Here is a 144,179-nt window from a genome sequence, read left to right as displayed (position 1 = left end):
CTGCTTTCTTCTAAGTTAGTGCCTTCAGCACTAGCGAGCTCTTCCCTTCTTTTGCATTGGCTGAACACAGAAACAAATAATTCTCCTCTAAACTCCTTCAAGGACACTCCTGATAGATGCTGTGGCCCATGTCTTTGCATGCACGGTCTGATAATTGTGGGGCGTCCTGGGAATGGGTACAGCATCACTGGTGTCACACTGGGGACACTGTGCATGCCCAGTTAGCGCTGGCCACTGCTGTGACTAAAGAGAAAAGCCCACAAGCAAATTTTAGAACTCCCATCATCTTCACCCAATTCAATAAACGTGTTTCTTAGTTGCCCTGGATTTACAATCTTGTATTTCAATTCTCTACAAGTGTGCTTTTCTTTTTTTTTTTTTTTTTTTTTTTTTTTTTTTGAGACAGAGTCTCTTGCTCTGTCGCCCAGGCTGGAGTGCAGTGGCCGGATCTCAGCTCACTGCAAGCTCCGCCTCCCGGGTTTACGCCATTGTCTTGCCTCAGCCTCACAAGTAGCTGGGACTACAGGCACCCGCCACCTCGCCTGGCTAGTTTTTTGTATTTTTTAGTAGAGACGGGGTTTCACCGGGTTAGCCAGGATGGTCTCGATCTCCTGACCTTGTGATCCGCCCGTCTCGGCCTCCCAAAGTGAAGTGTGCTCTTCTATAAGAAGCAGAATCCCAGGACTGCCATAGGATACCTCTCTCTGATGTAGGTCCAGAGGTTTCTGTAGTTCCCAAAGAGCACTATCCCAGGCCTTCTCCCTCATGTGGGTGTCCCTAATTTCTCCTAATTATGGTGATTCTGGATCTGCACCTTCTTAGTGTTCTAGGGGTCTCTAACCAGATACTGCCTTATTCTGGTACCTCTATCAACAGTTCCATTTCAGAACGTCACAATGCTAAACATACCTGTGATTTCAAAGTTAAGTTATACCAGGGGGGATCATGAAAATTCATGTCCAAGCCAGGGCACTATTTGAGAGTAAAAGGAGATGTTTAAACAGTTAAAATTCTATAACTTGTTGAAATATATTAACTAACATTGATTTTTATTGTATTGGTGTACCTAAAAGATGGGCTTCTTTAAGCTTTTAAAAATGAGATCTTTTCTAAAAACTAAAATCTATCTGTGTTAAAGCAGAATGAAAGCTTTATATTGACATTTAAACATTTAAAAATAGCAAAGAGAGTAATTATCTTCGGTATATATTCACATCTGTTAATCAATCTAACCATTACCTGTCATGAGTATTTTTCTGAATAATTCATTTATTTCAATATATTATGCAATCCAGAGTTGCATATTATGATTAATAAACTTGGAATCTAGTGGTCATAATAGTAAGGCCAGAACGCATCTGCTAAATGTATGATATTCTAAATTTTATTTTTGAAATTAAAATACATAAATACTGAGCCATTTTCAACTGTACTTTATTTTTATCTCTTTTGAGTACCTTTCTTCAACAAATATTTTTCTGAGACAAAATTGGTTAAATAAATTGTCTAATGCCTTTTAATGTTTCATTAAATGTAAACACTTCAAAACTGTACACTTTCTCAATTTCAATCCTATAAAACATAGAATACAAATATGTCCAGTTAAAAATAGGAGTTTCATCAAATGATTCTTTAAACAAGTCAACATATTCCCAAGCACACTTATAGAACTTAAAAATTAAATCTTGACAAAGAAATAAAAGACATGTACATTAGAATGGAATAAATAAAACCATCCCTATTTGTAGATGACATGGTTGTCTACATAGACAATCCAAGAAATCTAAAAAAAATAAAATAAAATAAAAATTTCCTAGGATAAGGGAGTTCACCAAGGTACAAGGTGAAAACACAGAAATCAATCACCTGTTTATTTATAAACAAGCATGTGGACATCGAGACTAAAAACACAATACTATTCATAATTGCTCCAAACTAAAAGAAATATTTAGGTATCAATCTAACAAAACATTCTGTACGTTGAAAATTGCAAAATGCTGAAGACAGAAGTCAAAGTATCCCTAAGTAAATGGAAAGGCATGCCGTGTGGGTGGATTGGAGGACTTAACATAGTAAAAATGTAAATTATCTCCAAATTGACCGATAGATTAAGGCAATTTCCATCAAATTCACAAGAAGGTTTTTCTGCCATCCACATGCTTATTTTTAAATTTATATGGAAAGTTGAAGGACCTAGAATACCTAAAACAATTTGAAAAGAACAGAGTGAGAGGAATCCTCTACATGATGTTAAGGCTGACTCTTTAGCCACAGTAGTCAAGACAGTGCAGTATCGGCAGAGAGCTAGACACAGACCAATGAAATAGAATAGGGAACCCAGAAAGAGACTCACACAAATATGATTTTTGACAAAGGTACAAAAGCAGTTCAATGGAGGAAAGACGGTCTTTTCAGCAAATGATGTTAGAACAACTGACATCCATAGGCAAAAATAAATAAATAAATAAATAAATAAGTACTTCAACCTAAACTTCACACCTTATACAAAAATTGACTCCATATATATTATGGGCTTACATGTAAAACATAAAACTAGAATACTTTTAGAAAAAAAATAAAAAATAGTTAGGACCTATGGGTAGGTGAAGAGTTACGTATCTGACACCTAAAGCAGCAGTCCTCAACCTTTTTTGGCACCAGGGACCGGTTTTGTGGAAGACAATTATTCCCCAGACACAGGGCAGGAGGGTGGCAGGCATTAGATTATCACAAGGAGCATGCAACCTACATCCCTCGCATGTGTGGTTTACAATAGGATTTTTACTCCTGTGACAATTTAAGGCCCCTGCTAATCTGACAGGAGGCAGAGCCCAGGCCCTAATGCTTACCTCCTGCTATGTGACCGGGTTCCTACCAGTACAGGACCATGGCCCTGGGACTGGGGACACCTGATCTAAGCATAATCCATAAAAAGGAAAAACTGACAAATTGGAGCTCAAAAAAATTAAAAACTTTTGCTCTTCCAAAGACCCTCTTAAAGTCATGAAAACACCAGCTACAGACTGGAAGAAATTGTTTGCAGACCACATATCCAACTAAGGTTTTGTATCTAGAATATATAAATAACTCAGCATTCAACAGTATAAGACAAAAAGCCCAATTAGGAAATGGGCTGCTTCCATGAACAGACATTTCACTGAAGAGGATATACAGATGGTAAATAAGCACATGAAAAGATAGTCAACATCATTAGCCATTACATCTCTGTATATTAAAACCACAAGGAGATATCACTATACGCCTATGAGAACGGCTAAAATAAAAAACGATGACAACACCAAATGCTGACAAGAATGAAGAGAAACTATATATTTATATATTGCTGGTGGGAATGTAAAATAGTGCAACCACTTTGGAAATTAGTTTGGCAATTTCTTTTAGATCTAAACATGTTGGTACCATACGGCTGAGCAATCCCAAACTCTTGGGAATTTATCCCAGAGGAATGAAAATGATGTTCACACAAAAATCTGTTCACTAATATTCATAGCAGTTCTATTCATATTTGCCAAACACTAGAAGTAACCCAATTGCCCTTCAAGGGGTAAAAAGTTAAACACACTGTAGTATATTCAGGGCTACTGCTCAATAATAAGAAGGAACAAACTATTGATATACACAGAGTGTGAATCAATTTCAAGGAAATTATATTGAGGGAAAAAAGCCTATTTCAAAAGGTTATACACTGTATAATGGTTACACAACATTCTAGAATATTCTTGAAATAACAAAATTATAGTGTTGCCAGAGGTTGGGAATGGAGCAGGTGTGTCTATAAAGGAGTAACACAAGGGAGCTTCATGGTCCTGCAATAGTTCTGTGTCTTGATTATGGTGGTGGCTACATGAAGCTACACGAAGCTACACACGTGGTAAAATTGCATGAGCTGTATACACACACAAACGGGCTCATGTAAAGCTGGAGAAATCCACATAAGTTCTGTGGCTTGTACTGATGTCAATTTCCTGGGTTTCATACTGTACTATTGTTAGAAAAGATGTTACCATTGAGGGAAGATTGGTGAAAGGGTGCACAACACAGTTTTTTTGCAGCTTCCTGTGAATCTATAATTATTTCAACATAAAAAGTGTAAAAAATTAAATTTTGTACACCATTTGAGTTCTCATTCCTACCAGCAATGTATGAATGATTCCATTTCTCCACATCCTTACCAGCATCTGCTGTTGTCACTGTTTTTTGTTATAGCCATTCTGATAGGTTTTGTTCTTTTCTTGCTTTTGTAGGGATACATTTTAATGTTTTCTTGTTTGCACGCTTTATTTTGAATCGTTGTTACTATTGTTGTTTTGCTAAAAGCTGAAGGACTTTGGCACTTTACTGAATACTCTGATTAAAATTTCCCACCTTATTTTTAAAATACTCAAAATTTAGAGAGCTTGACTTAAAAATTCAGTACTAGTGTAGGAAACTGAGATTGATCTATAAAGTAGTTCTTCAAAGGCTTTAAACATTTTTAAAACCAATTGACAAGGCAGCAAAGAGAAAGGTGTACTGCCATACTGAAATATTTTATTGTTTCCAACATAAGCTTCATAACAGAGTTTCATTCATTTAACTCTGGGTGAGTGACTAGAAATTGAAAATTCTCAAAGTCACATTGTCTGTGCCAGTTGGTAAAATACATCTTGTTTGAACCCGTGGGGTATGTATGACTATGGTGAGGCCTGATGGAGGAACACCAAAGCTTATTGCTAAGCCCCCAAAATCAATTATTGTCTCTGAAATCCATATCAGATACCAAAGGCCACTGGAGTGACCTCAGAATTAGTCATTAGAGAAACAAATGTAGCTTTATCAGGAAAACTTTCCCAAGAAGCCAACCTTCAGAAAATGTCAGTGCATTCAACTAAAAAACCATGTTGATTTCATGCAAGTTCTGCATTTATGTGTTTTTACGATGTAAATGGGTTCTGCCTACAATGATTAAAGAGAAGAGAAGTGACCTAGTGTCTGTCATCACCTCTATGTCTTGGTGATCAAACTGATTTGGAACAACATTATCTGCCTGGTTAACTGAATATGGCAGCGTTGGTCACTTTCCCCTGTCTCATTAGTGAGGTTGATGAGGGTTCATTATGTATTCATGAGGCTGATGCAGAGTGCATCTTTTCAACTAAAAAGATTAAACTTGCTACAGCAACTGCTTCAGCTCAGGTAGCAAACATATGTAAAAGGAATTCTCATTATCCCTCCTCCCTTGAACCTGAAGGGTTTGATGTTCAGTGTCACCTGCCTTCACACATATGACTGTAAAGCAGTTAAGGGTTATTCTGGGTAAAGATTTGCAGGAGTTTAAAGTATTTGCCAACAGAGGACAGCTTTATGAAGCTGATCTCTAGTAACTGAAGATGTCAGAAACCTTGATACTAGTAAGACGGGGTTGGAGGAACTCTGTCTATTACTATTTCAAAGATGAACATGATAGGCATCAACCAGTAATCCTGGACCCTCAGACAAAACCACATTCTAAAAACATCAAACTGCCTGAGAATGGAACCGGTTGTGAGACGGTTGAAGGATGCATTTTCTTCTACAAAGAGCGAAGTACAATCTCAAGGTGTACAGGAATGATGCTGTGTTGCTGATACCTGCTGTGAGGCTGGGGAATTCCCTGCTATGAAAATTCAAAATGAAAAAGAACAAGCCACTTAAGACACTATGAAGAACAGGTAATTTATACAAACACCCACACTTAATTCTTAAACGCTGCAAGCATGAAGAATTGGCTCATGTAATATTGAAGCCAAGGTCATGGAATACCTTTGGCTAGCGTAGTTTGTGCTGTGCCAACATGATCATAATTCAGTGCCATAATTAGTATCTCTTCAAGAATAAGTATTTGTCTGACCTTCTCATTTGAGTCCAGAGTTAGGTAGTGTTTGGTACTATCAGTTAATAGACCTGAATTCAGAGAGCTCATGGCTGTCTGAATCAGGAGCAGGCTTTAATTTCTTTTTTTTCTTTTTTTTTTTTTTTGAGATGGAGTCTTGCTCTGTCACCCAGGCTGGAGTTCAGTAGCGCAATCTTGGCTCACTGCAACCTCCACCTCTCCAGTTCAAGCGATTCTCCTGCCTCAGCCTCCTGAGTAGCTGGGATTACAGGCATCTGTAACCACACCTGGCTAATTTTTATATTTTTAGTAGAGACAGGGTTTCACCATGTTGGTCGGGCTGGTCTCAAACTCCTGACTTCATGTGATCCACCTGCCTTGCCCTCCCAAAGTGCTTACAGGCATGAGCCAATTAACCCAATGGGATTACAGGCAGGAGCCAATGAACCCAGCCTAGGCTCTAATTTCTGTTTTAACCTACCTGTTCATCACTTCCCTTCTTAGGTGAAGTTGTTTCTTATGGCTCCAATGAGTGCTGATGAAGAATCTGGTACTCTACAAGGAGTAGCAGATTAGCAAGGGTTTGATTCGATGGTACCCTTTCTGTATCTGTAAGAAATCTCCATGGATTTAAGAGCTACAAAGTTATCTTTAGTTTTCCACCAGTCTAGAGTCATCAGTGAATACACTGTTTATAAGGAAAGGAAAGCATTCCCTTCTCCAACCCTGCATGAATCAGGCACTCCTATTTACTTCCACCTGGACACTCACCTTGCTGGGCCCAGGTCCCTCGGCTGGTTCCTGTTTCTAGGTCCCAGGCCATTTCTGGGTTCAAGATTTCCCTTTAGAAAAATACTTTCTTCCATGCAAGCCAGTGCCTTCAAGGCCTTTATTTTCTGGTAAGTAACTCCTTTCCTGTAGTTATGCCCTAGAGTCTAGGATACTCTCTTGCTTTTCCCTAACATGACATCTTGTGCTTTAGGTGGATCTCTAAGTCTTAGTTACTCTAACATAATATGTCTCCTGAAAACTTTGGGTCCCAAGTAGAACCAATTTCTATCCTGGAGTATATCTTTCCAAAAGTAATAAGAGGGAGTGACTCAACCAGGTAAGTACCTTATTTGTAAAATCACACTAAGCCAGCACAAACCTCTTTTGTTTAAATCTCCACATGTCAAAGCATTGCGTAAGTGCGTTTTGGTTTCTAGTGACATCGTCCTGGCTGGAATGCCACCCTGATCCATTCTGCCCATGTTGACATTTAACCAAACATGTGTTTGTACTCCAACAATAGATTTAAGAGCATCGCCTTTTCCTAACCTGTCTGTAATCTGTTTATAAGGGTCTAAGCAGCTCAAGCGTGTGTGTGTGTGTGTGTGTGTTTAAATCTCTAATCTCTATCTTGTGTTTAAATCTCTAATCTCTATCTTGTCTCTATTCACCATTCCCTATCTCTCTCACACCTAATATCCCCCAGTAGAAAGATTCCCAGGGATTCTCATGACCCAGCCTCTGTTTTTAGCAGCCCATTTTTAAAAGTCTGAAACATGAAAGATCTCCTAGATATTTCTATTAGTTGGAAAAGGGAGGAAGACTGACGGATTAAGTAAGAGGCCTGATGTAGCCAGCCAGTTTATGTCGAGGAAATGGGGAGAAGGGACCCTTTCCAAAAGCCTGTATGGGGAAAAGGACATCGATGAACCTTTTGTGAGAATTCGTTCCTGGTCCTCTGTAACAACACATTCATCACTTCTAACCGTGTTGCAGGCTCCTGCTGGCTGTTTTCTATCCATTTAGGGAAAAAACATATTTCAACAGTGAAAGCCACTGAACAGCATAAGGTTATGATGATGACCATACTGAGAAGGGAAGATAGTGGTTGTAGGACTGGCCACAAGTAAGGTTCCAGCTTGGAGGAAAATATTAGTAAACTACCCTCTGAAATGAGTATTCTTACTCATTTTTGTGAAAGTCTCCCTCAGGGTGAATTATCATGTGGGATCTGCTTTAAGATAATCCAATAAGAAATAGAAGAAGAAGGAAGATTGGATACAGATTAATAACTGATGAAACCAGATGACTGGCACATGGCATTTCACATTATTCTTTCCACTTTTGTGTAAAATTAAGAGTTTTTATAACAAAAATGTTTTACGTCTCCCCCAGGTGACACCCACCTAGGACATGTTTTGTAAATGTGTTCCTGATAATACAGCACTGCCAAAACCCCAGGACTGTCTCTTAGTCAAAGGGATTGATTTAACATGTAGCTTTTGAAGGGCACGCTGTATTCTTGTTGACTATCGCCTGTTTGCTCCAAAGGAATGTACTCATGACAGAAATTTGGGGAAGTTGATAAAAGAATATTAAAACACTGCTGCGTATGACTTAGGTTAAGAGTATGCTTTCCTGTATATACATAGAATGTTTCTGGAAGAATTCACTATTTGCTTCTAGACAGGGAAGCCAGGTTTCTGAGGAAAGGGATTGAGAAACTACGTTGAAAAGAAATTAAAATTAAATGATTAAACAAACAAAACTATACTGTCACTGGAGGGTTAGATTTGTTACTATCTCTGATACTGTCCCAAGTGAAAGTGATCTGCCCAGTCAGTCTAAAACCAGGTTAACTAAAGATTACATGCCTAGCTCCATTGTTTAGCAGTTAAGTAACAACTGCTTGACAGACTCAACTTGATGAATCAGTACATTAGGGCATCAGTTAAACTGTTTAACCCCAGCCTTGGAACCACCAGGAGACAATAGCTTTTGCTCACATTCTTAAAATGCTTCAGGAATATGTCTATAGTACATGAGAAGGTGCAAACTTCTCAAAGCTCATCTATACCCTCATCTCTACAAGTGGACCTCTTAGAAAAAATGACTTAGGAATGACATAGAAGATATACAAGCTGTCCCAACTGAATGGGAACAAAGGCATCCCTGCAGGGAGGCAGGAAAAGACCCCCTGACTCAAATGATGGCACCCCTGAAATCTGCACTTTTTGGTGAATTTGCCATGAAACTATTCTTGCACCTGAGAATGTGAACCTGCCTGTGTTACAAAGCTCCTGATTTTTTCAAGGTAGAGAGAACAATGTTCCTCTGAAAGAACAAGCTGGCACAGTTATTGCTAGCTGCTGCCACAACATCCTTGTTTCAGAAGAAAACAGATGAACTGGAAGGCAGGAAAATCTGCTTATGATTTTTGGCCTCAAGACACACATGTTGAAGTTCATCATCCCAAATTCGGGAGCATTCAAAAGACTGGTAAATGAATGGAGTCTTTACAACTGCTTCTGATGTTGGAGCGACTGTATGCTAATCGAGCCTATGTGTTAAACGAGTCCATGATGTTCTTCTACAAACAGAAGAACGGAGGGGCACATTTACCTATTTAGGGGAGGGAGCTGGAATCTACAGCCAGTTATGAATTGACTTAGAAAACAGAACCAAAGCAAATGTAATACCAGTTTTTAGACAATGTTTATGACTTGTGCATATGTCTCTTCTGAAGCCTTACTAGGCTGTTGGATTGAGGCAGAGAAGAATTGACAATTTCTAGTTGAAATATCACCTGCAGTTCATCCCGGTCTCTGTTCCAAAGATGGAAGCCATATCCTGTATTAATTCTTTCTGTTCCATCAGTCTGCTCAGCTTGTTGTGGCCTACTCTTGAGGACATGAAGATTCTCACGTGTGTAATGAGATGTACCAAACCACAGCATTCCTGGGTGCAGAGAACCAGCAAAAATTGAAAGTTTCACATCAACACACACTTGGTGAGGAGGACAATTGTCAATGTATATCAAAATTATAAGCAACTCCATGTCGAGAATTTACCTTAAAGATGTATGCATTCCCAAATGATGTATGTAAGAGGTAATTCATCATAGCATTGTTTATAACAGCAAAAGATTTAAGCCAATGCTTCTGTAGAGGACCGGTTAAATAATGGTACCTCCACACAATGACACAGTATACCATCATGAAAGAATGAGGCATCACTTTAAGTACTTTAAAACCTTGAAGATAAATTGAAAGGAAAAGGTTAGAGCAGTAGTTAAAAGCAGACTTTCGTTGGTAAAAAGGAAGAAGGTGGATAAGAATACATTTTGTATTTGTTTACATCTTTCCTGAGATTTTATATCTATACAAAAGAAACTGACTACTAGCATCATCCGGTGTGAGAAACTGAATGTCCAGAAGACTTTTCACAGTACAGTTTCCATTTTTCAATCATGAAAAATCCATTCAAAATTTGGACTGTTTAATCATGATTTATCTATTCCAAAAGAAATATTTTAAGTCAGACTTTGAAATGACTGTAAGACAGTATCTAATACATAGTTGGCACGCTTCTTACGAATGATGATTTCTTGAATGTACAATTAAATATGAACTTGGAATTTCTGCTTTTAGCATTATGGCTAAAATAGATTTTTTTTCTCCTACTCAAAAGTTAACAAAGGAATTGTAGAACTTTCCTTTTTTTTACCAGCCTCCCCCATCCTCTACGCTGACTTTTACGACAATTCTGAAGACTGCTGAGAAGTAAACGTTGGGTGTGAGAGAAGTGCTGTGTCCTTGAACTCACCGAGATTTAGAAGTGCCAGGAGCACTAAGCAATTGCCTGGAGCTATTTTACTTACATTTATTTCTGCCCACCCAGCTCCAGGCTTTGTATTTAGTCCTCTTTCCTCTGGCTCTCCCTCTGGTTTCTATTGCATCTAAAACTACAACAAACTAGGTATTTTTGAAGCGTAAGTTATTGGGCACAATTTAATCATTTACAAAGTCTTACTGATGAATTCAGATATTTGGTGATATTTATTTAAAAGAAATAATAATTGGAAGTAAATGTATTTATAAGTGATTTTCATGACTCTCTGATTAAATGAAAACAATACATAAACAAAGCCCCTTGAATCTGGGACCAATATGGATAGTTCTTGGCTTAGCAATATGGCACATCTCCTTGAGAAATGAATATAATGTATCTTGGGGGTAAAGGGAAATGAAAAGAGCTGAACTTCCTCTGAGACAATGATGCCTACATTCTGCAATGTGCATTGGTCTTATTCTTACCTTCCCATTCTGACTGCCTCACAGGATTGGTTGAGAGGATCAGAGTGTAGTGTATGTGGATGTACTTCATAAACGCAAAAGTATGGTTCATGTACAAATACTGGCCCTCATAGTGGCGAATTTACCCAGAATTTTGCCCAGAAATTTGCTCAGAACTGTAAGATTAAATGTGTGCAGATATGCCGAGAATACTGTGAAATAGGCAATGATTAGCAACTATGATAATTCTAAGCAAAATACTGGATATTTCTTGGAGAACTCCTAGGACATTGGTTTTTAAGCCTACTCTTGGGACTTGCAGTTTTATTATTGAAAGTTCCAGATGCCTTTGCCTCAGACTGGCTGAGGCTGCTTAACGGTTTCCATACCCAGGCGCTCTGTGGGCCCCCACACTGAAGTTTGGACCTCCAGGTTCTGGTGCAGGTATCAGTTTTCATTTCCTGTGCTCAGAAAGGAAGGAATTATCACCACAGCTGGGCCTTCAGTTTTTACTGAGGTGAGAGAAATGAAGAACCTTAACACTGGTCACTAACTTGTAATGAGATTGTTTCAGGAGTCAACCTACTGGTTAAAGAAGACCAAGCCATCTAGGGGTATCTAGGCATCAATCGGCTGCTCCACCATCCAGTTTTAGCAGCCAGTAAAGCTGATCATGCGTGTGACCCACCTTCCCCTGCTTGGGAATGCAGTGCTCAGCTCTTAAGGTTGGAATGTGATTGACAACAGGACTTCCAGTACAGAGAGAACCTTTGAGGTATAAGAGAAAAAAAAAAAAAAAGCCCAAGACTGAATTAGGCTATCAGAGATATATTCTGGTGTATAATTAGCTTGGCTTCTAAGAAGCTATTTTAGTGGAAGTACACATATAATAGAATGGCCCAGTGACTTGATCAAATGTAACCCTGGGAGTGAATCAGTTTTTAGTGGAATAAAGATTTCCAAGGTCAGCCTTTTTGAACCCACTGTGAATTAGTTTTCTCTTCTGTCCAAGAGCATGCAGACACGGTCAGAGTGAATGCTGTGGTTGAAGTGAAAGACGTCTTTGTCTACACTGTCCCAAAACCCTGTGAACAGTTTCCTTATGTGATTAGCTCTGCCCTTAGTCACTTACCTAAGTTGTTAACTCTGCTCTGGTTACTTATTGTACATGGGTTGGAAGATTCAAATGAGAACACGGCCATACAAGCACTGTTAAGTTGTATAACGCTGCATACATGTAACTGTTTCACAGGGTGGTCGTTAGGAATAAATGAGATTGCCTGTAGGAGCCAGCCACTTTTGGTGTTCCATTCATAGAGCAATTAGGGCCCTGATCAGAAGACTGATTCCAGAAACAATGGGGCTCTGCTTTGCACCTGATGGTCTAGTCTCCTGTCAGTGTCAGCCCCATCTTCAGTCTCCAGCTTTGGCACACTGGGCTCCCAGTGTCTTCTCTCCAGCCAGCAATGTTGGCTTTTCTTCAGCTTCCAAGCCCACTACTGAGACTCCAAACCCAGGCATGTGAACTCTGACTGAAGATCATGAACATCTCCGGAGAGAGACTAAAGCCATCCCAGGCACAACAGGCCTGATACTACCAAGGCAACCTTCTTCTCCTTTGTCTTTCCTGTTTCAGCTTTCCAGATGGTGAAGCAGAAGCCAAAGAGGGACAGGAAAAAAATTGAGTTTGGAAGCAAAGAGCCAAATAATTGCCTCACTGGTACCTTGGTACAAAGTTCTAACTGATTAACTGGTAGAAACAGCTGCAAATATTAAGACTTGAGCAAATGTTTTGTGGGACATGACATGCCCTAGGACATTGAAAGAGCAACGGAGTGGCATGGGGATCTGGCCATTGATAGATCAAAGCTTGACATCACATCTGCTAGCTGAGATATGGACTAAGTTGTTTTTAAACTGTATATTTAAAAATAATATAGATCAATAGGAAGTTGCAAAGATACTACAGATTATCATGTACCTGTATCCGGATTTCCACTAATGGTTACATCTCACATGACTATAATGCAATATAAAAACCAGGAAACATCTTGGTATAATGTGGGTATAGCTTTATGCCATCTTACTACAAATGTAGATTTATGAGAACCTCAGTCAAGACACAGAACTATTCCATCATCACAAAGATCTCCTTCATGCCACCCCATCGTAGTCACACCCCCATCATCATTACCACATCCCTAACCCCTGGCAACCACTAATTTGTTCTCCATCTCTATAATTTTGTCATTTTGAAAATGTTTTAGAAATGGAATCATACAGTATGTGACCTTTTGAAGTTTGCTTTTTATGTATTGCTGAATTCTATTTGCTGATAATTTCCTGAGAGTTTTTGCATCTATATTCATGAGGGATTCTGGTCTTTCACTTTCTTTTCTTGTACTGTCGTTGTCCGGTTTTAGTATCAAGGTAATATTAGCTTCTTAAGTTACTGGAGAAGTGTTCCCTCCTCTTCTATTTTCTGGAAGTGATTGTGTAGAATTGGCACTAATTCTTCCTTAAACATTTGGTAGAATTCGCCAGTAAAACCATCTGGGACTGGAGAGGTTTTTTTCCAGCAGTTTTTAACTTATAAATTCAATTTCCTTTATAGTTATAAGGCTATTCAAATTGTCTATTTTATATAAGGGAGGTTGTGATAGTTTGTATTTGGGAAGGAATTGGTCCATTTCGCCTAAGTTGTCAAATTGATGTGTGTAGAGTTGTTCATAGTATTCTCATGTTACCCTTTTGATGTCTGCAGGGTCTGCAGTGATAGCTGCTGTTTCATTCTTGATATTGGTAATTTGTCTTCTCTCTTTCTTTTTTGTTAGTCTTGCTAGAAGTTTGCCAATTTTATTAATCTTTTTAAAAAGTTTATGTCTTATTGGCTTTCCCTATTGTTTTCTATTTCCAATTTATTGATTTCTGCTCTTCTCTGTTCATTTCTTTCCTTCCACTTGTTTTGTGTTTATTTGGTTCTTCTTTGTCTAAGTTCTTGAGGAAGGAGCTTAGGTTACTGATTTGAAACTTTTCCTCTTTTCTATTGTAAATGTTAAGCGCTATACGTTTCTCTCTCAGCACTGCGTTAGCATAGATTTCTTTTTCACTTGCCTTGAGGCTTCCTCTGGTTATTTAGCAGTGTGTTATTTGAACATTTCATTTTCTCTTTCTTTTTATGTGTAGTTTAATTCCATTTTTGTTAGAAAACATAATTTGCATAATTTCAGTCGTTTCAAATTTGTTGCTGTTATTTTTGTGGCCTAGGATGTGGTCTATCTTGGTATCCGTTCCATGGGCTCTTTAGAACGTGTTCTGCTCTTGTTGGATATGGTGTTATTTACATGTCTATTAGATCCTGTTGTTTTATGGTGTGGTTGAGTTCTTCTATATTCTTGCTGATACTGTTCATACAGGTTTCTCTCTGGTTGCTCTATCAATTATTGAGAGATGGGGGCTCAAATGTCCAACTATGATTGTGAATTTATGATTTCTTCTTTCGGTTCCATCTGTTTTTGCTTCACATATTTTTCAGCTCTGTTTTTGTGGTCCATACACATTTAGGACTGCATATCTTAGTGGACTGGCCATTTTATTATCATGTAATGTCCTTCCCTGTTCCTGATACTTTTCTTTGCTCTGAAGTCTACTTTTTCTGAAAGCTCCTCTTGCTTTCATTTGATTAACATTTGCAGTGTATTTTCTTAAACCCCTTTACTTTCAACCTACCTACATTATTATATATGAAGCAAGTTTCTTATAGACAGCATAGAGTTGAGGCATGTATTTTTATCCACTTGACCAATTCGTCTTTCAATTTATATATTTAGATTATTTATATTTAATGCAATTATTAATCATCTTAGGGCTTAAATCTGCCATTTTAGTTTTTCTTTTCTGTTGTTCTCTCTGTTTTTAATTTCTCTGTTTTCTTTTTTCTGCCTTCCTGTGAGTTAAAGGAACATTTTTGGATTCCATTATCATTTATCTAGAGCATTTTTGAATGTATCTTCTAGAAATTTTTTTCAGTGGTTGTTCTAGGTATTACATAATATAACATAAGTTATCACAGTCTACCGGTATCATCATTTTACCAGTTTGAGTGAAGTATAGAAAACGTATAAGCCCTTATGTTCCTTTACCCTCTCCTGTATATAATTAGTAATTATATTTTAATTATTTCCTGTACATTCACTGAGAACCACATCAAACAGTGTTATATTTTTGCTTTGACCATCAAACATAATATAGAAAAGCCAAAAGGAAAAGAAAAGTGTATTATATTTACCATATTTTGTGCCCATTGACATTTCCAGGTTGCCTGCTTGCCCTGGTCCAAGTCTGGGATATATGAGAAAAAAAGAAAACCCAGGGAAGTTACTACATTTTGTTCCTCATGTCCTGAGTTTCCTAGCTGTCCTACTTTCTTTTCTCCTCCTTTCAGAAACTTCTTGTGTTTGTTTTATATGTAATGTCCAGGGTATTTAGTTGTGCTTAGTGGGAGGAATGGGGAAAAGTGTGTCTATACCATCTTGTCTAGAAGTGATGTGACTAAGTGGATTTTAACTGCTCCTGCAATTACAGTTTGTGGCTTGAAATCTCCTTGTTCTTTCTTCTATTCTGTTGCTTATACTGTTTCTTGGAATAAAAGTTAAATGTATCTTTAAATAATCTTGACCTCTTAGATTAATAATAGATTTAACCTTTGGTGGGTCAGGCAGGGGCGGAATGGAGATGGAGCTACTAGAAAGCTATTAGTTAGAACAGCAAAAGACAGCAGGCAGACCAAATAGATATGCTAAATAGACACAGCTTCGCTCCTGAGAGTTGCTTCCCCACTGAGCTAAGTCCGTCTTTTTGCTCATTGCCTGATCATTCTCACATATCCTACACCCCACTACCTTATGAAATAAAAAAGATTGCTAGACTGGAGTCAGGAGACCTAAGTTACAGTTGACACTGTGACCTTGAGCAAGTGACTTGATCTTCCTCAGCTCTGTTTTATTCATCCTTAAAATGTGCTTGTTGGCAGATTAGTTCCTAAGGTTTCTTCCAGCTCTTATGGTTTGTAATTACTCTTCACAGACAGCTTCCCCACCACTACCACACATGCACATGCACTCATCTGCAGGCAACTGCTCACCGACTACTTTGTCCTACAGAATTCTTTAAAGAGGATTTGGCAACATACTTCTACAAGACATTTAAAACCTCACTCATCAGTTTTTGAAAATCTTGCTCATTTAAATTGTCACAGCTCAAGAGCCCTGGGATTTAAACCTTGGAAAGGGTAAGGCTTGTCAGCAGAATTTCTGTGTTAATTTGTAAAAAGCTGAGGGATATTAAAACTTTCCACTCTTGGCCGGGCGCGGTGGCTCAAGCCTGTAATCCCAGCACTTTGGGAGGCCGAGACGGGCGGATCACTAGGTCAGGAGATCGAGACCATCCTGGCTAACAGGGTGAAACCCCGTCTCTACTAAAAAATACAAAAAGCTAGCCGGGCGACGTGGCGGGCGCCTGTAGTCCCAGGTACTCGGGAGGCTGAGGCAGGAGAATGGCGTAAACCCGGGAGGCGGAGCTTGCAGTGAGCTGAGATCCGGCCACTGCACTCCAGCCCGGGGACAGAGCGAGACTCTGTCTCAAAAAAAAAAAAAAAAAAAAAAAAACTTTCCACTCTGCAGAAGGCAGTAGAGAGACTGCAAACAAGAAAACCCAGAGGGGTAGTAGAGGGAAAGTCACTGACAAATGCCTAAACTCTCAGACCCTGGTTTTTCCCCTGTCCTGCCAGTATCTCCAGCCCTACTGGAATGAAAGGGACACGAACTCGAGGGAGAGGAAGTATCATAGCCAATAGAGACAAGCTTGGAAGGAACAGGCAGGAGAACAGGATCTGAACATAAACAGGCTGGAGATAGTCATGATTTATGAAAGATCAAATAGATATCTGCCCTCAAAGTACAAATACATTACAGAAAAGCTCTTCCCACATATTTCCTCTTTGTCTTTTATCACTTAAGCTACAGAGATGATGAGTATTTTACCAACGTATATACTCTCCCCACCTTGAGAGACAATTGAAGGCTGACAAAGAGAGTTATTTACATCTGTCTCTCTCTTATCCTTTCTCATCTCCCTTTAACTTTCTTTCATTTCACAAGTGAAGGTCCATACTACCAGGCTGGTAGGGAAGACAGGAAAAGAGTATGCCTACAAGCCTCACAGGAAATGGAGAACAGCAGGAGGAGCTAGCAATAGCACCATTTATGGCTGCACAATGCACTGCTACGTAACAGATGTTTAAAAATTCCTTGAGTCCCTAAGGCCTAAGATCATAAAAGAAGAGATCACAAAGAAATAACAAAGTATATAATACCATGATTATATGGTGCCAACAAAGCCAGAGTTTGCAAAAAAAGAAGAGTGGCCAATAGATAAAATAAAGCAGAGTGAACACTGGGGACTATGAGAATTGATTGGATTTTATCATTAGAATATTATTGATGACTGTAGCAAGGATGGTTTCATGGAGTTATTAGGGACTGAAAGCTAGGTTGTACTGAGATACAATGGAGTAAAGACTTGAGTGGAAGCTAAGCGGTGAGCACCAAGTTTGAGAATAAAAATGTTGGTAACCTCAAGAAGAGGCTCAAAGGTGGTTTTTGAGAAAAATGAGCAATGTCCGTAGGCTGAGGGTGGGAACATGGAAAGGGGATGTTGAAGCTATCGAGGAAGCTGGGTTAATGGAGCATGATTGTAGAGGAAGAAGTGAGGAAGGGTACAGAGGAAGGACTGGCCTCATGTACTGAAGGAAAAAGGATGAGAGGCTGTGGAAATCCCAGTGGAGCTCGGAAGAGTAATTGCTGCAGTTCTCTCAGCATCTCTGGGAGAGCACAGCCCAGCCTGGGCTTGGAGGGCTGTGGTGTATCGGGGCAAAGTTTCCATGAAAGCGTAAAAGGTAGGAGATTTTGACAATGGAGTGAGGATTTGGGAAAGCAGGTGGGGGAAGGAAGGGTTCATTATAAGAGAAGCCAAGGCAATAAGTACCTGAGAGAAAAAGCAGATAATGAAGGGAAAAAGAAAACTGCTACATTTTTTCATGTGGAAATGGATGGTTATAAAAATAAAATCAGAAGTCGCTGACCTACAAAATTCCGCTTCAGTGTGAGTCCCTGTGGTGGCAGAACCTTCAAGGTGGTAACCGTGGTAGATTTATGGAGGAGTGGAGGAGTTGGTGTGGGCCTTTGTCTTGCTGAGTTAAAGGCAGATATCTTGGGTGTGCACAGCAACAGAGAGGGCTCTGATCTTTCTCCATGGAGAGACGTCTTGATGTATGGGGAGTAGGGAGGGCCCTGGTCTGGTCCCAGCAGGGACTGTCTTACAGTGAACAGACACGCTAAGTATTAAGTAGATCAAAGAAAGATGATGTGAAAGTCTAGGAAGCTTTTAGGGGAAAGAGTCAGGTTTAGACTACATGTTAAGAAGATAAGGTAGTTTCTGGCAGGATGCTTTGGATGTGGATGTGGTGGGAGAGGAGGGAGAGAGGAGACTGTGCTACTAGAGGGTGCCTGTGGGAGAAGGGAAGCTGAGGCCCAGGAAACCCTGTACCTTACAAATTTTGTGTCTTCCGCGCCTCCTCGTGGTCAGCCATTTCCACTCCCTGTTCAGCTCTAAACTTTTCTCCTCACCGGTTTTTTCTAAATGCTTCCGCATGGTCCCTGAGGCCCTTCCAAATGGCTCTGCCTTCCCAATAGCCTCCATCCTGTAGTAAGCATGCCAGTATCATCCAGCGAGTAAATAACTTTCTTATCGCCTCTCCTGGTTCGTATATTTGGGTGTTACGGCCACTTGGTGCACCTCTTCTTTCTCTCTCCAGCCTTCCTGGATGAGCACCTCTCTGTTCTCACTGAGTCCTGGGGATTCTGGTCAACAGCTTGATCTTGGGTATCTATAAGACATCATTGCTGGGTCCGATTTGGCTACTTAGTGGCTGCGTGGTCTAGGTAAGTTACTTAACTCACTCGTCTTGGGTTAAGGATGTAGTCACATATGTAGTATAGTGTCTGACACTCATAGTAAGTGCCTAGTCAGTGTTAGCTACTCTTACTACTAAAGCATCCTTTGTCAGAATCCAACTCCAGGCAGACTTAGGAAAGACTGACCAGGGTCCCAGCTATCATATGAAGATGCCCTGCTAGCCACCTACATGCCTAACAGATGCATCCCTTTTTTAGTATCCATTGCTTGCCCTTCAGACCTTTGCCAGAGCCCTCCAACTCCAATGTTCTTTCCAGAGTTCTGCAAAATTCAGTGGACATAATTGGGGGAGTGGAGGAGGGGCATTCTAGGCTGTACTTACATAGATTGCATGTACCTTAGAGAACGAAAATGACATTCTAAATATTCACTCTTCCAGAAGCTACATTCTAGAATTGCAATATTTTAGCTTCAGGTGAAGATGCTTTCTCAGAACTAGTTTTTCATTATGTCCTAATCCCATTAAAATTGAGATTAGACAGAAAAAAAAAACGCATTTTTGTAAATGCCTTGACATCATTTGTGTGCCATGTAAAGAGAGCCAAAAGTGGCTTTTAGAGTTATTGCTACCTCTCTCAATTCATTGGTGGTCATCTAGCTATTACATAATAAAAGAAAATGGAAGAAATGGAAGAAAATACCATTTATTAAGCCACTTAATAAAGTCACCTCTGAAAGTTGCCTTCCAGTGCTTGACATCACATAGGCTCCACTTAGATAATAATTTCCTTTGGGTATATACCCAGTTATGGGATTGCTAGGTCAAATGGTGTTTAAATGGTATATAATGGTATAAATCATTCTACTATAAAGACACACGTTCATGTATGTTTATTGCGGCACTATTCACAATAGCAAAGACTTGGAACCAACCCAAATGCCCATCAATGATAGACTGGATAAAGAAAATGTGGCACATATACACCATGGAATACTATGCAGCCATAAAAATGAATGAGTTCACGTCCTTCACAGGGACATAGATGAAGCTGGAAACCATCATTCTCAGCAAACTAACACAGGAACAGAAAACCAAACACCACATGTTCTCACTCATAAGTGGGAGTTGAACAATGAGAATACATGGACACAGGGAGGGGAACATCACACACTGGGGCCTGTCAGGGGGTCAGGGGCAAGGGGAGGGATAGCATTAGGAGAAATACCTAATATAGATGATGGGTTGATGGGTGCAGCAAACCACCATGGTAAGTGTATATCTATGTAACAAACCTGCACATTCTGCACATGTATCCCAGAACATAAAGTATAATTTAAAAAAAAAAATCCTTACTCTCCCCCTTCTCTTATCCTCCAAACTTCCCCACTCCTACTCCCTCCCAGAGTGCAAATCTTAGAGGGACCAGCATCATTATTTATGACCATATTTTTAGTGGGTGAAGATTTGATCACAAAAGGGATTGATAAGAAAAAGAACTCCAGAAATTTGGAATGAGCCAAGTGCTAAGATCCTGTGGTTACCCAGCTCTTTTACTTCGATTGAGACAGGGGGAACTTGAGCTATGGGATTAAAATGGTCTCTCCACCACTTACTATTTCTCCTTTCCAACTGCATGTCACAAGGGCCCCTTCCGAAAGCTTTGGGCAAAATTCCCACGGCAACAAATTTCCCTGACTCTCTACTCTGTGTGATCCAACCACACAAACTCTTGTGCTTAGTCACACACACACACACACACACACACACACACACACACACACACAAATGTAAAGCAGTGGTTCTCAAACTTGATTGCACATCAGATCACCCAGAGGTCTTAATAAACCACAGCTAGGTTGGGGTAGGACCTAATAATTTGCATTTCCTACGGGTTACCAGGTGATGCTGATGCTGATGCTGATGCTGCTGGCCTGGAAACCATACTGAGAACCATTGAAGTAAAGTCTTCTCCTTTTCTAGCCTCAACAACTATGCCTGTAGCTGAAGACTACACAGTTACTCATCACATCCAAGCTCGTAACACTGATTCATCTTCACTCCTAAGCCTGGGGCTGAGCTGCTTCCTGCACACTGGCTCTCAACTCCCTGGGTGTGCCTCTGTCTTAGTTTGCAGGCCATAATCCATCTTGTGGCACCCACCCTATCTTGACTGCAGAACTTGCCATCTCTATTAGTCAGCTCAGGCTGCCATAACAAAGTATCACAGGCTGGGTGGATTGAACAACATAAATCTATTTTCTCACAGTTCTGGAAGCTAGAAGTCCAAGATTAAGGTGTTGGAAGGATTGGTTTCTTCCGAGTTCTCTTTCTTTGGCTTGGAGGTAGCCATCTTCTCCTCCCTGTGTCCTCACCTGGTCATCTCTGAGTATGTTTCTGTGTTCTTATTTCCTCTCCTTAGAAAGACAGCAGGCGTGCTCACTTTGGCAGTACATATACTAAAATTGGAAGGACAGCAGGCATATTGTATTAGGGCCCTTGTTAGTGACCCCATTGTAATGTAACCACCTCTTTAAAGGTGCTATCTCCTAATACAGTCACGTTCTGAGGTCCTGGGAGTTAGGATTTTAACATATGAATTTCAGGGAGGGATACAATTTAGCCCCTAAGGGAGATGTGCCATTTTTCATGCCTCTCACCCTCCACCTCTTCCCATTCTTCTTGCTGTTTATTCTCTCTTCTGCCAGCTTCCAGAGGGGACCCAGAACCTCAAAGGCCTGAGGCTAATTGTGCTGCAGGGGCTCACGTGGGGTGGGTTTTGGTGATCTGCACACCAACACCTGCCTCTGTGAGGACTCTGTAGCCAACACCCGAGATAAGCAGCGCCCAGTCACAGGGAAAAGGGTAACAAATTGCTTGCAGAGGGACGACTGGCTCAGAGCTGGGTCATTATTCTTGTAACCTCCAGATCACAGACAGCAGGCTGCACTGGGCTCTGTTGGCACCTACCATCCCGCCTCTCCGCTCCACTTGGAAATGGTACTGGATGAAACTAGAGGAGAAAGAGGCTGAAGGGCCTGTTTGCCTGGAGCCCATACTCTTTTTCGTGGTAATGCAAACAGCTCCAAAAACCCACTAGAAATCTGTGGTCTATGGAGGAGAAAATGACCTCCCCCCATGGCTAGCAATAATTCCTGACGCTTTTTATGCTTTACATGGTTTTCTTCCATATGACGATGTTTGATCATGATGCCAGCCCCATGGGCAGCCAGACTGCTATAATTACACCCCACATTAGAGATTAAGAAACAAGTCTAAGTAAACAAAACAAAGACTTAGGTTGTGATCCACCCCCAATCAGAGGTCTGCCCTCTCAATTGTACTCTACCGACCTCATTTCTTTCTTCTAAGTGTTTTCCAAAATGTGGTCATTCACATAGCTTGTTTGCATTTTTGGCTATATTCACCCAAGCACCACTCAGTGATTAATGAAGTCCATGGAAGATGAGGTCCTGATCTGAGTTTGGTACTAAGCAATATATTGAATTCCCAGGGGTTTGGTATGCTATTTTTTTTTCTAATATGTATTAAAAAGAATTATTAACTCCTATTACTTTAGGATATGCTTTCCATCTCACACTCTCTTCCCTCTGCGGCGACTTCTCCGTGGGGCTACAGAGGCATCTTGACAGCAATGTTTTTCAAACTCTTGGCTGCAACCCACAATAAGAAATAAATCACATGGCAACACAGTACTCACATACATACGCATATATAAAACAAAAACCAGCTTCACGAGATAATACGTAACCTGGGTATGACACGCACTATTTTCTATTCTATTTTTAACGCTTGTTGCGATACACTAAATTGATTTTATGACCCAATAATAAGTAGCCACCTGCAATTGGAAAAAGAATAGTCTTTTTACAGAATGTTCTGTCCAACTTTCAAAGCCTGACTTACATTTTGTTTGCACCTCCCAGGAGAGGAGACTGCAGGAGTCAGGCTGTAGAGAAGCTTCTGGGGCTCTCCCCCTTACATTTCTCTTTTGGCCACTTAGGGTTCAGCAGGCTGCAGCCACCCAAAGAAGGAGGAGGCTTCTTGGACAGGGAGGGCACTGTAGCTCCAAGGTTGCTGGACTCAAGGTGGAAGTCTCCACTACACCCTTCCCTGAAAAAGAATCCAGAGAGACACACATTGGGAGACTTCACAGACACTCTCCCTCTGCCCTGTAGTGGGATAATTGGACAACCCATCCTAAATACTACATGTCGTCACCCCTCTGACCCCATCTGAGCTGAAATGGAGCTCTGGTGCCTACAGAGTGGACTTTTCCCTTTGCGATATTTTAAAGTTCTAGTCTAAAATATCTCTCCACAAATGCCTGAGGTCCCATCATCAGAATTGTATTCCTGTGGTTTCAGCATTACCATCCTAAAGATTCTTCTATATATACGAGTGTGCCTAAATTGAGTTTCTTTTTTTTTTTTTTTTTTTTTTTTTTTTTGGAGACAGAGTCTCGCTCTGTTGCCCAGGCTGGAGTGCAGTGGCATGATCTTGGCTCACTGCAAACTTTGCCTCCCAGGTTCACGCCATTCTCCTGCCTCAGCCTCCTGAGTAGCTGGGACCACAGGCACCCGCCACCACGCCAGGCTAATTTTTTGTATTTTTAGTAGAGATGGGGTTTCACCGTCTTAGCCAGGATGGTCTCAATCTCCTGACCTCGTGATCTGCCCACCTCAGCCTCCCAACATGCTGGGATTGCAGGCGTGAGCCACCACGCCCAGCCTGAATTGAGTTTCTAAGGCTTTTCTCCTCGAGTCTGGCCTTAGCTATAAGTTCCAGAAGTTGGTTCTTCTTTTAAAGGGAGACCTACAGTAGTTGTTACCCTTCGTTACAACATAGAACTCATGACGCTGTAATGAAGGCCATAGCACCTCTTCTCAAAATAATGTGTTTAAACATACAAAGTAAAATGTGTAGGATTACAAAGGAAACTGTATCTATAATATCAAAAATTATCTTAGAATTTAGATAAATGATGAGTATTAACCATATTTGGGGGTAACTGTAAAAATTGTAACATGGTGAGAATAACTGATTAGACATATACTCTATGATATGTGTAACAGTTTTATGTGTAATAGTTATATGTAATAGTTATATGTCTAATCAGCTATTTTCATCATGTTACAATTTTTACAGTTACCTCAAAATGTTAATATTCATCACATCTAAATTCTAAGAGAATTTTTATACTATATATACTGTATCAAAATATGTTTTAATTTGTAATACAATTATACACATATTTAAACCTAAATAAAATCTAGAGGCAGGTCTAATAAATAATCTAGAATAATGATAAGTATAAACAACATTACAAAGTATCTGCAAAAGCGTAACATGATGAAAATAGCAAATTTCCATTGGTGGAAAGCCTCAGGTTCTGGTAACACGCTGTGGTTTGTCTACCTTCATAATGAAGGAAACGCTAGATTACAGTTAGAAGTTAATGATGTTAAAGATGTATTTTTTCCTGTCCAAGTTCATAGATCCTTTATATTCTTTCCATAGACCCCCTGTTAAAGATGTATTTTTTCCTGTCCAAGTTCATAGATCCTTTATATTCTTTCCATAGACCCCCACTTAAGGAGCCCAGATCTAGCGAGTTGTCTACTATTTCCTTTCCTATCACATCCTTCCAGATTCTAAAGCTTCATCTGCTGAGCCTGGTTTTATGAATGTTGTGTGTTCTGCCTTCCAAATCTTGCTGTGTCCTTCCTCACGCATCCCTCACCCGCCCCTGTGGTCAGCCCAGTTAGAGCAGTCAAGCCAGGGCCCAATCTCTACTACATCTGGGGATGGCCTTAGTGATGATGCTCACCAAGTTCCCGGGGAGACTATATCAGAGGGCAGCTTGACTTTGACTCCAAGAAGTCACTAAATCAATTATTCTGCCCCTGAAATTTTGTCAGGAGACCTGTAATTATCTCAGCATATTAATAATGTGAAGGAGAACCTGTCCTTATTTAAAGCAGGGCCTTTTCCCTTCTCCAACCTTGCATATGAATAATACTTGTGTCTAGACTTTGGTTCCAAAAGATAGATCTTTATTCAGCAAGCGGGAGTCTACTGAGCTCAGCACAGAAGAGTTAACAGCAAAGCTGAGACATATTGCCACTTACCAAGGGGAGACCAGTTCTTGTCCCAGCGTGTGCAAAGAAGAATGTCTTTGTGGATCAATCAGGCCACTCAGTGATGTATCAGAGTGTAAAAAGACAGTATGACACAGTGAGAGTGCGGCAAATAAAAGCATGCATGTCATGTCTAAAGCAGTCAATTTCACATATTTTTAAGTATGTATTTTGGGCTGGGGGACTGCAGCTTAGAGCACCCAACACAGCCTCGAAGCCAACATGTGGAGTCTGCTCAAAGGACTGCCATCATCGTCTCCACGGCTCTCCGAGATGCAAAGGGCTGCCTAAGCAGTCACTTAGGGAAGAGAAAGGGGTTTGCCTTGGTTCTGACAAGTGGTTAGGAATTGAATTTAGCACTGTACTAAAGGTCACAACAGCTTAGACCAGCCCGACCAACATGGCAAAATCCCGTCTCTACCAAAAGTACAAAAATTAGCCGGGTGTCATGATGGACACCTGTAAGCTTAGCTGCTCAGGGGGCTGGGGCATGAGAATCGCTTGAACCTGGGAGGTGGAGGTTCAGTGAGCCAAGATCGCGCCACTGCACTGCAGCCTGGGTGACAGAGGGAGACCCTGTCTCAAAAAAAAGAAAAAGAAAAAAAGAAAAACAACACTCAATTTTCAGCAAGGTAACTATGACAAAATTCTTCTTTGAGAGGGAAAAAAAAGTGGGATTAACATAAATAGACCAGAGTAATTCTGGGAATGACTTAAGGAAAGTCTTTGGGAACTGTCTCTAGCATTTGGGGAGAAATAAGGACAATGACTCCTATATTTTTGTGCACCCCACTTTTGCTGCCCCCATCAAGACACAAAATCTTGAGTTCGGAGGTTTACCCAGAGAACCAGCTTTTCTATTCTTAGGTTCATATGTCAATTCTTTTGACATAAGCCCCTAGGTCTACTACCTCTAATCTAAACCAGGGCAGGGGCTGGCAGACCTCTGGGAGAATTGCCTGTGACATTTAACATGTGGGAGGAACCTGAGGAACATTCAGGAAAAGGAAGAACGTCTCAGGAAGTTAAGCAGGGGATGTCCCATGGTGTAGATGAGATGAGGAGGGCTAGTCAGAGAATAAGAAACCATACTGAAGCATTCTGTTTCTTTCCACCTAGCCCAAGTGACTGAGGAACATGAAGCTGTCCAGTCTTCATGTCCACCTTCCCTCTATCTCTTTCCCCACTCAAGCTGGCCTCAGGCATTTGAAACAGATGACAGGATGCAACCAGCACTCAGAAATGTGCGGCAGGCAGCCTAGGTAGAGTTACCGTAACAACAGCAAGACTTCTTGAAAGCCCTGGAGGCTGTGTGGAATTGGAGGCAGGAAGACCTTCCCACTTTAAGGGTGCCTGTCACACCAAAACTGACCTGCAGGGGCAGCAGAGGAGAAAGACCAGAAAAGCGGCCTCACCTGTCTGGACGAGGCTGGTGGGTGCTAGATGACCCTCACTATTACTTCCTATGAACAGGTGCACCTTTCTCTTGGGGACATTGTTCAATGTTTCATCCAAGTTTAACCACAAAATAACTCCCCTACCTTCCTGTGTGGCAGACACATCACACTAGCATCTGAACAAAAACAGGAGCTGGGATGTGGACTCTTGAAAGGACATGGATCTGTCCCCTACTCCTAGAACACAATGTGCCGAATCTGGCCAGAGGTCAGTCTTTAAAAATCTAGTAATCTAAGGATTGTCTGTAGGTCCTCTTTGGTCAACTCATACGGGAGGGTTTGGGGTAAGAGTCATCCTTATATTGTTCCTCCACTTCCTTCTGACTATGGCATCGACTCATAATCTTTCAAGAGGATTTATATTCTTACTCTATTAAAATGTGAAACATATGCTGTTGCTTCAATGAGGGACATGACACATGGCAAAGATGGTAATAGATGTGTATGGAAAGTGGCTCCCTGGTTGACCTGGGGGAGCCCACCAGAATATGTGCCTCAGTGGGTCACTGCCCTTGAGGGCTGGGTCCTGGGCTTCACAGGTTCAGCTCAGTGCAGTCACACTCTGATAGATGCATGGCAGTCACAGGCAGAGGCTGACCTGGAGACTATGTAATAGTGTATTAAAATAATTTCCCAAGAGGAAACCCAGACACACTCGGGTTTAAATTGGGCATCCTCATTTACTAGCTGTATGACCTTGGACAAGGTTATTTAACCACTTCTCTATGCTTCATCTGTGAAACAGTGATAATAATAACACCAGCTTTGCATGGTGGAGGTGAGGATTAAATATACTTACATATATACAAGTGCTTAGAATAGTACATGACACTGTAGAAGTCTTGTTATTGTTATTAAACTGTAGAGTAGGATAGGCTGCACACCATACAACTCCAGAAGATGCCATTCACATAGACTCCAATGTGAATGGTGTCCCCAGAGTTGTGCAGTGATAGCCCTGAAGTATTAATTCCCACTTTGCAAGGTTATTGCAAAAATTATAGTTAAATGCATGTGAAGTACTTTTTACATCGTAGGCACTATAACTCACAGCTGCTGCTATTATTTTTACTGAGAGATATATCTGGCAGTTTAACAGCAATATTTGCACAGAGTACTTCTTCGTTTTGGGCAGGTTTGCCCAGAGACTAAATTTGATTAAAAGGCTATTGAGGAATTTGAAATATGTGAAAAGAAGTTAAATCTCATCTCAAGGTTATTCTCATTCCACCAGTATGGAGAGGCATCAGTCTTTAGACCACTGGGACTCACCATTCGAAAAGAGAGTCTTCCACCCTGAACTTGGGCCATAGAAACACCGGCAATTCTTTACTCTTTAGCTCTTCTTTTCTTGGTCTCTATCAGTTGCCAGGAGCTTCTCTCACTGGATTACCTCATGGGCCTGCTACAATTAATTAGATAACTGCATCTCTTACATTAGCTAATCTTTAAATTGGTCTCCTCCTAATGAAATTTTAAGGAAGGCCCACAGGCTCCTTGATGAAATTTGAAAGGCCTCTTAGTCTTATCAGCCACAGTTTTTAGAAATTATTAACTTAAGCAACATTACAGCCAAAAGAATCCATTGAGTATGAAGCTCAAACAACACATCTCTCTGTGGTCATTCTCCAGTGCTGTTGGACACATTTTCTCCGTGTTCTAACGAATGCGTGTGCCCTCTGTTTTGTGCTGCCTTTTTCATACAGTGTTATTTCATAAACAAATCTTCAATATTAATCATGTTTTAATAGCAAGTTATTCCAACAAAATATTCATCTCAGCATGCTGAGATATGTCCCTCCAGTGGGGTGTTTGAAGCAGCTAAAAATCTCAGCTGGCAGATATGATGTCTACAAGACACAAAGGATATGAGGGTACTGGGAATGACATGAAACAAACAGAAATGAAATAAACTGTACAACATTCGAGTTGGGAGTATCTTAGGGGCCTGTCTGGTCAAATCCTTTCATTTTACAAATGTAAAAACTGAGGCCCAGTGAGGAGATGTGACTTGCCTGAGGCTACATAATTAATCAGCCCCCTCCACTGGGTGGGGACCAGCTCCAGCAAAGGAGGAGCTTCTGCTGGCCTTCCAAGAGTGAGGAAGAGTGGCTCACACAGCAGCGGCGATGGGTTGCTGCTCTGTAGACATGCCCCAGCAGCCTCACAAAGGGTCAGCACAGAGGCATCCATGCTCAGGTCCTGGGCTGCAAGCATCCCACGGAGGGGAAAGGAAGGTGTCAGAGCCAAACATGTGGCATTCGTCCACTCCCACCCAGCACTTGGAGGTGTGAAAAGACATCCCAAAAGGGAGAACCCAAAAGAGACAGGCAGCTAGAAACTCCTACACGGCTCGCTTCACTGCAAGACAGAGCCAAGCATGCCAAGCACGGGGGCGAGGAGCCCAGGGAGGAGGGGCCTTGGAAAAGTCATAAACAGCAGCTGCAACGTGAAGATCCACCCCGCCCCCAAAACCTCCCCCATGGAGTCAGGTAGACTGGCATGTACTGGAACGGTGGGACTGGGTTGAACTTTCGAAGCCAGCTGATCTTGCTGCCTCCTCTGATGGATGTAGAGACAAAGACCTAGGATCAGGAAGGGTCTCACTCAAGGTCACACATAGAATGAGGGGCTGACCAGTCTATAGAATGGTGCTGTCCTAATTCCAGTCCAGGACACTGTCCTGGGGTCCCCCTTTTTCTGGGGCCAGGGAAAGTAAATAATAGCAACTTTTGGAGGGATGGGTGTATAAGATGACACCAATTGATTAATTGGGCATTTGTGACTCCAGCAACCTATTCACACATTCTTCTAGATGTCAGCGTTTGTTGCTTGGTGGCTCTAACTGGATGTAGGGTCTTAGGAAAACTGCATAGATTTGCATGCCTCTATTTCTTCACCTGCAAAATGGGGCTAATAATTGGACCTACTTCATGGGTGGTTGTCCGAGTTAAATGTGAAGCACTTAGCACAATACCTGGGGCTGTGATGAATGGTATGTTATCATTCTATTCCACCAGAGGACTGCTTCTTCCGCCCATGCAGCCTTCCCCATGGGAAAGTTTCCATTTCTCCAATGGGTTTACATCATCTACTATCTTCTCAATGTGGTATCTGTGCATCTCTGCCTTCACGAATCAAGAGCTGACTCACCACAAGTTCCAGACCAGTGTTTCCCAAACTGGAGTATTTTCCGAGAGTTATGAATTCTTGAAGTGTCTTTTTTCATCTTGTTAATTATAAATTTAGGAAAATCTACCTCATCCCTTGAGGGAAGAGAAATGTCCCCAAAGCTCCTGGCTGCCCTCTCTCCTCTGCAGAAAGTTCCTTTCTTTTTGATTGCCCTTTGATTCTAATCATTCAAGAAGAGAGCGGCCCCAGGGACTAAATTAGAACTGGAAGCAAGGTGATGAGAAAGAGACCAGGAATGAATGACAGGCTTTGGAAAAGGGCAAACTGCAGTTCTCTCCGTGTTTTCTGGGAGCCAGCTCTTTTCTGAAAGATTTAAGGGAAGCTAAGGACCCATGGGGAGGCAAGAAGATGGGAGGCTGGGAACAGGATACTGCAGATAAGAATTTGTTTTTCCTTACGCCTCCAAGAAAAAAAAAGGGGGAGGGAAAACTGTAAACTAACCCTTTGCTTAGTTTGCCCAGAATCCTTCAGGGGTTCAGCACCACCACCCTGGAGGTCAACCTCCACTCACAAGGGTTCATGTGATACAACTGCCTGGACCCAATACCACTGTTGGGGACTCTTCCCAGTCAATACCGGCAAAGGTGTCTGGTGACCCGAGTGTGCGTCTGGTGATCTCCAAGAGCAGGAGAAGAGGAAAGATGATGTTGGTAGGCATGACACATTCCTTGCTTCCTATTCAAGATTGCAGAGCCCTTTCTCAAGAGCTTCCAGATTGACCAGAGGAACGGCAGGAATACTCCTGTTTGCAGAGAAATGGCTCACATAGCCAGCCAGTAGTAGGGAGAACTGAAAATACTTGTACTTAACCCTAGAGTGCAAGAAATAAGCATGGCAAGCCCTAGAAAGAACATCAGGAAAGCGTTTCTTCCAGATAAGGTGCAAGCATGTTCATTTTATAGATGAGACACCTGAGGCCCAGGGAGATGAAGGGCTTGTCCAGCACGCTAAGCTTTTTAACTGTGGAGGAAGACTAGAACCCAGGCCTTCTGGATCCTCCTTTCTTCCCCATCCCTGCAGCCTCCATCCCAGGGAGTCTGGAGTCTTTTCGAGTGTACTGTGTGGCCTCAGGGCCTCCTGCAGAGCCCTGCACACTGTTGCCTCCCCAAATGCCCTCCTGCTGACTAGTGATCAGCCCCAATATTTATAATTTATAATAAAGATATGAGCCCATTTGGATATGTTTGTTTGGATAGCTCACATATTTAAGTTTCTATCAAGAAATGCAAAAAAATGCAACAAATACTATTGATATAGTTTGGATGTTGTCCTCTCTAAGTCTCACGTTAAATTGCAATCCCCAGTGTTGGAGGTGGGGCCTGGTGGGAGGTGATTGTATCATGAAGGTGGATTTCTCAAGAACGGTTTAGCGCTGTCCTCTTCACTCAACCCTCGCAATAGTGAGTGAGTTACTGCGAGATCTGGCTGTTTAAGAGTGTGTGGCGTCTTCCCCTTCAGACTTTTTTTTTTATTTCCATAGGTTATTGGGGAACAGGTGGTATTTGGTTACATGTGTAAGTTCTTTGGTGGTGATTTGTGAGATTTTGGTGCACCCATCACCCAAGCAGTATACACTGCACCCAATTTGTAGTCTTTTATCCCTCATCCCCTTCCCACCTTTCCCCTGAGTCCCCAAAGTCTACTGTGTCTTTCCTATACCTTTGCATCCTCATAGGAGTGAGAACATATGATGTTTGGTTTTCCATTCCTGAGTTACTTCACTTAGAATAATAGTCTCCAATCTCATCCAGGTCGCTGTAAATGTCATTAATTCATTCCTTTTATGGCTGAGTAGTATTCTATCATATACATACACCACAGTTTCTTTATCCACTTCTTGATCTGTGGGCATTTGGGTTGGTTCCACATTTTTGCAATTGCAAATTGTGCTGCTATAAACATGCATGTGCAAGTATCTTTTTCATATAATGACTTATTTTCCTCTGGGTAGATGCCCAGTAGTGGGATTGCCAGATCAAATGGTAGTTCTACTTTTCTCCACACTGTTTTCCATAGTGGTTGTACTAGTTTACGTTCCCACCAGCAGTGTAGAAGTTCCCTCAGACTCTTGTTCCTGCTTTTGCGATGTGAGATGCCAGCTCCCTCTTCACCTTCCACCATGATTGGAAGCTTCCTGAAGGCTCCCCAGAAGCTGAGCAGATGCTGTGCCATGCCTCCTGTACAGCCTGCAGAACCATAAGCCAAATAAATCTCTTTTCTTTATGAATTACCCAGTCTCTGATATGTCTTTATAGCAATGCAAGAACAGCCTAACTTAGACTCCAACTTAAGAAATAAATATTATAAACACAGCCAAAGCCCCTGTGTGCACCTCTCTAATCATACTCCCCTCTCTCTCCCTCTCCTCTAGATCTAACTAGAGACATTGAATTGAGTATTTGTCATTCCAAAGCATTTCTTTATACTTAATACGTTATTCTTTATACAGACAGGACTCACTCTGCAGGGCTATAAAAATGACCACACAAGCGGAAACTGTGCAAAATCATCTTAAAAATCTGTGAGAAAAAATTACAATGGTCTTGTGATCTTTAACAATTCTTGTCAAAAACATTAAAACTCTCTTACTTCAGACTATAAATAGTATATGGAAATTTTTTTAAAAAAATAGTGAAATCAGCATTTAAAATATTAATATTATCCAAATTATTTAATTTAAAACTTTAGAAACATTGAGAATTAAGGTGTTTTATTTCTTCATAAAAAACTTTCAAGAATAGTATGAACAGTGCTCACCTTCTCCTCGTCATATAACTTACAATACAGAGCAAACATCTTTTCTATACTTGGCAAATCATCATACTCTTAAGTTTGTATCAACTTCTAGTATTTTATCCTTTGCATGCCCAGTGTTACACAGTGTCTCTGAGAGTTCCTTTAATGTGAAATTTTTGCCAGCATCACTTCTTCTGGAACATCCCCATCCTTTTCATCACAACCACTTTCTTCATAATGTCACTAAGTTGTCCTTCACTAAGTTCCTCTGGCTGCATATCTAGAGTCCCTCTCCTAGTGGTGGTGTCCATATTCCCACCACCAGCTTTTCCTTCTACAGTTCCATTGACATACTGTTTGAATTCCACTTGCAGCATTATCACTTTTTGTTTCTTTTCTGTGCTTTCATCTTTCAAGGTCAACTTCCTCTTTAGATTATCTATTTTTGCAAAGCGTAACGTAGGTTTATCACCCAGAGACATGGAAGCAACATAGCTGCACACTTTGCTGTATGTAAACTGGAAAACTGGATGGCAAATGCTCAGTGACCAGTCACCTGACAGACCATGAAAGAAGAAATCAGGATGCACATCTGTTCTTCATGGAGAAATGTGTGGAATGAAGAATTTGCATCAAAGTTTGTACTTTGTGCAATCACACACAGTCAATACGCTATCATAATTCAAATTTTGACCTTGTTGTTGGGGACTGGTTCGACTAAACCACAACAGAACTTTGTACATGGGAACAGGGAAGAGCAAGGACTGCGTGCACTTCATACAACACACGTATGTCCATCAAAGCAATATGTGAAATTATTTTTTATGCTTTTAAGTTTCATATAAATTCTCATCATACTTCATGAATATTTCTTCATCTTCCAATACTATTTTTTCTTCCGTATGTTTGCATATCCATGTGGATATCCCCTGGATGAGGCCAGGAGCTCTCTGAAGTCACAGCCATGACCCTCCCATCAGCTGAGGAGCTCCCTAAGGGCCAGGTCTAATCTATCTCTCCTTTACCTGAGTTCACTTGGAACCCCCAAAGGCACTGTCCATGGAGCTGCTGAGAGAAGGGTGAATATAACTAACTGCAAAAAGTTTGGATTAGGATCACACCTCAGTTGCTGGAGAAACCATACTGGGACAACCTAAAAGATCCATGTGAGCAGAGGTCCCATCCCCAAAGGCACCTTGCAGTGTTCCAGCAAGCCCTCGGGGCTGCAGCTGTGAGCTTTTCCTGTCTCTATCATGTCTCCACTGTTCATTGCCCTTTAAAGTTAAATTGACTTTAATAGCATCCAATTTTCTCAAGTGCTAGAGAAACAGACAGGTTACAAAAGGAGTATTATTACCACCTCCTTTACCTTCTGGATTCCCAGATGGATATTAAAAAGTCACTTCATCTGACACTTGGCCCCTGGCCCCGGGAGAGGTAACCAGGAAATAGTACTGGGCCCAGATTTGGCTGTTAAACCATAAGCTTCCCATTTTGCCTTTCTTGTGAGTGATAGGACAAAACCCCATTGCCCATTGCTGGGTGTCTATGGGTGTATAGTTGTGTGTGTGTGTGTGTGTGTGTGTGTGTGTGTGTGAATGCATTTGTGATGCAAGTGAGCCTACATTTAAATGTGCTTATGTGTGGGGGTTTCACCCCAAATACATATGATTAGGGGACTGTGTTGTACAGGTATATGTATTTTTTCATGTCTGTATCCTCAGTGTTTGGCACTTGGAGGTGCAAAGTAAATATTTGCTTAACAAAGTTACCAATCAATAGACAATGAGGGCTGCACACTGTGTACATGCCCCTTCCATCTCACAGCACATCCCTTCCTTATTCCTACTTTTCCATGAGGAGAAGCCAGTTGGAGCCCATACTATACCACTGCATCAGTGCGTGGTAAGCAGGGAATGTTTGGAGACTGTGTACTTATTGTCGTTGTGGGGGGTGTGTGTGTGTGTGTGTGATATGAATGGGTGTCCATGAGTAAGCCCAACCTACCTTCAGAAACAGCCTCAGGCTGGGATCCTTGTGCCCCCCTTCTTATCCCTGCACCTCAGGCGTGGGAGTGCCCCTTCCTACGCTCAAGCTGCACAGCTTTGTCCCTTTCCACCCCACCTCATGCACTTCATATCCGTAGGGAAAGGAGCAGCCATATCGCAGTCAACCAGCCCCAGGGGATAGAGAAACCTTTCTTACATCATGTGTACCATCTCCAGGCCCAGACCTAGGCCCCTCTGAACTGGCAGGCAGCTCAGTGAAGTTTCAAAGGAAAACAAATACTATCCCATCCCCAAAGTGTGTGCACACATGTGTGCATGTGTATACGAACCCATGAACATACCAGTGTCTAGGCGGTGTCCCAGGTCCAAAATCAGTATTTTAAGATTATGTTACTGGGTGATTAATCTAAGAATCCTTTGTGGTGACTGATTTTGCAACTGAGGAGTGCTCAGCCTGCCTGTATTTGGGGTCTATGTAATGAATAAAAACACAGACAAATACGAAACAGCACCTTGTCAGCCTTAGAACTCAGCTGGGTGATGCCAGTCTAGTGCAAACTAAGTGTATTGACCAAAAGGTGGATAGCAGCCAGACAATGCAGTTGTGCCAGCTGGGGGCAGCCAGGAGGGCTGCATGAGGAACATGGAGCTCCACCAGGGCTCAGAGAGTGAGGCGGGATTTGTGCAACAGAAGATGGACAGAGGCTTTTTATCGTTGTTTTTTTGTTTTTGTTTTTGTTTTTATTTTTTGAGATGGAGTCTCACTCTGTTGCCCAGACTGGAGTGCATTGGTGCAATCTCAGCTTACTGCAACCTCTGCCTCCTGGGTTCAAGCGATTCTCCCCATCTCAGCCTCCTGAGTAGCTGGAAATACATGTACCCGCCACCACACCCAGCTAATTTTTGTATTTTTAGTAGAGATGGGGTTTTGTCATGTTGGCCAGCCTGGTCTCAAACTCCTGACCTCAGGCAATTCACCTGCCTTGGCCTCCCAAAGTGCTGGGATTACAGGCCTGATCCACCATGCCCAGGCGAGGCTTTCAAATAGAGAGCCAAATGGGATACCAAGAGGAGGCCAAGATGGTGTCACCAGCATCTGGAAGCAATTTATTTTACTAAGCGCATCTGTTCTCAACCCTAATTGGTGTCTGCTTACCTGGCACAATAAAGCCAAAACATCCACGCCAAGGTTTGCAGCAGACGAAAGGAAGGCATTTATTTTCAGGGCAGCAAGTAAGGAGAATTGGGCGGCTCACACTTAAAACCCCAACTCCCAGATGGCTTTCAGGTAAGGGTTTCTAAAGGCAGGGAGGCAGAGGTTACAGGCAAAGTCATAAATCAATACACGGAGAACATATATTAGTTTGACCTAACACAGTGGGACATCTCAAAGCAGGAAGCCACAGGTCAGAAGTGGATTCAAAGATTTTGATTTATGATTGGTTTAGGAAGGATTGCCTAAAAATGTGGGATCAGCAAAAAGGGATGTTAGCTCTGGCTGGAGGATGTGACTTTCTCCAGGCCCCTCAGGGAGAAATTTAGAACAAAGAGAGGTCGGAGTCCAGGCGTCAGTTTCCCCTTACCTGGGGTCTACGTGCCAGCAGATCCATTTGGTGGGGATCCAGGTTTCTGAAAAACAACTCATTGGCATGTGTTAAGATGTTGTCTAGTTTCTACCAGGGAACCAAACATCCCATGATTCTAACTTCCTTGGCTATGGTCTTAAGCTAGTATTACCTTCTTCCTTACCACATTTACTTCTCAGGCATAGCTAGGTGCCTGAAATTTCCCTTAAAGGAACTGAAGAGGTTTTTTTTTTCTATACTTGGGGGAGCCCACAGGCTCCTAAGAGGTCCCTGTTAAGTCTCACTTCCATTCAGCAAGTGATACAAATCCACGTGCATCTGTGTCATCCTCTCAGGAAGCCGTGCATTCATGCATCCATGTGGCTTCTGTGGACCACCACCAAATGTGCACCAAGCATAGTGCTAGGCCCAGGAGGGTACAGACAAGGAGAGAGATCTTTCACAGATGGGAAAGTTGAGTCTCTGAGACTGACTCACGCAAGATCAGGGTCTAAGTGGTCAGGACTGGAGGCCAGGTCGGCCTAGCTTCAAGTGCTATACCCTCTGTATGAAACTTATGATGGCAGAGGAGGTGGGAAGGGGACCCAGTAGGGTGGGATGCCAGGCTGACTGAGGAAGTCATGTGGATGAGGCTGAACAGGCTGGGCTTATGTGGGTTGAGGGGACAAAGATAATGACCTGGGCTGCCCTGATCTGGATCAGGAACTGTGGTTTTCTTGAAAGGTGACCTAGAGCTTCCAGGAGCTGTTGAGACTGAGGAGTTGGCATTGCCGCAGCAGGGGTGAGGAGGGGGTGGGAGTGCAGGCAGTGAAGGTGTGTATGGCACTGTGGTTGGTGTTCGGGGGCGACTGTGTCTCCTGAATGCTGATGCCATCCCCAAGGCATTTGTAATCAGCCCATGAAACCTGCCCTGGGTCTGAATCCATGAATATATTTATAGGTCATCCCTGTTCTCCAGGTGCTGGTGAATGGTCCCATAAAACACAACTCATTATGGCCCGAAGGGCTTCCCAACTCTAAAACCCCTTTTTATTTTAAAAACAAATTCTTAAAATCATTCCTTGATGAGGAAAGTACCCATGCTGACATTTCCAAGGGGGGATAGTGGAGGAAGGAGTTCCTGGGTGTTCCTGCAGCTGTGCCAGGGCTCTGGCTGTCTTCTGGGACATCATGCAACTCTTCTGATCCTTTTTCTTCTCTGTATCGTAGCAAGGAAACGTGCATGCACATTCCTGTTTCTCAAGGTTGCTGTGAGGATAATTAATTTACCTTCATCTGTCACCGTGCTCCCTTTACACCCAGCATCTGAGATTGTCTCTAATTATTATGACAAATCTCATGGAGCCCGCTGAGAGATCTGAGCTATCTCTGGACTTCAAACCCACGTGTGGCTTTTGTTTTCACTTGGTTGCTATTGGCTCCAAAGTTTCTATCCCCCTCCCGCACTTCTCCCCAAGGCTGCATGTCTGGCAGCCCGCAGGCCAGCCTGACATGACGGTCCTGTGGGTATCTTAACTTTGACCATACTGTGAACACCCCTCCAAGCCTGTTATTCTTCCCTTGGTCTCCCTCCCCACTTCTGGCATCAAATTCATTCAACAAATATTTATGTATTGAGCACCCACCCCATGCAGGCTTTGTGGGGTGCTGGCATGGGGTAAGGGGAAAGGACGAGGCCTCAGCCTTTATGGAGTCTAGACTCTCCCATTACTTTCCTTCCAGATAGTTCTGGCAAGAAACCAAGAAACTATCTTAGATGTTTCTCTCCGTCTCCTCTCACTCCCAACCAGTTATCAAATCCCTTCAGTATTAGTTCCATGACTTTTTAATCTGCCCCTTCCTCTTCGCCACCCCAGCCTGGTTCAGACCTCCTTTGTCACTGGAATGGACCACTGAGAACTTGCTGGCCTTCCCGTCCCCACCCTAGCTTCCTCCATCATATTGCTGTAACTCCCTTAGGGATCACTGTCTTCATAATAAAAACCAAACTCCTTCTCCTGACATCAGAGCCACAACCATCTAGACCCAGCCTGTCCTAGGTCTCACTTCTCACCATGCACCGCACACAGGATGCTTCACACACATAGATCTACTCTCTCTGCTGAACCTGTCAGACCTCCTTGCCTCAGTGAATGCAGTTTCCTCCAGGAGAAATTCCCTTATCCCTCCCACAAGCCCCCTCTCCACCTACACACACACTACCCTCCTTTCTCCACTGAGTAACATCTACCTGTCCTTTCAGGCTCTATTCAAATGTTGTGACTCTACAAAGACTTCCCTGATTTCTGGGTAGAAATAACTCATCTCTCTTCTTTCTTCTCAAAATGCTTCATCTGCACCTTTGTGCCAGCATTTATCACCCTTTAGCCTGTAGTCGGCTGAATGCTGTTCATGTTATTTTCCCTACGCTAATAACAGTCATAACAATAATTAATGCTGATTGATTGCTTGTACTAATCATTTGACATATATTATCTCATTTAATTCTCAAGAGAACCTCACAAAATAGGTGTGTTATTTTCCCCATTTTGCAGAGGAGGAAGCAAGCTATGTAGCACGTAATCACATGCCTGAGGTCACCCAGAGATTTGGGCCCAGGTGCTCTGACCCTGGAGCCGGCACCCTTTCCTACTCCCATGAACTGCCTTCGGGAGGCTAGAGGTCAACAGGCAGGGAGTTCAACTCACATCTCTGGGCCGCTTCTGCCTCCATCACAAAGCCAGGCACATGGAGGCAGGTCACCGACGCTTGTTGATTTAAGAGTTAAAGATCCATTGGCTGAAGAGTTGAAAGGAGATAGAGGATAGAAAATAGACAAGGACATGGGGGTAGAAGAAAAGAGATTCCAGGGGTCCCTTAAACAGAATGTCCTCCTTCCTCCCAGCCTCCTTCCTCCCACTTAATTTTTCTTTTCTACTCTATTCATTTCCTGGGGTTGCCAATTAAGGTGCTGGCAGGGCTATGCTTCCTCTGCCACCTCCAGGGGAGAATATTTCTTTGTCTCCTCCAGTTCCTGGTAGCCCCAGGAATTCCTTGGCTTGTGGCTGCATCACTCTAACCTCTACCTCCATCACATGACCATCTTCCTTTTCTCTCTCTGTCTTCTCTTCTTAGAAAGATAATAGTTATATGGGGAGGAGGCCCACTCTAATAACCACAGCTTACCTTAATTATATCTTCAAAGACCCTGTTTCCAAGAAGATCACACTCACAGGTTAGAACCTCAGCATATCTTTTGGGGGGGTGTAATTCAACCCCTAACACTGCCTATTAATCAGATTGTAACACGTGAGGATATAGGGCTTTCATAGCACCAATAAAACTGTAATCATCCACTACTGAGATACAAATCCTTGGTTCTGCTTTCTGAGTTGACATCGCCATATGATAAATCCCTAGTTCTTTAAGATGTTTAACTCGTGTCATTTTGAGACACATGAATTGACAGCTGGGGATGAAGACAGAGTGAGCTAGAAGAAAGGAGTGAGTGGTGGCCCCTCTGGGCTGGATGAGTGCAGCCAGGGCAGAGTCCCGGCTTGTGACAGCTGCTTATCGGAGCTAACCAGGTGTTTCGTACAGCATTAGCCCCACCTGAGCTTCTTGCCCATCTTGGGTTCCACATTTGAGTTGGGTGATAGTCACAGCACAATCTCCCTTCCTCTCCCACCAGGGAAACTGTTTTTTCCAAAGTAAGACTTGTTCACTCTGCATTATCTGTCATTTCCCCACTCTCTGCCTCAGTTTACCCTTCCATCAAATTAGGAAACCAAGAACACCTAAATTTAAGTGATTGGCATTGTGCCTCCTCCATTATGATCCTGGGTGTTCCCATGCATATCTGTGGGGCTCTGCCTGGCTTCCAAACACCAGGTAGCTGTAGCTGCTAGAGAGCTTTAAGGGCTTTGCTTCTCCATCTGAGCATCCTGACTGCTGCGTGTGGGGCTCTGCCCAGAGTCTAGAAGCTACCGTGCCTTCTCATAAGGAATGGGGGGAAAGACTGTGGATTATACATTGACTAGGGAACAGAAACCGTGCTGGGATATTTTATTAAATAACTACAACCCTGTTAGGTTATTATTATTAGCTCCATTTCACAATGAGGAAACTGAGGTCAGGGAAGTTAAACTACCTTGCCTGCCCTCACATGGCTCATAAGTGGAGGTTCTTTGTACATTGGGGTGCTGTGCCTAGACTCACAGTGCCAGCCTCCACAGGCCAGCTCTTGCTATGGCACTGCTGTTCATGTTTACAGTTTCTCTGCTTCTGCCATTTTGGGTGGATTGGTTGAGCCACTGTTCAGCAGGACCACAGGAAATACCTGTTCCCCATTCCTCCAGTCCAACCCTGATTTCTGTCTCACACAGGGTAACTGAAGCCACAGGGCTACCACCGTGCTTCCTCCATCACTTTGTGTCTCCTTTGCTGCCCCCAACAGGGATTCTGGGGCCAAAGCACACACTGGCTTGCTTAGGCTCAGGTCTCAGGATTAGGAAAAAAGCAAGCAAGACAGTGGGAGTTACCCAGGGCACTGGCTCACATGGGCCTCCTCCCTGCCACCCCTCCTTAAGGTTTTATTTAACCAGGTAGTTGTGGGTGCAGTAAGGGAGGCTCAGATTGGATAACAATTGAACACCAACACTGGGCTAAGCTAATGCCCACTCACGACCAGGGGCTCCAGAGAATGACCAGGAGGGTGGCGACAGGGAGAGCAATCCCCTGCAAAAAGAAACTCTGCCAGGGTGGGCTGTGAGCTCCGCCTGGTCTGCTGGTCACCCTTCATTCCTCTCTTTCTGGCTCCTCCTTCTTCACTTTCTCCATCCCTGTGTCTGCTGTTCTCTCTCTTTCTTGCCCTGTTTTATAATTTCTCTCTGCCAAGAGATCTTTGTCCCTGTCTTTTCATCTCTTTCTCTATCTGTCTCTCCTTCACTTGCTTTCTCCCTCCATCCCTAAACCAAACTTAGCCCCACTGGGCTCCAGGACCAGATGGATTGTGAAATAGAGTCCCCTTCCAAGGAGGAACGCTCTAGGCTCAGGTCAAAACAGGAGCTGCTCACATGTCACACACACACACACACACGCACACACACACACACAGAGAGAGAGAGAGAGAGAGAGAGAGAGAGAGAGAGCAGTAGTCTAGGACGGCACAGGGAGACGTGACTTCCTTCTGTTCCCACATTCCCTTGGAAACATCCTCCCTTTCCACTTCCCTTCTACATGGTGAGTGGCAGTTGGACGAGATGATGTTACACTGTCTAGTGTCCGGCACCGACACTCTGTAATTCTATGGAAATGGGTGTAAGTGACAGCACAAGAGGCTCAAGGCCACAAGTCCATGAACTCCTCTTTTCTCCTTGAGGATTTCTGGCAGGTGTCTCAAGATCCCCAAGCACTGCAGCCTGTAGGATGCTTTCTAGTGTCTCATGTTTGACTTCCAGTTGGACCATTTTGTGGTGCCATAGCCCATTTCCTCTGGGAAGACCTTCACAAATAGGCAAACAAGAACACCCCAGTGCTATGGGCTCAGGGTAAGCAGGACTCTGTTTACGGCTCCTGAAGAGCCCTTATGCTATCCCCTATACTCTGCACCAGCTTCCCCTCCCTAGAACGGGAGCTAGGGTCTGAGCAGAGACCTTGCTGAGGGATATGAGGTAAGGTGGGGACAGGACTGAGGGAGGGGGCATATGGAGGGACACACATGAGATGGAAAACAGTAGAAGCTTAGATATGACCAGTTTTCCTCACAGGACCAACTCCTGCCTGGGGGAGGGCTGGGGGTGGGCAGGAGAACTCTCAGCTTTGAGATTTCTCTGGGCAAGGGCGCCCAACCCAGCTTTTAAAGAAAGAAGCCCCAGAAAGGAAGATGAAGCCCAGAGAATCCTTTGCCCAGGATGTAGTATAAATCTCAACCTGCTCCACAAGGAGGAGGAGAAACCTCATTCATAATCTTGATGAATTGGTAACTCAATAAGCCCAGGCCCGCCCAGATGAGTGCTCAATTAGTGAGAGGAGGAGAACACCGGTAATTCCCTTCTCCTTGGGCGGTGGGAACTGTGCCACTCAGCCCTCCCCGCCCCTTTGGAAACTCCTGGGAAATGGCAACAACTTTGAACATTACACTGGCAGCCCCCACCTTAGTGAAGGTCCTTGAGCAAGTCTGAGAGAGCAGAAGTGACTTCTCTTTCTCCCTCCCTTCCTTCTTTTTTCTTTTTTCCTTCTTTTTCTGTTTTCCTTTCTTCCTTTCTCCCTTCCTCCTTCCATCCCTCCTTCCTTCCTTCTTTCCTTCCTTTTTCTCTTTCTCTTTTCTCCCTTCTTCCTTCCCTCCCTCCTTTCCTCCTTCCTTTTCTCTATCTTCCTTTCTCTTTTCCTCCTCTCCTTCCTTCTTTCTTTTCTTCCTTCTTCCCTCCCTCCCTCCCATTCTTTCTGTGGGTGTATGTGAGTGTTAAGTGTCTTGGCCAGGGCACTCATCCTTCTCAGATCATCATGCAGGAGCCCTCTCCCACCCACATTCCCATTCCCACCCTTCACCACCCCCACCATAGGCAACCGCTCTCTTTTGTAGTGTACCCTGAGGTTAGATTTGTATGTTTATGCCTTTTTAATTCATACACATGGTATTGCATTACAGACTCTGTTCTTTTCACTTTTCTTTTTTTAACTTCAGCACTATTTCAAAATGTCTAGCAGAGATGCTATGTGCAGATGGAGTTCATCATTCTGGTTGCTGCCCAGAGTTTGCAGGGGATGCTGCCACATGCCACCTCTCTATTCGTCTAGCGATGGACACCTGTGTTGCCTCCAATCCCAGCTGCCACAGCATCACTACACAAAATATCCACGTGCATATCCACAGTGGACCTTCATGAGGTCACCCTGTAGCTCATGTCCAGAATGCAGTTCTGGCTGAGGATATGCACAGCCTTGATCTGCCCAAGGACTGTGGGTGGGTAGGTTCTGCATTGGTGGCCCTGGCACTAGGAAAATACTTATTTTGTTTGGTGGTTCTACCTTCATAGACACAGCTAAGCCTAAGAAAATGCTGGAATTTTCCTGGTTGTGGTCCCACATTAGTAACAAATGCCCATGCCCCTTCAGGGTCAAGTAGCCCAGTTCCAGAGGCACCATGCACACTGTGATTTTCTGTTATGCCCAGGGGGCCCTTCACATGAGTGCAAGTTCATGGTCCCCATGCCAGTCACTACATAATTAAAGTTCCTTGGGAGAGGTGATGCCCCTTGATTCGCCTCTGACTCATCTCTAGAAGTGAGTAACTATGGTCTTGTCTCCATCAGGGTTGCTCCCTGGGGCCAGGCTGGGGAGAAGGGGGAGCTTGGACATAGAGATCTCAGCAGTCGGAGGAGGCCTGAGCACTTGGCCAGGCAGGGGAACTTCTGGGGACACCCTCATGAGTGTCTCTGCCTTTCTTAGTCCCCAGCCTTCAAACCCCCTGCCTCCTCCACCTTCGCCTTTTCTCTCAAGTCACAGCTCAGCAATTTTATGCCACCACACCACCACCCTGCAACTGGCTCACCCTCCTCAGACTGAGGACCAGCATCCCAGCCTGACCACCACTGAGGTCTCAGGTGTGTCTCCACCACTAAGTCTCTGGTGGCAGCCAGATCTGAGACCCAGGTAGCTAATCTGTACTCCTGGAGAGACCAGCTGAATGAACAAACTTTTCAAAGTGCTGAAACTTTGTTTGTAATAGCCCAAAACAACCACCAACCCAAATCAACCTCAACAGTAGAATGAGTGAGCCTACTGTAGTGTGTCCATACAATGGAATACTACAAGGAAATGGAAAAAAAACAGCAAAGAACATCATGGATAAATTTCACGTGCATTGCACTGAGTAAAAGAAGCCAGACATAAAAGAGTTCATCCATGGTCAGGCACATTGGCTCACAACTGTAATCCCAGCACTTTGGGAGGCCGAGGTGGGTGGACGTCTTGAGGTCAGCCTGGCCAACATAGTGAAATCCCACATCTACCAAAAATACAAAAAAAAAAAAAAAATTAGCTGGGCGTGGTAGTGCTCACCTGTAATCACAGCTACTTGAGAGGTTGAAGCAGGAGAATCGCTTGAACCCAGGAGGTGGAGGTTGCAGTGAGCCAAGATCATGCCACTGCACTCAGTCTGGGTAACAGAGCAAGACTCTGTCCAAAAAAAAAAAAAAAAGCTCATCCAGTACCATTTCTTTAAAGTTCAAAAGCAGACAAAACTAGTCTATGGTAATAGAAATCAGAATAATAGTTACTCTTGGGGAAAGAACTTGACTGGGAAGAAGCACAGAGGAATCTTCTAGGGAGCTAGAAATGTTCCGTATCTTCATTTGGGTGATAGTTACACAAGGGTAACTTCACATACATCAAAATTCAGTGAACATTTGAGTAGATATTTATTCAAAGAAAATATACAAATGGTCACTAAAATAAGCACATGAAACAATATTCAACACCATTAGTCATTCAGAAAATGCAAAAATTGTACAATGAGATGCCACTTCACTCCCACTAGGATAACTATAATTTTAAAAGAAAATAACAAGTGTTGGCAAGGAGGTGGAGAAATTGGAACCCTCATCTATTGCTGGTGAGAATGTAAAAAGGGGCAACCGCTTTGGAAAACAGTTTGGCAGTTTCTCGAAATGTTACAGATATAATTAGCATACGACCCAGGAATTCCACTCATAGGTATATATCCAAAAGAATTGAAAATATATGTCCACCCAAAAACTTATACACGAATGTTCATAGCAGCATTATTCATATTGATAATACCTTAAATATGGAGACAACCCAAATGCCCGTCAACTAAAGAATGGATAAACAAAATATGGTATATCCATACAATGGAATATTATTGAGCAGTAAAAAGAAATGAAGTACTTATGCATGCCATGACATAGGTGAACCTTGAAAACATTATACTGAGTAAAAGAAGCCAGAAATGAAAGGTCATATATGATTCCACTTATATGAAATATCCAATATCCACAGAGGCAGATGCAAATCCATAAGACAGAAAGTAGATTAATGGGTGCAGGGGTGAGGAGCAGGGAAGAACAGGATGTGACTGTTAATGGGTACAGAATTTATTTGGGGGATGATAAAAATATTCTGCATTTGACAGCGGTAAAGATTGCACAACTGTGAATATACCAAAAACTACTGAAACTTTAAAACTGTGAATTTTGTGATTAGTGAAGTATATCTCAAAAAAGCTGTTATTAAAAATTCATTGAGCAACACACTTAATATTTTGCATGTTACTGTATAAAAGCTATTCATAAGTAAATGAATAAATAAATGTACCTGAAAGCAAATGTTAAAAAATCAGTACTAGGATTTAAAAAGTGAAATACAGAACAAGGTTCATAATACTGTATTCTTTGTGTAAAGTCAAAGTCATATACATGCAAAGCAACACCGCATTTCTATAGGGATTCATGCTAATTCAAAGATAAACACTAGATTGCCCCTCAAGAAATCTGAATTTCTGCCTCTGAACTGAGTTCTCCTCTAAGTCCCAGATGATGGTTGTTGACCCTGATTCCTACCCAGACACCACCTGAACTCATTCCCCTGGGCTGAATCAGGTCCCTGGGTCTCTCACCCATTGTGTATGAACAGGAAGTTTGCTGCCCCATCTGCCTTCTGAACTGAACCTCCTCTGGGAATATCTTTTACCAGATCCTGATATCCTGGTACCGGTGATTGTCCCGACCATCCATGATAGATCTACATGTCCTCTAAGCATGCCGGTAGGGACTACCTGGTCTTCTCCAGGGCAACCTTCTGACTGAATCAGCCTCCCAAGCCTACCCCTAGCCTGAGGACTGTCTGCACCTGCCTGGATGGCTGAGGGATGCGCGGGGTCCACTGTAATTGATACCACAGTCTGCCTGATACCCAGGTACAGAGGCCTAGAAAGCAAGAGGTCTGTGTTCATTGCCTGACCACACTGACAGGGGCTAGATCTTGCCACACAGTGCAGCAGACTCTATCTTTGGAGCATTTGAAATGACAGACACAGCCACTTATCTCATCAAGTGAAAGGACTGGTGATGAGAAACCCCCTGGATTGTCCAGATACTGATTTATCTCAAGCGTCCCTTGAGAAGCTCTTTACGTACTGAAGAGACTGGCACAATTGTTGTATGTATTAGTTGAGCTTCTCAGTTGCAGACAACAGAATACTCTCTAGGTAGTTTAAGCAGAGAGCAGTTTAGTACAGATATAGAGAGCTCACAAAATCATTGGAACTGCAGAAGAAATACCCTCTATACTGGCCCAGTAAAGAAACCTATGCCTGTGAAATGGTTGGCAAGCTGCCATCACCACCACCACCCACCCCTGCGACACACACACACACACACACACACACACACACACACACACACACGCACCAGCCACCAGCACAAAGAGTGTTCTATCCCTTGCCTGGTCTCTCACGTAACTCACTCCCCAGTCACCATCTCAGTCACACCGAACAAGAAGTCATATTGGAAGCTAGCAATAGGGTTGCTAGCCATCCCAGCTGGTCTGGGACTGGGGATTTCCCATGTTGCAGGACTTTCTGTGCTAAATCAGAAAAGTCCCAGGCAAAACAGGGCAGGTTGGTTACCCTAGCTAGGAAATGTAGTGTTTTTGGAGTAAGCACTGGGGAGGTAGGAGTCATATTGCGGGGAACTGTCAAAATGTGGAGAGGAGGTCAGATGATTCGGGCCAGCTACAATGACAGATTATCTCTAAACTGCATGAAAAAAAATAAATTAGAATCTTATAATCACCACTTATTGAGTATTTACTATATGCCCTGAGCTTGCTTGCCAAGTGCTTTAGTATTACTGTTATTTATTATTATTATTCTATCTTCACCACAAACCTATGATAGTATATTATTTATCTAATGCTGTTATAGGTCCTGTTATGGAACTTACATTGTTGTGGGAGAAACAGACATTTAAGCTGAGGCATGAGCGAAGGGGAGGGAGCCAGATACACAGTGATGTGAGGAAAGGATGTTCTAGCCAGAAGGAACAGCAAGTGCAAAAACTGGAGGTGGGAACAGAAAGGAGTTTTGCATACTCCGGGAACAGAAGGAACTCTGTGTGGCTGCAGGAGAGCACAGGAGAACAGGAAGGGGTATACAACAAGGTTTAGGTATGGTAGACTATGGTAAGGAAGATGGATTGTACTTTAAGAAAAACTAGAAGCCAGTGGAGGGTTTTAAGCAGGGGAGTGGTATGATTAGATTTTCATTTTATAGCCTGGGTCACAAAGCTGGTGAATGAGAAATGAAATTTGAAGCCAGATATGTATCACTACAGATTGCGTTATCACCTGTTTTCAGCAACCATGCAAGCTGACATCATCCAGGACTCATAAGCAAGCGCCCCTAGTTTGTTCACAAATGCTCATTCTGTGTGTTGACTTCTCTACAGCAATGATTCTTCATCTGGAGCAATTTTGTCCCCCGGGGGGACATTTGACAATGCCTGGAGGTATTTTTGGTTGGTACAACTTGTCGGTAGGAGGTGGTGCCAGCATGGAGTGGGTAGAGGCCAGGGATGCTCCTAAATGTCCTACAGTGTACAGGACAGCCCCACGACAAAGACTTGTCCAACCCCAGATGTCAATATTGCTCTCCAGTAAATCACAGTCATTTTCTCATGTGTACAATGATGGGTGAATTTAAATGAAAGCTGAGACTCCTTCCAACTCCCTGAATGTGTATTCTTTGCTTGGGAAACAGGAGTGCTTCAAAGCAGGCAGCGGGCCCTCAGCACACATCACAGGGGTTTCTGTGACACCAGGTCTTTCATTCATTCTACCACAAAGCCAGGCAGGTCCTGGTAGCATGGGAAGAAAGAAACTTAGCTAGTGAGTGTGGAGTGGAGAAAACCACTGGTTTGGTTGGGCTTTTCACCTCCTGGGAACTGCTGCTGTGTTTCCCAGTGCTCCAGCAGCTAGGCAGTGTGGCAATCAATCAAGCAATTCCTGGCAGTGGGTCAGCTGATGGTGATGGGCCCGGCTCTGCCTGAGTCTTGGTGAGCTCTCCTGGGGCTTCCAAACATTCATGGCTGGGGACTGAGGCTGCAAGGGTCAGGGGATGACCAGCTGCCCCTTAGACACTGCACAGTGACATCTGCACATGTGCAGATACTCCCTATAATCTGTACTTAAACACAGTACTCCTACTGCATACCCAGAGTACGTTTTTCAATGCCTGCATATCCACACAGTTCCGGATCTCTCCTGGTGGCCACATGACCAACCCATCAGACCAGACGGTGCATGGATTATAGAGTGGAGATTCCCTATTCACACTATGTTACCAACTTTGGAGGCTGGGTGCACGCACATACACCTTCCATTTCCAAACACCACAGGCTGACTGCACATCATTTATGCTGCAGGAATGCCACATTAGACTCACTACAATGAATTGAGTGCTTACCATGTGCCACATGCCGTAAGTACTTTTATACATCTTCTCTTTGAGTCATTCTATCTTCATTTGGGTTCCTTGGAAAGCAAACCTTGAAGCAAAAATTTAGGAGCAAGTAGTTTAGTTGGGAGTCGATCCAGGGATTACTATGAGGGAATGGGGAGAAAGGCAGTGACAGGAGAAAAGCTCATGAAGGGTATGTAAATGAAGGATTCACCGCTCTGGGAAACTGTGGTTTGAGCCTCAGGAAGACCATATGGAACACTGCTCAGGTTTGTCCCCTCATCAGAGGAGAAAAAGCTTTGGTCCCTCACTGCCTGGTTGGCTAAAGGAATGTAGACAGAACACCCACAGCCTCTGCCACATCTCCCAATACCACTAAGGAAAGTATTAGATAACTCTATTTTAGATGAGGTAACAGGGGTTAGAAGAGGTTATGCTACCTTGTCCAAGGCAACATGGTTAATGAAGTGTGGAACCAGGATTCAAACTTGGGTCTGGCTAACTGCAGAGCCCACATTCATACTCACTGTATTAGCTTCCTCGAGCTGCCAAAAAATAAAAAGAAAGTACCACAAAACACCGCACACAGCGTGGCTTACACTACAGAAATGTATTGTCTCACAGTACTAGAGGCATGAAATTCAAGACCAAAGTGTCACCAGGGTTGGTTCCTTCTGAGGGCTGTGAGAGAGAATCTGTTCCACGCCTCTCCCCTAGTTTTCTGCTGGTTTGCTGCCAATCTTTAGTATTTCTTGGCTTGCAGAAGCATCACCCCAGCTCTGCCTTCATCTTCACAGGATATTCTCTCTGTGTTCACTTCCATGTCTCAATGTCCCCTTTTTATAAAGACACCAACCATACTGAATCAGGGTCCATCTAAGGACCTCATCTTAACCAACTACACCTGCAATGACCTTATTTCCAAGTAAGGCTGCATCCAGAGGTACTGGGAGTTAGGACTTCGACACAGAACCTTTGAGGAGACACAATTCAACCTTTAACACCCTCCATGCCTGTCATCACTCCTCTGTACCCCATAGGCCTTTGTTCTGCATGTCCATTTTTATCCTTTGAGCTTGTCCACTGCACGCTGGACAAAAGAGCCCTGTAGCTTGTAGCTTATGTCCCTCACTTTTGATGGCCCTACCCTTCAGGTGATGGCATGACTAGATCATGGCCAGAGGGCAGAGGACTGAATGAGATGGATGAAGTCTGGGAGAAAGCCTTGGTGAGGAAGCTTGGGCCTGGGGTCCACCTCGCTGTCACCTTAATCACTGAGATTCAATCACCAAATATAATAAAGAAAAGTATTACAGAAATAAAACACTGCCAAAAAATCTTTCTCAAATTATAAGTCCATGCAATGAGCAGTCTGGGTTTATAAAGAACAAATTATGCCAGACAACACTTGATTGTGCCTTTAAGGGAACTAGGAAATTAAGAGATGGGAAGGATGGAAGGGATGCAATACATCTTAATTTTAATACAGCAATTGATACACCATCTTGTGGAATTGTCCCTGCAAAATTAATTCAAACTGGCTTGGTGAGGAGAACTGTCCCTGGGGTTGAAAACCAGGGGAAAGATAAACAAACAAATAATGATTAAAGGAGAAACCAAAACCCATAGCCCTAAGGTAGGGAAAGGAAGGAGGGTGACTTAAGAGAGGGGAAGGAAGATTTTGAAATGTGCAGAGGTGTGGAATACGCCTAGGTGTTTGGGGAGCTGGAGAGGGGATGGCCCAGAGAAGGAGATTGACCAGGAGCCTGCCAGACAGTGGGATTCACCAGTGGCTCTATGCCAGGTGGGTCACATCACCAACCCAAAGAGACTGGGAAACTGAAGGCTGCACCCTGAAGAAACCTACAACCTGAATGGAGGAAACCTACTAAAGGCAAGTACAGTCGACTTCAGGGGCAGAGTCAGGTGCTAGGTTTTGCTTTTTACAAATGTATATGACATTTGAAGTGAAGTAGCCCATTCTTTGGAATCCTAGAATCCTGACTTGGGCTTAGAATGTTAGAGTTGACAGGGGCCTTAGTGAAGGCCTCTCTGTGCAGACGAGCAGACTCAGAGTCACAGAAAGAGAAGTATGTCTGGGGAGTTTGTCAGAAATGCAGATTCATGGACTCAGAACTCAGAGGTTCTGATTGTTGTGGACTTTGGATAAGGCCGAGGAACCATCATTTGTAACAGATCAGTTAAAGATAACTTTGGTATGTGGATCACACTGAGAAACACTGGCCCACGATCACACCCTGGTCCTGTGCTTTGATTCTCTTTGTTTTTCTTTCTTCTTTCTTTCCTTACTTCCAAAATGTTTTTCTCATGTGTCTACTATATGGAAGGCAATGTTCTAGGTTCCAGAGATGGAGAGATAAAAAGTGACTTTCATCTTTGAGAAGTGGACAGTGAGGCTACCCAGTGAAATAATTTATAGAAGCATGAGGAGCTGAAGTCATGTTTAACTACTCTATGAAAGCACCATCAGCAAAATTCAGACAGAGAGAAACTACAGGGCAAACACCAGGCTTCCTCAGTAAATACACTACAAAGGGCAAAAATAAGAGGAAGGGAAGATCTATACATTAAAGGGGACTTAAGGGACATATCAATCAATTGTCATGTAAGACCTTACCTGGATCCTGATTTAAACAAATGCTGTTTAAAAGAACTATTATGAGGCAATCAGAAAAATGTGAACATTTGTGGATATTTGATTATTTTAACTAATTACAAGGTATGTTGAGATGGTATTGCGGTTATTTTTTTAAACTTCCTTATCTACTAGATATAGAAACTAAAATTTTTATGGATAAAACAATTTGATGTTTACAATTGGCTTTAAACTAGCTCTGTGTGTGTGTGTGTGTGTGTGTGTGTGTGTGTGTGTGTGTGTGTGTGTCTAGGGTCAGCAGAGGGGTGTCTAGATCAAGCAAGATTGTAAGATTGTCTATGAGTTATTGATTGTTGAAGCCAATTATGGGTAGTTCATTATACTATGAGGAGTTCATTACTATTCTATTTTGTATATGTTTGAAATTTTTCTAATAGAAAGAAAGAGAGAAAGAAGAAAGGATGCAGAGAGGGAGAGAGAGAGAGAGAAGGGAGGTAGGGAATCTAGGCGGCAAGTGGTGAATGGAATCGTAGATTGATGACCACACAGGATGAACCAGGGAGAGTCCCCACTCTGGCAAGAGGGTTCAGTTCAGAAAAGGAATCAGCATTAACCAGGCCAAGATGTGAGGTGGAGGTATGGGGGAGGCCCGTGTAGATGTAGAAAGAATGTGCTGGCCGTGGCTATGGAAACCGCAAAAGAACAGCAAGGACCTGACCCCCAGCACTGGGTGGACTGGGCTCAGGAGCTCGGGGGATTCTGGTAGGTGAGGGAAGTAACCAAAGGATTTCAGACAAAAGAGACATAGAAAGACACATGTTTGGTTAGCTCACCTGGGCTTCTCTGTGGAGATTGGAGCTGGATAGGGAGACCAGTGGAGGGAAAACAAGTTATGCCAAGGGGGTGTGAACAGAAGGGGACACTGGAGACATTTAGGAAGTAGACTCTACAGGATGTAGTGTTTGGGGGGTCTCCTGTGCTTTTTGTTGGATGTCTAAAGGGATGGTAATATCATCTCTCAGCCAAGGCAGGGAACACAGGTAAAGGACCTGGTGGGGTAAGAGGTGACAGATTCATGTGGACACCTCGGATTTGTGGGAAAGCCAGGGAGAGATGTTTCACATGCCTTTGGATGTATAGCATTGCAGCTCAGAGGAGAGATCTAAACCAGGGGATGTAAACATGGCCTTGAGAAGAAGGAGAAGAAGAAAGGAGGGCCTGAGTCAGTGTCTTGGAGCAACACTGATATCTCAGCTGATGGTAGTGGGAGCCTGCACCTGGTCCCAGTCTCCCAATCCATTCTCTGCCAGCTCCTCTCTTACAACTTTTGCACTTGAGTTTTGGGGTCCGCTAGTCTCTGGAGTCTCCTGGGTCAGGCCGACTGGTGGCAGCTGCTTTCTCTTGGTTCCCTCACTGACCATTCCTGCCAAGTAATTCTTGTACCTGCCTGTGAACCAACACTTGCTCAGGAAGCTGAAGGATGCCTCCATCACCAAAGCCCTTTTTCATCATGGTCAACCCAGCTGTACTTGCCTGTGTATTGTTTCTCTGTCGCTTGCTTCAGTTGGGCAGAATGGGGTGGTGGCAACACACAACACCTCTAGAGGCCACTGGACCTGGGGTTAAGTCCCAGCTCAGCCATCAGGGAGTGTGTAGACTCAGTCGTGTTATTTTACCTCTCGATGTCTGTTTCCTCATCTGCAAAAGAAAAGGAAAGAATGAGATTTGTACTAGCCTCTTAAATGCCATAATTCACAAATAGCACTTCACTGTATGCTATATAAATGTCATTTTTGTTATTCTCCTTGTTCTTACAGACCTGCCTGTCTGGACAGTTGAGCAGCCTCTGCTCACCCCTATGGCTCCTGCAGACAGCATTGGTTCCTCTTTTCCTGGGTGACAAGCACCCGCCTGGCCCTCCCCTTGGATACTAATGTTCTCCTAGCTCTTGACTCTCTCCCTGGCTTCTCACCAGCTGGGCTTCCCTGCCTAATTCTGAATGTTGGTGTCTCTGTAGCTCCTTGCCCTGAACCAACAATCTTCTGAGAACTGCAGCCCAGTGGGCATCTCCAGTTATATCATATTCTTTTCAAAAAATTAACTGTACACATCTGTTTGTGATACTAATTCTTCTAACGTTTAACTACTAAAGTGATGGAGAAACAAATAAACGGTGCCCCCACCCCAGATGAACACAGCTGTCATTCCAACTGGGGATTGAGGTGGCCCAGGGGACAGGGCTGCTTGGTAAGGCCTGTCTGTGGCAAGTGAAGCCACACCTACTGTTCTCTTTGCACAAACAAGACAAGAAAACTCATTTGTGCTCATGGGAGCCAGCCCCCTCCTCCATGATACCCCAGACATTATCCAGACGGCCAGTTTCCAGAGCATTTATTAAACAACCATTTACGGAGAGCCCACCATGAGGCAGCCACTGAGTGCTGAAATTGAATTTATTTTCTGTGTTAAGTCTCAGAAAAGATTGGAAAGCCTTGTCCGTGAGGCCTCGAGGTAGAATTGCTATGCCTTTACAGAATGAAATGTGTGCTGTTTTGTGTACTGCTATTTATTGTTCCTCTTGCTTCCTTGGAGGGAAAAATAAGATCTCAGTCCTATGGGGTGCCGCCAAGCAAGGCAGCTGCAAGGGTTTGGAGATCAGCTTGAAGGGGCAAGAGGTACCTCTTTTTTCTGAGGCCATCTTAATTCACTGCTGTGGCTCATTTAAAGTGGTATTTTAGGGGAAAGGAGAGAGGGTGTTTACTGTTGTTGTTTTTAAAGATAAACTTAAAATAAGGGATTGATTGGAAGACTTTTCCTTCTGTAGCAGAATCTACGTATCAGCCCCTCGTATGCGTGTTCCCTTCCTTTTGCCAACAGAACCCGGATTTCAGCTCTGGCCTCTCATCTAGCAGGAGTTTCCCAGGCCCCCCAGCAGCTGTCTATGGGGCCAAGTTCTTGCCCAGGGTATTTAAGGAGAAATTATGTCGTCAACTTCTGGGTCTTACCCCTCTAACGTTTCAGTGTTGACGCCTCTATATCACCCAGACACAGTGCCAGGAAACTGCAGGGACTATAGAGACAAGGGCAATGATCTAGAGAAGCAGTCTGGGACCCTGATAACCTCACGAGCTGGGCCACTGGCCCACCATGAACCAGCTGCCTCTCTCTGGATGGCCACATAAGAGAAAAGTTAACCCACTGAATTTTGAATGTTTCTTTGTTAGAGCAGCTTAGCCTCTACCCTAACTAATACATTCTTTACTACAGTACAGTTGTTAAAGTCCTAAATTATTTGAGTGTCTTTGTTACAAATTATCAGACTCCCCCTTCCTTTCACCCCCAAACTCACCACTCTTTAAGTCCCCTCTCCTCTGGGCAGCACACCCAAGAATCCTGTGACAGCTACTTGCAAAGTTTTTGCTCTTTTACATCCTGGCTGCTAGAGAAGCTTTATTTCCCTGCAACACCTTAAAATGTACACAGTAAAACAGTAAATGGCTTACTACTGAAAACACAGCTTACCCTTGAGAAGTTCCATTTTTTCGTGCCTTGATCTCTCTATGTCGAAGAGTATGTTTGGGTTAGAGAAAGTCATGTCAGAGCAGCGAAGTGGCTTCTGTTTAAATCAGAATGTTTTCAGGAGTGGCATGTCAACCTGGAGGATCTTGGGATCCACTCTTGCCCTTCCTGGCCCCACCTGCAGCTGTTCTGGTTAAACCTTCAGGGGTGTGAAAGGATTGTTACTTGATAAGAAGCAGCCCACCAAGATGAGAGGTGGGGGATTGCATAAAGACGTATCTCCTTTCATGTTAAAAGAGAGAAAATAAAAGAGCAAGGGAAATCACAGTAATATAATTTTTTAAAATCCTTGTCAGGCAGCACTTCAGGCAGGAGAAAGGTGTTGAGAAATCAAGTAAACAATGACAGCACGCCAGGACTCCCAAAAGACTAGGTGCTGCTTGTGGAAGCCGCTTGAGAAAGAGAAAGGACATACTCAGGATAAAAATTAAATAAAAACTGGATCACAGTGGTGAGAAGAAAGGAAATTCCACCTCTGATCCCCATCTCACAAATGCATAAACTGCTTTATTGTTTTGCTGAGAAGCTCACAAAATGCATAAACCACTTTACTGAAACAAAGACTAATACCTCTGATGGCTGTCACCTCTGCCAGCCCTGCTCAGAGGGGTGAGAACCTTCCGTCTGCCCTTGGCCATCCAGACCCTCAACCAGTTTGGGTCAAGATAGCCTGCACAGTCCTGGTCTCCCAACTGGCCAGCCAGTGGAGTCTAGAAGAAACTTTGCAGCTGTGACATCTAATGCATCTGGGTGAGTCTCACATACACCCATGTTCACTGAGCAGCAGCTTCCCCCATGACCCTCATCAGTCTGGCAAGTAGAAAAACAATGGATTTGGGCACGGGTTCAAATCCCAGCTCTGCTACTTCCCAGCTGAATGATCTTGGACAAATTATTTAATGGTTCTCTCTCTGTTTTCTCCCCTGTCAATTCACAGGGCTATGTTAAGGATTAAAAAATGGTAGATATTAAATACTTCCCCCTCTCTGTGAAATTTCTTTCCTTCTTTTGTGGTCTTTGAGTTCATAAGGCATCTGCCCTGCCCTGAGGCCTGGGTCCTTTACCCCCCTGACTCCATGGTCCCGATAGCTCACTTTACTCCTGTCCCAGATATCCCTTCAAAACTTGGTCCCTGTACCCACCCCAGACCTCTGTGAAGGCTGCCTTCCCTCTTCCCCCACAGACATCTCTGTTATGATCAGCCAGGGACACAGGCCATCAGCCCCATCCCATCTCCACAAAGGCTGTGATGCCACCCTTGCCTCACTGAGGCCCAGAGGGGCTTCTGCTGAGCAGGGTGAGCTGAGGAAGGTGCCCAGACCTCCCCACTACATGTCAGGGTCCCAGACCTGTAGTCAGCTTCCAATTCTGCCTTTGCTGCTCTCAGCCGTGAGGCCCTGAAGCCCGTCCTTGCTTTGGACTGCTCCTTATGTGAGATCAATGCACATGCTCAGTGTTTGAGCCAGCTTGACGGAGGGGCTGAGATCCCCACTCCTAGAAGAGCTGCATTTGAAGTTCCCGTCACTTCAGCGAGACACGAGTTTCTCTTATGCTGCACTGTGACTCTTGGTTTTCTTTCAGTGGGGCTCACTCTGGGGTTCCTTCTCGGTTTCTGGTGGCCCTTGCTCCCCTCCTCAGCCTCTGCTATTGCATGACTCATTGTGCCCACCTCCTTCTCCATGATGTCCCCCATTGAGGCCAGAACCATCGTGGCTCATCAGAGCGATGACAATGGTCTTAAAGCGGAATCAGGAGACAACGAGTGCTTCTTCCACTCTGGATGAGACTGAGGACTCATTCCCATTTGAATGAGGTGTCACTCAGATGAAACACCATCCCTCCCTTAGTGGGGAAGCCTGCAGTGGAGAGGGGGACACTCAAGGGCCTCCTGCTAATTGCTGCTGTCAGGTATTTCCAGGAGGAACAAGAGCAGGTTTCAAGGGGCAGGGTGGAGCTAACCCCTGGCCTGTCTGCACAAGTGTCCCAGCTCTCCACGTCCTGGCCACTTTGTCCCACTGAGATGCGCTTCATGCTAAAACCTTTCTCAAGTCCGTCAGTCAGTAATGAGTGAGCACCTACTATGTGCCAGGCACTGTGCCCTTTGCTCCCTTCAGAAGCCCCACAGGTGTCCACAGACCTCGGTGAAAACCTGCCAACCAGGTGATGATTATAATCTTCTTGCTGTCACTGGTTCCATGCAGAACTCAAATAATTTGCATTCCCAGGGTATTCCAAACGCAGTACAAAACGGCTGATCTTGGCCAACATTTTGAGGGCTTCTAGAGGACCAAATTGAGACCTGGGAGCTGAAGCAACAGTGCCACGATCCCAGCCCTGGGCTCTTCACTCATTCTGTCTCTGCCTGACATGCTGGCACAAGCTGAAAGGCGCTCCATGTCTCTCCAATTCTGTGTCACACAGGATGTCCCAACATCCCATCTGGTTCCTACCTGACTGTTCAGGATCTAGGAGGCAAGTCACTTTGCAGGAAGTCAAGGCTGTGAGTAAGGATGTGGAGGGAAAGGCTGAGGTGCCAGCTGGGAGCTAAGACCAGACCTTTGCCTGGTAGAGTGACTATCTGGGGCAATGCAGGCTCCAATGTCAGTCTAATTACAGGCCTGTCATTATTCATTAGTCCCGTGGAGCGGCTGGTAGGGTGGAAATGAAAGAAGCGTGAAAGGAAGCTGGGAAAGCGGGAATGAGCTCAGCCAGGAGGGCCCTGGGGAGAGCAGGGGTGCTGGCCACGCTGACCCAGGCACCCCACACCTCTCATTCCCCACCTCTTTCCATGACCTCCACTCCCCCTCAGCACCCAGAGAGTAGCCAGGCAAAATCTTGGTGCACAAGTCCTCTGTCCCTCCCCAACCTTGTGCTCCTGGGTCCTGAGGTCTGTTTCCCCACCCCCCTCTAACTAGGGCAGTTCATTCCTTCACAAATACTCCTTCAATCCCTACTACCTGCTTGCCATTCTTCTAGGCCCTGGGAGGTAATGACGAAGGGGTCTGATTTTAAGTGGGGAAAGTCTGAGGAAGTGACATTTGAGCAGGGCCCTAATGTTCAGGAGGGGGGACTAGAACAACAGAAGTGCAGGTGCAAAGGGCGTGGGGCAGGCTGCGATGCACTTAATCTGTGAAGGGAAGCCCAGGGATGGGGCAGAATGAGCTAGGAAAGAATGGGAGGGAAGCAGGTCAGATCACACACAGTTGGCAGAAGGTGAGGTACAAGGGTAAGAACAGGGAGACGGACCACAAGCCGGTGCAACAGTCCAGGTGTGTGACAGTTTTGACTTAGACTGGGGTGGTGAGGAGTGGTCTTTCTTAGAGTTTATATTTCAGATACTCTGAACTCAGCTCTCACCAGCTCCCTTAGCTATGGCTCCCCACCCCTAAAGCGATGCTGGACCCATCATTTCACATGCCCTCATTCCAAATATCTTCCTCATGTGGCTGAGGCTCACACACATGCAACCAGCCACCATCGTCAAGGCTGCCAGGCCATCCTCGGGACGGGGGTCCAACCCTGCAGTGAGGCTGTCTGCCCCTCCTTACCACTTCTTTACATATTTAACTCAAATGACGCTTACAGAAAGCAACCCGAAACTGTGTCAGCACGGGGCTACTGTTATAGAAGAAGACATCGCAGTTTACCTGGGACAATGAAGAGTAGGAGGTGAACTCTGTGGCACTGAACTAGACGGTTGTATTAAACAGATCATACCACTTTTTTCCAATTATTTAGACTTTTTAAGCAGTGAGCAGGAACTGGATGGTGGCAGAACTCCTGAGGTGCCCACGGGCAGCCTCGCTTCTGGTTGTAGAGGAACTAGGAAGCCCAACTGGAGGACTCAGATCCTTTGTGTGTGTGCCGGGCCCCCCAGCCAGACGCCAGGCTCCTGGGCTCCCACCACACCCTTCATCTCTGCGTCCTCAGCACCTGCCATAGGCAATGTTCTCACAGTGCCTGCCAAACCAGTGGAGGAATAAATGGACAGATGACATGAGCGCTGCCTTGCGCCCCCACCCCAGAACAGTGCCAGGAACACAGGATAAAGTGAATTGAGGATGGTCCCACTCTTTCAACACTCTCCTCTCTGCTTCCAAAGGTGAGAGCCAACCAACCAATCAGGGAGGGGAAGGAGGCTCAGGTGTCAGGGCCTGAGAAGATGTCACTATTACCCCTTTAAGGCAACAGACTACCATGCTTTAATAGGTCCATTGTGGGGAGGCAAGCTTTGCTGGGCCAGGCATAGTTTGGGCACTTTTCAAATCATAGGGTGATTGCCCGCCTGGCTTGAGCACAGATCTGGCCCTCCTGCAGGACCCCCAGCCCTTGGGCAAGGAGACTGGTGGGAAGCAGGCCTGTGGGGGCTTCTCTGTTCCAATAACAATGCAACAGTAACTACTAATATCCAACTGGCCCTCCTGGGCCTAAGACACTGTCATATACATTCTTTCTTTTGCCTCTCATTGCACCCTGGAGGGAGACAGACAGTGTGGATTGCCCCCAAGGTCCTACAAGAAGTAAGAGCCAAGACCAGGTTTGAGCTCTGGTTTTCTGAATCCACATTCTCAGCCCCCTTTCCCACACCACACAGCTCCCCAGTAACAGTGTGGAGTTCAGAGCAGCAGGAACCATCAGTGATCATTGACTGTGGGCTCATCATTGCACAGTGGGGGCCCAGGAGGGAATGGGGCCTCCTGCACCTGGACCCACCCTTCACACACCAGGCTACCTATGCCTATTTTCCCAGGGGTTTTTGGTCTCTTGAGATTCTGTCCTGCTATCACCATTTTACTTTCTAGACTATTTCCTCTTCACCTCTAAGACAGCTGAGGCAGTTTACAGCTGTTTACTAGCAGTCAGGTAGAGGAGGAACTTAAGTGGAATATAAACTATTGAATTAAATTATCCTCTTCAAATGCCACCCGGTACTCGCTCTACCTGAGAATTTCAATCAATGCTGGTAACTTCCTTCTCTTTAATGGAATGCACCAGACAAGTTTTTTTGCCTGCCATTTGAGCTGGGCTGCTGCTGTGGCAGATGCTGTTATAGGGGACAGAGATGTTCGTGTAGACACGCATGACAATGCATCACCTGAAAGCATAGCTTTCTTGAGCTCCCAGCAGTGCCATTAGCAGGTTGGGAAATTGTTTCACTCTTCGAGCCTGGGTGTTAGACAGAGGCATCCACAGGAGGGTCAGTGAGGCCCTCCAGGAGATGGGGGGTGGAGTTCTGTCCTTCAGGACACCTTTTAGAGACTCAGGGAAACAGTGGTATGGGAGAGGAAGGGTAGCAGGGGAGGAAGACGGATTCCCTCCTAGCACCAAAAAATATGGGTAAAGCTCATAGCCATACAAACAACACCCACTAATTACAAGTCAAAGGGATAGAATGTTGTGCCCTCTGTATTTATAAAACAGAATGTCCCTGGGCTGGGAGTTCCTGGGTTCAAGTCCTGGTTCCAACATGTATTAGCCATGCTGTTGGAAGCAGGCCTCTTCTCTGCGGCTCCATTTCCCTTTTCTGTAAAATAGCTTCCCTGCCTACATTATGGGGAATGCAAAAGCATTGACATCTTCCAAGTGCTGTACAATTGTGAGTTCCAACATATTGGGCGGTGGGAGGGGCCCTTTGAGAGATATCCCTCCGGACCCCCCACAGACCTCTTAAGTGGCCTCTGGGCCAGGTGAAGAGGGGCCAAGGCCATTTGCATCTTGGAAGGAGGGCTCGGCTGGGACGGCCATCCTGGAAGTGACCTCTGGGAGGCAGCAGAGGAGGTGCTATGGAGCCGCCACAACTGAAGTTCCCAGCTGGGGATCCTCAGGGGACAGGGAAGGGGAAGGAAGCACTGAGACTGAGTGACTGGCACTGTTTCATAGATAGGGAAGTCAATGTGGGAGTTCCATAGGGCCTGCTGGGCCCATGGTTGGGGGTCACCACCACCAAGCTGTGTCCTGATGCCATTCCTTCCCCAGGGCTTGGGCCTCTTCCTTTCTGCCCTGACCCTGGAAACATGATCCTTCCAAGTTCACTCCTCAGCAAAATTTTCCATCCTCAGAACGGGTTTTCCAGACAGGACGAAATATGCTTTTAAGACTCTCTTCTCAAGGGCAATAGAAACTTCCTTACTTACGGCACAAGGAAAAACGAGGCAAAAATAATTACTGAGCGCCTACTATGTGTCAGCATTGTGCCTGCCGGTTTATGCACACTAATCTCATTTACACCACATAGTAACTGGCTGAAGTGGGTTAGCCCATTTTACAGATGAGGAAACTGAGGCATGGGGAGTTAAATGACTTTGACAGGATCAGACAGGTGGGTAAGTGATAATGCTGGGACTCGAACCTAGAGTTCTCTGACTCCAGTGTGCATGTTCTTTCTACCATGTTAACTACATAAACATGACAGAATGGTCAAGGAGGCAGAGTAGACGCCACAAAGACAAAATGACAAAATATTTGCCATTTCTTCATGCTAGAAACATTTGAATTGCTAAGAAACAGCAACGATACAGAAGAGTTACAGGACCCAGACTTGGAGATCTTCTTACCAGTTTCCACCTCCATTTTGGATCTCTCTATAATCAGCTTCCTGTGGCCAGTCTCTTCTTCATTGAGAATCCTTTTGTTTTTGTTTTTGTGCTGTTGCCTTTGTTGAGAGTTCTTACAGAGCTCTTCCCAAGATGGTTCTCTGCTTATCTTTCACATTCTAGTCTATGCTGACTCCCTTAACTCTTGGCAAGCGCCTGCTCCTCCAGGTTTTTTTCACTAGCAAAATTATTTTCCCTTCTTCATTCAAAACATGATGCTAGAGCTCCAATCTTGAGCTGGATGCTAGACAAGGACCTTGGGACAACAGTGTTTACCACTTAGCAAGCACTTGCTACTGGACAGGATTCATATATGCTGAATGTTAGCATGCAGTATCTCATTTAATTGTCTGGACATCCTTAGGGTAGGTGTTAGTATCTCTGTTTGATGGATCGGGTAGCTAAGGCCCAAAGTCACTGAGTAAGCTGCCCAACATCACAGACAGTCAGTTCTCAACCTCAGCTCTGTGTGGCCCAGAACCTCTGGCATTAACCCCACCCACAGGGGATGGTCAGGAAGATAACCCGCTTCCCCATCCTCTCTACTATGGATCTTGATTCTTACTATAAGTTAATATAGATTCTCAATATAATTTAATATACCAAATAGATGACAGTGGGACTCTGCTGGGATAGAAGAGGAACATGTGATACGTCTGCTAGGATCTGTAGTCCATTTGAAGAGACTAACACATGAAGTGCATTCCATGACCTCCCTTGCATCCTGGGACATTCTTGTGTGTTCCTTCCCACCTCCCTAACATTCCCTTTGATCTCCTGCTCAAGCTGCCCTGTTAATGCTGGTGTTCTACAGGGCTCCATCTTCAACCTATCTCTCTTCTCACACCACATCAGGGCTTAGAGATTTGAATAACCACGAGGAGTGTGCAGAAATTCACCCAGCAGGCTGAGCATTAAACAATAGCTGCTTGCACAGCAACCAAACAAAACCTTTGCCTGGCTACGGGCCTTGAACCATACCCAGCCTGACAAAGCTTCCAAACAAAACAGAACATTTTGGCAACCCAAGCCATGCTCAGAGCTGCAGGGTTGTTGCTCTTATTTCTATTTTCCCGGGACAATTTCATCTATCTCAAGTATTTATCTATTATCTACTTCCTCCATGATGATAACATCTGCATCTGCTGTCTTCAGCCCAGGTCTCTCTCCTGGCTTCCGACTCTGTGCATGTGACGGTCTGCTGACATCTCCAGCTGCCTCTAGACCCAACTTGGCCAAACTTGAATGCACCATCCCCCATTTCTCTCCATCCTCCTACCTGTGTTTATCTCCCCCCTTTCCCTTTCCCATCCCAGTTTCTCACTTTCTTGCTCGCTCTGTCTCTCTCTCTCCAGCCCTCCAGTACCTGCCCTAGTTCAGGCTGTTGCCCTAGTCCCCTTGAATATTGCTGTAGCCTCCTACCTAGGTCCCACCGCCCCCCATCCATCCTTCTCACTGCAGCCTGAGTCACTGACCAAAAATAAAAATCTAAGGCTACCTCCAGCTTAAAATTCATAGCCTGTGGGAAAAGACACAAAACCCTTAGCTCGGTATCCAAGCCCTCCCCAGCCGGGCAGCACATACGTCTAGAGCCACCCCTGGTTCTCACTTCACTCTCTGGGCACAACCAATTGTGTGCACTTGTCCTACATACACCACAGAGCACCATGCTCCAGCATCTCTAGGCCCACTGCTGCCTCTGCCTGGAGAACCTTCCTTTCCCACCCACCCACACTCTGCCTTTGCCGAGCCACTGCTATATATTTTGAAATTCTACATCGGTGCCACCACCTCTGAGAAGCCTTCTCTGACATCCCCCAAGTCTGGACCAGGCACCCCTCCTTTTGAGGGGGGCGGTGCACAGTATCTGGTACCATGGCACAAGATTTCAACATTGCTTGTTTACTTGTCTGTGAACCACAAGGCAACCGCCCCTGGCAGGCACTGGAGTTGCCTACCCAACACCTAGGACCTTTTCCTGATTTTATTCAGGCACGAAATTGCTCAGTCTTGAGGATGATGGTTTTTTTTTTTTTAACTTTTAAAAATTTTATTTTTTATTGATACATAATAGTTGTGCATACATTGAGGATACATGTGATAATTTAACACATTTGAATAACTTGTAAAGATCAAATCATTATATTTGGGATATATATTGCCTTAAATATTTGTCTTTCCTTCACGCTAGAAACATTTGAATTGCTATCTTCTAGCTCCTTTGAAATATACAATAGATAATTAGTAGTTAACCTTTACTGGGAGCCAAGTACTGTGCTAAGCACCTTATGTACATTAAACATTTAATCCTTACATCAACCTGTGAAGTATCATTATCACCATTTTACAAATGAGAAAACTGAGAAACAAAAGGTTAAGCTCCTTGCCCAGGGTTATATAACTCAAAAGTGATGAAGCCATGATTTGAACTGTGGCCCTCAGGCTCCAGAGCCTGGGCTCTTAGTAGACATGATAGACGCACTGCTTTTCCCATGAACAGCACATCACAATTGGCCCAAGGCAGCCAGTTATGGCATCCCATTCTGGTTTGCCTGTGACTGGTCTAGAAACAGGCATGGGATCCAGATACGGTCACTGGGTTATAATGAGAAGGCAGCAAGGCACTTCTAGGAAAGGTGTTCTTCCCCTATGAAAAAAAAAAAGGAGCAAAGTGAAGGTCCCTGTTCTGTCTTTGAGCATTAGGATATTAGGATGTTGTTGGGGGCTGTGATGGCCATCTTGCCATCTGAGGACAGTTATCACTGATGCACCAAGAATGGTTCTTGATGGCACTGCTGAGCTGTGGAACCTACAGCCTCTAAGGACCACAGCCCTGGACTTCTTTCTTATTTTAGATGAGATAATGAATATCTGCATTGTTTTGTCAGAGGTGTTTAAACTGGAGCAACTCCATCTTGAATAGGGGCTGGATAAAATAAGGCTGAGACCTACTGGGTGGTGTTCCCAGACAGGCATTCTAAGTCACAGGATGAGATGGGAGGTCAGCACAGATACAAGTAACAAAGACCTTGCTGATAAAACAGGTTGTAGGAAAGAAGCCGGCTAAAACCCACCAAAAGCAAGATGGCAATGAGAGTGACCTTAGGTCATCCTCACTGCTACCACTCCTACCAGCGCCATGACAGGTTACAAATGCCAAGGCAACGTCAGGAAGTTACCCTATATGGTCTAAAAAGGGGATGCATCAATAATCCACCCCTTGGTAGCATGTAATCAAGAAATAACCATAAAAATGGGCCACCAACAGTCCTCAGGACTGTTCTGCCTGTGGAGTAGCCATTCTTTATTCCTTTACTTTCTTAATAAACTAGCTTTCACTTTACTCTGTAGATTTGCCTCAAATTCTTTATTGCACAAGATCCAAGAACCCCCTCTTGGGGTCTGGATTGGGACCCCTTTCTGGTAAGAGTTTAGGCCACTACTGGCTGAGTATTGCTACTTGCAGCCAAACCCATACACCCATCCAATGCCTAGAACAGGGCCTGGCACATTGTAGGCCCTTCATAAAGAGCTGTCTAATGAAGGAAATGGAAAACCATGTGAGCATATGTGGCAAAACAGGATAAACTCAAAGCACTACATGAATATGAAGAAAGATTCATTTTCTTGAGCCTCAGTTTCCTCATTGAGGGGGCTAGGCTCAGTGGGTTCACTTAGGCTCCCACTTTCTCTATTTTGAGTACAAGAAAAGATGAAGTTTCAGGTGTGCAGGACGGACAATAAACATTATGGGAGAAGAGACCCAGGGAATACCTCACAACTGCTCACTGCTCATCCTTGGCAAGCTGAGGGAGCCTGTCAAAGGGCATCACTTTCTGTGGGAAGGCTCAAAGAAACACACCTAAATAGAAGAGAGTATGATAAGGGACTCGCCCAGGGGCCAGCCTCTGAAACAAAGAACTGCAAAGACCTCTGCTCTCTTGGCCTTTGATTTAACTCAGTACAATCTGGAAACATCTGAATGACTTTCTTTGTTCACTGTAGAGTCCTGAGGGCTGCCCAGAGGCCTCCCTGTTTATCCACCACAGGAAGCTGGCAGTAACTCAGCAGGTGCAAAGCACACACCTTGCTCTACCTGTCAGATCAGCCACTAAGATAAGGCCACAGGGGTCACTCATGAGTCCAGGGGCATTGGCATGGGATCTAAGGCACCTGATGCAGCAGGCCAGCTGTTGGCCAAGTAACAAGGACCCTGAGTCCTACTCTGAGGCTTCCCTGGCTCCCTTTTGCTGTCCCTAGTCATCCTTTGTGGGACACTTTAGGAAATTATACATTAGTTCAATGTTCACTTCAATTTATCAACTAAAAACCTGTGTTCTGCACTCAGAAACATCTTAGTCAATTGCATGTGAGTATGAACTGAAGTCTTTCTCAGGGCTATTTGCTAACTAAATCTTATCTCCCCCTAAGATGCCTTTGATGTGTTCATCTTGCAAGCTTTGTACCAGTTTTTAACCATTGTTTTGCACCACTTATCTCTTATATTACTTAACGTTTTACCTATTTTCTAGTTCCCAACTAGACTATAAATACCTAAAAGACAGAGCCCACATCTTCTATCCATACTTAGGATTCAATTATTCATTAATTCATTCATTTATTCAACAAACATCTACTAAGAGGTGGGCTTTGTGGTAGGTCTAAGCTTTCAAAAATGAGTAAGACATAGCCCCTACTTTCAAGATCTGAAAGTCTATTTAGGGGAGACAGACTGTAGAAACAGATAGTTAGGTCCCCTCCTCATCTTCATCCTGGGGTTCATGTTCTGAGTGTCACAACCCTGCTCAACTAGCCTTTATTTGAGCTACTCTGAGTAACTATGTTTCTTGCAATCAAGAGAAACCAATTACGGCATCCTCTAGGGTAAGAAATGCCTAAACTGACTCTTAAAGGATCAGTATAAGGGAAATGAGGGCATGGGGAGGATATTCCTGGCAGAGGGCACAGCACGAGCAACAGCATGAAGGCCAAGAACAGCTTGTTATGGGCAATGCCAAACACATGTGCATTCATTTCTATTTTTGATCCTTCATTGTGGAATGAAAGGCTTTGTCCACAGTAAAGCAATCCCAAACACCAAAAGACTGATAAAGGAGGTATTTTGGGACTTGCGTAGGGAGGAAAGTCCCTTCCCTGAGCCTGCAAAAATCACACTGTGTACGCAGCTGTCTCCAAACGCCAATGCTTAAAACCAATCCTGCTGATTCACAGCAGCTTCTTTGGTGGCCAAAGATACACGAGAGAGAAGGAGCAGCCCAACTGCAATGGCCAAAGTACTGGGAATGAGAGAAATGTCTCAAAAGAGAGAATGGCGAGGTTGAAAGGGACACTAAGAGATTACTTCATCCAGCTGAGTCCTGAAGGCCTCACACCAAGATGAGAGAAATGTAGAACCAGAATCCAGCCTCCCATCCCTGGAAAATCCCATGGAAGGTATTTCCTTCTATGCAGAGAAATACCATTTCCCCTGCAATTTGGTACTTACACATAAGAGGAATACAGACTCCCAAAGCTTAGGAGAATGGGGAATATTATTACGATACAAGGCTGTGTTCAGTCTACCCTTTAGCTTCCCAGAAAAGGCTGGCTCCAGCATACACAGCCAATGACACATGCTCTAAAAAAATCCAGAGCATCTAAACAAGGCAATGTTATCCCCCTTCCTCTGCCAGGGCTCCACTGGGCTCCAACTAGTCCTTCATCTCTCAAGATCCATTTCCAGGAGCCCACATCTTGATAAATGACTGGTAAGAGTCATTTAATCCCACAGAAATTAAGTGACCTACTGTGTGTAAGGCATTGTCATTGGAGAAGTGTGAAAAGCTCAGATTTTCTTACTTGGGACCTATCCCAATCTCCCAACGCCAAGGGATCAGATGTGGTTAGCAAGGACACCCTTGACCCATAAGGACATTCACTCCAAGCTCTGGCTTCCATCCAGCTCAGGGGATTGTCTTTCCATGACCTAAAGTGGCATCCTGCTTGCCTCTCATCTATCAGGAGCCACAGACCTGCTTTGCTTTCTAAAAAACGGGTGCCCCTGTGCTTACCTTCAACTTTAAAGATGGCTACTTAAGGGCAAAACATACTCAAATGCAAGTTCAGTGAGGGCAGTGGCTTTATCTTGTTCATTATTGAACCCCCAGAATCTAGAACAGTGTCTGGCACATTGTTATGGTTCAATAAATGTCGAATGAGTGAAAGCATTTGTTGGATGCCTTCACCACTAGACTGTAGCCTTGTTGTTTACTACTATATCCTCTGTTTAGAACAGCATCCAGCATGTTGTAGGAACTCAACAAGTATTTCTTAAATGAATAAGTATTAGGTTACTGATTTTTCTGACAAGTAATTTTTCTTACAATGTATTCAGTATTTATTCAACTAATTATTGAGTTTCTTCCTCATGTCAAGCCCTGGGCCAGGCCTGGAGATCCAAAGATGCCCAAGATAGAGTCCCTGCCTCTAGATAGTCACAGTCTAGTGGAACAGATAAATATGAAAACAAATAAAGTAGAGGCCAGGCACAGTGGCTCACACCTGTAATCACAGCACTTTGGGAGGCCAAGGCAGGAGGATCACTTGAGCCCACAAGTTCGAGACCAGCCTGGGAAATATAGCAAGACCTTGTCTTTACAATAAAATAAAATAAATTAGTTAGATGTGGTGGCACATGCCTATAGCCCCAGCTACTCAGTTCGCCTGAACCCAGGATATTGAGGCCACAGTAAACCATATTCACACCACTGCGCTCCAGCCTGGTTGACAGAACAAGACTGTCTCAAAAAACAAAAAGTAACAAAGTAGAAGCCCTTGAATCTGGCAGGACTTAAACTCACAGTTTGTCAGAAAATCGAAAATATCAAAGTGGAGAATCATAAAAATTCCTACCATGCTAGACAACTTCCACTTGCCCCCGATCCACTCTTCTCCACTCTGTCTGCTTTCTACACTGGGGGTTTCAACTCTATGGACTGCATCAACAGACTCCTGTTCCTTCTTCCTTCCTGTTGCGTTTGTATAATAAAAGACACTGGTAGAAGCTTGCAGGAAGAAAGAAGGGAGAGGTCAGGCCATTTAATTCCCTGTTTCCTCCCTGCAGCACCTTGGCACACTGGCTGCCTCCCTCATCCCGAAGCTCAGCTGCTGTCAGGAGCCCTTCTGCATTCCCCCAACTTGAGGTCCTATCCTATAGTTTTCCTAATTTCTACCCACAGTTTTATAAGCAATCCTTTTATTTTATTAAACCCTCTTCAAAGTATCTAATTTGAGCATGTAATTTTTTCCCTGCTGTGATTCTACTAACATACACCCCTTAAACATTTTTTCAACTTAAAAAATACACACACACACACACACACACGTACTAATTCACCTGTTCCTTAAAAGGCCAAGATCTTTTCTTTAGTTGTGGGTCTGCTAGTTGAATTTCCATGTCCTCTTTCATTCATAAACAACATCCATAACGTGTAGACTATGAGTTGTCTATTTCTTTTTCTTTAAATTGGAGTGAGAGTTTAAGGACTCTTGCTAATGCAATTCAAGTGCAGAAAACCTTGAGATTTTTACAGGTTGTTTTCTAATCTTTTACAGTTGTTTCACCCACACCTAATTTTCCAGCAGTTTGTTTTCATGACTCACATTTAGGGAGCCTTTTCTCCCTTTTAAAATCTCAACATTGATTTATTCATTCATTTCTTGATCAACATCCATTCATCAACTCCTACTCTGTCTCAGGCCGTGGGCTGGAACATGAGGCACAAAGGCGGGGCCACTATGGTCTCTGTCTTTGAGTTCAGTCTTGAGGAGATACACACATGACCACATGATAGCATCTCATGAAAATGAGCTTTCTCAAACCCCTTCATGCATCAGCTTTTCCATGTGTCTTCCTGAAGCATTCAACTTTTAAGTTGTATAAAAACAACTCTCACTCTTTTTCCCCTGTATTTCATTGGTCTGTGCCGCACTCAGACTGTGCAACTACTATAACAGGTGGAATGAGGCTAGGCAGGTTTGGGAGCTCATGGTATGTGTCTAACTCAATGGGTGACAGCAGAAGTGATAGCTAGAAGCCGGTCAACCATAAAGGTTCACTGGGCCTCAGACATTGATTAGCATGCATCAGAGGGTGAGCAGAGAGCTTGCCTTAAGCCAGAAGTTTGGGCTTTAAGCAGATGCTATGGTATATGTGTGTGTCCCTACAAATTCATATGTTGAAATCCTAACTCCTTTAAGTGATGGTACTAGGATGTGGGGCTTTTGGAAGTGATTAGGTTATGGGGCCAGAACGCTCATGAATGGTATTCATGATCTTATAAAAGAGGCTCAAGAGAAACCCCCTCACCCCTTCTCTCTGTGAGAACACAGCAGGAAGGCACCATCTATGAGCCAGAAAGTAGGTCCTCACCAGACACTGAATCTGCTGGCACCTTGATCTTGGACTTCCCAGCCTCTAGATTGTGAGAAATAAATCTCTATTGCTTGTAAGCCACCCAATCTATGGTATTTTGTTACAGCAGCCTAAATGGAATAAGAGCAGCAGAGGTTACTTAAGAGAAATACACTACACTTAATGTACAGAGATATGAGAGAGAGGTATGCTAGGATGCATCACACACAAGTGCTAAAATGTATGGATGGCCATTGTTTTGGACTGAGCTCCTGCACATTGTTTTGGACTGACAAAATCACAATGGAGCCACTCATGCTAGGTACCACATGATCTAACATACCTTTAAAATGGGCTGGTAGTAAGAAAAAGAAGAAAGAGAGAGAGAGAAAGAGAAAGAGAGAGAGAAAAAGGAAAGGAAAGGAAACGAAACAAAATGAAATGAAAGGAAAAAAGAGGAGAGAGAAAGAAAAAGAAAGAAAGAAAAAAGAAAGAAAGAAAAAGAAAAAAGAAAGAAAGAGAAAGAAAGAAAGAAAGAAAGAAAGAAAGAAAGAAAGAAAGAAAGAAAGAAAGAAAGAAAGAAAGAAAGAAAGAAAAAGAAAAGAAAAGAAAGTAAGAGAGAGAGAGGAGAAGGAAGGAAGGAAAGATGGAAGGAAGGAAGGAAGGAAGGAAGGAAGGAAGGAAGGAAGGAAGGAAGGAAGGAAGGAAGGAAGGTTGATTTACAGCAACCAGGCAGTCTACTTGAGCAGGCATGATAAAGAAGTCCTCTCTGTGAACCCCACAACGTTGAAAAAGTCTGCTTTTTGTTCCTTGGTTTTGGTTTCTTCAGCATTTTCTGCCTGTAAAGCCAACTCCCTCTACTCAGGTCATCAGAGCTGATGTATGTTTTCTAGAAGGGATGCTGCCTGATTCATGAATTGCTAATACAAGCCAATCACACCTTTAAACTCAATGTGTTGAAATTGTGTCTTTTGACAAAAGGTAAGTTTCAAGACATAGAGAGGAAGGCTTCTCAAAAAAGATGACCTGAGAGTTGGTCTTAAAATACCAGCAGGAGTTTGGCAGAGAAGGAAGAGATTCCAAGCTTAGTAACAAGCATATATAAAGGTAGTGACAAAAGGCATGTAGATAATGTGTACACCTATGACTTAAGTGCATGTGGGCACATGAGTCCTAGGACACACATCCAAAGACAAAATGTTCATAGTGGCCCAGTTTGAACAGAAAAAAAAACAACTAGAAGCTACTGTGGGAGAATGTCTTTTTAAATGAGGTACAATTACATACTGGAATACTATACAGTAGTGAAAATGAATGAATTATAGCTACATACAATATCATGGATGAATCTTCAGAATATGAAATTAAGATAGCAGAATTTATACAGCACGACTGCACTTCTAAAAAGTTCAAAAAGTTCTAAAAAGTTCAAAAAAACTGAATGGATTTTGTTGTTGTGGGTTTAATAAAAAATGGTAAACAGCAAAAAGGCCAGTGTGGCTGGAGCAGAGAGAAAGGCAGTGAGAGTGGTAGGATATGGCATCAGAAACATGGTGAGGCAGGCACATGGTGAGGCACCCACTGGCCATCATAGGCCTTGGGGTTTCCCCTGAGCGGAGTGGGGAGCCGTTACAGGCTTTTGAGCAGGGGAGTGACCTGATTCAACTAATGTTTTCAAAGTCTGTATGTATGTCTAAATTGTGTCCACCTATGAAACAAATATATTGCCTACATGATAAAACATGTGTAACAAATTAGACATATCACACACTAATACACCAAGCCATAAACCATTCTTAGAGTGAAGTTCTTTGTTAATGACGGTGGATATACATTCACATTTCATATAGCTTTACTGATAGTTTTGAAATGTAGAAGCTGGCTCTACCACTGCTGTTGTAGTTTCCTCACACCGCTGACCAAGAGTTTGTCATGGGAGTAAGAAAATGCCAGTTCAGCTATATCTCACCATCCACTTGGGCTTGACTTACAGATATTATTTTGTTGTAGGGATATCTTTAAGCAGTTTGTTCTTTTGTGGGGGTTAGTTTAGGTGACACTTGATAAGGTAATCTGCAGATCTTCATCAGGGCACCCATATAACAGCAATGCACATGACTGGAAGCAAAGCCACAGGCGCCCTTCCTCTCCCCGATCTTCCACCCCTGTCTGCATCTCTGAGGATTCTATGGGATAGAAGGTGAAGTCTTCGGACTGGCTGGTTCCTATGGTACCTACAGGCCTGTGAACATCAGGTCTGGAAGAGAAAGGCATGTGCAGACAATGCTTGGTCAGAGGGATAGGTAGAGAATCCTCCTAAAAGGATGGTTTAGAGCTGTCATTCAATACAGAGGTCACTAGTCACATGTGCTATTATTGAACTCTGGAAGTGGCTAGTGCAAATTAAGATGAGCTTTAAATGTAAAAGACACCTGCATTTCAAAGATCTTGTTAAAAAAAAAAAAAGCAAAATATCTCATTAATTTTTTTAAAAGTGTATTTTTTAGAGTGCATGTTAAAATAATATTTTTAAAATATTGGGTTGAGTTTAATAAATTATTAACATTAATTTTACCTGCTTTGTTTTTTCCCTTTTTTCCCTACTATTTGCTTAATGTGACTACTAGACAGTTTTTTATTGCATACATGGCTCATGTTTGTCGCTCACATTATATTTCCATTGAATAGCACTGGTCTAGACAGAAAACCAGTTCCCTAAGTTATGGAAAAGTCCAGATTTATCAACATTATCAGTACCTTTTGTTCCAATTGGTCTTGCCCATCATGTTCCCAATAACGGCCCCATTAGGTGAAGAAGCCTGTGGTGAATGCCTTTAGGGCACATTGTGAAGGTGGTGCCCTGTGATTCAGGTAGGCGATGACTGATGAACCAGGGCTCTGCCATGTACTTGCCAGGTGACCTCAGAAACATCACCGGCACATGGCTTTCCTTCCTTGTCTGTAAAAATATGAAGGGAATTCATCATATAATACCCCATCTTTCTGGCTCTGGGTGCCTCCTTCCAGAAGTATTTGCACTTTTAAAAGGGAGTCTCTAGAAGGCAATGCTCAACCCAAATTAAGAAATGCCAATGGCAAAACTTCAGGCCCCAGTGGAGGAGGAGTTTTGGAGTAGAGAGACCCTCCTGGGTCCCTGCAAATCACAGCTCAGATTCTATGTGAAACTGATAAACATATAGGAACTCACAGGACAGACTGGCCCTGTGAGAAGTAGTAGGCTGGGATGGAGATTCCAGATGGGTCTTCATTTGTACCACCAAGCATATGCTGTCGATTTAAGCTGCATGGTCAGGCTATTATTTCATGAGCACATCCTCCTCTGGCACATACACACACACTTCCATAAGTGCAAACATCCACATGCACACACAATGAGACAGCAGAAGGTGCTTAAGAAAGCAGCCTCCCAGTCCAAGAGAGGAAAGCATCCCTCACTTAGAGAGACAGAAGCATAGGAAGAGGTCTCCAGGAGCCTCAGGAAGCAGGTGGCATGCTGCCAGGTCATGCATAGGAGCCTGATCCAAGGCCAGTGAGACAGAGCAGCAGAGGCTGCAGGGCATCCAGAGACAAACAAATAATGAGCTGGCAGCTCCCAGAGAAGTGGCGAAGCTAATTGCATACCTGACAATGGTAAGCGGTTAGGCAAAATGGAGAGTTCCAGCAGAGGAAAATCTAGTTATCACAGATGGCCTGGCTCTGGAAAGTGAGGGGAAAGGGCACTTAAGAAAGGAGAGATTCTTCCCCAAAAATGGCAGCTGTGAGATGGAGAAGGGAGGGGTGCCCACATTTATGCATTCACTTCATTCGATGCCATGTGAACAAACAGGTCATTTACGTGCTTTGAACACAGAGAGATAAACTAAAATGGAGTTCCTCTTAAACCACCCTTATCCATCCAAGCTTTATCCAACTCCAAATTCTACCTCCTCCAGGAAGCCTTCCTTTCCCAGAAACAGCAGTCATAAACGGTCTTGCTATGAATTTCCAAAGTAATTTAAAGCAAATAGTCAGGGCCAGATCTAGGGGGAGAAATCAACTCAACACCTCACACACAAAAAGTCAACTTAATTTAAAACTGTTTATTTTTTGTTAAGAAAACATTCACTTCATTTTTAAATTAAAAACAGTAAGCATCTAATTGTATGAAATTAGTACTAGATAGAATATATTAAAGGGTGGGAGAAAGAGAAAAAGCAATGAGATGGGAGGAAAAGGAAGCGAGTAACAAAATAAGTTAAGTGGAAAAGGCAGCAGTAGATGAGGGAGAGAGAAAGAGACGGGAAGAGAGAAATAATTATATGAATGAAGAGCTAAAGAAAGAAAGGCTGGAAGGACCTGTTGTACACTCAGAATGTCACTTTTAAAAAGAATGCGTATTCTGCTATGGACTTTGTCTAAAAATGTTCATTAGGCCAAGTTGGTTACTAGAGTTGTTAAGGTCTTCTATAACCTTATTGATTTTGTATCTAGTTGTATCAATCACTGAGAGAGGCATGTCGGAGTCTCCAACTATGATGTGTTTTCTATTTCATCCTCCAGTTCTGTCAATTTTTGCTTTACTTATTTTCAGGTTTTATGGTAGGATTCATACATGTTTAGAACTGTAATGTCTTTTGGTGAACTGACCCTTTTGCTCTTCTGTAGTGTTCTTCTTATCCCTGGTAACTTTCCACGTTATGAAGTCTATCTTTTCTGATAGTAATCTAACCACTTCAGCTATGTTTTTAAATTACGGTAAACTACACATGAAATTTACCATCTTAGTCATTTTTCAGTGTTCAATGGTGTTTAGTGGTGTTAAGGATATTCACATAGTTGCGCAACCCATCTCCAGAACGTTTTTATCTCGCAAAACTGAAACTCTGTACTCATTAAGCAACATTTCACCCATTTTCTCCTCCCCACAGCCCCGTCAACCATTCTACTTTCTTCTTCTATAAATATGACCATTCTAGACACCGTATACAAATGGAATTATACTGCATTTGTCTTTTTTGACTGGCTGATTTCACTTAGCATAATTTCCTCAAGAGTCATCCATGTTGTAGCGTGTGTCAGAATTCCCCTCCCTTTTAAGGCTGAATAATATTCCACTGTGTGGCTAGGCCATATTTCATGTATCCATCCAGCTGTCTATGCACATTTGGGTTGCTTCTACCTCTTGGCTATTGTACATAATGTTGTGAACATGAGTGTACAAATATCTCTTGGGAAAACTGGCTTTCAATTCTTTTGGATCTATACCCAGAAGTCAAATTGCTAGATTGTATAATAATTCTATTTTAAATAGAACCACCAGACTTTTTCCATATTGGCCACGCCACTTTATATCACTTCAGTTATTTCTTGATTACTCTTTGAATGGTACATATTTTCCATTATTTACTTTTAACCTAAACCTATTTGTATTTTTATATCTAAAGTCTGTCTCATAGACAACATAGAGGTGGGATGTTGTTTTCTTGTTACTTTCCACTCTGACACTCTCGGTGTGTTAAGAGCATTTATATTTCATGAGATTCTATGTAATTTAACTGACATGATTGAATTTAGATCTATTGTTTCATTAGTTTTTCCCCTGTTTCTTGCTCCTGTTTCCCCTTTCCTGCTTTCTCTTGCACTATTTGAATATTTTTAGTATTATATTTTAATATACCTTTTAACTTTTTAGCTATATCTCTTCATATTATTTTTAATGGTTTCTCTATAAAGTATAATATACATGGATATTTTTTCACATTCCATTTAGAATTAATAGTTTACCACCTCAGGCAAAATATAAAAGCCAGGAATGTCCATTTTAAAGTGGCATCCAAGTGTAAAGGCAAGGTAGAGTGTGTACTGTTTGTTTAGTATTGAAGTGGTAAATATGAATACGTACATGTTTGAACATGCATATAGTATTTCTGGAAGCCCACACAAGAAATCCTTAGTAGTGACTGGCCCTGGGGAGGGCAAGGGTAGGAGGGAGGACAGGGACGGGAGCAGAGTTGTTTCTCATGGTAAATCTCCTTGTATCTTCATTTTCTTTTACCAAGTTTATCTATTGCCTTCTCAGAAAATAATCTACAGAAAGCTTTATCCATTTCTTATTCAAAAATATCTCTATAAATGTCAATAGTGACCTAATTGTTGAAGATTTTATGAAAGCTCAAATTTTTAAAAATTTAGGAGCTCTGCTTTTAAAAGAATAATCTAAAGCAATTGAAATTATACATCAGTGGCCACAGAAGTCACTTTTAAAGAGTAAGATGAAGTTCAATTAAAGGCCCCAGAATCTCTTTGTAGAGTCACTTCCAGCCTTTCTCATTTCAGTGGATGACACAACATCTAAGCTCCAGTGATTGGTCTTAGTGAATCAGGACTAACCTATTCTTCTTGCCAGTGATTGATTTACAGCTAAGCATGGGGCCAATGAGACCTGACAGAAGTTCCACTGGAGCCCTTATGAGAAAGTTTTCTTGCCCTTAAGACAAAGACCCCATTAAAGACAGCCCTATTTCTGCCTTTGGACATGACTGTGTTAGAATGTGTGGCCTAAAACCGCTGTAAAGAGCTGGAGGCAGAATCCTACCACCTACTATCTCTTTGTTGTGTGACTAATATATTCCCTTTCTGTTTGAGGTTTAAGAGTTTTTTTATTACTTGCAACTGATAGCTTTCTAACCAATATACCATCACTTTTTTTCATGTATTCATTATTCACATCCACATAATCCCTTCTACATGTGAGAGCAGGCACACAGTATTGATAAATGCATGAGCCCTCGCTGCCTTCAAGGAGCCTATAGTCAAGTATTCCTGCATCTGTCATGTCCTTTGCTTGCACTTGTCTCTCATGATCATTTCTGACCCTTTATGGGTCACCTCTACAATATACACACCTAATTGTTTACCTTCCCTGTGAACTGCCATGACTGACAACCCTTCCTCAATGTCATACCTACCCTATACTTTTGTTATAGCGCTTTTTAGACTGCCTGGCAATCGCCTCTTCATTAGCCTGTGAGCTCCTATTGTGAACCCCCAAGGCAGTCACAGGGACTGGATACTAATAATGCTTGGTCAGGCATCTGCTAACTAGCCACCCTAAGGACTGGGGGCACTGTGAAGGCAAGTTCAAATGTTAGGGAGAAGTCACCAGCTATTGCTTAGAAGCCAGAACAGGGGATGCATGCAGGTCCTGAACTACAAGTCAAAAGAGGAGAGAACAGAGAGAGGAAGGAGTGCCATAGAGGCAAAGGACAAAAACCCCTGTCCCTGTGGGCCCTTCCTCCAAGCCCCAAACTCCTTGACTTCTCCTCCCAGAGGTCACTGCACAACCAGGAATCCACCCAAAAGAAATATGAAGCTTTCATCTGTTTAGCTGTTTGGCTGGATGGGCCCTTGTTTTTATACTCACAGGTCTAGTTAGGTAACACTCTTCCCTTCCACCAAAGTTCTGCACCCCTCCACCCCCACCCTCCTTGATCTTCAGACATGGCTCATCATGTTTCTGGCCCTGCCTGCCTCCTTTCTAACCCATCCTTCTTAGCCAGTTCACCAGTAAGTGGTTTCCTGATCGATTCTTCTCAATGGGTTTTCTCAAAAGCCCTTTTAAATTAAATTCTATTATTTGTTCCAAGGTTACTAAAGCCAACATAAGCCAGCCCAGGTTCCAGTGCAGCTCAAACAGGTGACTTCTCATATGACACAAAAGTTCTTAATTGCAGACCACAGAATTCACTCTAGTGGATTTAAACACAAGGGTTCTTATTAGAGGTAAAGATAGTGAAGAAGGCTGAAGAAACAAAACTAGACGAATACTTCTCAACCCTTGCTTTACATTAGAATTGCCAAGAGAGCTTACAAAAATAAAATGCTCATATCTTCATTCAAGCCAATTAAATCAGAATTTGTAGCATTTTTTTAAATGTTCAAATGATTCTAGTGTATAACCAAGATGCAGAGCTATTACTCCAGACCAATGGGTCTCAACCTTGGCTACGTACTGGAATCACCTGGGTAGTTTTAAAAATGTTGATCCCAGGCACCACCCTTAGAGATTATGACATAATATGGGGTGTGGCCTTGGCACCTGCAGTGTTCAAAGCTTCCCAGGTGATTCTAATTAGAGCCTTGGCAGAGTTCCAGTATAGTCTAAGCCAGTACTTCTCAACCTTGAATGGGTGTGTGAATCACCTGGAGATGATTCCCTAGGAGTAGCCTGGCGCCTGGGATTCTACTCCTGATCTGCGGACAACAGTTTGGGATGCTAGGCATTAAACTGAACTTCCAGGATTGGCTCCCAAAATTACAGCTCAGACTTGGGCCACCTAAGGAGCTGCAGCCTCTCCTGCAACCAGGAAGCTGCAGTATCTGATATCTGCCACCAACAGCTGTCAGCAACAAAACCGGCACTCCTGTGGTGATGCCCACTGGCCAAGTAAATATCCACACACTCCACCTCTCTGCTCAGTGACTTAGATCCAAATCCAAATCTCACCTGACTACAGCTGCTTGGTGAATCCTAAGGTGACACCCTGAATCTACCTGCAAAGATTCCTGGGAAACACATTTGCCAGCTCTTCAGTCTCAGCACAGTAGAGAGGGATTGAAACAAGTGTTGAATAAACCAATCAGCAGTTACCGGAACAGTGCCAGGAGAGTCACACTGTCTACCTTACTGAAGCCTGAAATTCTACCATTTGAAAATAATTTCTCAAAATGAAGCACTGTTGGCCGGGCATGGTGTCTCACGCCTGTAATCCCAGCACTTTGGGAGGCTGAGGCGGGTGGATCACGAAGTCAAGAGATCGAGACCAGCTTGGCCAACATGATGAAACCCTGTCTCTACTAAAAATACAAAAAATTAGCCGGATGTGGTGGCGCATGCCTGTAGTCCCAGCTACTCAGGAGACTGACGCAGGAGAATCACTTGAACCCGGGAGGTGGAGGTTGCAGTGAGCCGAGATCACGCCACTGCACTCCAGCCTGGGCAACAGAGCGAGACTCTGTCTCAAAAAAAAGAAAAAAAAGTAAGCACTGTTGATAAATGCACGAGGTTATCCATGCCAGCAAAGGATGACCAAAGAATTCAAAACAGCCTTAGAAGACTGGCTAAGCATGAAGCACCCTTATAGTAGAATAATACTATGCAGCTAATGAAACAAAAAATAAAAATAAAAATAAGGCAACTCTCAATGGGATGATATTGAAGGATCTACAAGGCATATTAAAAAGTAAAACGAAAAAAAGCAAGATGCTATAATTTGTGCAAAAGGGATACAAGAAATACGTGTACCTTTAAGTTAATATGGACCCTCTGGAAGGATGCATACCAAATAGGACTCAGATATTGATTTCAGAGAAGGGAACTGGGTGGTTAGAGGATGGAGATGGACCATAGGCTTGGCACAATACATCTGTTCTATGTTTTGGATTTTGCAGCTATTATATAAATGAATACAATCTCCTTTATAAATGAATTAAAATCTGCTCTATGAAAACGCCCTGCAAATTGTGACAGATGCATGCATGCATTTATTCAACACAGATGAATCTAACCCTCTCCCCATTCTGAGCCCTGTCTCAGTTCTGTGGAAGGGCCATGGCATGGTCCCCAAGACTGTAAGACCCCATGCCACAATATGGTGGGTGCAACAGCAGAGGTGGACACACAGAGCCCCAGAGCACAGAGGCGGGGGTGATTGGTTTAGTCTAAGGGGCCCCAGGTATGTGGACTATAGAAGACATCATTTGAAGGGAGACTTAAGGAAGATGGAAAATTGTGCTTGGTGAAGAAGAATATTCCAGACAGAGAGAATAGCTTGTGCAATCTGCGGCTTGACAGAAGGCACAGTATGCTCTGAGCAGTATGAGCAAATAAGATGGTCAGAGCAGACGTCAGCGTGTCGGGGGTGTATACCCACATGCATCTCCCTGAGCTCCCCACAACTCCCTGTGTGCATGAGGATGTACAGAGCAAATCATCACTGGATAGACTTTGAGGTTGGGAAGCTTTCAGTGTGAGATTCCCAGCTGTAGAGTGGTTCTCTTCTCCTGACCAAGTCCATCTGAAAAATACCAAACAACAGGAACTGCTAGGCTCAGAGGTAGACCTAGCTGCACTTGATTATTGGTGCACTCAAAAACACCTTGAACTAGGCTGGGTGCGGTGGTTCACGCCTGTAATCCCTGCACTTTGGGAGGCCAGAGTGGGCAGATCGTGAGGTCAAGAGTTTGAGACCAGCCTGGGCAATATAGTGAAACCCTATCTCTGCTAAAAATACAAAAATTAGCCAGGTGTGGTGGCGTGTGCCTGTAGTCTCAGCTACTCAGGAGGCTAAGGCAGGAGAATCGCTTGAACCCGGGAGGCGGAGGTTCCAGTGAGCCAAGATTGTGTCACTACACTCCAGCCCGGACAACAGAGTGAGACGCTGTCTCAAAAAAAATAAATTAATTAAAAAAAGAAACACCTTGAACTGAGGCAAAGAAGAAGCTAGAAAACCTCTGCTCTTAAAACACTATTGTTTTTCTGCTCTTGCAATAGTTTGCTGAGAATGATGGTTTCCAGCACCACATGTTCTCACTCATAGGTGGGAATTGAACAATAAGATCACTTGGACTCTGGAAGGGGAACATCACACACCAGGGCCTATTATGGGGAGGGTGGGGGGAGGGATTGCATTGGGAATTATACCTGATGTAAATGACGAGTTGATGGGTGCTGACGAGTTGATGGGTGCTGACGAGTTGATGGGTGCAGCACACCAACATGGCACAAGTATACATATGTAACAAACCTTCACACTGTGCACATGTACCCTAGAACTTAAAGTATAATAAAAAATTTTTTAAAATTTAAAAAAACATGATTGTGCATGTATACATATGTAACAAACCTGCACATTGTGCACATGTACTCTAGAACTTAAAGTATAGTAAAAAAGAAAACGATAATAATAATAAACACTATTGTGAAATTTTAGGACCTTTATCTGAAGAAACTGCTTCATGCTTTGAAGGAGTAAATGGGTCCTCCCACCACTGCCCACCGCCCACTCCCAGCTACTGCTGCGATGAACAAAGGCAGAATGCTGAAGCCCACAGACATGTCTTTGCCTGCATTCTCTCTCACCTTCCTCTTCTTGGGACCCCCCCTCTGCTGTGGGAGTTTAGACAGAGATACAAGCATTGAGAACACTGCAGCAGGCCAGAAAAGGGCAAAGGCATATTGGACAGGATCATGAAAGATGTCATAGAAGAGGGCCATTTAGGCTGCACCTGATGGGCAAGAAGGACTCAGGTGGGGAATAGGAGGAGGACGTCAGGGACAGGGAGAGATGACAGCACAAGAGCATGAGAAAGGGAGATGGGAAACACAGAGACAAGAGACAGACAATTCCCAGAGATGGTAAATTCACCTCCCAGGCTGCCATAGCAACGTACCACATTGGGTGGCTTAGAACAACAGAAACTAATTCTCTCATAGTTCTGGAGGCACAAAGTCTAAAATCAAGGTGCCATCAGGGCCATGCTCTCTCTGAAGACAATAAGGAAAGATCCTTTCTTGCTTCTTTCTAGATCCTGGTATTCCTGAGCTTATAAAGACATCACTGCAAACTCTACCTGTGTCATCACTTGGAAATCTCCTTGTGTGTCAAAATGTCCCTCTTCTTATAAGGATGCCAGTTATTAGATTTAGGGCCCACCCTAATCCAGTATGACCTCATTTTCGCATTATTCCATCGGCCAAGACAATTTCCAAATAAGGTCAAGCATACAGGTACCAGGGATTGGGACTTCAACATATCTTTTGGGAGACACAATTCAATACACGACAGATATTATTAAATAAGTATCCTCTGCTGAGAAAACTGTGGCAGTTTAGTTAAGAATTCTAAGGCTGTCTCCAAGCTCAGAGATAGAAAGTAATGGATCTGCAGGGCTCTCCATAGTCACTGCAGGGGAGTTCTGCCAAGTGCCAGCCCTGCTCAGTTTAGACTTGGATTGCAAGCAATGAAAAACAGGTGAATTTAATCAAAGAGCAGCTCTTGTCCCTTTTTGCGGAGTCCTTCAGACTATTATCAGGATGCTCCCAGCTCCAAAATTCCCCATCTGTACTGGAAGCTGGCCTGTCTTTCCCAGGTCATCCACTCGGTGTATCTTCTCCCTCCTACTCCCTCAACCGCCATCACCAGTCCTGTGTGCCATAAACTCAGGCTGAATTTCCTGGCTAATAAACTAGTGTTTGCCAACAGCACACATAGTTTCGTGTGCCAGTTGGCCATTTGCTTCTTAATAAATGGAAACTTCTTGGAGACAAAATTCCTTAACACAGAGGACAGATTTAGCCCAGTGGGGCTTTATCATGTTCCTTAACCCACTAAGCATCAAGGAGAAGTGGGACCTAATCCTTAGAGTAATCCAGTGCTTTGGGGATTTGCTCCCCAACTCAGTGTTAACTGTGTGGCCTAGACAGACCTTGAGGGTGACATGGTGGAGATGGAAAAGTGTATAACTACTTATGAAAAAGAAAAAATGCAGTAACCCAGGAATCATCAGGCCCGAGCTTTAGTCCCAACTCTGCTCTCAGTTGCTGTGTGATCTGCAGTGAGCTCTCATGTCTGCAAAACTCATTCTAGTAATTACCCGTGTGACCAGCAGCAGATCCCTTCTCCCTGGGCCTTAGCTCTTGCTCCTCTCAGTGGCGGAATGAACAGAGGTCTCCTCTGGTTATGACATTTATTAGTGATTTTTACAAGATGGTTTGACTCAAAACATATTTTAAAAATTCTTGTCTGTGCTTGAACACTTCAAATGTTTTATTACTAGGTCTACAGTACATAACAAAGTAATTGTGTAATTAAGAGATAATGTCAATGCTCTAGAACAATGTTGACAAGATAATAGCCTTCTGAAACCACATAAATGCCAAAGCAAGTGTACAGACTGATAGGTAGAAAAACAGAAAAACAAGTGGCAAATGGCCCAGAAGCTCTTTGTAGTCCATGTTGGTTTATGTGCCTCTTTCCCCAGCTTCTGTCATGACATTCAAGTTCTGGTCTCCATCATGCCCCAGTTCCCAGGCATGTGGGTCAAGACTGAGGAGAACAGGATTCATCTGCGACAGCTGGTCCCCATCGTCCCTTTACATGCAGACTCACAGAAAATGAGTCCCATTGGCCCCCACCTTTGGAGAGGCTAGAGGTCATGTAGTTCAGACTCCCCTAGTGCCTGCCATTGCCAGATAAAGATGAGACCAGAGTCAAGAAGGATTTGCTCTGGGGAACTTCTGAGCTGATTTATGGAAAAGGACTGGAGCCCTGGATTCCTTCCCAGTTTGCCACTTCTCCTTACTCTAGCTAGAATGCCTTACTTAGATGCAGTTTCTCAGCAGAGAGAAGGAAGCTGCAGGAAGTGGAAAAGGGATGGTTCACACGACCTGGAGGCCCAGAAGCATTTCCCTGCAAGCAGAAGGAGGGGATCAGGCATTGTCCTAACCAGGCAGCCTAGAAAGAGGAAAGTCATGGAGTGACACAACTATGAAGGCCATGAGTGTGGAGGAGGGCTTGTCAGCTACATGTTACAGTATTTGGTTTTCTGTTTGTTTGTTTGTATTGAGAAGGAGTCTCACTTTGTTGCCAGGCTGGAGTGTAGTGGCCCGATTTCAGCTCACTGCAACCTCTGCCTCCCAGGTTCAAGGGATTCTCCTGCCTCAGCCTCCTGAGTAGCTGGGACTACAGGCACGCACCACCATGCCCAGCTAATTTTTGTATTTTTAGTTGAGACAGGGTTTCACCATGTTGGCCAGCATGGTCTCAATCTCTTGACCTCATGATCTGCCTGCCTCAGCCTCCCAAAGTGCTGGGATTACAGGCATGAGCCACGGCACCTTGCCTACGTGTTACAGTATTAAGAAGGGCTGTGCACCCTTGAATTTGAGGAGAGGTAAGAACGGAGCAAAGAGGGATGTGCTCCTGGTTCATGGGCATGGAAAGAGGCTAGACCACCCTCTTTTGGAAAAAGAGACCTCATGTGCTACAAAGACTACTGGGTTTAGAGCCAGAAGAACTGAGTAGAAGCTAGTTATTTGTTCAGTGACTTTGAATGAATCATGGACTTCCCCTTTCTAGGCTATAGCTTCCTTAGCTCTGAAATTAGGGCAATGAACCCAATCAACAGTGTCCACATATGCTGAACTGAGGCTGACTTCCATTTCCAGCTGTTCCCTGGGTGGCTAGCATGATCAGGGGGCTAGCTACTCCTTGAAGCTTCTCCCAACTCTATCATCCATAGATTCTAGGAAAATATCAATTGATTCACAATGGTTTTGATAAATTCCTGGATGCCAGAGCTATAACAGGGTCCTAAGTATAGTTGTGGGATTGAGTTGCACCAGAACTATGAGAATAACATCAGGTAGACATGCAATTCGTTGATCTCCCTGTTGGACACAGAAGCCGGGATAAATGGCCCACAGGTCCAAAGAGGTTTCAGCCCTGTCCTCCCACTCCTCCATGCCTTTGAGCATGCTCTTCCCTCCTCCCCACCTTGTCCCCCAACCCGACCCTTCTCTCCTCCCCCTCCTATTCAACTCGGGATACCGGGATACCGACTGGGGAAGCTCTGCTGACTTCTCTGAGCTGAGTTAATTACTTTCTTTGTCACATTGAATTATTTATATTCAGACCTGTCAGGATTGTTTGTTTTCAGATTTGTCTTGCAGGTTAGACATCTTGAGGGCAGAAACTGTCTTTTTGTCTCTCTAAATTGGGTGATGATCATAGTGTCCGCACAGAGTAGGAGCCCAGTAAACTGCTGTTAAATGACAGTGATGCGGAAGGGGGCAGGGAAGTGCTGGGTAGAGAACGGCGGGTCCCTGGCAAGGGCTCCACCCCTGGTCCTGTGCCCACGGACCTAGGTGACGACAGACACTCCTGCCTTGGCGCACAGATGTTGCATTTTCCAAGACCACCCTGGCCCGCCACTCCCCCATCTTGTGCCTATAAAAACCACGAGACCCTAGCGAGCACACACACAAGCGGCTGGACGTCGAGAGGAACATGTCGGCGGAAGAAGACACAAGTGTCTGGACATTGAGGGGACGTAGAGGGGAGCACATCGGTGGAAGCGCACACGACAGATGCCAGCACACCAGCAGGCCACTGACCAGCAGAAGGACGCGGAGTTTGGCCAGGGCGATCAGAGTCCAGCCAGCCAGTGGCCGACTTCAGAGGAAAACCATCTCCTTTCTGGCTCCCCCATCTGCTGAGAGCTACTTCCACTCAATAAAACCTTGTGCTCATTCTCCAAGCCCATGTGTGATCTGATTCTTCCAGCACACCAAGGCAAGAACCCTGGGATACAGAAATTCCTCTGTCCTTGTGATAAGGCAGGGTTCTAACTGAGCTGACTGCCACAAGTTGCCTACGGATGGCTAAACTAAAAGAGCACCCTGTGACACATGCCCACTGGGGCTTCAGCTGTAAACATTCAGCCCTAGACACTGCCAAGGGGTCAGAGCCCCACAACCTGCCTGTCCGTATGCTCTCCTAGAGGTTTGACCAGTGGGGCACTGAAGAAGCGAGCCACACCCCCATCACATGCCCTGCCGGGGGACAAGGAAACTTTTCCCGTTTCAACAAGGAGGAGAGAAAAAAAGTAGAAGGGAAAAAAAGGGAGGGGGCAGGCAATGGAAGGGAATGAAAAGAAGGAAGAAAAACGGTGGTTCCAAACTCCTTTCCCCCTGTAAGGTCAGTAGAGAAACTTCAACCCTCTTCTGTACCTGCATGCTTCAGTTTGCATCCAGCACTCAGCCTCGTGCTGCCCAAGGCCTTTCAGGTCTCTCTTCTGGGTGTGTGGGAGCACATGTCCCTGCTCCCTGTGTCTGCCTCTACCCCTCAGGCAGGAGGGAAGCAAAACATTAAGCCCCCACTTAAGTCTCTGTCCCTAATTCCCCCTCCTGCCTCCCTCCCAGCACAGAAGCCAAAAGAAATATTAGATTCAAGCACCTTCACTCTGAGAATGCATCCCCCTTCTTAAAACCATCAGTAACTGGGGGGGTAAGAGGATAATTATCTGCTCTACTTGAAAAACAAAATCTCCCTTCATTCCCTTCCAGTTATTAACATGAAATGTAAATACAGCAGCAAATGACCCATTACCCATGGCCTGGGAGGTTCTTTTAAGCACAGTGTCTGCTTTTGCAGGCCACATAATAGAGTTCTGCAGTTTTTGATTTATAAAATCACGATTTCAATAATATCAACCATTATTTATTATAAAAACAATAGAACAACAATAAAAGAAGTTAAAGGACGCCATTCTTTCCCTCATAGGGAAAGAATGTTTGCTCATAGGCATGTGGTGTTGGCTAGTGGCAATTATTGTGTAATCCAATTTTTTTATTCCATTTTTTTCACCTCATATTAATCCATAAGCATTTTCCATGTTCCTACACGATCTTCATAATTATCACTTTAATGGCTGTTTAATATCCCATCAGGTTGATGTGCCGTAATTTACTTAACCATGCCCCTCTTTAGAACATAACCTTTTAAAACATTAAACAGAAAGCTTATCAAGGTTTTAAAATAGATGGGGAAGGCGGTTTCTTGGCAATGCGCGGCATTTCTCAGGTGCGCATGCGCAGGCTGGAGCCGGAGCCCTGGCTGAGCTGGCAATGGAAACCTGGCAGGAAAAGGGGAGAAGGGAGTTCTGTTCCCAGACCGATGCTGCCAGTGCATGCCTTAGCAGCAGTCACTCACCTGCTTGGAAGCTTATAATATTACTAGTAATAACAATGGCTAATACTGACTGGGCTCTGCACTAAAAACTTTATAAAATGCATCTCATTTAATCCTCACAATCAGCCAATAAAGTGATATTATTTTTTATTTTTCATTTTACAGCCAAACAGATAGACTCAGAGATTACATAGTGGGCAAGTGGTAGTCCTGCCCCCAGGGAGTCTGGCTTCATAGTCCCTGCAAGTCTGAGCTCCTCTCTCAGCTCTGCAGCTTCTGTGCACTCAATGGTTCCCATCCTACAAGGTCCTCTGCACAGCTTGGCCAGGCTTATTGTTACCACGTTGTATCTGGAGCTCTTCGGGGCTTCAAAACTCTCAGCCGTGGCCTGGACAAGGGTAGACGAGGCTTTCTGAACCCACCATTTGTGAGTGACTTGCAGCTAACGAGCAAAGGACATACACTGATGACAAGAATGGACTTGGGCAGAAACAACCAATTTGGATTTGCATTCTGGGCTCTGGTATTTACCAGCAATGAGGCCTTGGGACACTTACATCTCTTGAAGCCCCAGTTGCCTAGTCTACAAAATGAAGATAATAGCATCTACCTTTCAGAGTTGTTGTAAAGATTCAAGGTGGCGTGTGTGACACACATGCAGTACTCAATAATGGACTGTTTCTATTATCTCAGCAGATAGATGAGGAACCAGTTTTAATGAGATAAATTCCTTAGGATCAGAAGCAAACTTTCCACTTCTACCCAGTATGAAACAGAGAAGAAAACTGTGAACATCAAAGGAAAACGTGAGTGTTTCATTTTCCATCAGCTTTAAAGGCATGGCTAGTAGGATGATAATAACGATAAAACAACAGTAGTAATACTGACATTTATTGAACATTTGCTCACGTCAGGCACTATACTGCCCACTCCACATGTGTTAACTCATTTCCTTTTCAAGCATCACATAGTTGAGGAAACCAAGGCACAGCAAGGGTTTTGTGGCTGCCTGTGGTATCTCCACAGTCTTTGCTGCATGGACAACGACAGTGCATCTAGCATGAGGAGCAAGGAGCCCACTGTTCTTCGCTGAGCAGAGCCCCTTGGAGGACTCTTTTCTGTTCTTAGAGCCCTGAAGGCAGAGGGAGGAAGGGGGAGCTTCTGACGGGTAAACAGGGTGTTCTTGAAAAGAACCACCACAGTGAGTTCCTCTTTGAAAGGTCTCCAAAATGTCCAGTAAAGACTCCAGAAAGTTCCAGGATTGTCCCATTAGGGAAGAGAGGACGTGAGGAGGGCTAGCTGCCCTCCTCAAACACTGGGGCTCCATTTTTGCAACTGGTGCCCTGCCTGAGTCTTATTACTCTCTAAAACCCCACACCTTGCCCGGCATATAACAGATATTTGCTACAAGTTTGTTGAGTGAATGAATGTGAAGGACAAGAGTCTGTGAGGTCTCAAGGGGTAGTGTTATACAATGTGGGGAAGCTACAGGGAGAGAAATCAGCTCAGTACAAAGAGGACATGTCCATCCAAGTGTGCAGAGATGGCATGGGTGACATCAGTTGATAGGCAGTGAATCTACTCTTGCTGGATTCCCTTCAGGAGAGATTGGACAATCACCCATCCAGGAGGCCAGCCACCATTAGAACACTGTACCACATGAGCTTCAGTGTCCCCTGCAGCTCCGGGGTCCTGAGACCTAGATCTCCACAAGTCTCCTCTGAAAACTCTCTCCTTCATTTTCCATTCCTGAGATGGAAAGGAACTGAGAAGCTGACAAACTACGTTTTTTGGAGACTATATAGTGATAGAAAATTACTATGTGTTGAACCATGAATGCTTAAAGACTGATAATGCCTATACTTAATCCAGGGTGATACATCTTTAATGTTGGTGTCATCCCCAGAGTGCACTTCATGTTGGGGTGGGGATATCTTGGAGCCACAAACTGCCTTGGACATCTTGCTAAGACCTGAGGCCTTCTGCGCAGTAAATGAGTTACCTGTGGATGTCAGATCAGAGTTTGGTTTAGGAAGACAGCTCTGGCAAGGGAGGGACTATGGACCTCTCACAAACCCCCCAGAGGGGTCCTGCCCTTACCTCTGTGCAGACAGAGGCTCAGTCAAAAGTACTCAGGAGATAGAACAGTCCCACCCTCAGGACCCTCTGCCCCATGCTCTGGGAGCTTGCAGCCCTGATCCAAGCACAGATGGGGCTGAGCCACTCCATGCTACCTTCTGGCTTGGCTGCACCCTCTCACCTCAGCATGGAACCAAGGGGAATATCCAAGGAGTATGTTACCCTGCACCTGAATTTCCTCACAGCAGACAGGTGAGCAGGAAGAGGCAGGCTGGGAGGGGGAAGGAGTGCCAATACTGGGGGCAGCAATTGTCCAAGCCAGAGAAGAGCCAGGATTAAAGGGGGACCCAGCCCACCAGGTAGGGATTGGGAGCCCAGGCTGTAACAGGGCAGAAGCATTATAGTCTTGACCGACAAGGAGTAGAATCCAGGAAGGGTCTGAACAATGGACAGAGGCCACAGCAACAAAAGAGGCTGGGCATGGGACTGACTTCCCCTCAGGGGCAGGAGATGTCTGAAGACTTGCTGCCCAGGCCTGTGCTGTTGGAGAAGAAGCAATGGCTCTTGAAACTGGAGAAAGGCTATGGAGAGGGTCCCAGACCCAGAAGGAGAAAGGAAACAGAAAGGATGGAGAGGAAGCCCAGTCGGCCAACCTAGAGCCCCAGAAAGCCCAATGAGGAGATGGAACTGAATAACATTTCAGGCTATTCAGAGAGAGAACTGAAGAGACTGGAACTGAAAGAGAAGTCAGCGATCACTCCACCCACCCACCCTTCATCCTACACAAGGATGCTGAGACCCTGAGGGAGTGGGGTGTCATCAGGGTACTGGGGCCTGGGTTCCTGTTTGTGAGCTGTTCTCACATCCTCAAAAGGGATGACTGGCAGCAAAGCAGGAGGCCATCTGTATTTGTTTTCTATGCTGCATACCAAATGACCACAAACTTAGTAACTTAAAACAACACCCATTTATTACTTCATGGTTTCTGTAGCTCAGAAGTCCAAGAGGACTTAGCTGTGTTCTCTGCTTAGGGTCTCACAAGGCAGAAATCAAGGCATTGGCTGAGCTGGGCTCTTCCCTGCAGGTTCTGGGGAAGAATCCACCTCCAAGATCATACAAGCTGTTGGCAGAATTCAGTTCCTTGCAGTTGTACAATTGAGAGCCCTGTTTTTTCTGCCGGGTGCTAGGCAGGGGTTGCTTCAGTATCTAAGGGCCCCTCCTCATCCTCTCCATGTGGCCCCTTCTCATCCTTTCCATGTGGCCCCTTCACCTCCAAAGCCAGCAGTGGCCCCTCAAATCTTTCTTGGGTTTCACAGCTTCCTAAAGCCCCTTCTGTGACCAGCTGGAGAAAACACTGATTTAGAAGGGCTCATGGAATTGGGTTAGACCCACCTAGGTGATCTCACATTCTGAAAATCAACTGATTAGTAACCTACATTACACCTGCAATATCCCATTTGCCATGTAATGTAATATAGTCACAGAACTAATGTCAGGGGCAGCTATGATGGGAACAGCATGGAATTCTGCCTACCACACATCTGAATAGATGGAGAGTGGTGTGCAGGCAGAGTTACTGGGGAAGGAGAGAGACAGAATGACATCGGGGCTGGTGCTCAGATGTGGGGACACAGGAACCATTGAGCACTGATGCTTTCTGAGGAAGAATCCACAGAGCTAGAGAGCCTGTGACCAGGTCTTTTTTCCTCTGCCAGTGTCTCCCACAAAGCCCCAAAACTGGATTCATAGGTGCCCTTCAAAACATACATGCCAGATCTGGGTCCACCCTATTTCCCAGACCAATCTGGCCAGGCTGAAATGTCAGTAGCAGCCTCAGCTGACACTGCCAACCACCCTCAGAATCTGTGAGGTGGGGAAGGCTGGGGAGCCTGAGACTACCACGTCACTGTGTCACGCTGTGGCAACTGCATTCCCCAGTATCACCAGACACCAAGCCTCCAGCTGAAGGCTCCTTCCAGCATCCGCCCCCACCTCCTGTAGGCCAGGTCTCCCTGAGAACCACAGCTGCTGAGCTGAGTCCCTGACACCCTCCCCTAGAGGCAGGACCTCCTTGCTTTTTCTCAACACTGGCTGGGGTCCTGGCCACACAAGCCCTAGAAGCATTTTGGTCTGTCCTTGGCTATCTCCCACCCATGTGACCAGCTCACCAGTCCTCCATCCTGTCTGCACTGCCCCATCCCATAGTTCATCCTCAGTCTTCACTTGTAGAAATGCTGATGAGCGAGCCACTAGATCTCACTCTACCTCATGCCAAGCTTCAGTAATCAGACTCTAAAACAGATCAGGTGAGGCCTTTGCTACACTACAAGACCATCTTGAGGGCAGGGACTGGGCCTTGTCATCCCCACGTCCTGAACACCCAGGACAGTGCCTGGCACAGGATAGAACTCAGAGCATTCCGATCAGTGGGTATGTAGCCCACTCGCGTTCAGAGTGCAGGCAGGAAACAATGGCACCCGGAAGCCTGCCTCTGCTTTGCTGGACCAGGCTGCCATCACCTTGTAGATAGGCCAGGCCCAGGGAGATAAGTGAGGCTCGCAGTTACTCCTTCATTCCTCTGTTTCTACAAAAGAGGGCAATGCCAGCTAAAAAGGATCAGCCGTTATTCTAATATTTCATATCCCACTGCAAAGTGGTGGTGAATCAGTGACTTGCATCCACCCCACCTCCTGTAGGCCAGGTCTCCCTGGGAACCACAGCTGCTGAGCTGAGACCCTGACACCTTCCCCTAGAGGCAGGGCCTCCTTGCTTTGTCTTCATACTGGCTGGGGTCCTGGCCACACAAGCTCTAGAAGCATTTTGGTCCCCTATTTTTTGGTGAGCTTCTATGGAGAGCGCATGCCATAGCATTCAGTCAGACCCTGGCTCAGAGGTGGAAAATCACACAACTTAGAAGTAGCGGGATTCTAATACCTGTCCTTGAATATGCTCTTGGGCTGGCTCAGAACCTGGGATGGGAGGGTAGCAACACAGCCATGACCTGGGACTCTGGAAACTGAAGTTCCTGGGTAATGTGAGAAACACCCTACATTACCTCATGTGCCATCTTTTTAATGTTGGAGACGAGAACATCCTTCTCTTTGCCTAATTAGGTTCAATTTATAGCAAAGATATGCAAGGAAAATAACCTTTTCTGACTGAGTTCATAGCAGCTACAACCTCTGGGAGGAAGTGGTTCCAGCAGCTGTTGATGGGCTCGCTGCCATTCACAGCTGCTTAAGCAGCAGGTTGGGAAAAGAGGGTTCTCTAGCTCAGTCTCTCTGCGTTCATTGCAAAACATCTCCTGAATGCTCCAGGAATCAGGCTGGAATTTATCATACATTTGGGGAAAATAAGTCAACCCAGTGAAAAGATTTGCTGCAACCTGTGAGAGTTATAATAGCACAAGAAATGGCCTTTCCGATACAATGGCATAAAACCTGAAGTTTTATAGGAAAAAAAACTTAGGTAGTAGGCATATTTACTCAGGCCATGCCTGCAAGCTGGAAGGTTTGGTTGCCTTCAGCATGGAGCTTCTCTTTGCGGACTTTATTGCAATTTTAATTGTTGCTTGTGTGGCCGTCTACTTCATGCCTCCTCTTCACCCCAGGGACTGCAGGCTCCATGAGGAAAGAGATGCTTTCTGCCTTTTCACCACCAATCCCCACCAGAAAGCTAGTCCCTGACACAGGAAGCATTTATTAACTATTTGTGGAATAAATAAATGAGAGATTAATGTCTCTCTTTAAAGCAGAATAGAAAACCAGAATAAAATTGAACAGCAATTGATCATATTTGGAATGGCGCAAAGCTATCAGTTGCACTTAGAATTTGTATTTCTCTAAGTCTTGCTCACAGCTCTAGCATGAATGTTAGTGAATAGGTGGTATTTTTAATCCAAGTGTTGATTTCTATAGAAAAGATGTAATTGCTTGTAATCATGTGCTATTAGATCTGAGATACTGCTAACCCTTCTGAGAATCCTAATCATTTGGACCAGGTGAATACCATCCTGTCTCACAGGCATGGTGCCCAAGGAAAGTGACAGCAAATGTCAAAACAGCTTTCTATCGCACCCCAGGGATGGGAAGAAGACACAACCTGGTTTTTGGTAGCAGTTCAACCTCAGGAGGAGCCAGCGTTTGCTAAAATAGGAACTCACCTCCATCAGAGGGAGCGGACAGTGAGCCTTTTAATTGCTGACTCTTTTGAACACTGACCCACAACCTCTCTTTGACTGGGAAAATGTTGAAGAATTGCAGCATCAGGCAGGAAGTCCTTCCCATTCGATTCAAAAGACATCAAGGATATTTTTCCCTTTACCTTTTCTAGCTTCTCTTTAGGGGACTTTAAGGAAACCAGAATCTCTAATAGAAGTGGGTGACAGTAGGTTCCTATCCACTTTAAAGTCTGTAATGAGACACATTCATCTCCCTTCCTGACCCTCTTGACGGAGTCAACTAAGTTACTTAATATTCTAATGTCCTTGAGTCCCTTGCTTAGAGAATTTCATTTGTTTGCATAAAGGGAAAATTAAAGCCCTACAGTAGGCCTCATGAAAAATTGCTAGAGTTCTTGAGTTAGATTTGGAAGCAGGACACCTACGACCAATAAATACTCCATCCTCCTACAAACTAAAAACTAACACAGCCCCATGAACTTGAGCTTCCCTGATTCTCCTCATGCAGCACACAGCGTCAATAGATGGCCCTTTACCCTTTCCTCCTCTGCTTCCTTACCCTGTGTTCGTAAGTTAAGCCCTTCTCAACCCAGTTAGAATCTTTTTCCGGTATCCTGTGTCACCCACCCCACAAGAAGGTGGTGTGGTGGTGTAAGGATTAGGAGTGTGCCCTCTGGAGTCACACTACCAGGACAAACTTCCCAGTCCCACCTCTTACCAGCTGATTGACGTGCAGCCAATTATTTCACCTCTCTAAGCTTCAGGCTGTCATCCATAAGTTGGGAGCAAAATAGCTGCAACCTCACAAGGTTGCTGTGGCAATCAGAAGACACAATCCCTAGTAAGCCCTTGAGAACAGTTACGTATTATTGATTCCAAAATGCTCTGGCCAAAACCCAATCCTTTCCATTTCCAAACATGCCCATGTTTTTCCTGCTTCTATGCCTTTGATCCCACCATTTTTTTTCCCACCAGAATGCTCTTCTCCTTTTATCTCCTTCACAGAGTAGGCTAAATGCCTCCGTTGCCAAGAAGACCCCATCGTTTTCCCCAGCTGGAAGTTTGCCTCCCTATTTGGCACACTCTTGGCACTGCATCTCTTCTTCTCTTGGTATCAAAGAGCCTGGCTTGGGAGCAGGCAACCTGCCCTGGAGTTCTGGCTCCACCTCTGCCCAGCCATGTGGGCTGAACAAGTGTTTGCATCTGTGTAACAGGATTATTTGTTATATTATACTAGTTACGTAAATAATTATATCCGTTATTTTATTATCAGTAACTACAGAAAGGATTAAATGAGTCACAAAAGCACTTAGTACAGTGCCTGGTGCATTTAAAAGTGCTAAGTATTTGCTTTGATTGTTCTGCCTCTCATTTGCAGGTGTCTGGAATAGAGCAGAGTTTTCCCAAAGCCTTGCAGATGTTACTAAGGTGACTGTACATCCAAGTTTGCCTGTTGTCCCAGCACAGAAATTAATAGCACCCTCTTTCATCCTAAAAAGTACCACAGTTTGGCCAATAAATGATCCACCCAAAATATTACTCATTTGGTAAATTGTGTTGAGCTAGTAAAGAAAAGCCCATGTGAGGCTTGTTGACCTAGGTCCCATGGCTCAGTTACTCCCCTCACTCCAAATGCAGGACTGACACTGAGAATGCCCCTTCACATCCTCCCTGGCCACACCTCCCCCTACCCCATGACCTCCAGGCACCGTCTGCCTCTAGCCTGACCCTGGCTCTTTGGAATGCTCCACTGCATCAGTGTATCCCAATTACTGCTGCTGCTTCTGCATCCCTCCTCCCTCTCATCATCTGTACACCTGAAAGCCTGTACAAATATATTTGCATAAAGATGATCATATGTGACAATAGTTTAATGTGATGGGTGAAAAGAGTCTTCAGTCTAACATGAAACAGTGCTTTAACCCCAAAAGAGAAAATTCGGGCATCAGAGATAGGCTGCGGCAGGGGCAGACATTTGTCAGAGGGAGTCACCATAAAACACCCTTTTAACGGATTTGCAGTTATTTTCCAAGGATTTGAATATCTGGACCCATCATCTCTGTGCCCCTGCCTACCCTCAGCTGATGGGGATGGCATCTTTTAGTCTAATGACATATGGCACATAAGCAAGAGTACCTTGCTAGGCTTTCAGGAACTCCACACTGAAGACTGTGACGATGGCCCAGGGAAAAAGGAGTAGCTAGTGCACATTCAAGGAGCAGCCATGAATGAAATATGAGCCTAGGGACAGTGACTGAAGAGGGAGATTCCAAGGGAGGGGGCCTTCTAAGTGCCCACCTGGAGCTGAAAATGGGACATGGGGGAAGGGCCAAGCTCTGTTTCACTATGATCCAGACTCCAAGAGTAGTTCTTATCAGCCAGGAATAAGATGAATTTCCAAGCTCTAATAGCAGAATTAAATTGACATAGCCATATATTTAGCAAACTTCATATTGAGTGCCTACTCTGTGCAAAGCACTGGGTGACTAGAAAAGGGTGCTGGACATTAGTTTCATAGGAAAAATAGTATGGCCCTTTCTCCAAGGATCTTTTGAAGTCATTGTCTAGGTAAAGCAGAAACAAGTAAAGCAAGGGTCTGCAAGTGTTCCATTCAGAATGGGAACCAAACCAGTTGGCGCCAAGATTGCAAGTCACTCGGCAAAAAGCTAGAAAAGACCAGATTTAGGTACCACCCAAGGGTTCTTGGACCTAGGAAGTGGAGGCCCCCAGGTTATGGAGGCAGGAGAGCAGGCCCGGTGGATGGGATCCTTGCAAACCTCATTCCAAAAACAGAATTGAGCACAGAGCAGGGTTCAGGGTTAACTCTACCTCAGCTTTCCCAGGAAAGCAAGAGAAAAGCTATAAAGATTCAATCTACCATCAGTGTTGGAAGAGTTAAGCCTCATTCAAGAATTAACAGAGGAATTAACCTGAAGAACCACAGAAACTCATGTGACCTGACAACTTTCAAAGCTTGTAATATATCCAATTAAACATTTTACGCCACTGTGACTACAGGGTTTGTGTATTCATAACCCCAAAGGTCTTTACTTCTTAGGCACTTAGGTTTTTTTCATCTTTCTGCCCAGACACATCTGTCTGTATAATTATATCATCTAAAGCATAATATGTGGTATAATTGCATGAAATTTAATTCTTCATTTTCACCCTGTGGTGTGTATAATGTTCATGGTTTATATAAGGTGCTTGGAGATGGAGTTCCAGCTTTTGATAAAGCCCCTTTCCTATCTTATAGTCACCTCTTTAGGGCTCTGTTCAAGTCCTCTTGTCCATGAAGCTTTCCTTGACCACCCCAGGCCACGATGACTGTTCCAAGTTTCTACAACCCTCATCACTCACTTAACACTTGCCCCATATTATTTTGTCTTCCTAATTTGGTCTTGCATCTGGTAGAGTACGAACTCCTCAAAGGGAAGGACCAAGATCTCCTATTTCTGTTGATCACTTGTAGCATCTGCCCGAATGCTTTGGCACCTAGTAGATCCTCAACCCATGATAAATAGATGCTGATTCACTAGGGCTGGGATAGAATCCATGCTCCTTTGCAGAGGCAAATGTTTTACAAGCTATGCACACTTCTTCTACCAGCCCAACCCAACCAAATCTATAGACAAAGAATGATGCTTAGTTCTGTATCAGTCAGGAGCTTTCAGGTGACAGAAAACCCAATTCAAATTGGCTTAAGCAAAATACCAAATTAATTAGTTCAGATAACGACAAAGCCCAGGAATAGTCTGGCTTCAGGTATTTTTGGATTCAGAGCTCAAGTTGTATTATTAGAACGAGGTTTTCCTAACGTCTCAGCTCCTTCTTCCTACATGTTGATCTTCCTCACTTTGCTTCTAGTCTCCTTCTGACAGAAGTTTCAGCCCTTTCAGTATCTTGGTCAATAGAAAAGAACAGTGCTATTTGCCCTAAAGTGTCTCATGACATCTCATCAGCTCTGATTTACTCACATGCCAATCCCTGGACTAGTTACTTGGGCCCCAGGGAGGCAGTATGCTGCTGCATGACATAAACCTAGAGGATATGTTCCAACCCTAGAGCCCAGGAATCTGTTTTTAACAAGTCCACCAGATTTTTCTAGTGCACATTAAAGTTTGAGGACCACTGATCAAGCGTCTGGCCACACGAGTAGGTGCGAAAAGAACCAAGACAACGGGGGATAAGATCACTGGAGGCAGGAAGCACAGCATATTTGCTGGGACATCTATATAAATATGGAATTGCTTAAAATGGCATCAGGGCTTGGGGAGAGCAGTGAAAGGCCATCAGCCAGAGGTACTGCCCATCAAAGAGTAAATTTCACTTATAAGACTCAAAGATACATTTAGACTTTGGTCCCCAGTTAGATCCATCTGACTCGAAGTCATAAATTTGTGAAATCTCAACTTTGGAAAAGACTTTACTCCAGCCCCCCCCCCCCTTTTTTTTTTTTTTTTTTTTTTTTTTTTTTTTTTTTTTTTGAGACAAAGTCTCATTCTGTCACCCAGGCTGGAGTGCAGTGGCGCAATCCTCCGCCTCCCGGGTTCAAGCAATTCTCCTACCTCAGCCTCCCAGGTAGCTGGGACTACAGGTGTATGCCACCAAGCCCAGCCAATTTTGTGTAACTTTTTAGTAGAGGTGAGGTTTCACCATGTGAGCCAGGATGGTCTTGATCTCCTGACCTCCTGATCCACCCACCTCGGCCTCCCAAAGTGCTGGGATTACAGGCATGAACCACCGCGCCCGGCCCCAAACACCATCTCCATTTGATCCCAGAACCCCTTGGACATCATCCCTTATCCACTGTTCATCTAGCCACTACACAAGTACTTCCCCTGATAGAGATATCCTTACTGCTCAAAGCAGCTGAATCATCTTCTAATGCTCTAGATGTTTAAAATGTCTTACTCTGTTAGGCAGAAATCTATCTCTTTATAAATTCCTTCCATCAGTCCTGATTGTACTAGGAATGATACAAGACAACTCTATTCCTTGTGCCAAAAGACACCCCTTGCATATTTGAAGACCGTATTAACCCCCCTGAATTTCTTCTAGCCTCCAGGATACACAGCCCTAGCGATGTCTGTCAGTCAACCCTTGGGTGTTGTGGAATCTAAGCCCCTACCTCTCCTGGTTGCCCTCTCTTCTGAAGGTACTCTAGTTGGTCTGTGTTCCTCCCTCTTGGAGTATGATGCTCAGAACACAACACTCCAATAGTGATCTAATGAGAGAAGAATAGAACCATTGTCTCATTCTAGACACTACTTTTCTATTATTACATCCCAGCATTGTGTTAGCATTTATAGCAACCACTTCTCAGTGCTTACTCATCATGGCTTTCTCCTAATCTCCTCCCTCTTTGCCCTTGTGCAGCTGCTAGGTTACATCTCTCTCATTATAGACCCTGTGGAGTTTGTTTGTGAGCCCAGGTTTATGACCTTAGAAATAATAAGTGAATTTCAGACAAGAAGAATAAGCTACACAATTCTATTACCACTGCTTACTCATTAACTATTGTAATCTTTTAAATAACATCCCAGGATTTAAAAGATAAAATTTAGCAAACATGGAAGACTTACCATGTACAAATAGTGAAAACATGGAGATGAATAAGTGAGGAGGGGAAGTGTTTGCTTTTGCTGGGACTCATGTTTTGGCCAAAGAAATAGAGTGAAACAACCAACCCCAGCAGTGGGTAGCAGTCGTCCTGGTAATGGTGTAATGGTAACTCTCATGTCTGCCTCGGGACCGAGGGACCTTACTCAAGAGCTGACAGGGTAACTGCAGTTGGAAGGGCGTGTCTCATTTCTACAGTCAACAAGGGAGAAGCCAGGCCTGCCAGGAAGCAGGAGCCGCATACCAAGACCCAGAAGCATAAGCACGATGTACGTTCTGGGAACTGGGGCTGGTCCCAGCTGGTTGCAACCTGTGGGCAGAGTGGCGAGGGAAAAGTGAGGTTCTAGCCAGACTGTCAGGGCCTGCAAGACCATATTGAGTCTGAATTTCATCATGTGATCTCTGAGGAGAGAATGAAGATCCTTAAAGGAGGAAAACCAGCAAGTGGAATCAACACTGGAAAGCAAAGAGACCAGAGAAGAGGTCGCTACACTCAACTGAGGAGTGACATCTAGAACATACAAGTGTTTCTTGCAGATCAATTTTTAAAAAAAAGAAAGAAAGCAGAATAGAAAAGTAGACTAAAGATATGAACAGACAATTGGTAGAACGGAAAACACAAATAGCCGCTAAATATGTGTAAAGGTGAAGACCTTGTTGGCAATCAGGGAAATTAAAATGAACACTACAACATGTTGTCATTTCACAGCCAGCTGATTGGCAAAATTCGAAGTATGGTAATACTGAGCATTCCTGAACTACTCACACGCTGATAGTAAGAGTATAAATTATAGGCCTCCTTTGGAAAGCAACTTGTCAACATCTAATAAAGTTGCAGTGTGCACATCATTGCATCCAGGATTCCAAGCCACAGTATCAGTCCCATGTATTCACTGGAATATATACGAGGATGTTCATTACAGCCTTGCCTGTTACAACAAAAGAGAATGAGAAAGAGACAGACAGAGCACACCTAACTGGCTGTTATGGGCTGAATGGTGTCCCCCCAAAATTCATATGTTAAAGTCCTAACCCCTAGGACCTCAGAGTGTGACTATATTTGGAGATAGATTCTTTAAAGAGGTGGTTAAGTTGACATCAATTCATTAGGATGAGCCCTAATCCAATATGCCTGGTGCCCCTATAAGAAAAGGTTAGGACACAGGTAGGCACAGGGAGAAAACAGCCATCCACAAGCCACGGAGAAAGGCCTCAGAAGAAACCAACCCTGGCAACACCTTGATCTTTTCTAGACTCCGGCACCAAGAAGAAAAAAAATTCTGTTGTTTAAGCCACCCAGTCTGTGGTACCTTGTTATAGAAGCCCTAGCAAACTAATACAATGGCCTTCAACGGGGGCGTAAGGTTAAAAATAATTAAATTAAAAGAATAAACCAGTTCTATGTGTATCAGCATGGCTGCAGCTTGACAACATAATGTCACATAAAAAATCAAGTTGCAGAAAGTACAGTCAGTGTGAGGGGAATTCTGTATCGTAGCTGGGACTTATACAAAGTAATTTCAGGATATTAGTCATGGTGGGGAGGGACAGGAGTGGGGTGGCAGGGAGGTGGAAAGAGGCTTCAACAGTACCTATAAGGCTTCATATACATAGAGAGATACAGAGGTATAAATGACAGAAAGTAAATATTTGCTAATCGTGGTGGTAGGCACATGTTATGCTTTTCTCTGTATTTTATTTTTATATATGTTTTTAAATTGTTTTAAGAGGAGATTGGGAAAGGAGTGCTGAGGACCTGAACCAAGACAGCAGCTCAGGGGGAGGAACTCCCCAGCATCTCACTTTAAGAAACTAATTTTTCTCTTCACTTGTTATCTATTCCTTTTCTTCCAGGAGATGGTGCAGTGCTGTGTTCCAGAATGAAGATACCAGCTGCTTTCTTCCCTGGATGAGTCCTGGGAGCTGCAGTGTCATGAGACTTGACTCATGTTTTCCTTTTAAGTTCTTCCAGTTGAGAAAAATGGAAACCTCTTTTAGGTGTTCTCGCTAAAGCCTTTGCCCAAGGGTCCCGCCTTTCATAATGACTCAGCATGTCCAGACCATGCCCTTGGTATTGAGCTTTCAGGAATCAAGTCACACACATGTTCAGTTTGCCCACAAAAGGCAGTGAAGCCAGGCCCAGCGATGTTCCTGAAAAGGGCACAGATGGGTTTCTGGTTCCACCCCTGCCTCTAATCAGATCCATTTCCCTGGGCAACTCTCTCACTCCTGAAGCTCAGTTTCCCTTCTGTGATACCAGGGGTTTGGACTAGATTTCACCCATCCCTGATGCCTCTCACCCTGTTTCTGTGGTGGAAGCATGGCTCTTACAGGACAGGACCCATTCAGGCTTGGCAGCCACCAAGTCAGGCTTCCCCCTGCCGAGCTGCCTGTAAAGTTGTTAATTTATCTTGTCCGGAAGAGGCAGCTCACTTGTGAATCTTGGCGTATCAATCAACACTTCCAGCGGAGACATTGCAAGATTCACAGCCTGCAAAGCATATCTAAGCTTGTTTATGGCTATCCTAAGGGCCATGCTAGTTGCTTGCAAACAAAACGCTCCAACTCATTGTGGATCTATATTTGGTTCCAGCATGAACATTGTAATGGCTAAAATTCAAAACCAAGCAGACAGTCGGTACCTTGGGACTTATTTCTGAGGCTGAACTGGGCTATGCCAGAGGTAATCAACCAACTGATCCTTCAGTATTTGTTGGCTCCTTGGCCTATACCTGTTGGCCCCATTGTGACTTGGGAAGAATTTGTCTTTAGTGCTTCTGCTCATCCATCCCAAAGCCTTTGCACCTCTGGGCCCCTGACTTGTTTCAGTACCTAGTACTCTCTTCTCCCTCCTCTACTCCAGTCACACTTCTCTCTCAGGGAAGAATCTATCCCAGTTCTTGATCTCTTGAGCTTGCTCTGTTCAAAGAACATCCTTGTTCCTTTATAAGGACTTCCAGGCAACAGGGAATAAGCAGGTGGCAAACGTATGCTCTTTGAACTAACATCCTTCCTCCACTCCCCGCCCATGGCTCCCTCTCCACAATGTGGTGGGAATGAATCCCTGCCTTAGCCCTTACTGGCCTGTGCTCAACCTTAAAGCAGGTTGCTCAACTCTCCAAGCCTCAATTTCTCATCCATAAAATAGGGAACACAGTACCCACTTTCCAGGGCACTTTACAGGAGTGATGCATTAAGGTATCTTATGCCCCTGGCTGTTAGAAGATGTTCAGCAAACAACGGCTATTATAAGAGTCACGGGCTTAGAGGAGGGCAGGGGTTCCTTCCAGGGTTTCCAGCTCGCAATGATATTAAGCACCGTGTTACGCATTAGGTATTTCAAAGGAAGACGCTCGAGTTCACGATGTTGAGGACTTCAGTTCTAATGGGAGTGCTAATGCCACATTACAGAAAATAAACAGTGACCAACACATAGCCGCAGAGAGAGTAGCAAACCCCCCAAGCATGGCAGAACTAGAGATTTAGGACTCCAGGCCTGTAATGATGAGCCATGGAATTAACCCCACACTGGGCATCTGAGAGTGAGGGGTTCCAGTCCCAGCGCTTCACCCAGCTGCCAGAGAGCCTCTGCTTCTCCATTTTCTCATCTATAAATGAGACAGTTGGATTTGATTAATCTCTATGGTCTATTTCTGATCTTACATTCTAAGTTTTTTAAATTCTCTCACTTTAAACAGCTGCCAGCCTGCCTGCCTGCCTGCCTGCCTTTCTTCTCATGAGCTGTGATTTTCATGCATTAAATAAAACAAAGACTCTTGCCTACATGGAGTTTACATTTTAGGGGAGACAGATAATAAAGATAAGCCCAATGCATAAGATGTCAGGTGGTTAGGAGTGCTACGGAGAAAAATTAGGCAGGGGATAGGGGATGATCAGGAGGAGGGTGTCCAATTTAACTGAGGAAGGCCTCCCCAGCAGGTAACAAATGAGCAAACCCCTGGAGGAGGAGAGAGAACGGGAAACAGCAGGGCCAGAGATTCCCAGGGATAGTGAGTGGCCTTCACAGTGTGTACAGGGGGCCTTGCAGACAGTGCTGCAGCACAGACGAGGTGGGTGGGTGCATGTGATGGGAGCACATGGAAGCTCTTTCCCCTCAATGGAGTCTGTCATAGTGAAATAGGAGGTGAGGTCATGAACTGAAAGGATAGGGATGGAGGTGTTAGAGGTTGAAGGAAAGGAGAGAAGCCATGAAATGGCTATCTGAGAGAGTGGGAGTAAGAAGGACAGGGGAAATGCTTAATTCCTTTCTGTGCCTTAAGAAACTGGTTCTCATGAACTAGCTGGGGGCATAATAGAGCATTTTTATCCATTCACACATTCATTTGGCAAAATGTGGGTGAGTGCCATTGGCTGGCACCCTGTGAGGCAATATCAAACCAAGAGACGTTTATATAGGTTCACCAGACCTCCCTATTGGCCCAGGACTGTCCCTGAGACAAAGATTTGAATGTAAGTTATTTATTGGGGAAGCAAAGGTTGGGGGTTAAGGAAAGGAGGAGCCAATCCCAGTTGTCACCATGAGCAGCTGGGGCTCAGCCCTATGGGGGCCTCCAGGAGACTGTAGAGCACTGCGTCATCATCCCCACGGAGGAGGGTGTGCGTCCACCAACTTCTGTCATTCACTGGCTGTGGGCTGCTCCCCATGGTGTTAACTCTGGCTTTTCTAGCCTGCTCCAGTGAACAAAGCAAGCCTGCAGGCTGGCAGTGAGCACGTCAGAGGGTATAAGAGCAGTGAGGGTAAGAAAATATGAGCAGGCATCAGCAGCCTCAGTACCACTCTTGGAAATGTCTTGGTTTAGATAAAAGGTTACATGTCGCCCTAAGTATAAGACACAGTCCTTCCCTTCAAAGGATGAATTTAGAAGAGAGGCTAAGAAAAGTCTTAAACCTAAAAAACAGAAAAAGAAACCATAAGAGAAGAAACAGGATGGCATAGGCTAAATGCCAAGTGAGTCTAGTCATCAAGGAGTTAGGGGAGGAGGTGACCTCCCGGGCCTGGGATGGAGGAGAGGGTGTCTGAACTGGGTGAGCAGACAAAGTAGCAGAGGGCATGAGCTGGGACCTGCTTCACCGAGATGGCTGTGTTTTGCCTTTGTATCCAAAGCTGACACAATGACAGGTGGCTGCTGCTGACGTGGAGACCCCAAGGTGTGGTAGAGAAAGACTGATGCTCGTCCAGTGCCGCCTCTGGCCACCTGGCCCTGCAGGTGCAAGGCAGTCTTGATTTGCAGCTGAGGCTGCTGTTTGGGAAGCTGTCATGGTTCAGAGGCTCTTCTTCAGGGAAGCGTAAAAGAAGGAGCTGCTCTCAGGTTGTTATAAAACAGTCTCAAAAATATACCTCTGATTTCCAGCCTTCCTGCACAGGGCAGCCGCCAAAGACACAGCTATGACTCAATGCAACAAATGATCCTGGCATCTTTCTTCCTGCAGCATTGTAGAAGTTTCAGATATTTGGCCTGTGGTTCACTCTCGTTCTCCAAACTCTGAAGGGCGGGGTTAGCTGAGCACTTGGATTCCATATTTTGATGAGGATGAATTAATTCATGCACAAACACACAATCACAGACCTACCACTTGGGTTGGGTGTTCTAATGAGGGAGGTGATTGCATGATGCTGAGTCAGGACAGGTGGCCCTAGCCTGATTGCCTTTCACTCTAGGTCCGGAGACCAGTGCCTGCTGTGCTCCTGAGTTTAACCCTCTCCTTTCTCCAGCCACCTCCTCTGTCCCTTTACCCTGAGTTACGGACTCTCCCAGGTTCCACCCTTCAGTCCTGTTCCCACACTCCAATAGCTGTCCCCAGAATTACCATAAAAGTCAAAAATCTACTCATCTGCTTCCACACACTTCTTCCCACCCTGTGGTTGAGGAATTAATTGTTCTCAAACACCTCTTTGTTCTTTTTGCCCCATATGGTTCACAAACATTCAATGGCTCCCTATGACCCACAGAATAAAACCCACATTTAAACAGAAGGTCCTCTACCAACCATCCCCTACTCCCTGCTTCCCATCTCAGCTCCTTACATCCCAAGACGGCCTATCTGCATTAGCCAAGTCCCTCAACTTGCTCTCCCTGCAAGACTTGCTAGTTCTGACTTCCCAGATTTCTACTTTCACATTCTCCCTGCCTCCAAGACGTCCCTCCCCTTAGCAAATCCATTTCCATTGCTTGAAGCCAGAAGAGGTGACAACAGTGAACTTTCCCAAAGACTGAACACTCACTGCACACTGATCACCATGACTGATCAGTGTGCCCTTCAAGTCAGGACCCACACACTTGATGATTGAATGAACAAATGAAGAAGCCTTCCCGGCTGGGCCTCCCTGTTCAGATAATCCCCCTTGATACAGTGGGTCTCAGCATGAGTGGGTAGAATGGTTACAGCTTGAATCGTTTCCCTCTACCCCACAGCCCCCTATATGTAGCAATTTGCAATTTCGCTGAGGCAGATTTTAGTGTCTTGCTGTGAGGCTGATGCTTAAAGTGACTTAGCTAGAGAGAGAACCCTACAGTGCATTCAACCTCCAAATTTAAACTCGGTTCTGTTTTACTCTGCTCACCTGTCATGTATGCAGTTGTTGTCAGGAAGTAATTTAAGAAAATGTTTTCCTCCTGAAAATGACCACCTTTTTTCCCCAAGGGAAACAGAAGACTTTGGTAACGGTGTAAAGGCAGTCCCCTTGTGGTATTGGCAATGCTGGCCTCCTTTTTGATTTGACTGTAGGCTCCCCCTCTGTTTGGTTCATATTGGCTCCTCAGTGCCTGGCACATGGAAAGTGTTCAATGTTCATTTACTCGATGTGTAAATACATGAGTGGTGACTGTACTATGCAACTGTGCTTCAGAAACGTAGTTCTAGACAGGAATGCATTTCAGGGAAAAGCCAGGAAGCTGCACAAACATTTTAGCATTCAAAAACATGGGGATTTACAATGTTTCCCAGATAAATCACTCACACAAGCCCACAGCTTCTCTTGCACATGGTCATCTGCCCCACTGGAATTTCCTGCTGTTCTTTCAGGCGCACGTGGTTGTGTCCTCAACTTAAGCAGTTCCTTGAGGGCAGGCACCTGGTGTCATGTTTTCATGTTCCCTCACAGAGCCTGAACATTGCTGGCAAGATCACAGAAGGTGGAGGGTAAATGTTTGCTGATTAACCAATGGAAATGTTCCGTTGAGGAGGGGTGATTTGCAACTCCTCCCTGGGGCCCTAGAGCTGCCCATGTGCTGCCCCTTTCTCAGGGTAGCAGGCGCCTACACCTCCCTCCTGGAGTAGCCACATCAGGGCAGCTCTAAGGCCAAAACTACCTTCAGTAGTACAAGAATCACAGACCATTAAGAATGTCAGAGCTTACAGGCCACCTCATTCAACCTCCTTGTTTTTCAAGTGAGGGAACGCTGAATCCAGGGAAAGGAGGTAATTCTGTCTCAAGCTCTCAATGCCCAGTGCCCACTTATCCTTCCCACACAGGATGCTCCTTCCTGCTGACCTTCTCAAGCCTCCTTGCCTCTCTAAGACTGCTGAGGTCCCCATTGTCCAGGAGGGCCCAGGTTCACATTAACCTTACACATATGAAATAGTTAGTGAATATAGCTGTGAAATAAATGAATGACGTCTACAATTAGAGTATCACAATCTGATATTTTTGAGATGGGAAGCCACTCTGCCTCTCACCTGCAGCCCTAAGCTTCCCTGAGGCTTCTGGGAGTTCTGGTTGGACCAACAAGCTGGAGGTGAATGCTAAGGGGGACCTCATCTGCAACCTGCACGTAACTCACTCAACCCTCTTCCCATATCCTGAATTGCCTACAGGCCCACAGACAGGTGCCAGGGCTCCATGATTCAATTGTTTTAACTCAAACAGCATTTATTATTGTTTTTTATTTTTAATTTTTGTGGTATATAGTAGGTATATATATTTATGGTGTACATGGGATGTTTTCATACAGGCATGCAATGTGAAATAAGCACCTCATGGAGAATGGAGTATCCATCCCCTCAAGTATTTCTCCATTGAGTTGCAAACAATCCATTTACACAAGTTATTTTAAAAATGTACAATTAAGTTATTGTTGACTACAGTCACCCTGTTGTGCTATCAAATAGTAGGTCTTATTCATTTTAACTACATTTTTTATACCCATTAACCATCCACACCTTCCCCACAACTCACCACTACCCTTCCCAACCCTTGGTAACCATCTTTCTACTCTCTATGTCCATGAGTTGAACAGTATTTATATTGTGTGTCTACTATGTTCCAGGCACAGAGCCACAGGCTTGGGTCCCTTTACATGAAATTTATAGTCCCTCACTGAACATCCCTGTTTTGGACAGAAGAACCATCTCTGATTTATCACTCTCTCTTGTGAAATACGTGGAAATAAGGTCTTCAAGTTACCGTGTCCATTTACCCACCCCAGACATCCTCTCAACCACTGTGAACTTATCATGGAGTTCCAGTGTCCCACCACAAAGAAAGGGGAGGAAGAGTAGAAAGGGTTTGGCTAGAGTTTCCTGGCCTGGCTTTTCTATTCTACTGGGTAGACCCTCATGGGGCCCAGAGGATCAGCGATATCTGCCCTCCTCTGGCACTCATATAGGATGGAGACACTCCAGGTACAAGGCGGGTCCCAGCTAAAGGAGAGTCCGGTTGTACAGTCCCTAGAGAGAGTCTCCTAGGCCTCACTGGAGAAAGATGGCATCACCCCAGGGCTTCTGCCTGAGGACCAACTTACTCCAAGGCCTTTACTTAGTAGAAGAACACATGACACCATTATGTAACTTTGAAAAGTAAAATCCATGTTGATTAATAAAAGTGATTTTTCCAAAGCTGTACTAACTTGTGCTCAATTTCAAATCCATTTCCCTTGCTTAATAGACTGAAAAGGTTTGAGGGATGACTTTCAGTTAGGGTGCTTTGTCATGGTCCCCAGAGAAACTCATCTCTCCAGGGGCCAGCATGGAGGAGGAGAGGCAGGAATTGTCTGCTTTCTCAGCATAATCTAGATTCTACAGACCCTGAACACTCTGATATCAGCCCCACCGTGAAGCAGGATAAAAATTGAGGCTCTTTGGCAACATGTCCTATCTGGGGACGATAGCTCTCCTCCAACCTCATCCTAGGGGTTCTTCAAGAGGACCCTCCTTGAGAGCAAGATGTTGAAACTATAGTAAAACAAAACGAACCCAAACACACCATGAGCTGAAGCTTCGGGATCCTGAACTCTGGCTCAGGTCTCCCATTAACTTGCCATATCTCCTTGGGCACATAGTTTTACGTTTCTGCACCTTACTCCCCCCATCTGTGTAATGAGAAAACCTAACAAGATGAGTGGTTCTCAATTGGGAGCTGATCCCCACCTAAGTGGTGGGGGGAGGTCACTACAACTTGTGGGGCTACTGGTATTTAGGGGGTAAAATCATGGATCCTAAATGACTTACAATGTATAAAACAGTACCCTATGATAAACAAATTTTCCCACCCAAAATGCCAGAAGAAAACTCACTGAGAAATCTTGAATTACATGATGTTCTGAGGTCTTCCCAACTTTGACAAGTCTGTGATTCTATTTTAAATATCCCTTTTCCACCTCTCTCCCGTTGCTTTCTCCATGTAGTAAATATCTACCAAGTGTCTTTCATGTGCCAGGCACTGTTCTATGTGCTAGAGTGGTCGGTGGGAGTAAAACAAAGTTCTGGCTGCCATGGAGCTTTTATTTTAGTGAGGAAGATAGATGAGAACCCCAGATACAATAGACACATGATCTATTATCATGTCATGAGAAGTGCATTGGAAAAGGCAAGCCGGGTGGGGAAGGATAAAGATGGGGTATGCAGGTGCTATCCTCTGTCAGGTGGTCAGGGAAAGCCCTCTCCAACAAGTGACTTTTAAGCAGAACTGAAAGACATGAGGAACAAGCCATATGGCCATCTGGGAGTGAATGTTCCAGGGAGAGGATGTGTGAAGACCGCAACAAGTAAGTGAGCCTAGAGTATTTAAGCTTCAGCAAGGGGGCCAGTGTGGCTGGAACAGAGAGAGTGAGGGGGAAAGTAAGGAAAAGATGAAACTGAAGAAGGTATGAAGGTCAGATCATAGAGCACCTCTGCTAAAAGTCAGCATTGGCATAACCTGGGAACTGGTTAGAAAGAGTCTCAGGCCTCACCCCAGACCTACTAAGTTGGTATCTACATTGATCAAGGTCTCCAAGATTCTCAATTAAGGTTGAGAAGTATGGTCGTAAAGCATCGGGTCTCAACCCTGGCTGCTCACCCGGGAAGTTTTTTAAAATGCTGGTGCTGGGATGGTTTAACATATGCAAGTCAATAAATGTGATAGATCGCATAAGCAGAATTAAAAACAAAAATCATATTATCATCCCAATAGACACAGAAAAAGCATTTGGCAAAATCCAGCATCCCTTTATGTTTAAGATCCTCAGCAAAATTGGCACAAAAGGGATGTGCCTTAAGGTAATAAAAGTCATCTATGACAAACTCGCAGCCAACATTATACTGAACAGGAAAATTTGAAAGCATTCCCCCTGAGAGCTGGAACAAGACAAGAATGCTCACTTCTACCATTTCTGTTCAACACAGTACTGGAACTCCTCACCAGAGCAATTAGACAAGAGAAAGAAATAAAGGGCATCCAAATTGGTAAAGAGGAAGTCAAACTGTCACTGTTTGCCAATGATATGGTTGTATACCTAGAAAACCCTAAAGACTCATCTAAAAAGTTCCTAGATCTGATAAAAGAATCTAGTAAATTTTCAGGATACAAAATCAATGTACACAAATCAGTAGTAATGCTATACACCAACAGCGACCAAGCTGAGAATCAAATCAAGAATTCAACCGCTTTTACAATAGCTGCAAAAAAATTAAATATTTAGGAATATACCTAACCAAGGTAAAAGACCTCTACAAGGAAAACCTACAAAACACTATTGAAAGATATCATAGATGACACAAATGGAAACACATCTCATGCTCATGGATGGGGAGAATCAACATTGTGAAAATAACCACACTGCCAAAAACCATCTACAAATTCAATGCAATTCCCATCAAAGTACCATCACCATTCTTCACAGAACTAGAAAAAACAATGCTAAAATTCATATGGAACCAAAAAAAGAACCCACATAGCCAAAGCAAGACTAAGCAAGAATAACAAATCTGGAGGCATCACATTACCCAACTTCGAACTGTACTACAAGGCTATAGTCATCAAAACAGCATGGTACTGGTATAAAAATAGTCACATAGACCAATGGAACAGAATAGAGAACCCAGAAATAAAGCCAAATACTTACAGCCAACTGATCTTCAACAAAGGAAACAAAAACATGAAGTGGGGTAAAAAAAACCTATCCAACAAATGGTGCTGGAATAATTGGCAAGCCACATGTGGAAAAATAAAACTGGATCCTCATCTCTCACCTTATGCAAAAATCAACTCAAGATGGATCAAAGACTTAAATCTGCTCAAGTGTGGTGGCTCACACCTGTAATCCCAGCACTTTGGAGGCTGAGGCAGGCTGATGACTTGAGGTCAGGCGTTCAAGACCAGCCTGACCAACATGGAGAAACCCCGTCTCTACTAAAACTACAAAAATTAGCTGCGCATGGTGGTGGGCACCTGTAATCCCAGTTACTCAGAAGGCTGAGGCAGGAGAATTGCTTGAACCTTGAAAGCGGAGGCTGCAGTGAGCTGAGATCATGCCACTGCACTCCAGCCTGGGCAACAGAGTGAGACTTCATTAAAAAAAAAAAAAAAAAAAAAAAAAAAGGACTTAAATCTAAGACCCAAAACCATAAAAATTCTGGAAGATAACATTGGAAAAACTCTTCTAGACATTGGCTTGAGCAAAGACTTCATGTCCAAGAACCCAAAAGCAAATGCAACAGAAACAAAGATAAATAGATAGGACTTAATTGAACTAAAAAGCTTCTGCACAGTAAAAGAAATAATCAGCAGAGTAAACAGACAACCCAGAATGGGAGAAAATTTTCACAAATTATGCATCCAACAAAGGACTAATATCCAGAATCTACAAGGAACTCAAACAAATCAGCAAGAAAAAAAAAATCCCATCAAAAAATGAGCTAAGGACATGAACAGTTCTCAAAAGAAGATATACAAATGGCCAAAAACATATGAAAAAATGCTCAACATCACTAATTTTCAGGGAAATATAAATCAAAACCACAAGGTGATACCACCTTACTCTTCTGCAAGAATGGCCATAATTAAAAAACCAAAAAAGAATAGATGTTGGTATGGATGTGGTGAAAAGGGAACACGTTTACACTGCTGGTGGGAATGTAAATTAGTACAACCACTATGGAAAACAGTGTGGAGATTCCTTAAATAACTAAAAGTAGATCTACCGTTTGATTCAGCAATCCCACTCCTGGGTATCTACACAGAGGAAAAGAAGTCATTATACAACAGAGAAAAAAAAAAAAGCACTTGCACATACATGTTTATAGCAGCACAATTTACAATTGTGAAAATATGAAACCAGTCCAAATGCCCATCAATCAACAAGTGGATAAAGAAAATTGGTATACACACACACTCACATATACACACCATGGAATACTACTACTCAGACATAAAAAGGAATGAAATAATGGCATTTGCAGCAACCTGGATGGAGCTGGAGACCATTATTCTAAGTGAAGTAACTCAGGAATGGAAAACCAAACATCGTGTGTTCTCACTTATATAAGTGGGAGCTAAGCTATGAAGATGCAAAGGCAAAAGAATGATCCAATGGACTTTGGGGACTCAGCAGGAAGTGTGGAAGGTGAGTGGGGGATAAAAGAGCACATACTGGGTACAGTGTACAGAGCTTAGTTGATGGGTGCACCAAAATCTCAGAAATCACCACCAAAGAACTTTTTCATGTAACCAAACACCACTTGTTCCCCAAAAACTATTGAAATTAAATAATGCTGCTACCCAGGTCCCATCCCAGACAAGTTAAGATTTCCTGGTGGTAGGTCCAAGGAAATATATTTATTTTAAAATCTTCCCTGGTAATTCAAAATATGCAGCCATGATCAGACTACTGGATCACACATGTCCACACCTTTCAGCCTCACTAAGCAACCTTGGTGAAACGGATGAGCCTCTGCAAGAGTATGGATGTCTCTGCACTGGAGCTCCTTGCTGCATTCTCTATCCCCACTGCTGACTGTCAGGTCCTCAAAGATAGGGCTATGCAGATTCATTACTGTGTCCCCAGTGCCTAGCATGTAGGATCTGCCCTGTGCAAAGCTGTTTAAGAAATAAATAGATGAACATATGAATGACTAGAGAGAACTTGCCTGCCACACCCAACCTTACCTGTCACATAGGATTCCCAGCTGGGGGCTTTGGTGACTCCAGCCCCATCTGGGAGGGATGCTTCTCATGGTACTTCTCCTCCTCCTTCAGACAATGGGTCCCTCAACCACTAACAATTCTCACTCTATCTTCTCCCCTTGGTGATTCAGATAAATGGAATCTTAGACCGCTGGAGCCTAAGGTACCTTTAGAGGTTGTCCCTACACCCTCCCCCTGACATACACAAAGCTCTCACACAGGAGAAGAAATTCCAGAAAGGGAATTTGCTTGCACAGAGGCACAGAGCAAAATGAGCAGCAGGGCTGGGCCTTGATTGCCATCCTCCAGCTCCCAGTCCAAAGCCCTGCCCATTGCTCCCCACTTGCTTCTTGGCCTTTGCATCCCTCTTCCATGTTCCCTCTTCACTTCCTCTTAATTCCCTGCCTGCTGGCTCCAGTCTCTCTTCCTCCCTCATTTCTCACACCAGAACCAGATCTAGATTGGCCGGGAGCAGTGGCTCACGCCTGTAATCCCAGTACTTTGTGAGGCCGAGGCACACAGATCACCTTAGGTCAGGAGTTCAAGACCAGCCTGGCCAGCATGGTGAAACCCTGTGTCTACTAAAAATAAAAAAATTAGCCGGGCATGGTGGCACGTGCCTGTAATCCCAGCTACTAGGGAGGCTGAAGCAGGAGAATCACTTGAACCTGTGAGGTGGAGGTTGCAGTGAGCCAAGATCATGCCACTGCACTACAGCCTAGGTGACATAGCAAGACTCTATCTCCAAAAAAAAAAAAAAAAAAAATCAAATGGAGCCTAAAGCTTGTACAATTTTAGGATACGTTTTAAGGAAAACACTACAATATTATGAACACAAAATAGGGCACAAAAGTAAATATCTTAAGAAAAACATTAAAGATGAGAAACTCTAAAAGCTGACAAATACCACAAATGTATCTACAATGCAGAAAAGTAATATCCTCTCATTAACTGCTTGTCACAGCCCTCTAATGCTAAACTTATAATTTTATACATTTGATGACTAGGAGAATTTCCATCACCAGCTAGCTTCTGGCTCTATACTGAAATCTTGCTATTCCTCCACTACCCATATACTTCTGGTACTGGGAACCATGGGTTCCGTTTGCTTGGTGAGGCAACTTGGCCTACAACACTACATAAGGTGTAGGAGCGCCCCTGGAAGCCGTTCCTACGTGGGGATGGTGTATTAGTCCATTTTCACACTGCTATAAAGAACTTCCCTGACACTGGGTAATTTATAAAGGAAAGCTGTTTAATTGACTCACAGTTCCATATGGCTGGGGAGGCCTCAGGAATCTTACAATCATTACAGAAGGCAAAATGGAAGCAAGCACCTTCTTCAAAAGGCAGCAGGAAAGAGAGGGTAAAGGCACAGAAAAAGCTACCATTTATAAAACCATCAGATCTCGTGAGAATTCACTCACCATGACAATAGCAGCACGGGAGAAACTGCCCCTGTAATCCAATCACTTCCCTCCCTCAACACGTGGGGATTATAATTCTCAATGAGATTTGGGTGGGGACACTGATTCAAAACAGATGGGTAGCAAGATGTGTAGAAATGACTGTGAGCCATACCTATAACCCCCTGAACCCCAATTACATACATTTCCAATTCAACACTGCATGGCAACTTGAAGGCCACCATGCAATAGAAAAGGCTGGAGGAAAAACTGCCATGAAGAGAGTCAGCAGTCCTAAGTGACTGGGTTTACCACCATTTGCAAATTTTACAGAAACATAGGCTCCCCGCATAAACATTCCCAGGACTTTGGAAGAGCCAGTTCAACTGAGGGGCCCTAAAGCCTAAACCTCACCTGATTCAAGGTAATTCTGCCTCAGCCTTTATCCAATTTGCCCTCCTCCCCCTCAGGAAGGAGAATTTCCCACAGAGAGAACACAGAAGCACGGATTTTTTTTTTTTTTTAAGACAGAGTCTCGCTCTATTGCCAGGCTGGAGTGCAGCGGCGCAATCTCGGCTCATTGCAACCTCCGCCTCCCAGGTTGAAGTGATTCTCCTGCCTCAGCTTTCCAAGTAGCTGGGATTACAGGCGCCCACCACCACACCTGGCTCATTTTTTGTATTTTTAGTAGAGATGGGGGTTTCACTATGTTGGCCAGGATGGTCTTGATCTCTTGACCTCATGATCCACCCACCTCGGCCTCCCAAAGTGCTGGGATTATAGGTGTGAACCACCGCGCCCGGCCAGCACAGATTTTTATATGTGTATATATCCAGTTGCTAGGGCAGCTGGAACAAAGTAGCACAGACTGAGTGGCTTAAGCAACAGAAGTGTGTAGTCTCACCACCTGGAGGCCAGAAGTCTGAGATCAAGTGTGGGCAGGGTTGGTTCCTGCTAGGGCTGACAGGGAGAATCTGTTCCAGGCCTCGCCCCAGCCTTATACGTAACCATATTTTCCCTCTGTCTGTTCACTTCGTCTTCCTTCTATGGGTGTTTGTGTTCAAAATGTCCCCTTTTCAAAAGGACACCAGTCATACTGGATTAGGGCCTACTCTAATGACTTCCTTTTAACTTGATTACCTCTGTAAGGATCCTATCTCCAAATAATGTTACATTCTGAAGTAATGGGTGTTAGGACTCTAATGTGTCATATGGTGGGAGGAGGATATGAGTCTACACATAACAGTGGAGAAATGTAAACTAGTATATGAATCTCTGCAGAAAACTGAGGGAGATGGAGAGAAACCCAGAGAGACTCACAGGGAGGGAGAGAGCTGTTATCTTGTTTACATTTCGCATTTAGAAAAATTACCTCATTAGCTGTCTGTCCGCATCCATGCCCAGCTGCAAACACTAAATCAATCATTTGGGGATCAGGTTGGCTTTCTTGGACACCATAAATGGCACACTTTTGATTCTGTTTTGATTTCAGTGGCTGTCTCAAATGTCAAAATGATGGAGGGGACAGAGAGACTGAAATCTGAGGACAGACAGAGAAGAGGAGGCGTCTTCGGGCTGGAAGAATCGAGACTGCAGAGTATGTGAAGGCTCAGAGAGGAGGAAACAGAAAACAAGGACCGGGCCCCAACCCTGGATCAGCCCATGAAGGTTGTCCACTTCGCCTCTGAGAGAGGCAGGTTATGGACAAGTAAGTACTATTTTTTTTTTTTTTTTTTTTTTTTTTTTTGAGACGGAGTCTGGCTCTGTCGCCCAGGCTGGAGTGCAGTGGCCGATCTCAGCTCACTGCAAGCTCCGCCTCCCGGGTTTACGCCATTCTCCGGCCTCAGCCTCCCGAGTAGCTGGGACTACAGGCGCCCGCCACCTCGCCCGGCTATTTTTTTGTATTTTTTAGTAGAGACGGGGTTTCACCGTGTTAGCCGGGATCGTCTCTCGATCTCCTGACCTCGTGATCCGCCCATCTCGGCCTCCCAAAGTGCTGGGATTACAGGCTTGAGCCACCGCGCCCGGCCGACAAGTAAGTACTATTTACCCAGAAGGCAGTGAACCTAGGGAACTCCCAAGAAGTGACATAAGGCCCAGGCACTGTGGCTTACACCTGTAATCCTAGCACTTTGGGAGACCGAGGTGGGCTAACTGCCTGAGCTCAGGAGTTCAAGACCAGCCTGGGCAACACAGTGAAACCCCGTCTCTACTAAAATACAAAAGAAATTAGCTGGGTGTGATGGCGTGTGCTTGTAGTCCCAGCTACTCGGGAGGCTGAGGCAGGAGAATTGCTTGAATCCAGGAGGCAGAGGTTGCTGTGAGCCGAGATCATGCCACTGCCCTCCAGCCTGGGCGACAGAGTGAGACTCCGTCTCTTAAAAAAAAAAAAAAAAAAAAAAAAAAAAAAAAAAAAAAAAAGAAGAAGAAGAAGAAGAAGTTGCATAAGGGGAAAATATCAATTCAAGAGGAGGTTCCATGCCTTATTGATAATAAAGATGCAGGCACTCGATATTCTGCCTGAGTGGTCTCCTCTAATTTGTTTCTGGAAGTCCCCAGACTCACAGGTGCTCAGGAGCAGGTGGATCCTAAAGCATCTCAGTCCTTGAAGGGAAGTTCACGGGGTCCTTCATGGACCCTACTCTGGATGTTGAAGTCCAGCTCCTGCTCCCTCAGGACTCAAGGATAAACTTCGTGAGGAGAAAGCGGAGGCTAGTCATCACAGCCCTACACTGCCCTGCCGCATTTTAGTTCCTTCCTCCCACAGCCAGAAGCTCCTAGGTCTACTGGTTCCTGCAAACTGAGCCCTGGAGGAAGCCCCAGGCCTCAAAATCTGCAACCAGCTGCACTCTGAGACTAGACTGGGCGCTTGTGGAGACCCAGTCACAGGAAAAAGCATGCTTACTTCCCAGGGTTCTCTTGAGGATCACTGCACTGACAAAGCCCCATTAGCATTAGAATCAAAGGGCACCTGGAAAAAGACAAACTGAGCTTACAACTCCAAATGACCATCATTACAGCAAAGCACTCAGAATCCACCCTGTCTACCATACAAGTATCTAGGTTGTGTTTTCTTAGGTCAGTTTTGTTTTTAACTGTGTAGTGAGACCCATTGCTGAGTCATAAAATCAGTTTAATGAGTCACAACCAGCATTTGAAAAAAATAAAACAGACTAAAAAAAAGTCAGAATGCAGCATGCATATAGAGCTTGATGAAACCTGTGGTTTCTTTTACATATATGTGCATATGCACAGAGACAAAATGTAAATGTTTTTTGTACTGTGACTTGAGGTTAAAAAAGAAAAAAAGGTTGAAATGCACTGATCTAGAGTATAAGCCCCTAGAATAGTTGAACCTGGACCCTGGTGTGCAGCAGAACTAGCTGGGGAGTTTGTTAAAATGCAGATTCCCAGGCCCCACTCTCCAGAGAGTGCTGAGGCTGTATCTTACAGTGGGGCCTGGGACTCAACGTTCAACAAGCTCCCCAGGCGCATGCAATACATCTGGCCTGTGGAACACAATTCAGGAATCACGGTATGAGCAGAAGAAGCCATGTATTTGGTAGGACTGTAATATAGAAAGCCTGAGTGACACAGAAGGATGCTTGTTCCATCTTAACCCAGAGACTGGAGAAATAGGAAGAGGAGCAGGTATCTGGGCGGGGAGTGGGGGTGACATCAGTATCTGGAAGGATTCGTCACCCGTAGACCATGCTTGGTTGTAAATTATGCTTATAGGATTCATAGCCAAGCACAGGGAAGGGATAAATACCTTCTCATCAGATGGGTTTTATTTAGCCCTATATATTGTGACTTACTTTCCAATCTGACTCTGACATAACATTATGTGACAAAGAAGAAAATCAAAATATTTTACCCCAAAACCTGTTTCTTTGCCATATTTTGAAATGACCCTGCAAAGCTGTCCTTGGTGGAGGAAAATTTGCATCTGTAAAGAATCTATATTAACACTGTTAGATCTTTTTCTTCCAGGCCCTCCCAAACCTCCTAAGAGATTAACTAAGAGTCTAGCATCTTTTAACGGTCTGAATAGGAAACATTTGTCATCTATGTCTCTAAGGGCAGCCACTATAAGACTTCAAAAGAACTTTGGTCTCCACAATCCTTTATCTTAACCTGAACATTTCCATTCTATTAATCCCAGGTCTTCAGACAAACTCAACCAATTGTAAACCAGAAAATGTTTAAATTTACTTATAGCCTCAAACCTCCCCGCATCCTTCGAATTGTCCTGCCTTTCTGGACCAAACCAATGTGTTTCTCAAATGTATTTGATTGATGTCTCGTGCCTCCCTCAAATGCATAAAACCAAGCTACACCTCAACCACCTTAGGCACATGTTTTCAGGGTCTCCTGAGGGCTGTGCCACAGGCCATGGTCACTCATATTTGGCTCAGAATAAATCTCTTCAAATATTTTACAGAGTTTGGCTCTTTTCATTGACACTTTCATTTCTTATAGGTCATGATTCTAAAGAGCATCAGGATAGAAGGAGAGGTTGGAAGAGAGATTATCTCAATCACATCTGCATTGATTAGAGTAGTACTTTTCAAAGTGCAGATCATGGCTCATTAGTGGGTCATGAAATCAACTAAGCATTTTGAAAAATAGAATAGAATGCAATATAATAGATAACATCATGGTGCGTCACTTATAATAAGGACGTTTGATTGCATATTGCCATAAAATAAAACAATCCAAAACTCAGTAGGCTTAAGACAACATTTATTTGTTCATGATTCTGCAATTTGGCAGGGCTCAGTGAGGACAGTTCATCTCCACTTCATGGGCATCAGGTGGGGTGGCTTAACTGGGGCTGGAAGATTGATTTCCAAGATGCCTCATTCACAGGGCTGGCAAGTTGTTGCTGGCTATCAGCTGGGAGCTCAGCTGGGACTTTGGTGCTTCTCCAAGTGGACTCTCCGTGTGGCTAGTTTGGGCTTCCCAGCATATGACAGCTTGGTTCCCAGGGGAAGCATCACAAGAGTAAACCTTCCAAGAGGACAAACCTTCCAATAGGCTAGAGCTTACCAGGCCTTCATTTGGAGGCTTGGACCCTTGCTAATGTCTCACCAGCTGAAGCAGTCCAGATTCAATGTGAGAGGGGACTACAAAATAGCATGAATACTGGGAGATGGGGCTCGTTGCCAGCCACAAGCATAAGCATTATTTTCTCTTAAAGGGCCAGGTGCAGTGGCTGGTGGCTATAATCTCAGATACTTGGGAGGCTGAAGCAGGAGAATTGCTTCAGCCCAGGAGTTTGAATTCAAGACCTCAGTGAGCTATGATGGTGCCACTGCATTCCAGCCTGGGTGACAGAGCAAGACCTTATCTCTAAAAAAGAAAAAAGAAAGAAAAGAGGTGTATGTGAGTGTGTGTGTGTCTGTGTGTGTGTTTAGTTGTGTGTCTGTATAAGTAATGGGTAGCAATGGAAAACATTTTCCTAATAGTTAATCACAGTTCAGAAAGTTTGGGAAACCCAGTAGCAGAGAGCCTTGGGACACAGGTAGAAGAAAAATTTACTTTCCTTGGTTTCTTTTTCCCTGAGACCTCTCTGTATGTCTATCCCTACCTGTGCATTTTCCTGATAACTTCCCCTTTTTATTCTTTCTCTCTTTTAATCCTTTCTCCCTTTCTCTCTTCTTTCTCAGCCCTAGTGTCTCTGTCACTGAACCCTTTTTTTCACATATCACCTTTCACATTCAAACATCTCCTGCAAACATATGCACACATAAACCTTAATGGAAGCTGGGGTCCCATGTGACCCATTCTCTGCACAGCATCACATATAAATGAGCACAGTCCAGTTGCCAAAAGTAATTTTGCATTTATTTCAATTTTCCTGCAGCTCCTAAAGAATATTAGCAGATATCCTATATAAATTACACAGACAAACTGTGAAATTCCTTTCTCTCCTCTCACAATCCCCACCTAGCAACCACTCTGGGGCCCTTCACTTGGCAAACCCACAAAACTCTCAACACTCACTCAGCCCAGCAGGCATTCCCCAACCAACTCCCTCCACTCACTCCCTCTTTCTTACTAGAGGCTAACTCAGCTTAGCCTCTCTGGTTCTAACTCTCTCCCCAGTGTCTTGATTCTGTGTCACAAAATATCTGAGAACTCAACTGAAAAATATTGAACTCAAAGAGGGAAGGAAAGACAGAATCTGAAGGAACAACAAGATTCTCTTTCGTTACAACGACTTGAAGAGTTATAAATTTCAAAAAATGTGGTGTCTTAGAAAGAGCCCTGAATGTTGAGTCAGGAGAAATTTATTTTAGTTCTGACTCTGCTGCTAATTAAATGCATAACCTTTGACAAATCATTCAGCTTCTCAGCCTCCAGCTTCCTGATCTCCGTGATAAATAATGATCTCCATTTCTGACGGTGGTTGTGAGGACTGAACAAGCTGCTGTGTGTGATGTGCCTGGCACACAGCAAACAAGTAAAAGGTTAATTCCCCTTGTGATTCCTCACCTGTAGAAGAGGGCAATGATGTATGCCTTGCTCACCTCATAGGGTCTCTCTAAGGATCAAATTAGAAAATGCATGCAGACACTCTTTATAAACCACAAAGCCCGGTAACGATAATGTATGATATTTTTGGCACTTTATTGAGTACAAAAATCTCATCCCAGTCATATTTGTGCACAATGCCTTTTTCATTACAGGGCTCATAAATAGCTAACATTTCTGTATGCCAATTATAATTATAAAAATGCAGGGAAACTACCCTTCTTCACTTCCCACCACCACCACCAACAACATACACTTTGAAGTCAAGGGAATTCTCCCTTCAAGATAATGAAAAAAGACTATGTTAGTTAACCCAAGTCTGAGGGAAGGGGGCAAAGGTTTCTTTAGCTCAGTAGTTCTCAAAGTGTGGTCGCTGGACTAGCAGCATCAGCGTCCCCTGGAAAGTGTAAGAGCAAATTATCGTGCCCCATCACAGAGTTACCTACTCAGAAATTCAGAGGGGTGGAGCTCAGCTATCTATGTTTCTGATGCACCCTCAATTCGAAGTGTAATAAGGTCAGAGGAATGGCAGCAGAGGGGATATGACTCTCCTATGCAGATCTGATAAGGTTTTTGGTAGGGAAACCAGCCCTTGTGGTGTACAATGGTCTACCTGTTTTTAGACACTGAGGGACAAGAAAATGAAAAAATTCCAACTGGAGCACAGTATGAAGGAGCACCAGAAGGGGTTCCTTCCCCTCTGTGATAGACTGATTGTCTGTGTCCCCCTAGAATGCCTATGTTGACATTCTAACCCCAAGGAAATGGTATTAGGAAGTGGGGCCATTGGGAGGTAATTAGGTCCTGAGGGTGAAGCCCTCATGAATAACATAAGTGCCCTCATAGGAAGAGACAGAGACAGCTTGGTGCCTCTCTCTCTTCTCTCTACCATATGAGGATACAACAGAAGACATCTGTCTGCAAACCAGGAAGAGGACCATCAGCAGACACCAGATCTGTCACTCCTTGATCTTGAACTTCCCAGCCCCCAGAACTATAAAAAATACATGTCTGTTGTCGGGTGCAGTGGCTCATGCCTGTAGTCCCAGCACTTTGGGAGGCCGAGGCAGGCTGATCACAAGATCAAGAGATCGAGCCCATCCTGGCCAACATGGTGAAACCCCATCTCTACTAAAATTACAAAAATTAGCCGGACATGGTGATGGGCACCAGTAATCCCAGCTACTCAGGAGGCTGAGGCGGGAGAATCGCTTGAACCCGGGAGGTGGAGGTTGCAGTGAGCCGAGATCACGCCTCTGCACTCCAGCCTGGCAACAGATTGAGACTCCATCTCGAAAAAATAAAACAAAATTAAATTAAATTAAATTTAAAAATATATGTGTCTGTTGCTTAAGCCACTCAGTGTATGATATGTTTGTTATAGTGGCTGGAGCTAAGACACCCTCTTTCGTTGGGCTCAATGCTATCCCCCAATTCTTTGGGGAAAAAACAGCTGTTGCCTAAGAAATGTCAAGTGAGAGAATGGCTTTGATTCACAGACCAGGCCAGGGTGGTGAAAACTTATAAGACAGGAGCATGATCACGATGAGGATGAGGCAAGTGAGGCATCCAGGGTGCAAAATTTAAAGGGCACTTTCTTCAAGTTTGTACAAGTACAAAGCAGAAGAGGCAGCTTCTGCTTGGAGGGGTAGAGAGTCCTGAAACCTGTGAGGCCAAGACTGGGGCGAGGGGTTACATGAGGAAAGAAGGGGGCATATTTATAGAACACTCTGGAAACCTAAGGAATATTCATCATGGACCATCTCAAAAGAATAGGCACCAAGGTTTTCTTGTGCGTGGTCCAAGGGGACCAGTCTACTGGATTAGAGGGCACAGTCCCCATTGTCCAGCCCCTCTGCCAATCCTGTATGTTACAATTTGTCACTGAAGAGCTTGATTAAAGACAGATGGTTCTTCTCTGAGTGTGCATTTATGGGCATGTGTTTCATTTCAAACAAAGCAGTTACAGGAAATGAAGTACAGCCATGGTTGTCCCATCAGTGGCAGGCAATAGTGATATCTTCCATGTGACAAAGCAATCCACGCTGATATGACCACCCAGCTCGAGAAATGGCACACAAGACTAACATCCTCGACTTCCCACCACCCTGGAGGGAAGCTACAGTCATACCGTGTGGGTCAGAAGAAAGGGAGGCTAGCATTCATTAGGTAACACTAATAATGGTAATAACAATGATAACAAAACCACTTTAAGGACTACCACTTAACCAAGCGCTTATCATGTGCTCTGTTGCTAGGTACTGTGTTATCACCAAATCTGTCATCCCACACAGTAGCACGTCCACTTTGATCAGAAGTATATGAGCTGGTTCACTACACTGCTTGACCCAGGAGCGTCATTCAATAGACTACAGAGTCTGTAGCACCGTGCAATGCCCAATCTGAGGGCCTTGGATGGGCTCCCTGAGGCTGCTACTCAAAGAGGTTAAGTGACTTGCCCAGGCCACATAGTCAGTTGGTGACAGACCACCACCTGTGTCTGCTACAGATCTATGTGAAAAGAGGCCATTTTGTCCCATGAATGGATGGGCATGGCAGGGGAAGGGAGACACCAGCTACGTAAGGATGGGAGAGTAAGGAGCAAAAGACAACCCAGTGAAATTGTAGTGGCCAGGTATGAGAGGTGAGTAGCAGGCAGCCAGTGAACCTCAGAGTGAAAGGTGAAGAGGGGATCAAAGGGTCCTCCTTGGCCACTTCCACCTACAGGAGGTCAAAACTGGAGACAGGGAAGGCAGGTTGATATCCTGGACCTTCTGGGGCTGGGCTTCATCCATTCATTTCATGAATATGCACAGACGTGTGCAAACACACACATACACTGAGCTGTACCATGAGCAAGGCCCTGTGCCAAGTGTCAACGATTTTGAAAGATTTCGCCCAGCTCCTGCCTTTGAGGAGTGCATGGTCCAGAGGAGGAAGCATGTGATTGCAGTGTAGTGTGAATCATGCTGGAGTAGGCTGATAGAACCTCATGAATGCAGAGAGAACAGAGGTCTGGTGCCACTCAGTGTGCACGGGAGGATGGCATGGCAGGACTGATAAGTAGCCAGGAGCCAGCTCATGAAAGGCCTTGTATGCTGAGCCAATGCTATTGAGATTGGACTTTGTCTTAAGAGCAATGGGGAGCAACTGAGCAGTTCTGAGCAGGACAGTGGCATTATAGAATTTATCCTTTGAAAATGTTCCTCTCGCTTCCACATGGAGGAAGGATTAGAGGTGGGTGGCCAGTGAGGGTTTTGCAGTTATCCAGCTTAGCAGGATGGAGCACTGCCAACCCAGCCACAGCAAAGGGGGAGGTCGCCAGCCTCACCCTGACCCTGGACATGCCAACCATGATGGGAAGACACAGACTGTTCCACAACAACTGCTTGGCCCCCAGCCCAGCCCTGGAAGAACCACGTACCTTGACTGGCAGGGAAGCCTCCACTCGGGCCCCTGGGCACACATGGGAGGGTAGGGCCCCAGGCTTGGTACGGGCTCAGGCTAGTGCTGCTGCCCTGGAGTCAGGGCTGTGGAGAGAGGGGCAAGCCCCACTCCCAGAGAGAAGGAGCCATATGCTGTGATGGCAGGCGGTTGGTGCAGACCCTCAGCTGTTGGGGGAGTGGGCGGGGTGCCTAAAATGTCTGGGACTGAGGTTCTCAGTGCAGCCTGGAGAGCTGGAGTTGTGCGTTCTTGTTGCCATTGTTACATTGGCTCATATTGCTGAGTCCTTATTCATTAGGCTGTTGAGTACTTTTAGACATACACACACACACACACACACGCGCACACACACACACACATGCACACACCCCAGTCTGGAGCACAGAGAAAACTGTCATAGGCACTCAAAATTAGAGCAAGATAGATAAAGGGGCCAGTAAGCACAGACCTCAGATGCCCCCAGTGGTGGATTCAGGGGTCCCTGATTCTATCCATTTCTACAGATGAGCAGGATAAATATACCTCTGACCCTGTCCAGTTTTTCTATCCCATTAAATCATTCCTCAGCTGAGAAAACCAGAAACTCATTCCTGACCTGGCTGACAAATGCTGGGGAAATCTTTGGTTTTCTTAGGGTGAGCCTCTTTTTGTAACCAGAGAGCAAGAGAAGGAACAGGACCTTAAAATCGCCTCAAGTGGCTTGTGCCTGATCCTGAGGTCCAGAGAAGGAGAATGACTTATTCAAGATCACAGTTTAATTACACATGCCTTTATCCATTCACTCTCAGCAAACACAGGTCAAACACCTACCACTTGCCAAACCTTCTAGACAGTTATTACCAAGATAACCAAGCAAAGTATATGGAATGCCAGATGGCAATGGGTACTGGAGAGAAAAATAAATTGGACAAGGGGATAGACAGTGCTTTGGAGGCAAAGGCAGCTTTAAGTAGGGTCACACTAGAGTGAAGATCACAAGGAGGTAAAGCTTCTTCCGGGGGAAGTATATTCTAGGCAAAGCGGACAGTGAGTGCAGAGTCCCTAAGACAAGGCATGCTAGGGCACCAGAAGAAAAGCAAAGATGATGGTGTAGCTGGAGGGGAGGCAGCCAGGAGATGAGTTGTAGATTAAGTCAGAGATGTGCAGAGAGTTTGAGGGAGACGTTCTTTTGCAGAGACTTGGCCTTGACTCTAGTGGGATGGGAGCCCATGTGGGCTCTGAGCAGAGAAGGGACCTGCTCTGACAGGATTTAGTTGGCTGCTGTGCTGTGGATAGACAGACAGCTGGCAGAGTGAAATCAAAGAGTCCATGTAGGAGATCCAGGCAAGAAATAATGGTTGCTTGAACCAAGGAGGCAGTAGTGGAGGTGGGAAGAGGCAATAACACAGAGTCTGGCCATATTATGGAGGTAAAGGCAACAGTAATGACTAAACAACCAGATGCAAGGTGTGAGAAGAACAGAGTCAAAATGACCCCACGATTTTTGTCCCGGGCTGCCAAAAAGAAGACATTGCCCATTAGCCATGTTGGAGGAGACCACAGGAGAATGGGTCTCTGTTTGAGCATCTTATTGAAGATGCCATTCAACATCTAGTGAAGGTAGACAGGAGGCAGTGGACATAAGTCCAGACCTCAGGGACCAGGTCACAGGCAGGCAGAGCTAGATCTTGAACTTGAAGATTCACAGATCACACTGCTTCTGACTGAGGAGTGACAGAAGTTCCAGAACAATCTCACCAGCTCTGGAATGTTCAGCACTTGACAGCAGGGCTGGCAATGAAGAAGCTCCACGCAGTCTTTGGGACAACCCTGCACCAAGAGACCACAGCAACAGAGGAGCTCACAGAGTACAGCACTGGCATTCAACCCAAAGCCTCACTGTTTCCAGATACAAGTGAAGGTAAATTCCCTGCCCCCGCCCCCGCCACATTCATCCATCCTTGAAGACCTCCTGGGAGCTCACTGGGAAACTCACTGAGCAGTGAGTAATATGGTTTTGCTTAAGCCTTGCTCAAGTAGCAGAATAAGCAAGTTTGACTAAAATTCTCTAGATTCGCAAACCCCAAAGCCCTAAGCTGCAGGAAACAGACTAGCCAAGAGAGAGGAAGCTGTCTGCTGGCTATTTATGGAGCATCACCCAATCAACGAACAAGTGGAGAGGGAGGGAAGGGTGGAGAGGGAGAGATATTTAAGGGATGTCTTAATTGGGTTTTCCAGAAGCAGATCCTGAGACAAGGATTTGGTTGCAAGTTGTGATTTAGAAAGTGAACCCAGGAAGCACCAGTAGGAGAATGAGGAAGCAAGACAGGGAATGAATATATTAGTGAACTGATTACCTCTGTGAGCAATTAGGCTCAATTCCACTCTAAGAGGCTGCGCAGAATGCATCTCAGGGTTGTGCCACCAAGTGGCAAGGAAAGGTACTTATTCATTAACTCTCTTGTTGTTGAGTGTTCTTCCCACAAACCTTAACTACCAGGCATTTCCAGTTTGTCCCTTTATTAAGCTGACCAATCTTCTTAGGCCAGAGAAAGCCTTCCAGCAGAGAGCAGCAGGTGTTTCCAGTAGGACACTGTCTGTGTGTACTGAAACCAGAGTGTCATGGGGAATTAGAAGGACACAGCACCATCCATAATGGGTTTCACAGGAACTGCCTGGTCTCCACAAATAGGGACTCTATTTTTGGTCTGGACTCTAAGAACCACCTTCACCCCAGTAAATAGAACTGAGATGACTCTTACCATTCCTGTAAGCAGAGATAGAAATGCCAGAGCAAAGTCTCACTGGTCCACATGGAAGGAAGGAAGGAAGCCTTGGTGCTCTTCAATTGGAGACCAGAGCTGTGGCAATTCCCAACCAGTGTCAGAATTTTGCAATGTGTTGGAGAGAGGCAACCCTCCACTGGGAATCTACTGAGAGACCCAGATCTTTGGGCCCTTAGTGAGTGTTTGGGTAAATAGGTAAGCAGTGGCTGCAGCTCAGGAAGGAGGATCCTGGAAGTTAATGTCCCCAGCACAGAGCTTCAGACCACACCACAGTGCTAACATCCTAGCCCTTCTGGTTAATAATTATCCCTAACTCCTTAGCATGGGAGGCCTGGAGATGAAAATCACAACTCTCTATGTCCTCATCAGTCTGTTGTATGTGCATGTGTACCAGATACCTAGATGCATCCTCGTGAAATTCCAGACATTCTCATCAACAAACCCCTTTGTCATCTTCATAAAATCCCAAGTTAAAGGGTCCACCCTAAGAACTGTGACTCATAGATTCCTGGAGAGATCAACTCTATGTGACTATTAGAGCTAATTTTTTCATGTCCATAGTGGGCAAAATCTGGTGAACAGCACCCATCTCTCCCTCCCCAAAATTCTGTCTGGATGAGCAGTCCTTTACGTAACAAGCTAAAACCTTTACAATTGACCATATATCAGGAAACAGTAAGGTGTTTACAAGATACATGAGAGGGAAATCCCTGTCTTTCAAGAGCTCCTGAGTCCTGCCAATGAATACCTTAAGTATCTGCCCTGTAGTGGGAGACTTGCTGAAATCATTCCACGAATAGAATGTTAGAATGGATCACGAGGTCAGGAGATCAAGACCATCCTGGCTAACACGGTGAAACCCCGTCTCTACTAAAAAATACAAAAAAACTAGCCGGGCGAGGTGGCGGGCGCCTGTAGTCCCAGCTACTCGGGAGGCTGAGGCAGGAGAATGGCGTGAACCCGGGAGGCGGAGCTTGCAGTGAGCCGAGATCCGGCCACTGCACTCCAGCCTGGGCAACAGAGCAAGACTCCGTCTCAAAAAAAAAAAAAAAAAAAAGAATGGCAGAATGACAGTGGCTGCCACTGATAGGTCAGAGCATTAAGGACTGGGTCTTTTGACCGACCCTAGGATCTCTCTTCAGTGGAACTCTGCCCCCACCAACCCCATTCAGCTTCCTCCTCTATGCTCAGGCAGCTACTGCTTCTCAGCCATCAGTACAGGCTACCTCATTCAAGTTGAATTTGCAATGGCTGTTGTGGTTTTTTGTTTTTCTGACCACGCAGGGAACTCTCACATAGGCTTTGGAATTATATAGTCCTGGTTTGACCAAAGCACTCTCCACAAACAAGCTGTGTGACCTTCAAATAGCTGCTTAACCCCTCTGAGCCTGTCATCTGAAAGTGGAAATGATAATGATAACATGAGGGTAAACCACATGAAAGTATCTTTGTAGGTTAAAAATTGTTGAATATTGGCAGTCTCATAGCTTCCACCTAAAAACTTCCTTGTGGGGTTCTGGGGAAGATTCTGTAAAAGAATATATGTATCACTGCTAGGACCTCAGATCTAACTAGCTTAGGACCACAGAAGAAGGTCACATTCCCCTTAGTGTCTGAACCACATTTCCTCTCAAATATCTACAGGATAGGAGTTCAAAGCCTATTCTTCTTACAGGATTCCCAGTGATTTCAGGAATCCTTGTGGCCTCTTGTTCCCTCCCCTGTGTTCCCTTCATAAAGAAGCTGATATTTATTGTGCGTTTACTCTCTGCCAAGTATTGTGCCAAGCTCTTTGTACATAAACACGCATCTACCTCTCTACCCGTGTGAGGTGGGCGCTTCTACTATCATCCCCCTTTCACAGATAACGAAACTTTACATATGGGCTAAGAGGAATGGAAAAATTAAAAATAAAAAAAAACAGATAAGGAAACTAAAGTGCAAAGAAGCAAAACGTTTTGCCAAGGTCACAAGCCAGAAAGTAGTAGACCCCAGAGCCAAAGCCCCTCCCTTCCTTGCACCACCATGCTCCTGCTGTGCTGCCTTCTTGAGCTGGTTAATGCCAGGCTCCTACAGGCTCCTCTCTCTCCATGAACCAGACGGTTCCAAGTGTGGGCACAGCACTCTCTATTTCTTCAAAGTGCTGAGATTAGGCAAATTTGTCATGAGCCTGATTAAAGGGGGAAAAAAAAGAGAACAAAATCAAGCAGAATCGGGAGTCAGAAAAGAGACATAACCATAAATGGACTTGAGATTGAAAGATCCCAAGGGAATTCTGTATCAACTCTGTGGCAGCAAAACGAAAAATCTAGAAGAAATAGATATTTTCCTAGCAAAATATAAATTACCTAAATTGACCCAAGGAGAAGCAGAAAACAAGAAGGCCAATTACAGCAGGAGATACTAGAAAGGTGATTAAAGATCTACCATTATAAAAGGCACCAGGAACAGATGGTTTCACAGCTGAGTTCTATGTAACTTTTAAAGAACAAATAATTCCAGTGTTAATTAAACTCTTCTAGATCATAGAAAAAGATGAAGCACTGCAATTCACTTTATGAAACCACATTGCCTTAGTCACAGAATCCTGATATAGATCATTTAATAAAATGCAACTGTAAAGCAATTGTTCCTATGAATGTAAATGTAAAAATCTGAAATAAAGCACCAGCAAATGAAATATGGCAAAATCTCATTACGATCAAGTTGGATTTATCCTAGTAACACAGATTTATAACAGGAAACCAATTAATGTAATTCATCACATCACAAATTCAAGGGGAAAAACATGTGGTCATATCAATAAATAATGAGTGTTTGATGAAATAAAAACTCTAAATTAAATAGAAATGGAAAAAATTTGTTTATTCCTTCAACAAATATATATAGAGTTCCTACTATGCATCCCACTGGGTTTTAAACCCCAAGGACAAAAACAACCATGACCAAAACAGACAAAAATCCCCTGCCTTCATGAGGCTTATATGCTAATGAGAAAGGCAGGTAATAAACAAAATGCATAAGGAAAGTATATACTATGTTAGGGATGTATGCTAAGGAGAAAAAAAAAATTATAGCAGGAGATAGGATGTTAGAAATTTAGACAGGGTGGTCAGGGAAAGTGTTACTAAAAGTGACACTTGAAGAAAGGGAAGGGACAGCCACACGTATGGGATCATTCCAGACTAGGAGCAGCAGTGTACCCTAGAGAACAGCTTAAGAAGGCCAGGGTTCCATGGGGCAATGGAGGACACAGTATTAATTATCCAGTAGAAGCAACCAGAGTATGAGTGTTCAGCAAAGCTTCATTGAACACCCGTGAGATAACAAGGACAACACAGAGAAGTGACTTCTGCTACCTGTGGACATGGCTACTCTGGGACTCACAGGCCCCCTGCCCTTACCTGAGGCTTTCTGCCCTTCCTCGGCAGGCACCCTGTGGCAGGCCAGCTGAGCGTTCTCACATCAGAATCCCTAGACCCCTCCATCCCCTGAGTCCAGAACCCAACAGAACCTGCAGACCCACTGACGGAGGAAGTCCTCCTCTCCCCCATCCCAAGGCAGGCTCTTTTACCTGAGGATAATGGCTTTCATGTGATGTCTCCTCTTCCACACAAGAGCCCCACACCTGAACCCACAAAGCTGGGCTGAATTCCAAGCCCAGACAAAGCCACCACAATCACTACTGGATACATGTTCCACAACGTGGGTGACTCAGCTGGAAATCACACTTTGTCAGGGACTCCAAAGGTCTGTGTTATTGAGAAAAGACATTTTCTAATTCTTTGAAGGCACAGACTGATGAAATATACCAACATTTCCATGGCTATAGAGAGTGTATAGACAGATGCGCTCTCTGTCTATTGAAAGAATGGGTAGTCAGACTTGGGCTGACTTCAACGTTTTCTCCAAGAACAACGGTTAGGTATTTGGTCTACAGTTCTCCACCTAAGGATTCAGACTGGCAGTTTTCCTAAAATAAGGGAAGACAGTTCCCAAATGAACCCCTTTCAACTTCCAAAGTCCTCAAACTGTCAGCTGCCCCCAAGTGACAGTTGTCCTGCTAAAAATTATTCAACTCTAGTCAGCTCCCACACCTATGAAACACATCTTGCAAAACGCCTGGCATGGAATGTGAAGCTCAGCCCCACCACTTTATTGGAGACACCTTTTGATGAGGTTAAATGGTCCCCTTCTGTGAATTCTCCCTATAGAAATGAGTGTTAAGAAAGTGTTAAAAGTTAAGATCAAAGTCACAGGGAACAAATCAGTAGGGGTCCTCTCCGATCACCATCTCCTATGGTGATCAGAGTCTCTGAATCTCTCAGGCCATAGTTTGCTGACCCCTGGTCCAGGCTTCCAAATCAAAGGAGATGATTATGAGAAAGGGCTATTTACACTTCTGACAGGCAGCATCTGATATGGTTCACATCATGGACTTGGGAGCCAGCCTGCTCGTGTTCCACCTGCAGCTGGGTCACTTATCAGTTGTGTGATCCCGGGCAAGTGATAAGACCAACAGCAAGGATTGCATGCTTCAGACCAGAGGGTTGAAAACCTGGCCTTGGGGACTGGTGCCTGCTCTGAAAATGGAGAGGCCATGGCTGCCAAAACCCCTTTGTTGACTCTGACCATGTGGTTGGCATATTCTAGAAATCGTTCATCTTAGGGTCGTCAGTGCTGTCAACAGTGAGAACCAGGTGGTGCATAGGGTCCTCCTGCTACATAGACTGAAGATTAGCCTTATATCAAAGCATCAACACCGAGTTGGTATCAGAAGACCTCTGGCTCCTGGATCTACCACTTACTAGATTGAGAACTCCAGGCAACTTCTTTAAGCTTGCAGAACCACAGTTTTTTTGTATATAAAGGGGGAATGTTAATGCTCCATCAAAGTTATTAAGAGAATAGAATGAAATAATGCTCGTGGCAAGATCCACTTAATCAGAGCTACTTAATGTATTTAAAGCATCTGATTCTCTAGAGGATATTAGAGATCGGCTTTTTATGATTCTCCACCCAACTACCTCACCATTTGGCACTTCTCCTCTACCTCATCCATCCATGTTCAATCCCGATAAATAAGCTGATAAAGTCCAGTGCCCAAAGACCAGGATCACCATCATAGTCAAAACAGAGTTAGTCTCCCTCCCACGCAAAAAGGGAGAGCATGCACCCTGAGGAATCATGGAACAGCTAAGTAAGAGGGAGTGAGGATGGGCTTGTCGCAGCGTTTGTGCTGGTGCTGAGGGATTTCGGAGAAGGCTTAGGAAGCAAGGGTTGTTCTAGATTTGGTGCTGTCTGAAGCTGGATTAGAGCTGTCAATGGCAAAGAAATAGGGTCACTCGTATTAGCTGGAAGAAAGGGATGCTCATTCTTCTGCAGCTTCATAATATCCTGTATTTCTCATGTTCCATTATGGTCACAGAGAGACCTCATCTGATCTCAACATTGTATGAAACTGTCTGTGTTCAATAGGAACCACCAGGACCTAGCTAGTAGTTGCCAGGACAGCTGCCTGGACTGTTTATTTATTTGTGTGTTTGTTTCCTTAATGTATAACAGTAGGTATCAATACCTAGAAAACTTAAGTGCCTCGTGACTCAAGGGTGATGTGTTTACATATACTACATAATGTCTACTCCCAGCTTTATCCAGGAAATATTACCTGTAGTCGCTCCTCAAGAAGGGCCAGAGGATGGAGGCTTTTCAGCAGCCAGTGAGGAGACAGGAACCTGGCTGGGGATGAGCTAGGCTCAGGTGTCTGGATGGACAGAGGGGTGTCCAAGGCCTGTGTGTGGGTAGAAAGCAGCTGGTCCCAGTGTCTGTCCTTCACACCTGTGTTTGCCAGCCCCAAGCAGTAGGGAGCCACGTCTGCCTGGATGCCCTCGCCTGCAGGAAAATGACTAACATTTTACTAAGCCAGGAGAACTGATCTGAAAGAAGTCTACTGACTTGGGAAGGACATTCGCCAGGGAGTCAGAAGAAGTAAAATTGCCACCCGAGGGCTGTGTGACCTTGAGTAGGTTGCTTCCCCTCTCTGGGCCTCAGGGTCCTTATGGTTGTAAGAAGCAGACTAGGCCCTAAGGTTTCTTCCGTGTCAGGCATCCTAGGGGGTTAGGATTGCCACTGAGATGCTGAACAAATGATAAGGCAGGCACTTCCCCGACAAATAATTTTGTGTTGGTGGCAGGAGGAGAGAAGAAAGCTGGGACCAGGAGAGCCAAGCCAGGAGCTTTTGCCCAGTCCATCATCTAAATGAGCATCAGACTCTCAGGTGTTGCAGATAAAATCCCCTGGCATGTGATCATAGGTGACATCTACCCAGCACTCATGATCATAGTATCAGGCACTACTCTAAGCTCTTTACATGATCAATAATTTAACCCTCACAGTAACTCTGTGTTCTAAACAGTACTATTTGTCCCATTTTACAGATGGGTAAATTGAGGCATGGAGCTGTTAAGTCACTTGCCCAGGATCACACAACCAATAAGTGACCCAGCTGGAGGTGGAGCACGAGCAGGCTGGCTCCCAAGTCCGTGATGTGAACCGTACCGGATGCTGCCTGTCAGAAGTGTAAATGGTCCTTTCTCATAATCATCTCCTTTGACTTGGAAGCCTAGACCAGGGGTCAGCAAACCATGGCCTGAGAGATTCAGAGCTAAATCTCGCTGACCAACTGTTTTTGTAAATAAATTGCATTGAAATACACCCACACTCATTTATTTATTGTCTAACTTGCAAACAACAATGACAGCAATGAGAAGATGCAAGAGATCATAGGCCTGCAAAGCATAAAACATCAACTTTCTGACCCTTTATAGATAAAACTTGTTGACCCCTGACCTACAGCATACACCTAAGGTGTGTCCTATGTGTCCTAAGATGGCTCTGACACTTGCTATGTGACCCCAGACAAGTTACTTTTCTGAATCTGTTTCCTCATCTGTAAAATGGGCTTGTGGGAATTTGGTGAGCAAGTGTGTGTATGTATAAGTGCCTGACCCAAGGCAGGTGTTTGACAAAGATTTGCAGCTATCATTGCTAATAGTATGATGAAAATTTTGACTGATTCCTATGATATCACTGAAGACAGGGCAGAGACCATTAGGGCCACTTTATGGGCGATGAAACCCTGGTGCAGAGAGAGGATATGGCGTGAGGCAGAGCCCAGGTCTTCCCAGTCCAAGTCCTGCACTCTGCTGCCTCCTCTTCCTTGCCTTCCAATCCATAGCTGCCCTAGTCCTCACTCGTGTTTGCCAGCGTACGGAGCAGCCCTTCTGTGTTTGTGTTTTCAGCATCTGTAAGTACCCACGGCCGCACAGAGCTTGCCAGCACAGACATTTGTCAAAGATGACACGCCAGTCATCCATGCCACCGGAGACAGTGACAGATGCGCTCTCCAGCCCCACCATCCAGGCAGTGGAGGATAGATGGGGCCTTGGCACTGGCGCCCGCTCTCAGCCTGGCATGTGCAGGGAGCTGCGGAGCAGACAAGAGACAAATTGCAGCCTGCTCAGTGGGCAGGAGGCTCAGTGTGCATGCAGGCAGATGTGGCTGCAGCCTGCCCCTGAACCAGACACCTGCCTGCTCTCTCCACTGCCCTAGACTTGCCCAAATCTGGTGTTTGCTTAAGACTTGTATGCGGTCACCGATGAGGAGGTGAGTGCTCATGGGCTTTGGGTTGTTTCCAATAATAATACTGATGACGGCTGATGCTAACATATGCTGCTCTGCTGTTGTAAGTCCTTAGCATACACCGAGCTCTTTAATCCTTAGCCATCTGGTGGTGGAGGTACAGGAAACTGAGCCTAGAGAGGTTGGAGGCTTCCTCCAAGGTCACACATTAAGTGGCAGAGGCAGGAATCGAATCCAGACACTCTGGCTCCAGAGTTCACTGCCCCTCAGGACTACTATTTAATATCTGAGAGCCTGGAGTGGAGGAAAAATCGTGACCAGGCAAAGGATTCAGGTAGGCAGGGCTCACCACTAACCTGAGTGGACAGGAACAGGTTGCCCTGTCTCAATTTTTCCACCAGAAAAAATGAGCAGGGGCTGCTATTGCAAGGCCCTGCGAGGTCCCAGACCAGCTCCAGAGCAGGCCTCTCTCTGTTCTTCTGGGACCCTTGGGTACCGGCTCCTCTGCTGACACACATTCACTCCCTCCACCCAATAATTCCAACCCGGATCCCCTGGAGTATCATCTCATAGTTCATTAAACCGTCACCTCTGCGTCCCTGAGGCAAGCTTGCAGTCTGCTGAGATTTTGTAGGGATGTTTATGGCAGCAAAGGGAACAGACCACATAAAACAAAAAGAGACAGTATGAGGTGTTAAAAAGTTTCCAAAGTCTGGCATAAAAGCTCCCACGGGTGTTTCATTCACGCAAATGACCAGCTTCCCCCCGCTCTGGATGAAGGGTTTAAAAAAACCAAAGTCTGGGGTCTGGTTCAGTTCAGCCAGTCTCTTATCGTGGGACCTTCCTTGCAAAAGTACCTGTCTTTCTCTGAGCCTTGGTTTCCTCGTCTGTAAAATGGGTATAATGATAGTACCTATCTCATAAAATTATTGTGAGGATTAAAACACAAAAAACACTTAGAACAGGGCCCGATACATAGTGAATGCTCAACAAATGCCAACTGTTCCCATTCTCTGGTTTTTAGCTTCCTCAGTGAGAAAACGAGGAGGTGAGTTTCATGCCAGGTATGGGCTTCTGGCTCCAACATTCTGTGACTTCATGATGTTCCTAGGGTGCTCCCTTGTCTCCTCCCACTTGCCTGAGTCTTTCTTCTTTGTATCTGTGAGCCCTGACCAATTAGTTTACTCACAAGTGTGGGGTAGAGAGAACTACACAAACAGGAAGTGTTACCACTCATATTCACAGTGGTGAATTGTTCCAACCTTCCATCAAATGGATCCACCTCCATCGGTCGACACAGCTGGGGAATCTGAGCTATTGTAGCTGGAACTCTGTTGACCACATCCTGCAATGACAGACCTCAGAATCCTTCCTGAACCTTCAGTGGGAAGGAGTCCATGCCAGCCCACCTGTGTAGACCAGGCCTCATCAGCCTGAATTTGCAGAAATAAGTAATTCCCGTTTCCCTGAATTCATGCAGAGGACACCCACGCTGGGAAGGAATTTCTCTGGCTTTTCAAGCTCCATAAACACTTGAAAAGTCATTTTATTTTTCAATCTGTGGGCAGGATGCCACCAAATGAGGAAGCCTCATTAAACAGACCTTGAAGGCTTTTTTTGTTTTTGTTTTTTGTGGGAGTGGGATGAGGTTTGGTGTTGGCTTTTTTTTTTCCCCCACTGACGCTTTCTGAATAAACACATAAATCAGCATCATCTATATTCATTAGATATCGTGCCTTGTTCAGTACAAAATTACCCCTGTTTTGCATGATTTTCCCCCCTTGTGATTAATATAAATGACTTAAGTTAATTATGTTTCTCTTCATGGAAAAATGTATTTGTCAAAGTGCTGAAACATCAATAAAAAATAAACACTGTCATTGGAAGAAGGGCTCATTTGCAAATAAGTAGTTGGGGTGTGGGGAAGGGAATGGACTCACCCGTCTGGAGGTGTCATTCTGATTGAGTAGGCACACTTCATATTTACTAACAATGACAAAAGCATTTTTCTTAATTAAGCACTCACAGGTCCTGATGAGGTAGATTGATGTCATCATTATTAACAATAATGACACCTCAGGCGTAGAGAAAACAATTTTCCTTACTAGAGAAAACTAACACTGGGTATTTTACCAGCCAGACCTCCAGAACTAGGCCCAGCATGCGGACTTTGCAGGAATAGCCCAAGAGGCAAATACAGATGATTGGAGTGGGAGGGAAGAGAAGTGAAGAAAAGCAAACCACGAAGCTGGTGTGGCATCTCAGAGCAACATGGAAGCTTAGGGATGAGACAGCACAAACACCTCCCTGGGCCAGTGACAAGACTAAGAATCAGAGATGGGACTTGCCTCTCTGGTGCACAGCATGTTAATAGCAGAGCCCAGAGAGAACCCAGGACTCTTGACTCCCGGACCCCCACCCTTTCCCTGCACTCTGCTGCCTCCCTTGCCACCAGGGATCAAAGGCTCCCCTCTCATTTGAGTAGGTGGTCAATAGCACCAGCAAGGTGCGGGGGCTCAGATTGCTGGACAGTCAGGACCCCAGGGAAATCTACAGGTTACTGACTTTTTTCATGGTATCTGGAGTAGCCTCTCCCCACCCTGACTGTCTTAGTTTGGGTTTCCTGAAGGCAGACCCTGAGACAAGATTGTAGGTGCTGGTGTTTTATATAAGAGGTGAGCCTAAGACACCAAGGGAGGTGGAGAAGTGAGATGGGAAAGGGAGGAAAGCCAATACAGGGCACATGTATGAGGGGGTTACTGCTTTGGACACTTGGACTCACTCCCCCGAGGAGCGACTGCAGAGAATATGCCTCTGAGTTGTCCCAGTGCTGGACAGGGAAGCAGAAATATTTATTTACTGACCTCTGGGGCCTTTAATTTCCAACCTTTCTGGGTCACCCTGTACCTAAGCTGAGCAAACTCCCATAGTACCAGAAAAACCCAGAGATCCAAAACCCTGAGCAGGTGAGTGGGAAGCACTAGTGGTCACGGTCACTGTCTATGGCAGATGCAGGTGAACCTGGAGGTGGTACAGGTGGATGTGGGTGGGGCAGGCATGTCATCTACTACATCACCGTTATCTAAGTGCTCCCAGCCTTCCGAGAAATCCCCCCTCCAAGTAAACGTGATCATCTTGTCCTCTGATGGTCAGAAACCATTTATCTGGCCACCTTATTTTATTTATCTTCTTAAATATTATTTCTGTCTCCCTAAATATACTGTAAAGTGTTCGAGGGCAAAATTAAGGCCATTATCATTCTGTCATTCAATAAATATTTATTGAGCACTTACTCTGTGCTGGACTATCTTTAAGGTGCTAGGAATATAGCACCAAAGATAAAGAAAATCCTTGTCTTCAAGGAACTTGCATTTTAAAAGTAGAGCTAGAAAATAAACACGTAAATAAATACTATAATTTCAAGTAGTGACAAGTGACTCAAAGAAAAAAAAAAAGCAGGGTAAAGGGGATAGCATAATGGAAGTGCAGTACTCCTGGGGACATTTGAGCAAAAGCCTGAATGAAATACAGGAGTGAACCATGCAAGAATCTGGTGGAATGGCATTCAATCAAAGAGAACATCAATGCAAAGACCCTAGGGAATAACAGGAAGGCTGATGTGACACTCAGCGGAGAGAAAAAGAAGATGGTAGGAGCTGAAGAAGTGGACGATCACATCATCTAGGACCTTATCTTTAAACAGTGCCTGGCACAAAAGAAAGGTACTCCAAACTGACTGGATGCGTAGATGGGTGGATATAACAGACGGATGGATGGGAATAATGACAGACTAGTGGATGAAGAAAGCAGCAAATAAAGCAAGTTCTGTAAGTAGAGTGTGGTGCCAATGGTGCATTCAAAGCCAGACTTTGCAGAAATAGCAAATATTGAACCCAAAGTACCCAATGAGTAGCTATTAGAACAAGGAAGCAGTTGAAGGAGAAATGTTCCTCTCTGGGCTTCAGCCAATGAGAATCCTAGAAAGCTGGGTGTCCTTATCTTTCTTTACATTCCCTGCAGAGGCCCAGCTTCTCCCCTATGGTGAGTATCCAATAACATTAAATGGTATTACAGTGGATTAATTAAACTTTGGTGGCTGGAAGCTAGTGAATCATTCCCTCCATCACATATTACCATGTTTACTCATCAGGGCTCCATTTTTAATAGCGGTCTTTTAATTAAAGCATGTCACCACGGTCCATTAGGGAAGAATTTGGAGGATGAGATGTACGTGTGGGTGCGAGCATCATTTAATTCAGCAGTTCTTTACTGAGTGCCTACTATGTGCTGGCAAGTCTTGAGGCACTATGAGAGAATAAGGTGCACGTGAAGGGACTCAAGGAACTTATGTGATCAAACAAAGTGAATTCACACTCACGATCAACTGAGGAGCATTGGCATATTAATCATTGCTTGCCAACTAACCAGAATTCTTTATTAGCAACTTCTCCCACCTAGTTTACTTTGGAAGAACCAGGCCAATCCTAAGAAAATTCTGGGGCTTTCCTTTTTCAGCAAAATATCCAGGGTATGCTGTGGCCTAGACCCTGATGCAGTCGTATATCTTTGGGAAAGCCTCCTAAAACTTCTGAGCCTCAATCAGTCTCTTCAAGAATAAAAGGAGAGGTTGTTCTTATCCAGAAATTCTCTAGATTCCAGCTGTAACATTTTCTCATCTGTGACCCTCCAAACCTCCAGGCCCAGACCATGAGGATGGGTTTTCCAGAATGGTGGCAATTTCATCTAATGTCACTCTAAGATTTTCACCCACCAGAGAAAGATCCTTTTCATTACATTCATGACATTTTGTTTTCTGAATTTTCAAAGAGGACCAAGAAGACCTGCTTGGAAGTAGGAGTAGTTACAATGCATGCACTATGTGTGCACTCAGATGAGGAGGAACAAACCACATACTACCAGAAAGGCAGGCTCTATTCATGGGGAGACTGGGTGAAAGGCATTGGAACTGGACCCTAAAGACTAGGTAATAGTTGGCGAGTAGGAGAAATGGGGGGAAAGAGCCCATTTTCAGCCTGATTCTAGCCATGTTCCAAGTATAGATCCTCACTTTGCAACTGCATGACAAGCTCCTCCAGGAGGAGGGACCAGGTCTCTTTTTCTTTTGTCTGAGCTTCTTCCTTCCAGCTCTTCAATCCTCCAGTCTCATAGGTTAGGGTCCACCTGTGTGATGATGGCTCCCACATTTCCATCTCCAGCTCAGCACCTCTCTGCGGAGCTCCCTATTCGGTCAGCTACCTGCCTGGCACAGCACTTAGAGACTTCAAGACATCCCAAACAACGTGGACAAAATGAGGCTCCTATTTCTGTGTCCAGCCTGTTGATCCTCATTCTTCGGGTCTCAATGTAAGAGTCACTTCCCCAGAATTTAATATATATCTTACCCCAGAATGTGTGTGTGTATGTATGTATATACACACATATATGAATATATATTTATATATATTTATTTATATATACACATATATGAATATATATTTATTTATATATATGAGAAAGAGGGGTCAGGACCTCTCCAATCCCTCTTCTATAAACACCCTAGGTTTTCCTTCACAAATGTTGTCACACATTGTCAGGAAATCTTTTCTGTGTTGTGGTATCTTTTCTGTGAGGTATTTGATGAATGGTTGCCTGTCTTACTGGATTTTAAGTCCCACCAGGCATAGATCAGCCCCATTTGCTCATCACTGTCTCCTGAGTACCTGGGACTGTGCTTAGCACATAATAGGCCCCCAGTAAATATTTGTTAAGGGAAGGCATGGATGGGTTCCCCCAACCCCACCCAGTGTGCAAGATCCACCTCCACATACCACCGGCATACAACATTCAGGCACTGGGAGCCGCACGGTGACGGAAGCTTGAACATTTTCTTCGAGTCGGGATCTCAGCTAAGCTTTTTTCTCACATTGTCTCATATAATTCTTAAACCACCCTGAAAGGAATAGGTTTTATTGTTGTTCCCATTATATAGGTGGGGAAACATGGCTCAGAGGGAAGTGGCATGTCCAAGATCACACATCCTGCAGGGGACAGACAGACCAAACGCATGCTTTCACCAGTCTCTCATCTCACAAACAACCCTAGGTTTGTTAATACCTAGGAACTCTGTGTAAGCAAGAGGTCCCTGGCTTGGTGTCAGAAGACCTGGGTTTGAGTCTTGGCAATGTCCTTTGTAAGTAGCTTAAGGTAGCCCTCAGTTTCTCTAAGCCTCAGTTCCCTGTGAGACACTGCACACAACATCCTTTAAACTGCCTTAAGAAAAACAGCCCTACAAATGAAGACTCCATTGGCACTCCCCTTTGAAGCAGCTGCTCTCAGAGTCCTCTGCACTACCTCATCTGAATTGAACTATCTCCCCACCTTCAGGCAGAATCAAAAACTAGAGGCTGCAGGCTGAAGAGGGCACTGTTATTTTGTTTAACTCACAGAGTATTTAAAACTTTTTTTTTTTAAGTTGTTGGGTAAATACTAACAGGTTTTCTTAAGGGTCCAGATGTTTACTTTCTCTTGGAAAATTGGAAGCTCCTGCAACATCAGTCCCACAGCTCTGCACGTCATTGACTGGCATCAATTGGTTGAGCTGAGAGGTAGCCATGCTCTCTCCCCAATGTGCCAGTGTCCCTATCTGAGGCTGGGAATCAGGTGTCACTTACCCTGACATCTGTTCCCTTATTTTTCCAACAGTGGGAATACATTTTTCTGCATTCACATCTGTAACAGAACTAGGAAAAGCGAGCCTGGACCACAAGGATAGTGCAGTGAGAGATAATGTGAATAGAATTCTTGATGCAAGTGAAGAATCATCATGAGTTCAACATGGTTAAGTGCATGAGTTTCAAAGCAACCCAGTCCAAACAAGGTTCAGCAAAAATACTATCCCCCAGCTCTATTTTGTTATGTTGCCTCTATGACCCCTGTAAGATTTTGAATTTCAGATGCTTGCTTCAGTTAAATAAAGAGTTTTCTAGCCGAAGGCATGCAGTAGGTCTCTAATACTGGGCCACTGCCTCCTCCCTCTCAATTAACCTGTGTCTTTAAGTCCCTGACTAATGCCTATTAGTAGCTAGGTCCCTGAGATTGTAAAGACCCCAAGGCCCCAGGACCCTGAAGAGCCCAGGAAGCATCAGACCAATGAACCAGACCTGAAGTCTCCTGTACCCTTCAGCTTCTGAACTACAGGAGAAGCCCAAGGAAAACAGGGCAACAACAACTTATAATAAATAATAATACTGCCAGACTCCTATTTGTATTTATCAGTTTGCAAAGCACGCTCATTCATTCAACAGTCATATGGCAGATATATGTTGAGGCTCTATTATAGATCTAGGCCCTGTGGGCGTGATGTTATACTCGGTAGTCAAGATCCCTGACCTTAGGAAGCTTCCAGTCTGGCCAGAAAACATCAGAGAACTAACATTTCTATAGCACTTTACCACGAACCAGTCACTGTTCTAGGTGCTTCACACAGAGTAACTCATTTACCCTTCACAGTAATTCTAGGAGATAAGTACTACTATTTTTCCCATTTCACAGATGAAGAAACTGAGGCTACAGAAGTTAAGTAACTTCCTCAAGCTCAGTGGTGGAGCCAGCTGTCTGACCCACAGAAGCATGTTGCCGGAGGCAGGCTTTTGGGACCACAGACTGGGAAGCTGATATCTTCACCAGTGAAGATTTCCAAGGCCAACATCACATGGCCAAATTGCATCACCCTACGGCCCTGGGCTCTTCTCCCTGTTCACACTAAAACTCAGAAACATTTATTCATCGGGGGAGTAGTCAGCACACTGGTTGCTCAGGTCTGAGAATGCGAGGGCTGAGCTAGCAGGATTTGCAGGTCCCAAGGCAATTTGCATCTCCTGTTGGAACTCTTCCTCATCAAAGCAACAGAAATCAATGCAGTAAATAGTTTTAATGAACTGACCTGTTCACACTCCCTGCCTCTTCCTGAGGAAGAGGAATCATGAGAGACACATTGTTTCCAAATCCTTCACCTCCTTCCCCCTCGCCTGATCCTCCCACAGGGAATCCTCTTTGCTTTGCTCCTGTCAACAGCGTTTGAGATGTTTCAGAGTTTTTACTGGATCTTCATTGTCACTGTGTCTGTGAGGATTCCATGAAGCTACGATTTAAGGGCCAGAGGGAGTTGAAACTTCTACCAAGCACCAGCCACGACTGCCCTGCTTTCCAGAGGACTGTCCACAAACCTCTGTGCCACAGGGTCTAGAGGATGTCAGGGGACCATCTCATTTCATACATGTAAAAACTGAGGCACGGAGAGGGCAGGACCACCCAGCACAGGATCAGCACCACCCCTCTAGCATCAGTGCACCCTACCTTTTCAGGCAGATACAGGAATCTCCTCCACAGCAAAGTGTTGATAGGTGGGAAGCAGTGCTGCACTGCCCTTAGCTAAAGCATCCAAATGCTTGAGTTTTAATGCCTGACCCACCATTTCCTTGCTGTACAAGACCTTGAGAAAGCTAATTAACCTCTCAGTAACTTTTTCCTCACATATAAAACAGGGATGAAAATAAAAGTATGTGCTCCATTGAGATGTTGGAAGCTTTAATAAGCACAGGGAAAAAAAAACTAGAATTGTGTCTACCACATATAAGTACTGAATAAATGTCAGTGACTATGCCCATGATGAATATGGTGAATATGATTATGATAATCATGGGCATTACCCCTGGTGCTAAGAGTCACTCCTGCAGGAGTTTAGTTTCCCCTGACCTAGAACATTGAGACGGGGCATGAACTCATGTTGCACTGAGAACCAGTCTGACACAGGAATGTTTGCTCCATTTCACAGGTGTCAGTCATGTTCTCTGGATAAATGATAAGATCAAAAGTCCTTGAAGGCAGGAGACAGCCCTAAATATCGTTTTGTTGTCTGACATAACACTAAGCACAAACGATATGCCTAAATCCTGGGTCTTTAACCCAGGGCTATCTACATATGCCCTGTGCCTGTCAGCTCATGAAAACCAGCCTCTGTGGCAGTTGAGGTGCTAAGGAATTGCTCTAGTTGAGCTTTACTGGTTTTTACTCTTGGCTGTCAGGCTTGGATCTCTTGATTATGTTCCACCAGTTCACCCCCTGCCTCTGGGCTGAAAGATTTGGTGTTCTTTCTAAGTTTTCTTGCATGCTTTGTGGCTTAGAACAACGTCTTTCCCATACATCTCCAGCCCTTTCCATCTCAAATGTTGACTCAGATTATTGGCTCAGGGCAGAGCCACTGGCTCCAGCTCTCAACCCTGTAGAATCTCACCTATCCCTGGCACCCGACATAGACACCCACCCCTTCAACTCTACCAAGCCAGGGAGTAGACAGTAGTTGTCTTCTCCATCCATTCTCTCCCTTCCCCTCCTTGTCTAATTTCTAAGAGTTAAGAGTAGGCACTTATCCAACATTTCTGTGGTTACGGGTAACTATGTCACTCAATCCTGGCCACATGAGGTGGGACACTAGCCCATTAGAAGAGTTTTCTTCTTAATAGAAGAGAGAGAGAAATCTGTGAGAATATCCCCCATTGTTCCTTCCTGGGATGCTATTATGTGAGGCCTTGATGCTTGAACCTGTGGCAATGATCTTGCAACATGAGGAAAGGGTCACAAGAATTGCAGAGATACTGACTAGAGCCCTGAGCTGTTAAATAAACCAACTCCAAACCAGTGGGAATGGGGTATGGAACCACCAGTCTCTAGATTTTCTGTGACAAGGAACAATTAAGCTTCCATATTTCTTAAGCCAATTTTAGTCAAGAGCTCAGTTAGTTGCAGGCAGAAGCATTCCAAAGTTTTATCAAGTAAGCATCAATTTGCCTATCACAAACTTTATCAAGGCATTGGTAGATTCTACCTTGTAGACATATTAAAGAAAAAAATATCTAATGTGACCTACTAGGAATCTATGTAGAAAATTCAAGAATTCAATAATTTGGGAGAAAACTTAAAAGTCATCCATATCTGACATATAGATCAATGGAATAGAATTGAGGGTCCAGAAACAAACCCTTACATTTATGGTCAACTGATTCTCAACAAGGGTGCTAAGACAATTCAATGGGGGAAATAATAGCCTTTTTGTCAAATAGTGTTAGATAATGGAATATATCCACATGCAAAATATGAATTCAGAGCCCTATCACACACCATATAAAAAATAGCTCAAATGGCTGGGTGCAGTGGCTCACACCTGTAATCCCAGCAGTTTGGGAGGCTGAGGCGGGTGGATCACGAGGTCAGGGGTTCGAGATCAACCTGACCAACATGGTGAAACCCCATCTCTACTAAAAATACAAAACTTAGCTGGTCATGGTGGCGGGTGCCTGTAATCCCCTCTACTCAGGAGGCTGAGGCAGGAGAATTGCTTGAACCTGGGAGTGGGAGGTTCAGTGAGCCGAGATCGCACCACTGCACTCTAGCCTGGGCAACAGAGTGAGACTCTACCTCAAATAATAATAATAATAATAATAATAAATAAAAATCCACCCTGTTTTCAGGGTCCAGCTCTAGCCCCATCACCTGGATAAAGTCTTCCCTGACTGCTGCACTCATAGTATAAAAAAAAAAAAATAGCTCAAATGGATGAAATATCTAAATGTAAGCACTAAAA

The 144,179-nt window shown here is 44.4% G+C and overlaps 2 long non-coding RNA genes across 6 annotated transcripts; both read right to left on the bottom strand.

The window, feature by feature from the left end:
• Positions 1 to 11,572: 11,572 nt before the first annotated feature.
• On the bottom strand, positions 11,573 to 18,680 carry LOC105489652 (uncharacterized). The gene is made up of 3 exons (XR_011623133.1): positions 18,544 to 18,680; positions 15,227 to 15,279; positions 11,573 to 11,706 (listed from the first exon to the last, which is right to left on the bottom strand). It is a non-coding gene; the product is annotated as an uncharacterized lncRNA (long non-coding RNA).
• Positions 18,681 to 35,529: 16,849 nt separating this feature from the next.
• On the bottom strand, positions 35,530 to 97,924 carry LOC139363406 (uncharacterized). Of its 5 annotated transcripts, XR_011623743.1 has the most exons (7): positions 97,852 to 97,901; positions 72,468 to 72,669; positions 52,659 to 52,823; positions 48,515 to 48,596; positions 44,092 to 44,208; positions 36,049 to 37,299; positions 35,530 to 35,763 (listed from the first exon to the last, which is right to left on the bottom strand). It is a non-coding gene; the product is annotated as an uncharacterized lncRNA (long non-coding RNA). The 5 variants fall into 5 exon arrangements; XR_011623741.1 differs by lacking the exon at positions 72,468 to 72,669 and having other exon boundaries at positions 97,852 to 97,924; XR_011623742.1 differs by lacking the exons at positions 44,092 to 44,208; positions 72,468 to 72,669 and adding an exon at positions 38,739 to 38,829 and having other exon boundaries at positions 97,852 to 97,924.
• Positions 97,925 to 144,179: the final 46,255 nt, after the last annotated feature.

This window comes from Macaca nemestrina, chromosome 5 (genome assembly GCF_043159975.1).
Source record: "Macaca nemestrina isolate mMacNem1 chromosome 5, mMacNem.hap1, whole genome shotgun sequence".
Lineage (NCBI taxonomy): Eukaryota > Metazoa > Chordata > Mammalia > Primates > Cercopithecidae > Macaca > Macaca nemestrina.
This window is presented reverse-complemented; position numbering and strand designations above follow the sequence as displayed.